This window comes from Parasteatoda tepidariorum, chromosome 1 (genome assembly GCF_982258835.1).
Source record: "Parasteatoda tepidariorum strain Cologne lab strain chromosome 1, Ptep-v5.0, whole genome shotgun sequence".
Taxonomy (NCBI): Eukaryota; Metazoa; Arthropoda; class Arachnida; order Araneae; family Theridiidae; genus Parasteatoda; species Parasteatoda tepidariorum.
The window spans coordinates 73,815,863-73,960,041 of NC_141755.1; the positions used below are offsets into that span (position 1 = coordinate 73,815,863).

General features: G+C 28.2%; 4 protein-coding genes and 1 non-coding gene across 17 annotated transcripts in view; 1 reads left to right on the forward strand and 4 right to left on the reverse strand.

Annotated features, from left to right (window-relative positions):
* LOC107456831 (heterogeneous nuclear ribonucleoprotein A/B) overlaps positions 1-274 on the reverse strand; it is a 9,161-nt gene extending 8,887 nt beyond the window's left edge. Inside the window, exon 1 of the mRNA XM_016074794.3 lies at positions 1-274. This exon is cut by the window's left edge and continues 284 nt beyond it. The gene's annotated coding sequence lies outside the window, so the exon portion shown is untranslated.
* Positions 275-18,506: 18,232 nt separating this feature from the next.
* Positions 18,507-59,866, reverse strand: LOC107456827 (uncharacterized). 8 transcript variants are annotated; one of them, XM_087166696.1, is made up of 14 exons: positions 59,740-59,866; positions 50,622-50,632; positions 46,908-47,962; positions 38,185-38,412; positions 32,715-32,913; positions 30,754-30,869; positions 27,189-27,368; positions 26,922-27,112; positions 25,191-25,265; positions 24,955-25,100; positions 24,061-24,167; positions 23,781-23,980; positions 21,964-22,139; positions 18,507-18,945 (listed from the first exon to the last, which is right to left on the reverse strand). In XM_087166696.1, the coding sequence occupies exons 3-14, from the start codon at positions 47,862-47,864 to the stop codon at positions 18,923-18,925; spliced, it is 2,598 nt and encodes an 865-aa protein (XP_087022822.1). In that variant the 5' UTR covers positions 47,865-47,962; positions 50,622-50,632; positions 59,740-59,866; the 3' UTR covers positions 18,507-18,922. The 8 variants fall into 8 exon arrangements, with proteins under 8 accessions (XP_087022822.1, XP_087022816.1, XP_015930273.1 ...); XM_087166690.1 differs by lacking the exon at positions 59,740-59,866 and having other exon boundaries at positions 38,209-38,412; positions 50,513-50,632; XM_016074787.5 differs by lacking the exon at positions 59,740-59,866 and having other exon boundaries at positions 50,513-50,632.
* Positions 50,323-76,399, forward strand: CSN4 (COP9 signalosome subunit 4). Of its 3 annotated transcripts, none has more exons than XM_071179630.2 (12): positions 50,323-50,398; positions 60,187-60,328; positions 60,399-60,478; positions 62,493-62,644; positions 64,647-64,750; positions 65,505-65,658; positions 66,504-66,654; positions 67,851-67,935; positions 68,530-68,615; positions 71,898-72,013; positions 73,935-74,019; positions 76,170-76,399. In XM_071179630.2, the coding sequence occupies exons 2-12, from the start codon at positions 60,258-60,260 to the stop codon at positions 76,301-76,303; spliced, it is 1,218 nt and encodes a 405-aa protein (XP_071035731.1). In that variant the 5' UTR covers positions 50,323-50,398; positions 60,187-60,257; the 3' UTR covers positions 76,304-76,399. The 3 variants fall into 3 exon arrangements, with proteins under 3 accessions (XP_071035731.1, XP_087022866.1, XP_087022861.1); XM_087166740.1 differs by lacking the exon at positions 50,323-50,398 and adding an exon at positions 59,766-59,904; XM_087166735.1 differs by lacking the exon at positions 50,323-50,398 and adding an exon at positions 59,817-59,955.
* Positions 76,400-78,099: 1,700 nt separating this feature from the next.
* Bap111 (Brahma associated protein 111kD) lies at positions 78,100-98,438 on the reverse strand. 4 transcript variants are annotated; one of them, XM_087166719.1, is made up of 16 exons: positions 98,218-98,369; positions 97,001-97,072; positions 95,604-95,659; positions 94,918-95,010; positions 93,884-93,943; positions 93,727-93,801; positions 92,950-93,081; positions 92,791-92,866; positions 91,668-91,717; positions 88,269-88,332; positions 86,649-86,818; positions 84,858-84,959; positions 84,624-84,713; positions 82,009-82,299; positions 80,609-80,756; positions 78,100-78,309 (listed from the first exon to the last, which is right to left on the reverse strand). In XM_087166719.1, the coding sequence occupies exons 2-16, from the start codon at positions 97,062-97,064 to the stop codon at positions 78,302-78,304; spliced, it is 1,479 nt and encodes a 492-aa protein (XP_087022845.1). In that variant the 5' UTR covers positions 97,065-97,072; positions 98,218-98,369; the 3' UTR covers positions 78,100-78,301. The 4 variants fall into 4 exon arrangements, with proteins under 4 accessions (XP_087022845.1, XP_087022851.1, XP_042912827.2 ...); XM_087166725.1 differs by lacking the exon at positions 93,884-93,943 and having other exon boundaries at positions 98,218-98,372; XM_043056893.3 differs by lacking the exon at positions 84,624-84,713 and having other exon boundaries at positions 98,218-98,372.
* A 7,825-nt stretch (positions 98,439-106,263) lies between these two features.
* TRNAR-UCU (transfer RNA arginine (anticodon UCU)) lies at positions 106,264-106,336 on the reverse strand. Its single transcript has one exon. It is a non-coding gene; the product is annotated as a tRNA-Arg (tRNA).
* Between the last annotated feature and the right edge of the window lie 37,843 nt (positions 106,337-144,179).

Sequence of the window (144,179 nt, forward strand, 5' to 3'; positions counted from 1 at the left end):
TTGTAGCGCGCGTTGCTCACGATTAAACATCGATATTTATATCATATTTGTTTCTGATATTAACCCCAGATGGCGGTAGAAAAAAAAATTGTAAAGTCTGAAATTAGTTTGAGAACAAAAATTGAGAAAAACAATTGATTTTATGTGTATAAATATTAAATAGCTAACTTTGTTCGTCAGCAAATATTGCTTTTACATCTTCGATGATCTCTTCTGCGAATTTTTCGTTTTGAAACTTCACATTGATATCGCTGCCTTCGAAAGAATTGCCCTGAATACAAGGCCATATTTGCAAAATAAACGCTGTTCATGTAGGATTTTTCCACTTTTTTACCTGTTCGCAAAAAAGAAGTTAAAATTGTGCAGAATTAGTAGCTTTGGAGCTCTCCTGTCACTTTCCTTTTCAATGATTCACAGCTTCGTATACGAGCATTGAACCATGCTTTCGGCAGTATTTCTATATGAATCCTTGACATAACATACTTAACTGTAAATCAGGGGTAATATCAAGCAAAGACTCGCTACATATTTGCTATATACATATACTACATACTCGCTACATATTTGCTATTTGTAGATATCTTAGTAGTAAATCAGTGAAATTTATTTCTAAATCGTCCTTATAGAACATATATATTTTTTAAGTGTGTTATTCTTTAAAATGTAGCCATGCACTTTGCCTCAAGCAGTAAATTTTCTCCAACGATGGAAGTTGAGTTTAAAATCCCCTGGCAATAGCCATAAGAGATTTTCATGGTTTTTTTCTTTTCACCGTGTAAGGCAAATGCGGGTCAGTTTCATCAATAACTTCTCCACGAAAGCTAATTTGTCTCAAAGCTTGATTCAGGATTGAACCATAAGGCCGTTTTTCCGAGTAATATTTAAAAAAAGAAAAAAAAATAGAGCGATATACAAGTTATCTTACCAGAGGCATACATAGACTTCGGTATCTCCTTCCCTGCAAGATTTATAAATGCGCTCAATCTAAGACTTCACCAATTTTTTTGAAATCATAATATAGTTTTTTTTAATTTTTTTACAATATTCATTTAATTAATCGGAAATTTATTATTATTCATTTTATTTATATATTTTAATTCAAATTACTTTATTAATCAATAAGGAATTAATAATTGTGATGGAAAGGCTGAATTCAAAAAAAGTACTAAATCGGAACATTGTATGCTGTATCAGGGCTCGAAAAAACTCAGAAATTTTACCCGTACCCGAGGACGGCTTGTCCAACAATGCACCCGTCCTCCGTTGAAACTAACCCGTCGCTTTTAAATAAATAAAAATATAATTTTCTCCTATTTATTACAAACATTTATATAAATTGCACAATGAATTAGTCGTTACTAGGATTACATTATACAGTAATAAAAGAAATACTAGGTTACTAATAGTAACCTAGTATTTCTTTTATGAAATAATTTAAATGACAAGGGTCAAGTTATCTGGAATGGCAAGTTATCCGAGGGTACTGCGTTTTTTAAATGAATCAAATATGACGTTTGCCAGTTACACAATCAAGCCTATGATTTACAGAGGTTTCTGAACAAAAATCTGAAAGGGGTTTTCCATTTAGGTAGATGTTCATAATTGCTTTTAAAGCTTCTTGTTTTAGACCAGTACGTATTGTGTTTTTTTTGTAAGTTTATTGCTGCAAAGCCTCTTTCAACCGCTGCAGTACTCCCAGACAGAGAAAACATCAATATATGCGTAGTATGTTGCTGTATTGTGGGTCATTTTGCTGCCTTGTAACTTACAAGACTCTTGCAAGATTACAAAAATTGAAAATGTATTACGAACATTAACGGGAAAATGGCCGTCCGCGCGGACGTCGGATTCGAGAAATTCGTTGTCCGCGGAGAATTTTTGACCGTCGAGGACGGGCGGACGGGCTGTTTTTCGAGCCCTGTGCTGTATGCACTTACCGACTAACCACACTAAAATGAAATATATCTTAATAATACGAGGAAATAACTCACTTTTTTTACACTAATTATATTCAAACAAATTTTAGTAAATGGTTATTTGGTTATCTTATTTGTAAAGTGACGCCCGGTGGCTGAGCGGTAGCCCTTCGCGCTGTCGTGCCACAGGTCCCTGGTTCGATCCTCGGGCCGGGCAAGGTTGACTCAGCCTTTCATCCCTTCAGTGGGTCGATAAATGAGTACCAAGCATGCTTGGGAACTAAACACTGGGGGTTTCGCGTTCGGCTGACCACCTAACCGGAACATCTGCTCCTGCACCCCAGAGCCCAAAGGTCAAGAAAACTGAAATGGGCACAGTAGGCCTTGGCCCTCTATGGGCTGTCACGCCGCTGAGTTTAGTTTAGTATTTGTAAAGTGAATTAAAAAATATCTCATCAAAATAATATTTTTACTTTTCGGATAGACCCAAGTAGCACATAACATTAGATAATATCAGAAAAGCGGCAAAATCTAACGTTATATTACACAACTTGTAATATTAGAAAGATATAAAAGGTCGCTGTTTGCTCAGCCTTTTATAATATTAGATTCAATGCAAACTAATATTATCTAGCGTTCGCCATAATATTCTTTTGCGTTAGTTTTGATGCTATATAATATTAGATTTTGTATTTTCTGATATTATTCTGCTTTTTATTTTTTTGGAGTAAGCAAGAGGAAAATATGGATGGTAGTAGAATAATTCGACGATACAATTTTACTTAATTTTCTGTATTGTTGTGAAGCAGTAAAACATAGAACAGTAGTTTTATGTCATTCCATGCATTATTTACTTAGCAATACAGAAATACTAAATAAAATTATATTAGCGAATTCTGCTACCTTCCATTTTTCTCCTCCTTACTCGAAAGTATATCTTATGTTCAGCTGATTTTTTCGAATATTTAAATTAGGAAATATTTTATTGCAACTTTTATTGATATTTTTTTCTTTTATTCATACAATGGGTTTTCTGACAAATTTTATATCATTAATAATTTTCAAGTCTTTAATTTTAAAATGTACTCTTAATTTTTTTTTTAAAAAAAACTGGGTTTATTTTATTAAAATCTTAGTTTAATTTGTTAGTTTGTAATATATATTTTTTTTAAATGGTTTCACAATTATCATTCATTATTTATATTCTGAAATTATATAATAAAAACCACACTATATAATTATAAAGTTATATATTTACATTTGAACTGAGTGGAAATTTAAACTTAAAATTTTTTCCCCTTACAATTGTTAAATTTTTAAGTGGACATTTCTTGTAATAATTGGCACAATAAAGAAAAAAATTTAAAAATATTCAAATTACTTACTTCAACAAATTTACACATATTTTTTTCCCCTTCTTTTTTCACTGGAATTGCTAAATGGAGAAATACTTACGTAACTTTATTCTTTTAGTATTTGAAATTTTATTTAGCAAAACACCTAAAAACAAAACTCAAACGCAAGGTAGAAATTTTTCCAGGGAATGAAACCAGGAAAGCAACTAATATCACGAAAATTGCTAATATTTTTTTTAATAATGTTAGAATAACTTCAGGAATTTTCATCAATTCGATAATTATTTAAAGGTGTTATGTTCTATTAAACTAACAATCTTTGCAAAAAATTAACATAACATTTTAATTTCAAAACTGTCAGTAAATATCATATTATCTAAATTAAATTTGCACAAACATATAATTGCATACAAGAATGAGACGAAAAAATAATAATTTTTTTTACATTATCTTTTAAAAGTTGCCTTTAGTATTAGTGATCAAAATCGTTTTTCTCTGATTATATAGTATGCGTTATGAAGAATTAGCCTTAAAAAAACATATATTATGCATTTAAAAAAGTTGCTTTTGCAAAGAATTTTATGTATAAAAATTTAAACAAGATTCTTCTTTAAGTTGATTTAAATTTTCTGTTTTTACAATAATGTAAATAAATGTTCTGTTAAATTTTAAATATTAAGCCTAAGAAATTTTTACTATTATCATTATTTTACAATTACATTGATTTAAATCTTTGCAAAAATCTATAAAATCATAAAAATCTATATACACTTCTTATCTCAAATTTGAACTGCAAAATTGAAGTTAATAAATACAATTGTAGTAGTATAATTGCTCATAAGTTAGAGTTAATGTTTAGCAATGATGTTAAAATAAAATTTCTTCTGATATCTTCAAAATTTCTCGAATTTTCATAATACTTAAACATAAGTATAATGACTAGAATAAATTACACAATGCAGTAGTTAAGAATAAAAAAATAAATCAAATCAAATCATGACAAACATTTCACTACTTAATTATTTTATTTTAAAACAAAACACAATATAAATATAACTTCACTAAACTATAAAAGCAATACATTCTTACCATCATTGTTTAATATAAGCTTATCAATATTCTTTTGTTAAAATATAAGTTAAGAACACGTATTTGTAATTAAATAAAATAAATTTTTTTTTCTAAAAGCAACAGTAGGACCATGTGTTATCATTTTAATTATTATTATTTTTAAATTAAAAAAAATTTCAAAACTTTACAGTCATTTCATACAGTTTAAAGTTTTTCTTCAATTCAATTTTTTGTTTTTGTGCTACTGCTTTTGTTTTTGTGCTATATTTCAGAGCAATAAACTGAAAATCTTTGCTTTACTGAAAGATTTTATAAATTGGTCAGCAGCATCTTTGCATATCACACAAACGAATCGCACAGGGATGCACCTTTTCTTCAAACTTTCAGCTTCGGCAGATTTAAAGAGAGCCTCCAGTCGTTTTGTTTTCTGTCAGGATTGAACATATGGCTCCTAGTTTTCTACCAGAAATTAACATCACCCAAGCTCAAAAATGAATGGCTCCTTCCTGGTAGATAAGCTTGTTTATCCAGCAGACGAAGCTAAAATTATAAGAGAAAAAAGTTAACTTTACATTGAAAACACTAAACTTAAACCTCTATATTACTTTATATTGAAAACATTAAATTAGTTAAAGTAAATTTAAAACTATTAAGCATTGAATATTTCTTTAAAACTTAAATCATTTTATTTGAAAATGTTTACAATTTAATGGGTAGATTTCCGTAACAATACCTGCACCAAAAAATCTCAGTATCACCAAGCAAGAATAGAAAATTATTTCACTTATAACGGCCTTCAAATAATAATTTTATTTTTTCTTAATTATTATTTTTTTAAAAAAGAAGAAATTATAGGTCAAAACGCTTAAGCTCTTTTCAATTGAAGTGAATATTCAAGTATATATACAGATACAAAAATATATCAAATTCAATACTTTTTAATTTTTTTTAAAGATTAAGTACAATGACACTTAACTGTTAAAATATTTTTGTACATTGTATAAGCTCATAGAGCCAATAGGAAATGTTCACATTTTTTTTAAGAACTTCATAAATAAAAATTTTAACACCTTTTAAGCACTGTTCTTCATTTAACGTTAACATACTTTGAATAGACCATATTGTTGCTTATTTTTTAACTATTTGCTATCATTTATAAATTAATATAATTAATCATATATCAAAAACATCTGTCTAATTCATGAAATGAAAATAAAGATATTTAACTCACCATTTTACAATATATTAAACAGGAAATTCAAAAAATGTAACAACAGTGTTCAACTTGTGAATAAAATTTCAAACATTCCAAAATGCAATGGTTTTAACTAAAAAGTAATTGATTAATTAATAATTATTAAACATGGCAAACTTGTTTACAAAAAATTTATTTTTATCTTTATCGTTGCAATGAAAAAAAATTCAAACTGCAAAACTCTTTTGTGACAAGCCAACAAAAAAAGTGGCGAAAAGTGTTAAATAAACAATTGCTAATTTTTTCCATTGCTTATTTTAAAATTTGATTAATGTAAAAGAACATCAATGTAAAAAGATACTATGAGAATTTAAAATCATCAATTCATGGATGAAAAAATCATACAGAAGGAGAACATATTTCAAAGTTGTAAATATATATTAAATATAGTTCGCCCCTTCCCCCAAATATTTTGACATAGCATTCTTTAAAAGTCAGTATGCATACCCAACATTTGTCAAATATCTTTTTTCTTATAGTTTAACAAATTTTTACAGCATTAGATTATTTCTAATAGGAATTTATTTAAAAAATACAAATTAATCAAAGCTCTACATTCACCATAATCACCATTTTGAATAGACTATATTATTGTTTATTTTTTAATCATTTACAAATTAATATAAATAATGATGCATCAAAAACATTCAAATAAAAATCAGTCTATATTTAAAAAAAAATGTTTAATTCATTGTTGTACAATATTTCAAACATGAAATTTTAATTAAAATTTCTTGAAGATGAAGAGCTATATCTGAAATTGTAAAGAAAAATTAAATTTACAATGGAAAAATCAAATTTAAAATTCTTAAACAATGAATATTTATTTTAAACTTAAATTATGCAATTTGAAAATGTTTTTAAAAATTTTTAATATCTTTTACAATGAAATTCAATGAGTAAATTGCAGTATCAATACTTGCATCAAAAAATCTTGGTAGAGCCACACGAAAAGCAAAAAGTAACATAGTGGGAAGGAGATTAACAAAAGAGTTTAGCTCATAAACACTCTCAAGCAAACTATCATATGTTTAAAAAAAAAAAAAAAATTCAAACTACAAAACTCTTTAACCCCTTTTATTAGACCTGAAAATAAATACTCACTATGTGGCAAGCTATCAACAAAAAAAGTGTGAAATAAACAATTGCTTACTTTCGTCCATTGCTTATTTTAAAAATAGTAGATTTTCTTGAAGATGAAAAGCTATATATACTGAAATTTAAAAAGAAAAGAAATTAGATTTTGAAATGGAAAAAAAAACACGCATTTAAAACTATTTAACATTGAATATTTATCTGAAACTTTAATTATTTAATTTGAAAATGATTTTAAGAAATTGAAATATCCTTTACAATGAAATTAAATGATAAATTTCGGTATCGATACCAGCGTAAAAAAAATTTCGTTAGTGTCACACAAAAATTAACACTGAGGGAAGGAGATCAACTAAAAGAATTTAGCTCATAAGCACTCCCAAGTAAACTCTCAGATATTTAAAAATAAAATCAAATTGCAAAACCTTTTAACTTCTTTTATTATACCAGAAAATAACTACTCGCTATGTGGCAAATCAACAAAAAGAGTGCCGAAAAATATTAAATAAACAAATGCTTATTTTAAAATTCGTCTAAGTACATCAATATAAAAAGATACTATAAGAATTCAAATTCATCAATTTATGGTTGAAAAAACCATTTCGGAGAATTCTTTAACAATTCACATATTTCAAAGTTGTAATATATATATTGTCCCTCCCCCCAAATATATTTACATTACATTTAAAAGTCAGTATGCATAACACTTATTTTTTTATTGCTTAATTAAATTTTTAGTCTCAGATTATATGTAATAGAAATTTATTTAAAAACTTTATTAAACAATAATTATTTATTAGACTAATTGTTATCATAATAATTATTTAATAAATATTTATTAAACTAAAAGAAACATTACAGAATAGGACAAACTCGAAAGGTACAACCCCAGGCAAACATACATATTTTTATTTAAAAAAGTTACAAGTTTAAAATCTATTTGGTGATTGCACTTGGCGGGACAAATCACGATACTGAAATATCCCCAAGAAATTTAAATAAAAATGTTTAATTCTTTGTTTTACAATATTTTAGACATGAAATTTTAATACGGTAACAATATTGCTTGTATTGAACGTTAAACATTCTAGAATGTAAGTAATGTAATGGTCTAAACTGAGCTAAAAGTAGCAGATCATTAATTTTCTAATTGTTTTAACTTGGCTAATCTTGTTGGCGTCACAGATCACAATACGGAAATATCCCCTTTTACAAGCATATTTTGAACTAATTACATTACTTATTATTTATAGCTAAACAATAACTTAACACAGAAGTCAACTACTATGTGCGAACAATAATGATCACAATTCATAATATAAACTGACTTTATTTGATACATGATTTTTAACTAAAGCAAAAACATTACTTACAATACTTCTTTAACGTTTCATGTAACTATCATTGAAATGTATAAAGTTTTCAAATAATTACTAAATTATAAATACCTTATGTAATTGAAAAGAAAGCAGCTAAGTTCTAACAATGGCGCCGTAAACAAACGAACAGAGGAAGCCAACGAGGAAGAAGGGGGACAAGATTCAACAGTTGAAAAAGTTTTTTGAGTTCAATCGTTCGCAAACTACTACTAATATTATTTTTCGCTTTCTTTGCATTGGCTAAAAATGACATTTTAAGTAATATTTAATTTATTGTTTTCTTTCATAAATAAATGTTTATTTATCAATAATATGGGATAACCTTTCGCAAAAATGTGACGCTGCACCAAAAGTAATGAAATAGATGATTATTTTGAAAGTTCGAATGTTAGATCGAATACTATTTAATTTTATATAATATTAGTTCTAAAATTAGAAGATAGGATTCAAGAGCGTTGCGTTTTCTAGCAGGGCAGTATTATATTGCATCTTTCTAATATTAGATCATATCTTTTTGCTACCTGGGGAGGGCTGCGCGCCCAAGTACCAAGTATTTAGATATGTTGACTGTCATTATGATAATTTTAAGTGAATATCAGTGTTTTAGACACAGTTCTATTCATCAGTCAACTTAGTAACATATTAGCATAAAATTAAGTTGTTTTAAATAATTATAATTCATCTTTTTTTAAAAAAAATAAATTTAATAATATATTTGCATAAAAATAATTCTTTTCTTTTAAACATTATAATTCATACAAAACTGAAGAAAACCAAACTGATAGATTTTAAAATAAAAATAAACTAGACTTTTAGAAAAGATATTAAGATGGGAAAAAGTATTGTTTTTTTTTATCTAAGTGTATTTTAAAATAAATGAACTGTAATGCAATGTTCTTGAATGAAAATAAAATATTTTATTGAGCGAAATAAATGCAAATTAAATATTTGAGTTAAAGAAAAATGTATAGGGTTTAAAACGATTTAAAATAAAACAAAACGCATTACAGCTCAAAATAAGAATTAAAAGGAAGAAGAATTATAACTATTTAAAAGAATTTAATTTTTTTTAATATATTACTAAGTTGACTGATAAAAAGAACTGTCAAAATCTCTGATATTTACATTAAAGTTATCATAATGGCCGACAACATATCTAAAAAGATTTCACACCTACATTCAGTTCAATATATATTTAACATCAGAACATTTATATTTTGGGAATTATGAGGGATTTCATGAATGTTAAATCATAAAATCATTTTTAAGCTGCAAAAAATTAGAAACGAAGTTTAAAAACAGTAAGCAGTTTAAAAACCTACATTCGAATTTAGTAATAATATTGTATTAAAAATATCAAGAAAAAAATTGAAAAATATGGTAGGTAAGTACTTTATTTGCATCGTACTATTCAAGCTGAATATAGCATTGGCGACTGCCCGAGAACATCCCTAGGGATGATCTGAAGATATGCCAAAACAATTTTTTATCCTCTGCAGGGGGGATTTAATTTTAGAGGCCACTTCCTTAATTTAAGCATAAATCTGAAGGGGAAGGAAATTTTCTCCAGATCCCTGCATCCATGGTGCTGATCAGGGACACCCCAGCATTTTCGATTTAACAAAATTTTACGAGCATATGTACTCGGTGGGCCTTCGCGGATCGAACCACAGCCCCTACGGACCAGAGTTCGATTCTTTAACCACTGGGCTAGCACGGCCCGAACAACAACATGGATTGAAGATGATAGGTAAGTACTTTATTTACGTCGCACTAGAGCTGCACAATGAGCTATTGGAGACCGTCTGGGAAACCATGAGGATTATCCGAAGATACACCGCAATTTTCATCCTCTGCGGAGGGTATGGCTCTCCTGCTTTGGTAGGCCGACTACCTGAGCTCGAAGTTGAGCACTTTACGGAAGAACAGTTTAACGAAGAACGATACCGCTCATCCTCGGTCCCAACGCAGGCTAGTCTAAGTGGTCACCCACCCGCTTACTGACCGCAGCTAGTGATGCTTGACTTCGGTGTTCTACTGGGAATACCGCAGAGGTCTTAACGGTCAGTCCACTGCGGGACGGGATTGAGGATGAAATGGGCACAAATAAAGCACGTCAAAAGTAATAATCAAAAAGTCTGATTCGAAAATCACGAGTTATTATAATAATAGGTGAAACAATTTTTAAGTTTGCGATGGAATTGGCACAAATAAAGCGCACATTTGAATAATACAGATTAAAAATATCTGCATTTTCAAAATCATGTAGAAATGCGTAGTGTCGACGCGTAGTTATTCACGATAAAATCGACACAAGGGCTTCAAAAAATATTATTTGCACAATTCGAAAGTCACTTAGGATTTTAGGAAACACGCAGAAATCACGCACTAACTACCGAAATGTCACTTGGATTAACTATGAAATGGATAATAGAGCTTCAAAAGTGATTACTAAAATTCGAAATGTTCTCATAATTTTTTTTCGTATAAAAAATATGGAGATTTGATATTTAAAACTTTGGTAATTAGTAGCGATAACCACCGTAAAAAGCGATCGAAAAACTACATTGATTTAAATTTGGCGTGTCAAAAACTTAAATGCATAATTGAAAATTTCCAATTTTTTTTTTTTATTATTTTCCAAATATAAGTTTATAATAGTTTTTTTATGTTCAGGTGCTAAAAAAAAAACATCGGGCCGTAGATTGTGCACCCTCATATAGTGTATTATTTCTGGTTCGTACGCCCCCCACGCCGCTGTATTTTGCTTTGAAATGAACATGGGATGGATAGCAACTTTCAAGCAGCGTTTCTTCATGTTTTTAATACTCACAGCCACAGTAATTTCATTAATTCCCAAAGGATTTGATTACAAACATGCACAGTGCGCAAAAAAGTAAACGTACCAACCTGATTAACTTTTGATCGGATCTACACGTTCTATGACACAATTTCTCTGGTTAAAGGGGGCGAACTCAAATATACCAATTAGTTAATGCATTTATTGCACGTTTTATGTTACAAAATCAAACACAAAAACCTACATTCTCTGAATATACCTACTTGACTCCCAAAATATAGGGGATAGTTGGGAAATACGATCTCAATAGTTTGGTCAGGAGAACAGTCCAAAGTTTAGATCCCTTTACTTTTTGCGTATTTTCCATATCTCGAGTAAGCGAATTGAAAAAAATTTTGCTGAAATTATACAGGGTGCGTAGCCAAATCTTTGAATCAAAAATAAGCACTTTTTAAAAACTTTTCAAGCACTTTACAAAAATTTTCAAGCACTCAAAAAATTCATATTCAATCAATGATATTATTGAAAAACAAAAACTTCTTATAAAGAGTTTTAGCGTTAAAAAAAAAAAACCCAAAAAGAAACGGACGTAAATCAAAACAATCAGTGTACTTTCCCACATCTTCGAGTGAATTCAACTTGACCCTGAACTCAGAACAAAAGTACCCTTACCCCCTACGTCAAAAAAGTGTTAGAGCGCGCATGCGCAAGTCATAACGTGAGTACGACATGAAGTCCGCGTGAATGATTACGTAGCAAACACCCCATTTTTCGTGAAATGCAGGGGATCCGCCAGATATCACTGAAGAAAAAAAAATTTTTTTGTGGAAAAAAAGCACTTTTTAAAAACATCAGCTGAAAAAAGCACCTTTAAAAGCTTTTAAAAACGAAATCCCCAAAAAAGCACCTTTAAGTTCTTTTTACAAACGCTACGCACCCTGTTATAAAATACGACAATTTGAAGGTAATTCCATAAAAAAAAACTCTTAGCAAATATTTTATTTAATAACAGTCGAAAAAAATTTTGATTTGTGAGGTATACAATTTTTTTACATTATTTCAAAGAATGTAATTTCACATCGAAAAATACATCTAAGCGAAATCGGTCGAATAGTTCCTGAGAAGACAAATTTTATAAAAGGTCAATAAATATTAAGTTAAATTTCCATTTCTCGGGAACTATTTAACCGATATCGCGATGTAAAATTGGATTCTTTAAAATGATTTTCGACTGTTATTAAATAAAATAAATATTTGTTAAAAGTTATTTTTCGCAGGGAATTATCTTTAGATAAATCGATTTTATAAATGTGTGCAAAACTTTAATTCGCTTAAAAAGTTTTCGAGACATGACTAAATACGCCAAAAATAAAATCAATATAAAGGGGTTCAAAGTTTGGACGGCTCTCCTGACCAAACTATTCGGACCATATTTTCAGATAGCGGCTTATATTTCGGGCGTTAGAAATCCGAATCTGTCCAAAAAAGGAATGCTTATTCAGGGCAAGTTCATTTTTGTTAGTGATTTTGTAACTTATAAAACAATGTCTTCAGTAATTAATTAAAACATTTGAAGTTTCCCCTTTGAACCTTTAAGATTGAGTCCTAGAATGTGAAGATCTGATTATTAGATTAAAAGTTATTCAGGGTGGTCCGTTTATTTTTTGTGCATTATACATAGTTTTTTTTATTGCATTTATAGCTTTCCTCAATCAAATGTTATACTATTGAATACTAGTACAATACTTACATTACTAAAATACTTATACTACTTTTAAAGAAATTTATTAAGATAATGAGTTTATCAATTAGTTAGAGCAATATTTTTAGTAAATCCAATTTTTAGAATTTTAGCAAGTGTTATTTACCGTTTTGTCAATAAAATAGGCATTAATAACATACATTGTTTTGTTTTCAAATTTGAAAATACAATAGAAAAAATAAACATGAACAAAATTTGTCTCCAATTAGCATGTTCCCATTTGCTTCTTTATTTATAAAGTAACATTGGTGTGATAGCGAATTTAATTTATTTCTTTTTAGTAGATTGCAGTCACTAAATTGCATAAATAAGCAAACAAATACATTGCTTGAGTAGAATTATTCATTCGTAACCAAATCATGTATGGAAGCAATGTAAACAAAAATCTTGTTTCCAAACAGATAAACAGAAGAAAAAAACTTTTGTTAAAATGCTTTATTTTCATAGATACATTTAACATATGTATTTTTAACTTTTGTAACTTCATATATGATCTAAAATTTGATATAGTGACTTCTTCATATAAAATACATTTACAATTGTAAATAATGAATCATTCATTTAATTGTATTAAAATGAATAAAAATCAAATGCATTATTAGTAAAAAAGTATTAGCCAGAAATAAAATTGCACTGATATCGAAATAACTTACTTAAAAGCACATAACACATTTAAAAGTTGCTCGATAAGCAAAACATTCATGAGGAAAACAAAATTGTCACTTTCTTAAGCACCCAAAAATGAAGAAAATGAATTATATACATTAAATACAGCATTAATAAATATTACTATACAAGAGAAATAAACATTAATATCATAAATCACAAACAAAAAAAATTCTAACTTTCAATTTTGTTGTATGGTATAGGGCAAAATTAATGGTCACCACTGGCCGCAGGACGATTAAATATAACAAATGGCGACTGAAAATTGTTTGATATTCGCTACTTTTTTCAGAGAAATTGCATTCCCTGCGCATTTAAATATTATTTTTAAAAATACGGAATTATTATGAATATTTTAAAATATTCTGAAAATTACTTCATTTCAGGTTTGTTTCCTAATATTTATTATTAGAAATGAACTCGCTGAAGTTTATCATGTTTAAAAAAAGCTTCAAATGAAATGTCTAACATCAACAAATTATTATTATTTTTTTTTAAAAAAGTGATCACTGTAAAAAATGCTACAAAAAGCTAATGGCCAGTAGCAAAAAAATCCTTATTTCTTTCTACAACGTGTGAGCTGTACTTCTAAAAAATTCTTATGATCAATAAAATAGAAGTTTAACTTTAGTGCAAAAAAATTTTTTTTTTTTTAAAGTTCATTTTTATTCATTTAATTCATTAAATTGATAAAAAAGGTATTATTAAATTTGCTTCAGTTATTATTATAATTTTAAATTATGTAACAAAGAAACTTATTTTTAGTGATGCCTTTCTGTAAATGAAGAAGTATTCTTCTCGAGGTGAAAATATAATATTTCATAATGTTTAAAATGAAACATTTAATAAATATTTCGGAAGTTATATTTTTCCTAACAATAAAATGAGCCTCAATATCTTTAATTATATGTCTATCAACTATTAGAATTTTTGAAAATATAAGAAAATTACTTGTTTAATTTACAAACATATTTTTGTCTCTGTGTGAAAAAAATGAAGGTTTATTTAAAAATTAAAAAGGCAACTACAAAGGAGAGATTATCAGCGAATTGGAAACAAAAGTACCACATAAAATAAAGATCCATTAAAAATTAGGAAGTCAAAACTTTTTCGTTAGTTTTCAAAAGCTTTCCGTAATTTCACAGATAATGGCATTCTTGCTATCACAACAAGAATAGCATCACATTAAAAATTTTAAACAAATACTTTTACAATAGGTAAAAACAAGTATTTGGAATTTTTATTGTGAAAGTACTCAATTTTCAGTCAATATAAACATATCACAGCAAAAAAAGCAATTTCAATGCAAAACACTTCTTTTTTCAATACTTTTTAAGCAATTTATTTACAATAATCCCATTTCTCACAGTTAAGGGACTTAATACACTAGCACTTTTTATATAATAATTTATTTAAGTTGAACATTGTTGTTGTTAAGTTGAAGTATTTAAAACAATAATTTTACTACAAATATTTTTATTTATGCGATATATACAAGCAATTCAAATTGTATTATAATAATGTACATAAGTGGAAATAGGAAGGAGAAAAATAGAAATCAAGAAACAATTAAAATTATATATATATATGGAGACATTTTTAAATTCTTATTGTATAAACAGAAAACTATAATTAAAAATACTCATATTAATTAGCGTCAATAACAAAGTTTTAAAAAAGACTTTCATGCGTTCTATTTTTCAATTAAAAACATTATGAAATAAATATCTCATGGATATCTCATCATATCTCAGCTATATTACTAATTCATCGCTACAACAGTATTTGGAATTAACAGAATGCAAGGTTTAATGACAAAGGCATAAATAAGCTACAGTAAATGGGCAACATCAGCTGAAATATTCAGGAATCTTTCAATTACAAAAATGCTGTAGGATTATTAGGGCTCTACTGTATCTATAAATATATATACTGACAGAGTTGAGTGTCACAAATTAAAGGTAAACAGGGTCAGAGAAAAAACAGTAATCTTTAATAATCTTTTTGCAATTAATTGGACATTACTTTAACCCTCCCCATTAGTGGAACCTCTTATTATTATATCAAAAATATTACACACCACCAGAAACCTATAACTAATAGCTCCTAAGCATCCACATTTTATTAGCAACCATTATTCTTTTAACAACATGGAGCTATAATTACTACTCACTGTTGCAGTTGCTAATGTAATGTTTGACAATTTTCAGCTGGAATTTCTTGAGTCAGAAAGAAATAAAACTTAAATGATTTGAAAACGCTACATATAATTTACATCATAACTAATTAATTTTAAAAAAATTAACCAAGTATGAATTTTCTTAAATTAAGTTATCATACGTTATTACATGTTAGTTACATAATTCATATGGCTCATCAAAACATGATGATTAGTAAAAAAAAAAAAAAAAGCCTGTTCAGTATTTTTTGAAATGTCATCTTTTTACATACATAATGATAAAAACAAAATTCAATATTATATAAATAAATACTAATAATTAGTAATATTATCACAAAAGAATATATAATTTTATGAAAATAAATAAATACAATTAACGTGAATCACACATTTTACAGCTGTTACCAATAGCCTCTACCATTATCTAGCATCGTGTAACGTATACAACTTATTACATGTTTAACTAATTTGTACAATAACTATAAACTCAAGTGGCTAGATCTGAAAGTTATATTTAAAAATATGCAATTAACTTCAACAGTTACAACACCTTTAGAAAGTAAATGATACAAGATTAAGAAGCGGGACTGCATTAGCAGCTAAAATTAGGAAGACAAGAGGGTTACTATTTCTAATTTGATATCATAGCATTTATTCAATTGTTCCAATGCTTAAACGTACTTTCCCCCTTCTTTCTAAACTACCGTAATTTCGCGGAGATACACTGCAGCTTATCCTTTTTTTTTAAAACTACTTGAGCTTGAAAATTATATTTTTTTGAATTGATTCTACAAAATTTCCTTATTACTGTTCATCTTTTGAAGCTATCTATTTTTATAATTTAGGATCAATAATAATTTAGAGAATTAACAATGCAGGCAAAAAACAGTTGACAAAAATGTAACAATTAAGCAACATACACTCTCCCTTTATACCAGATTCCCCATCAACAATCCCCCCCCCCCGAAGAATAATCTCTTATAAGGAACAATGGAAGTACGATCCCCCATTTAAGCTGCTGCAGTTGAGAAGAAGAAAAAAACATAAGAAAAATATGCAAGTCATTCTCTAAAACGAATGAGTGGATTGAAATGCTGAAATAATATATCTTGAAAGTCCCCACTTTCAGTTGAAGCTCACCTTTATTATTTTTACTCTTACCAGAGTCCTGAAAATATACGATTTTGAGATGTTTCAGTAAAACGATGCTCAATGACAAGCACATGGATAAAAGAGGAATGCGTGAACTGCTTTATTTATTCTGTATTTAAAGTTAATTTTAACAATTTTTAGCTGCTTAATCATTTGATTCATTTATAACTATATTATAAATCAATTATAAAAGAAATTTTGCATTAGCGATCATTTTATGCATTAATTTTGTGCAATACAGGATTATTAGTTTAATTTAATCATACATTTAATAATGTGCCCACTGCCATTTTATGCTTTAATTTTGCGCAAAACGAGAATATTGGTTTATTTTTTCTTTTAAAAATTATTTTAAAGGTTTTTAGCAGTTTATCATTTGAAAGGTTAAAATTTTAGAAATTTAAAATTAGTAATGGAACACGTTCATCATTGTTTTGTGTAGAACAATTTTGGGAAAAATAAGATTGCTTTAAATTGAATTTTTATTAATATTCTATTGAATTACTGTAAGGATTTTTAGCTGCTTAATCATTTAAATTAATAATATTTAGGTATTTCAAATCGAATTACAATAAAACTAGGTGATGTGATTTCGATTATTATATATGGGACAATTTTGCGCCTAGTAACATTATTTTCATTAATTTATTATATTTTCCTAACTTATTTTTAATAAGTTCTTAATTTCTTAGTTTACATATAATTTGAGTATTTTATATTGGTATTTATTAACATAATGCGTTAGCGATTGTGTTGCATTGAATTGTGCACAATCGCACATGGTAAAATTTTGCGCTCATTTGAAATTTTATGTAAGAACGGATTTATTAATTTATCGGATATTTAATAATTATTTTAATGATATTTATATACTTATTACAAGGGTGTGGCGTATCTCTGCGAAATTACGGTACTGTTTTTCTGGCTTTCTCATTATATGGAAAAATAAATAAAGAATAAAAATTGGACAAAAAAAAAATAATTAGTTAAAGTGAGCAATAACATTCAAACAATTGCAACTTTTCCAGATGTCCTTTTTTCAGATAGTGGTCTATCTGACAAAATTTATAAACCATGGAAATAAATTATGAATAATAATGTACAGGGTTAAAAATGAAAGAATATTGGGCTAATATTTAAATTTTTTAGAATGAGGATTGTACCTTTTTTCATTTTGTATAAATTCAACATAAACAGAGGGATAGAACAGATATCGAAAATATTTTGTACAGCCATAGGAAGTATATTGTTGTTAGTAATCTGACCTTATATCTCAAAATTTGAAAACTATTTGATTCCTGTATTCAGCAGTTTTTAAATGTCTTACTGCCTTTGTTTCTTTTTAGTCATCCTGTAGATTGAAGAAATTCAAGAAAAACATAGAATGTGAAATTGCTTTTGTTCTCTTAGATCTTTTATGTATTTTTTTTTAGTTTAGCTTAATTCCATCAGATGTATAAAAGTATTCTTAAATCGAAATCAATCTTTTAAATTCAAAATACAAAGAAATTTCCCTCAACTATATATATATATTTTTTTTTAACTAAACATTACTTCAAATTGAAAGAAAAACAAGAAACATAACAAGAAAATAAATGTTATGAATAAATCGTTTCAATGTAAATTCCTCAAAATATTAAATTGAAACAGCATACATAACTTCATGAATAAATAAAATTTTTATTTATTTATTTTCTTAAAATATAAAATCAACAAATTTAGATTTTTTTCTTCTTTTTTTACTTAAACCTCAAAAAGTATACACCATTTATCGTTTTGATATTTAATAAATATTTATTTATATGAAACTGAAAGTCTAAATTTTCTAGCTTGAAGCAATAAAAAAATAGACAGAATCAAAATATGATAATATGCATTTGTTGTGTAAAAACATTTTTATTTAAAAACAAAAACATAGCTTTATGAGATACACATATAGCATATGAAACTTTATATTGATAATGATAAAAATGAACCACTTAGTGACTATTTAAAACAATCATTTCAAACCAGAATGAAAATTGAAATACAACCACTTCCAATTAAAACAATCAAAAAGAAGATTTTTGAGCTAACTTCAACTGCAAATTGAACTTTCAAGAAGAACAAAGCAATCTAAAAACAGCAAAAAGCTCAGTAGTATTTTCTAAGCATATAATGATAATGTGATAAGTTTCAAATGTACAATATGAGTTGAAACTGTGATATATTTACAAATATACTTTCAAATAACAGCAATTTGTGACTAGATAAATTTTTAGATGCATTGCCACCAACAAATTAGATGCTTTATCACTGGACATCCATCTTAGAAACTGAAAAGAGAGATGTCTGGAGTTAATTCATAACTACTTCAAAATAATTAAGCTCTTAGAAATGAGTATCTTGTTCAGCATGTTTCTATTGGCGATCGAAATGAGCTACATGTGGTGCACAGCAGAATTCGTTATCTATGGCAACACTAGACTATGCTTTTACCATTAGGGAGTGGATAGTCATAGGAAGTATATTAATTTCGATCTTGATTTTCAAACAGATTAAAACTTTTTAAGCTTGGACAACATATGGGACTCAGGGTTGCCACAGAAAAAAATGAACAAAATAGTTGCTTTTAGTAGCCTAAAGCATGAAAGTAGTAGCCAAACACTAGGAAAATAGTTGCCTAATAAGTACAAAAATTCATCAAAAATATGACTAAAATTTTGTTGATGACTTAATTGTCATATGCCATCATCCATTCAGTCAAGTTGGTGGCAAATATGATAATTTTCAAATAAATGTTTATATATATATACAGTCAGACCTCGCTATAAGGTCACCCGCATATAAGGTCACTTTTCCAAAGTCCCGGCTCACTGAATAGGAATTCTTTGTTACAGATTATCGGATATATGGTCAAGTTTCAAAAATCGTTATCGCTTATAAGGTCATTTTTAATTGAGGTGAGGGAACTCTTTTCTAACAAAATCCTATTTAACTTCCATACAAGGCAATTACTCCTCTCGAGTTCTAGGAATATGTTGCAGCCAACGAACAAACTACAATTTCTGAAATTGTTTCACAAGTTGTGGACAGTGAGGACAATGACAATGATCCTGAGACTGTAGCTGCAACCCAAGTGGAAGCCTTCAATGCAATAAATGTCAGACGAAATTTTTTTACAAACCATGAGGGAGCTGAGGAACATTTTGAGAAGTTACAAAATCTAGAAAACATTGTACGAAAAATGAAACAAAAAACGTGACAGACCTGCATAAATTATCATTTTAAATAAAGTAAAATGTAATGTATGTATGTACACTTTGCGGAAATTTGTAAATAGCTTTATTTTAAATTTAAAAAAAAATTAAAAATTTAACTTTCTTCAATTATTTACTAATTCTCTTAAAATTTATCAACTTAAATATTTAATTTATGGCCGCTCGTTTTCGTTTGTATAACCATTTTTAAAAAGTCATAATGTGTACTATTTACGTACTTAGTTACGAACTGCTAATGAATCGGTTAAAAGGTCACCCCGCTTATAAGGTCACTTTTGCGATGTCCCTTAGGGTGACCTTATATCGAGGTCTGACTGTATATATATATATCGACACACACATTTATATATGAAAAGTGATTACTAAAATTAGAAATTCATGCATTGTAATACAGTTAAAAAAATTTTTTTTTTTAAATAAAAAAAATCATGCAGATTTTTTTAGCAATAATCATTGAAAAGGTGATCGAGAAAGGAAATAGACTTACAATGGAATCTGCGCAGATTGAACAAATTAAAAAGTGAAGATCGCAATTCAAATTTTTTATTTTTTAAGAAAAAAAAGTTCAGTGTGTTCAGGAACTATCTTACGAGGCGCAGATTTTTCACCAATTTATGCTCGAAAAAAAAAAAAAAACATCTCTAGGAGTAAAGAAAAGTCTCCCAATAGTCTCCTTTTCTTGAAAATAGTTGCTTTTTTTTTTTTAGCCTTTTCAGGCAAAAAAAGTTGCCATAGTCGCCTAATGCCAAAAATAGTTGCAAATAGTTGCATTTTAGTCGCCTGTGGCAACCCTGGGAACTCAAAGCTGCATTGAACATAGTGCTTAATTTAAGTATCATGGGGAAATATCGTAACTCATATCCATATATGAGTAAAGGAGGGGTTGGAAGGCTCTAGATACGGAACCGGTCTTATCCCCAAATGGTGTATTCGAGTGTTGCGATTGTGACCAAAAGTTTAAATTACATTATATATGTATATAACTTTCAACACGGTTTTGTTTTCTTCTTTTTTTCTTTAAAGAAAGAAAAAAATATATATAGTTAGTAGTAAAATTACAATTCTACATTATTTTGATATTCAAACTCCACATTATTTTTTTAAAGTGTTCAAAATTCTGAATTTAATTATTTTAATTTATGCAATGAAGTTAAATGTATTTATAAGTTATTACAAATAACAATTTTATACACAACATACAAACAATGAAATTTAATACCTTCATAATTTCTTTCAAATGAAAATGATTTCTATACATGTAAATAAAAGCTAGATTTTCTAATTCATCTTCAGTAAACTTTCAAATTTTATAGTAATTTAAAATTCAATTTAACTTACAATGCAAAATTTTTTATTCTACTATGAAAAATAACGATCAATGAGTTACACAAATTATTATTATTTTTGGATTCCTATTTTCAGCTTTGTTGTTTTTTTAAAAATAAACTTGTGTATAATTAACTTAGTTGACACGTTCTTTTAATAAACTTAACAAGTTCTATAAAAATTATAATTTTTAAAAATAATCAGTGATTTTCAAACGAATTTTGCTAAAATAAGGTAGAAACGAAAAAGTTGAAGCCAGTTACAAGAATTAATCAATGAGTGCAGAAAGCTTTTTAATTGAGATCTTGTGACTGCAGAGAGTTTTTCATTTTATCTCATTCTAGTTTAAATTTAAGATTAAAGATGGAGATGAGATATAATTTGCCATGAAAAGTTTCTCCCATTTTACAGCATCTTCTAAAAATTACATGTTAGTATGTGAAAAACTGTTCATGAGATAAGTTATTTAGGATGTTCTTTCGTTCCTTCTCTTCTTTTTTTACATTAGTTATTTTTTTTTTAATAAAAAAAAAGAAAAGTTTTCTTTTTTACTTCTATTTTATTTTTTAAATTTATTTTTATTTTTTGCAAACTGTGATGCATTGCTTTGCATTGGGGGGTAAAATTTGTTTCAAAATTTCAAACAAAAGTATTTCAGTTCATAAACTTATCATAAATAATATTGCATTTATAGAAAACTATGCAACAATTGGAATGTACATCTCTTAATGTAAAAAAAAATTTTACCTTTTGTTTTGTTTGCACAGTCTATAATCCGTACAAGACACCGTCCAAATTCTTGTAAAACCAGCCTCTCTATTTCTTCCTCACTTGTATGGGATTTCTCTGCTTCACTTGCTTGAGCCAATAGGCAAAGACAGGTAGCCTCCAAAACACCATCCGTCACAAAAGCAAAAGGCAACCTTTTAAAAGATAGATCATTATTGTTCTGTTGACATATAAAGCTTATTAATTTTTTTCGTCACAAATAGCTGGCTTAATAACAGTATTTTTTTTACACTATTCATTTTTAACTGTTATTGAACATAAGTATTTCCTATTGATTACTTAAAAAACATTGGAATCAATACCTCACTTGCCTGTATAGCAATGTCAGATGCATAAATATGTAGTATGAGTCAGAATTTCCTCTGTTGCTAAAACTGAAATAACTTCTTAACTATTAGACACATTTAATTGAAATTTCAGGAGATTCAGTAAAAAAAATTACACTAGAATCATTATATAACTTGCCTAAATAGGAACGAGTATGTTTGGCCCTTTTCTCCTCAATAAATTCCAGATAGAGGTTAAAGCTCACCTTGGGTGAGAGTAACTTCAGATATTCATTTTGATTTTATTACTATTATTGAATTACCTTTTTTTATTATTATTGAACTACCTAGGCACATGCCTAAAAGTTTAGGACAATATTATATAAAAGTTGTACCAGTAACCACAGATGTTATCTGATTTTGTTTCTGCTATACTTAAGGCTTTTTTCCCAGCAAGTTCTATACTTGTCTAGTTTTGGAAAAGGCAGTTATGATGTTGAAAGTTGTGCTAATTTCACTATTTTAAGGTAAACCTTAAAGTTATGCCAAATGTACACCCCACATATATTGTTTTTTTTTTAAAGGTACTACTTATTAATATATATTCACACTATATATACCTTAGTGTTACACAGTTGGCACAAGTAGATTTTGATGGACAAAACCTTATTTTAGAGATTTTTGAATAACCTCTGACCTTTGATGCAAAGGTCCTTTGAAAGTATTTATGTCCTAACAGTTAATGTGGAAGTAATAGAGCACAAAATAATAATCAGTACTATGGTTCACTCATTTCTCAAAAAGTAACTGCATGCAAATAGATGTGTTTTCCTTAAAATTTCAGAGACTATTCAGTTTTAATTCACAAAATTCTGAGAATTTTTTTTTCTTCAAAAATAAAAAAAAATCACATGACTAGTAGTTTTATATGAAGAACATATCCTGAAAACTGCAACAGAACGAAAAATGTCTTACACTGGCATTAAAATATGAACACAATAGGTATTAAATTAAAAATTACAAATCACTGAAGTTTTATATTTCATTAAAAGATTATTTGAAATCAGTGAATTCGGAATACTCTTTATTGCTTTTAACCACTAAAAATTTTTGCTCATAGCTTTTCAAATTTCAGTTTCTGTTCTTTCACTGTTCTACAGAGAAAAGAATTTTTTTTTGTTGCTTTTTTTTCATTTGTTGATTTAATCAAATCGCTTTAGCTTTTTAGCCATTGTTTATAGAATCATTTAAGGAGTAGAAAATAACTACTGAAGATTTATTGCGAACAACAAAATTTCAGAAATCTTGGTAGTTAAGGGAAGGGAAAAAAAAATATTTTAAACAAATTATTCTGAAAATTCTTAAAAAGTCACCCCCCCCCCGGTTACTCAACCGTAAGACTGTAAGCTCGACTCTGAAAAAACAATTACGGATAAATCGCAAGAGTTGGCATTTCTGAAAAGACGATCCATTCATTTGTCGATAGTCAAGTGAAAGGAATATTTATACCTTTCTCCGGTCTGAGACATGACAGGTGGTTTGGTGGGAATATCAAGGATTTGAGATGAGAGATTTGTCTTGGCAGCAGCTTGTTGTTGCACCCTCACTTCAGCTGCATCAGCTAGATGCATCAGTGTTTTCCGTTCCGAACTGTCTTCAAAATTTTTACAACCAACACACTTGCATAAATTTGTACAAAGAATTTTAGCCTGGAAGAAATTGGTTTTGAAATTTAGACATAAATCTAACAGACAAGATTTAGAAAATTATTAAAGAAAACTGAAATTACCTCATAACATTCACAGTAATTTTTCAAACAGTATGATCTTTTGCAATTGCATCCTTTCGTGTGCCTCCTTTCTTGATCACTGTTTCCACCACCACCCCTACTTTTTCCTAGAAACAGACAATGAGTTAAATTAAATGGAATTTTTTTATTGAAAAGAATATAGGGTATTTCAAAATTCGGCCAACAGCATCAGAGGGTTGATACGAGGCATCAACAGGATGAAAACTTATTATAGAACCTAGGGTTCCTAATTCAAGTTAGTGATTTAAATAAATGCTTTCTTAATTTAAATTTCATTTTATTTTAAAAAAATAAAATTTTAAATTATATAAGAAATTTATTTGAAAATAGTTAAATTAAATAAAGGGACTTATACTTTACATTAATTGCAGGTTGATATATATATTAAGTTTGGGTTTTTGCTGGTAAAAAACCATGAGGAAAATGGTAAAAACCTTATAATACTATTTATCCATATTTATTTAATGATAGGTATCGGTTTCTTTCTCATAACTGCTACAAATATAAATTATTTTTACATTAATGCAAAATTTTGTTTAGTTTTTTTTTCATTTAAAAATGATAAAAAATTTTTGGAATTATATAAAGTGTAAAACATTTTTATGTATCATTTTTGATGCTTGGTAATAATAATAAAAAACAATTACTCTGCATTTTCTTCTTTTACAAACAATATACATCAATTGTAGATTATAAAGTTTAAACAAACTGTAAAAAAACTAAAATTATTTGCGTAAGTACACAAGATTTAGGTGGATAACGGAAATTTGATATTTTTGATTATATATAATTCCTCTGTATTTTTACAATTTCAAATCATTTTGTATATCAAACTTCCCAAAAGAAAAATAATAAAAAGAAAAATTAACTTACCAATTTTTGGGTGAAAAGCATATGGATTACGATCAAGACAAGCTTTGATAGCCTTTTGTCTCTCTTCTTCGTGAGACAAGTTGTTGTAGCAATTTGTGCAATTACAACTGTTGCAAAACTCTCCATTTGCAAAACAATCACAATAACTAAAAAATAATTAAAGAATTGTGCTATACATTCAACATATATAACAGCATAATTCTAAGGCAAGATAAATTATAAAAATTGCAACTTACAGCTTTAAACACTGGGATTTTGTACAATTGCAAGGTTTTCTGGGCCTAATATCCGTTTCAACAGGAGTGGCTCGCCTAAAAAAATACATTTTTTTTTTATAAACCTTTCACTCTTGACAAGAAAATTAACACTCATATATTTCTCACAACTTGGGCAAAATGATACAGCTTAGGTATAACTTCCTTTGTTAAATGCTTAAAGAAAAAAAGTATGGAATAAGTAAAAGAATGGTAAAAAATGAAGTACATATATGTAGTTTTAATCCCTGCCAAGCAGGGATGGAATAATTCACCTTTGCTTCGAATTCATTTGAGATCCTATATTTCTTGTATGAATTAGAGGTGGTTTTTTCTGAAATGGCTTCCCAAAAGGCAAAAACAAACGTATCACATCCTGGTATGACTGCCTTCTTATATTTCTGGCATGGGTTTTTTCTTTTTGACAAATGAATGTGCACCATTTTCTTCTCAATGAGTTCTTAAATGGCAACATCCAGGGCACATGAGGTTTTAAGAGGCTTGTACAATCTGCTGGGATAAGGATCATGTCTGTGTCAATTTTTTAATTGTCTTTTTTGAAATAAGTGGACTCCTATTTAGCTCTGCTCTGTAAGACAAGCAATCTTGATTGTCAACACATCATCTTGATTGCTACCCCAAATCTCGCCTAATCTAAACTTCTATTAATGGGCTTGTCATCCATCCATTGATAGAGCGAGTAATTCAAATGCTTGATGGAAATCTTAAATCCTGACGTACCCATGATGAGATAAGGTTGGTTGGCCTTATAATAATGGCCGTGGTGGGATAAGGCAGTGAATAAACGAAAAAAATTATGACCAGATGCCACCACCGCTAACGGCGTGAATCGCATTTTTTTCATTTTGTGTAGGATATCCTTATTGCATGATTTCCCACCACATCATTAATTTGAGAATATGGTTCATTGAACCTTACCATCATTTAGTCTATGTTTGTGATATCAAAATTTGTGTAGTCATTCTTTACACAAAGATATTACAGTTTGAATAAATCCATTTACTGCATCAGTTTTTAGCTCTTAGGTGTACCTCTTCACATGGAGATGTCAAATAGTTTTCTATTGCACAATGAATTTGTTGAAATATAATTCTTTCCTGTCTATGACTTTTACTTAACTTAGATTTATTATTTACTTATGCATTTTATCGATGCATAATTAGTTTGTTTATGTTCTATGTTACTTAATGCCTGTCTTTGTGTTAAGTGAGAAATATATAGTAAAAGAATTGAAATCTTTATGAAAGAATTTTTGTAAGAATATAGAATGTGTCACTTAAGAGAATAATTACTTGACGGGCTTGGCTTACTCAAAACACAATAGAAAGAGCAGTTACTAACGGAAACAAATGCTATGTTTCAACAACCAATCTAGATTCCTACACTACGTCACTTGTAGATATCCCATTCTGAGAAAAAAGCAAACTGTTTTGAAATTCTCAACCTGAATAGAGTTGTGTGATGGTCTCTGGTTAATATTCGTATGAAACTATGGGCTTAATCGAATCTAGAGGTTTGTTTGGTATTTCATGGTAAACTAAAATTAAAAGTAGTTGTCAGGAATTGTTAAAAACTAGTAGTTTTTTGTATCACACTACAGTACTGTTTTAATAAAAAGTAGCCTACTACACAACAAAACTACAGTAGTCTTGTTACTTATAACACATTACTTCCGACTATTGGATACTATACCTGGAAGAATGAGGGGGAGATCCATGCATAGAAGAAGCAACATTTGATGAGTGGAAATTATTGGGTGGATTAGATGTTATTGAAATAATTGTTGATTGTGGTCCTAAAGCTGAGGAGCTGGATGTTGGGGGAGCAGGTAGAATATTCAACACTGTACTACCGGTACTGGGAGTGGCAACTGGTTGCTGAAGCTGAAATAACAAAACACATGTAGCTGTGGCATTAACACTATATATTACATTATGGATAAAGGAAATCAATTGTTACCTGAGTAACATATTGAGCTGGCACCATTACATAACTAGAGGAGCCAGCTCCTACAGGTATAAGGGTTCCAGCTGGAAGCTGACCCAACTGGCTGGAAGACACAGAGCTAGTTCCACCTCTAATCTGAGAACTTGAGACAGCAGGAATTAAGAACTTTGGCCCAACTTGCTTAGGTGTTATCTAAAAACAAAATGAAGTTTTCTAAAATAGGCAAATAGCATTCATAAATTTTAATTCAAATTTGATTTAAAATAAGCACAAATGTTTCAACGAAATACAAACTCTAAACTGAGCACAAAAGTAGAAATATTTAAAAAATTTTAAAATAATAATAATGGAAATAAAGTTTAAAAATATAAACATAAGAACAAAAACCTACACTTTTATATTTGACACAGATTATATTGTAAAGTTCAAGTTATCGATTAATTTATTATTATTTTTAAACATTTTTAACCATGATATATTTTGGGACCACTAAATGAATACCTAGGTAATTCTTTAGAACCAATAAACCTTCATGGTTAATGTGACCACTATGCATTTTTATATATTAAAATATAAATTTTGCTTTATTCCATCTTTTACATTATCAATCAAGATAATAAATAAATATTTTTTTAAAATACATTCAGTATAGAATTTAGAAAGGTATGAATTGATTTTCCAAAATGTTTAATATTAGCTTTATTTCAAAGAAAGGAAATAGTTGCTTAAAGAAAAGTCAAAATATAAAAACCCTAATTAGAACTGAATTATCAATTAAAATAACATAAGAAAAAAACAATAATATCACAGAGTAAGTTCTCATAAAATATACCTAGTTTCATAAATTGTACAATATAAGGACACATTCACATGAAATAGCATGAGATCATTAAAATGATCACACAATTGATGACTTTATAACATACAATACAAAGAATCGAATGTCCTAAGAATTTCCAGAGTTAATGAAAATTTCTATAAGTTGATCACACAAAACAAAACCGTGTTATTTTTCCTGCATATGTAAAATATAGTAGTACTTTCTGCAAAGTACTACAAATAAGAGACACATAAAGAGACAAATTTGTTAGTCCCATTTCCCGTGAATAGGAGCCTTTATGTACTTCTTAATTAAGTAAACTTTTTCTACGAGGCATTGTTAAAAAAAAATTTGTTAAGAGAGAGAGGGAGAAGATGCATCACGAACTCTTTATTGGTATTGTGGAGAAAAGGCACAAATAAGGGAAAAATAAGAAATAAAATGGCTAGACCATCCAGTGATGATGATGATAGCTACTAATTTAATAGAACATTTTAAGATGTAAAGAGTGAACATTTTTCATTTTAGTTCCTGTGTGTGCTGTGATGTTATGAGGAGAAATAGTTTTATGCTAGTGTGCTATTTTATTTGTAGATTATCTATTATACTTTTCGGAAAAAAAGATAAATATTAAAAGAAAAAATATATGTAATTAATCTAACAGAAGTTTTAGACATTTAAGACAGAAAGTTGGAATATGTAAAACTCAAGAAAGTAATGTGCTAAAAAGTATAGAGAAATGATGGATAACTATTTCAAATAAGCAATCAAAGACTTGAATGCAAAAAATTTCAAATGGTTGGTTAGACGAATTCAAACACAAGCAGAAATTTTTTTGATTATTTGTGATGAACTAGAATTACATAATGAAGCAGACTACATAAAATGGTTAAAAGAAATATGTAAATCTAAATTTCTAATTAAATTAAATTTTTTAGTTTCCATGTACTCTCTAGATAAAGGATTTTGCTATTTCAAGGGCAAAACACAAGGTCCCAGGGATGTTCTTTATTAGAAGGTAACACATTCTTAATTTTGTTACTGACCTATTTTGCTTTCTTGGGAATTCTGATAGGGTATAAATTAATTCAAGTTGTTAACACCCAGGGTATAAATAATTTAAATTGGTAGGAGAAATTTGTTTCTTTTTGAGTTCTTATAATATAATAAATAATTCATAAGAAATGAAAGTTAAGATTTTTATAGCTATCAAAATAAAAATAAAAAAATTAAATGTTTTTATTTTTCTTTCAAAAAGCTTGAAAATTTGAATATCTTTATATGTCAGCTTAAACAGTTTTTTCTACTACTTAAAGAAACTGCCCTGGAGGAAATAGGTTCCTATCAAGCAGAAGAAATCGAAAGAAACTTTTTCATATCTGCAGATTTGGCATAATTCCCTGGATAGCTTTAAACAAAGTTTTATTGTTTAACAATTAATGCTAAAAATGCAATTTTTACGTAATAATAAATTTTTGAGAAAACTGAAATTTAATTGTTCTTCTATAATGTATTATTGGAATAATATATTAATGAATTTTTTTAAAAATAAAATAATTTAAACAATATGGTACAATAAATATAAGACATAATGTTAAGAATATGACATAATATATAAAAGAAAAAATTCAGTTAATTTTTTAAAAATTTGAACCAAATTTTATTTGCAAGACAGACCTAGTACAGGGTGCATAGCCAAATTATTCAACAAAAAATAAGCTCTTTTCAAGCACTCAAATAACATTTTTAAGCACTTTAAAAAATATCATAATTAGGTAGGGTTGGATAGTTTTAATCGCCATGTCAAAAAAAAAAAAAAAATCTTTTGGCATTGTTTTTGACAATTGTCAAAATTTTTGAATCATGTAAATCGAATGGTGTTTTCATACGCTACAGACTGGCGATGCGTCGAAATAGATTGAGGTTGAATTAATTGCGAAAACATTGAATTGAACAATGTGAACAGTGCCTTTCTGCATAATTCGTAGCGAAAATCAACATGGTAAAGGAAAAATCTTATTTCAGAAAAGGAAAAATTAAGCACTTTTTAAAAACACCCACTGAAAAAAGCACCTTTAAGGGCTTTTAAAAATGAAAATAAGCACCTTCAAGCACTTTTTAAAAACGCTACGCACCCTGTAGTATTTATAACTGGTTGAGCATACATAAAACTCTCAAATATTACTTTTAATATTTAGTATTGGTACATTTTTTCTACCTAATGAGATTAAGTAGGAATAGGACATAATAAATATATATGAAAGAATTTCGTTAATTTTGATAAATCTCAACAAAAAAATAATCTCTCCCATTGCTATAATATTTGAAATATTTATTCTGCATGTTATATTTGAAGTTGTATATTCATTTGTGTAAATTATTCTTAGAACTAATATATCTTTTAAAAATGACTGAAAGCTACAAACACCCTGATTTTGGGTATAAATGCAGGGCAAGTATAAATATCCATTTATAATTATCTAGTCCACATCTATATCTATAAGTTTTTAAAATGCATACCAAATTACATATAATAATAATTTGTAAAAAATTGAATTTTCAAGAAACCAGAATTAGCGAGATGTCTAATCTAAAACGCTTAATTTCATTTAAGTTATCGTAAGTCAATTTCTCAGGTTTAAAGAACAGTAACACCTGACTTCATAAGACTGAAATTTTTGTAAATGATGAATTCTATGAAGTTTTATGAATGAACAATTTTAAGCAATCAATAAATTTAGTTCAATAGTCACTGACCAATTTTGCTGGAGCAATAGGCACAGTTGGACGAACTTGAGCTAAGGATGTTGAGGCCGTAGCTGTATTTAATGACACTATAGATGAGATTTGTGGCGTTGGAGGATCTTTTATGACTGAAAATATAGTTAGAGAAAAAATTTTAGAACATGAAAGTACTTGAATAACTTAAGAAAGTATGAAATTTAGTAAAAGCTTTCATTTTCAGAATTTCAAATAAAGCACAATGATTTTGATTTAAAAAAAAAAAAAATTCTTCAGGTAAGTTATAGTATGAAGGGTGACATATATATTTCATTATTTCAGTAAAAAAGATGACAATAAACATTACTGTAACAACAAGCATTTACTGTTAAATTAGTGGTAATAGATGGAGAAAAAATATGACAAAAATGCTAAGATTAGTTAATTGCACAAGTTACAGAAGGATATAAACAAAAAACGATAAAAAAGAGAGATTATTCTACGATTTTTTCTTAAGTAGTACCCTTTTCCAATTTGTAATTTTTTATAAGTCACATTAGCTATAATTTGCATAAAACTATGCAATTTTTTTAAAAGTCAACTAAGTTTGAAACGTAGCCTTGTAAACAAAACTAAACCATTTTTTTTTGCAGACAAATTTAGTTATTAAAAAAAGATCTCCCCTGTTATAACAGACAAGAGAAAAAATTATCCTTGGACAATTTAATTTCCTAGCCCATTACATTACAAATGAAATAAATTATTTTACTTCATAAAACACAGCTCTTTCAATGTATTATTTTAAAACTCCTTTCTACATTTTAAAAATATTAGAATAGTCTTATTTAATGAACTTATTTTTCTATTTTCCAAGAACATTTTGAGAATTTCTATGCAAAATAACTTACAAATAGTGAGATGAATTCTCCATTTCTCAAAATGTTTCCAACTTTTTATCATGAATTTAAACTGGTTTTATCAGTAACTGAAGTACAATCATCTATGCTGCTTACAAGAAGCCTTTTGATGGTTAAGATGCATAAAATATATCTCTATTAATTTACAAAATAAAGGTGTAATCAGGGGTCTGTTTAGGTTTTTTTTAAAGAGGTACCTATTTTGTGAAAATTTAGACATAATTTGTGAAAATTAAAAATTATATTAAAAAATCAACACAAAAATATGGTAAAGTACGAAAATATTTTCAAAAATTGTCACTACAAATAAAAATTATTTATGACTGGTAAATTTCTATATATCCCCCCCCATACATTCAAAAAACAATTTTGCTATTGTAAATTTTGGGCAAAAAATTGCATCTAAATTACAAAATCCATAAAAATCATTGCCCATAGTTAAATTTCAATTTAATAAACTAAATACTAAAAGTTATTTTAAGGTACTAAATAGTACTAAAAGTTATTTTAAGGATGAGAACATTTTCAACTGGGTCATACAGAAAAAAGTTTGAGAGAGAAAAAATAATGGATCATAAAAAAATAAAGGTCAGTTAAAATAAATTTACAATAATGTTAAGATGATGTTCAAATTTTTATTTCCTGTAAAGTTTAGAGAGGGATGCCTCACTGTTTAATTTTAAAAAACTCAGCGAAAAAAACTAGCTTTGATATGGCGTAAGCGACTGGTTAGGCGTACCACATTGCATTATCCAACCAAACATGTGCTATCTTTTCGTAAAAAACGGCTGGCAATAACGCTCCTCTCTTCCATATATTGCAAGGAGAACAGCGCTTGCATGAGAACTTGCTTTTTTATTTGTGAAACTACCATTTTTTATAAAGTTGAACTTGTGAAGGTACCGCTAAGTGGTAGTAAATTTACCCATGACAGACCCCTGGTAATTGAACACTTTTTTAATTATAATTAGTCTTACAAATGGAAATTTCAGAAGAGTTGGCAACTGTGTCTTTATTACATACAAACATGTTATAAAAAATTAATAAATTTAAAATAGTAAAAAAAGAAAAAATGTTTACTTTTCAAAGTTTGATTGGTGTTGTTAGCGCTTACAAGCCTAACGTAATGGAATTTGTTGCCAGGAACTTGCAAAGAGTGAGTTGTTCCTGATGTTACAGGCTGAGTAGCTTGCACAGTTTGTAAAACTGAGGTACTGCTGACAACAGTAGTTGAGGCATTGCTGCTATTATTTACACTCACTAAAGGCTTTAGAAGAGTCTGCAAATAATATAAACATTGGAAATGATTTAACAATATAATAACATCCAAATTTGTCTCCAAGCTACAGCATGCCAATTCATACACTCAGACATGCCATAGCAGTTTTAGAAATGAAAGTTTAACTTAGTGTGTCAATACAACTTTCTTTGGATATATGTTTTCCGGAATTAAAAATTAAACTATAATAAAAATTACCATTTAAGGAAATTATTAAATCAAATTTAAGTTAAAAATATATTTTATAATCATATTCAGTATTTTTATAATAAGTTATATCGGGTATCTATTACATTTTAGATTTTCAAATTCATGACTTTTCATGACTAATTCCAAGAATTTTTCATGACTTTACGAAGTTACTATTTTCTCCGACAAAAACACAACAGTAAATTTAAAAAAGCATCATAATAACATTAATTGAAATTATAGGTGTAACCAAAACTGTTATACTCTGCATCTTCATATTTATAGATTTTTAATTTAAAAAAAACAGAGAAAATAAAGATTTGAAGCAATAAAATAACTCAAAAGTAATTTTTTTCCCCTTTCTTCTGCAGAATTATATTCTAAAGATACTTTTCTTGTTCAAGGGAAAGGAAAGAAATACTTAAGTATTTCTTCTATAACATTAAGAATAAGTTTACAAAATAATTTGCTCTAGAAATGAATTGATTTTTTTTTGTTGAAAGAAATCAATTTTTAAAGAACATGATAAAAACATTTTATATTTTAATAAAATATGACTATGAGTGGGGAGTTTGTTATAAATTCAGATATTCGGAACACCAAGAAATTGGGGGAGGGGTAAATTCCAGTTTAATAATTAGATTTTTTGGCGACCTAAATTCATGACTTTTTAAAAAAAATATAGTTACAATCATGACATTTCATGACAAATTTTGTTCAATACCAAAATTCATGAATTTCCATGATTTTTCATGACTTTCCAGGTGCACGGATACCTTGTATATGATTTGTTTGATTGGTGCTTCATCGATACTTATTGAACTCTAAAATGCAAAACTTACAAAAAGCCAAGCAGGACATTTAATATCTGTTCTATTTAGTTTAATATTTTTTCACTAAGTTTGAACAATACTAAACATTAAAAAAAAAATAAGCCCTCTGATGACATGACCATTTTTAAAGATTCTATGAATATTCAACTGTTAATTGGATTAAAATTATTTTAAATAAACATGGTATCTGATACATTTTAGATTTTCAAATTCATGACTAATTCCAAGAATATTTCATAACTTAACGAAGTTACTATTTTCTCACACAAAAACACAACAATAAATTTAAAAAAGCATTATAATAACATTAATTGAAATTATAGATATCAAAACTGTTATACTCTGCATCTTCATATTTATAGATCTTACATTTAAAAAACTGAGTAAAGAAAGAGTTGAAGCAATAAAATAGCTGGAAAAAAAAATACAAAAGCAAATAATTTTTTTTCCCTGCAGAATTATATTCTAAAGATATTTTTCTGTTCTAATTTCGGAATAAAAAAAATTCGCCAATGACTGGCTTGCCTCAGCTAGAATTTGAAACTGATAAAATAAAAAATAATAACAAAAATTCTGAAATCACAGAAGTTTAAAAGATAATTGGCTCTAGAAATGATGTTTTTTCTTTTATTTTTTGAAAGAACACCAAATTTTTTAAAGAACATGATGAAAAATTTTATATTTTAATAAAATAGGACTTCGAGTGGAGATTTTGTTACAAACTCAGATATTCGGAACACCATGAATTTGGGAGGGGGGAGGTAGGGAATTCCAACTTAAAAATTAGATTTTACGGCAACCAAAATCCATGACCTTTGTTTTTATCTTGAATTGAAAATTACAAAGATATAGAATTAAACATCACCATCCAAAAATATGAGATGGAATGGTTGTGTAATACTGGTTAAAATATAGTCACTCTAAGGAACTACTCGCTATCGTGGTCTCTCCAAATGAGCTCAGTTAAGCAGCGATGGTTCAGGGGGTAGAGTGTTCACCTACCAATTAGGTGAAACAGGGTTCAAATCCCAATGATGCCTGGTTGATATGAATTCCGCACCCGGGTCACACCAACCACAGTGCTGACATGAAATATCAGCAGTGGTAGATGGATCATGGGTTAGAGTCCCCTTGCCGTCAGGCTAACCATGAGAGGTTTTCCTCTCCATGTGACGCAAATGCGGATTAGTTCCCCCAAAAACCATGAAGGCAAATTTCTAGCAATACTTGATCCAGGAGTTCTATTGTCTTCCGGATTGCGTTCAAAATTACAAGGCTAAGGACTTGAACATTGGTAGTCGTAAACTGAAAATTCGGTGGGGTATTCAACAACGGACAAAAAAATTTTTTTTTTTTTAAAAGAGAGTTGAGCTATAAAAGACTCACTTGGAAACTAATAAGCGATCTTTCTTTTGTCACGAGTTTTAGTTGTAGGTCAATTGATGTGATATAAAGATAGATTATTACACTATTTTACTTTATGATATTAGCCGCTGTCTTTTAATGGTTTTAATCATAGTTTCATGTCTATACAACAGAAAAACTTAATCAATAAAGTAGTTCCAATAATATTACAATTTTAATTTTTCAACATATGTAACACAAATGATTTGATAAATTATGCCTAGTGGATGTTGCATAACTAAGGCTCGATTGTTTTTCTAATATATAATTTAGTTACAATTGAGATTTTTTTAAAGATTCATAGATTGGCAAGGCTTATAACAATTAAAATAAATTAACAATGGAGAAAAAACATTTGTCTTTCCAAACACAAAAAAGTACCGATCAAAGTAGAGTCAAACATTGATGATTTGAATGACGATAACTTGATTTTTCAATGTTTCAAAGTAATATCAAATTTCTGACAAATATACAAACTTTAACATTGAATATTTTTTCCCACTACTTAAATTTGATAAGACGATTTTTCAATTCTTCACAGAAATTTTCGTTTTCTTAACATCAACACTCATCCATAAATACATTTTTTTCTTTTTTTAAATTTACAATTTTAAAAATTTTGGGCTAGATACAATCAATTTTCAGAGATAAATCTAACAAAATTTCCTTTTTATTTTTTGCTTTGTGAACTCACTAGTAGAGTAAGAATTTGGCAAGTCATACTTTTGTAATTGAAAATTTTTTAAAGGGACAAAAATGCAAAATTATAATCTTTATTTATTTCTAGTTTTGTTATCATGGCATTACCACGGAGTTATAAATATAACCAAAAAATTTTAACAGGGTGGTAAGTTTAAAGGATTGATGTCTCTTTGGCTTTTTAAGATTGGAAGTTAAACGAAGTTCTGAAAGCTAAAAGATAGCTATAAGAAAATATTTAATTAGGTTCAGCTGTATCCTTTGAATACCTGTTTTACTTTGCTCAAAGCTGTTTGCTAGTCTTTTAATTAGGGATGTAACTAATATTCAACAAAGTTTTATTTGGAAAAGAATATTCAACAAACTATTATTTGGAAAAGTATTTTTCGAGTTTTTTTTTTGGGGGGGGGGGGGATTTGAATAGATTTAAGAAACAATAATCCAAAATCAAATTTTTTACTATACACTATAAAAAATTTATTTTAATCATATTTATTAAGTTCGAAAACTTGTTAATTTATGTTTTGAAAAAACAAATGGAAAAGAGAAATTTGAAGAATCAAAACTAGATTTCTTTATACTGAAAAATGAGTTTTGTAACGCTGATTTTTTAAAATTATTACAATCAGGCAAGTCAATTTTGTCGTTTTTTCAGCACTTTGTTTTAAACAATATGATTCATAACAATAAAGTTATATTTCAGAACTAAGAAAAAAAAAATTCTGTTTTTCTTTTGCATTTTTTATTAACTTTTCTTTTATCAATTTTTATTATAGCACTTTTTAAAGAGCGTTTCTAATAAAACACTTTAATGAAACATTATTCTTTTACAGTCACTCTTTTCTAATATTTAAGAACAATTTTCACTTTGGTTCCTATCTAGCTTTTTCCTTTTCGAAAAACTTATGTTTTCACAGAAATTTTTATTATGACGAGGCAATTAAGAAGGATTCTATTAGACTTCAATCTTCACTTTTTCTTGAAAATACAGCAACTGGAAAATCGAGATGTTTAGTTTTAAAATTTTCCTTCAAAAATTAAGGTTGATTTTTATTTTTTGTTTTACTTTTGTATATTATCTTTTTCTATGATTATTATTTCTGATAACGCTGCATTTTTAAAAGTGTTTAATAGATATTTCTTTTAAAAGAAAATGTTATTTTTAGCATTAAAGTTTTGTTTTAAGAATTAAGATTTGTTTTCTATTTCTCTTTTTTTCCAATTTTACAACTTAATTATTATTTTTTAAATACTTGTTAGATAGCTTTTTATTTATCTTAAATAAATCTAATTACATCAATATCTATTTGTCTTTATTATCATAAACATTTGTATTAGTTTTTCCCCCCTTTATCTTGTAACAATAACACAGCTAAGTTTTTATTATTTTCAATAATGAATTAACTTATTTATATACAAAAAAAAATTGTGAATGAATTTTTTTTTCTTAAGGAAAATACATGGTCTTCAGCCAAATCACTATTCATTACATCCCTTGTCTTAAAGAGTAGATTTAATATTAATTTCAAAATTACTTTAACTTTAAATTACATTAATTTCAAACTAACTTTAAATTACATTAATTTCAAATTTTACTAAAGCTTTAAGAAACATGGATAAAGCACAAGTTTAAGTACTTAGGATAAATCTAAACTCATGGAGGAAAAAGGCAACAGAAAAAAGAAAGACTTCAATGCGAATTCGGTAGTATTTCTAACAAGTCGAGAACAACAATTATTTCTGTTATTTTGCTTATTTTCAGTCAAAAATAACATATTTTGATTAGTCAACCCATTTTTTACTTCCAATGACAAAATTTTGCACTGTAAAATTATCAATATTTACATTATCAGGGGTCTGTCTAGGTTTTTCTGACAGGTACCTATTTTGTGAAAATTTAGACGTAATTTGTGAAAAATTAAAAATTATATTAAGAAATCAACACAAAAATATGGATTTATCGTTTCTTAAGGGATACAAAAATGAAATTTTAAGAAAAAGTATTTTGTGAAACTACCGTTTTTCCAAAATTGAATTTGTGAAACTACCGTTTTTCCTAAAGTTGAATTTGTGAAGGTACCGCTAAACGGTAGTAAATTCGGCCTGGACAGACCCCTGATTATAAAATATAAAATTAACAATTTACCTGAGGTATAGATTTCAATATTACTTTAGTAGGAGACTGAGGTATAATTTTAGTGGTAGCAGTCACAGGAGCCATTGTTGTAGGACAGAGAACAGTTGCAATTTTGGGAACAGCATTGATATTTGAAATGGTTACACTGGTGGCAGGGGCAATTCTTCGAGGTGATTTTGAGTAGGTAACAGGAGCATAAGCCACTTTTTGTGCTGGCTTCACAGGAGATATAACAAACTGAAAAAGAATTAAACAAATGATCAATACAAGAAGTATCATTACCACTACCTATACAAAAAACTTAGAAGCTTGTGTAAAACCCATTTATCTGCATCACTTGAAAGTCACTAGTTTTTGCAAATAAAATTAGTTTTGAACAAAGTTTGGGGGTCTGTTTAATACCATTCGTTTTTGAAAGTAGATTTTAACTCTATTGATGATAAAAAATTACTCTTGCATTAACTCTTTGTGCTAAGTCATCTCATGAGTTCTCTATTGGGTTGAAATAAATTTTTTGTACTATAATCAAGGGTACTATGTGTTGGTGATTGCTTTTCGAAATTTTTGCCAACACGAATATTGGCTCCTATAACCGAGAAGTATCTACTAATTATAATATTGTAATATTGCGATAAGACAAAAAGATTGATTTAGCAATTCATCATAAATTTCTTATTTAACTAATTAATATTAGTCTTTTTTATTGTTCAATACTTTTGCTACAAAAATAAAATTTGTCTACACTTACAAAATTATCATATTCAATAAACACAAGATTAGTAGTCACCATTCGGTACATGGCAATTAAAATAAAGTGACCACAAAAAAATTACCATCCTCTGTTTTGCCATTTGATACACCATCCTCACGACTCCTTAGTTCTTAGAAGTGCCCTCCATAAATGCACATAAAAACATTTATTTTTTATAACTTGTTCATTTTTTAATTAAATGTTTGACAAGAAACCATATTTTTTAATGACCTTTTCTGACCCTTTTTATCGACAGTTTGTTCTATCATCTTTTCAGATGGCACTAACTTTGTTTTTTGCTAAGGCTCTAAAGTAGAATTAATTATTGACGAAAAAAAAAAAAAACTCCTTGAAAAACAGGCTGACATTTGATTTTATACCAAATGACAAAGAAGTGGGTAGAAGAATGTCAAAATAGTAAATAAATCCCTAACAGTAATATTAAAAAAAAGCTTAATAAAATTAAGAAAAGAACAGAAAGTGGCAATGGTAGGCGGATAACATTTATCTGAAGGGGAAAAAATAGAAATTAAAAAAGGCAAATCAAATACTAAAAAATAAATAAAGCAAGGGCAACAGTTAAAGAAATTCTAACCATAATATTTATGTTTAATTAACAAGCTTAATTTTCTAGAGTTAGTTATTATACTTTATTCTGATACAGAAGTTTAAAATTGATTAGGAGGAAAGCATGTCTAAAATCAAACCTATTATGCACTACTCTACAATAAAAGAGACATTTCTTGTTTTTGACATTTTTTTTAAATCTTAAGAGGATTATTTTGTAACTTTAGAGGTGTTTAAGTGAGTGCATACGATTTTTCATACCTAGCAATAAGATTGAAAGCTTTCAGAGGTTCGAAGGACAGACAGTAAATTATGAAAAAAACAAGTATTTTTGAACAACCTCTGCCAGAAAATCAAGAAGTAAACTTGTAGCAATTACTTCAGTTATTATTTGCAAACACTGCATAAAACTTTGTAAATCTAGCTTAAATATTTATGGAAATATTGACATTTTTATAAAAATAATAATAATATATATATATATTTTTTTGTCTTGTGTTTTATTGCTATTACTTTGAAAATATCTGATTAAAATTGAATTAAATTTTTGGAGAAATTTAAAATTACTGCTTTAAATTTTGAAAAAAAATTTGTCAAAAACTACACATGCGACGAAATTTTTATTTTATTATTTTTTTCTTCATAATTTTGTAGCGCTAATGAAATGAATGAGGCAGCTAATGAAAAAAAAATTAAACAATTTCTAGCAATTTTCTGAGTATTTTTGTACTTAAAAAAAAAAAAGCTTAAAAGAATAAGGGGGTTTCCACAAATTTCATTTTGTATCATACGACAAAATTTAACAACAAATGATAATATTACAATAATCATCAGGACAAAAAAAAAAAAAAAATGTAATGGCATAAGGAAAAAAACATGTGAAAGAAAACATACTTTCATGGGAGATGATCTCACAAAAAGGTGTCATTTTTTTAATAAATCTTGTTTAAAAGTACAAAATGAAATTCTCAAGCTTTTAAATTTCTTTTAAAATATACAAAAACTACTTTCAAAATTTATTGAAACTTCGAAAATTTTAAAGATATTAAAATCAATTTTTTTCATTAGTTGCCAAATAAGATTCATCAAAAATTATTAAAGATTTTTTCACATTTTTTGCTGTGCATGCACAGTATGAAAGAGCGACTCATATGAAAGTTTCTAACGATTTTTTTCTCGCTAAATTTTAAAACAATAACTTTGAAGTTAATTTTAAATTTCCCCAAAACTTTCGTTTCATTTTATTGGATATTTTTAAAGTAATAGCAAAAAAAATTAGAAGAAATTCTCTTTTTTAAATAAAAACATCTATATTTCCATAATTTTTAAGCTAAATTTAAGAAATTTTATGTAAATATCGTATAGATCAACTAAAGTAATCAATACAACTTCAAGCTAATTGCTTGATTTTTCTGATAGAGTGTGTTCAAAAATACTTATTTTCTCTCGTAATTTTTTATTGCTCCCTTAAACCTCTAAAAGCCTTATCGCTAAGTATGAAAAATAGTACAGTACAGAATCCGTTATCCGGAAATCAGAAAACCGGAACGAAATTCAATAAATTTTCCCACCATTTTTTTAAAAAAAAAATTTTTTTTCCTCATGAGGTTTATGGATTTTTCTTTCTTTTTTGAAAGATGTTCACCTTACCATCATTTCGGAAATAATCATTAGTGTATTACTTCATCGGTTTTTCTTCTTTTTAAGATTATTTCCAAAAAAAAAAAGTTTTTTTTTTCCAGTCGGGCTTAACAAAAAAAAAAAAAACGGCTTTTGTAGCGATTCAGAAAACCGGAAAAATCAGTTATCCGGAATAGCGATGGTCCCGAATAATTAGTTCCCTACTGTATAAACTATACACCCCTAAAGTTACAAAACAACCCGCTAAGTATTTCTTGAGAAGTTTAAGAAAAAATCAAAAACTGATAGTGTCTCTTCCATTATTGTAGGATAGTGTATATTCTTTTTGATTAATACATGAGATGTTATAATAATATTACACATTATACAGTCAAACCACGCTATAGTGAGCCTTGAAGGGACCGAAATTTTGGTTCACTATAACCGCGAGTTCACTATATCCGTTACGCAAGCAATTTAACTAATGGTTTCCAAACTGCTCCCTTTTATTACACATTATTCAAATAAATGACTGAAAAATATTATATAGTATCAAAAAATGTGTTATTTCTCATTGCTCTTCGTCTTGCGTACAAAAAAAAATTAGTAATCTTTAGCTGATGAGCAATTCTCAACTTCAGATATGGAAACACTTCCAGACTATTAGATAATTTTTTGTGAATTTCTGTTATTCCGCTTTTTAAACCTGTCTAACCTTCCACTCGAGCACATAAAAATAGTAACATTAAATCGTTTAGCAAATTCATCAACATTTGTCCAGATGCTGGAAGATTGCGGTTTCTTCGATTGGTGAACTGCTTCAGTAATGCTTCCTCAACATCCTAGTGATCTGCTTTTTTCTGCTATCTAAATTTTTTCATGAGCAGAAATTACTAATTGCTTATTTTTCCATATGTTACAAACTGCAGATATGGATGGTTTATATTCCCTGCGAATATCAGCTTGATTGCATCCATTTTAAATTTTTCTGATTATGTCCATTTTATCATCAATGGAGAATGTTTTACGTTTACTGTTTGCCATAGTTAAATTTGAGACACTTGTTTGCAGGAATTTTTAAATGAACTGAGAGCAAAAAGGAGTTGAAATGAGGGCCTTATCAACACATATTAGTGTACAACCCTTTGACCAATAATGAATAATTACTCATTCCCTCTGACAGAAAATGCATATTGATCCCACTGACACCTTACAGGTGCATCATCTGCCTGGGTTGGAAACATCTGCTTGGTTTGTTTAGGGATGGGAAAGTGAGAAAAAAGAAGCAAACAAGAAAAAATGCTTAACTCTACATTCCCCTCTATAGATGGTTTTAAAAATCGGCATATGTACTTATTTTAAAATAGAGATTTTAAAATTAATACAAAAAAATGAAGAAGAAAAATTAGCCGAAGACAAAAAAAAAGTTCATTATATCCAACTTCCTCACTTTTTTGGTTCACTATATCCACAAAAAATAACATTATATGTATATAGCAAGGCACGGGATCGAACATTTCGTTCACTATATCCGGGAGTTCCTTATAAACCGTGTTCACTATAGCAGGGTTTGACTCTATAATATTTTTTATATTGCCTTAAAATATTAATAAAAATAAATTTTTATAACAATTTAGTAGCAAAATCATTGTTAAGGTACTTTTAATGAAAAAAGTGGCCACCAGATAAACTTTTCAGCATAGCTATTTGGTATTCAATACTTATCATTGGAAGGCTTTGCAGTGGGTTAAAAAAAAAAAAAATTTCACAAGAGCATTTAAAAAAAAAAAAAAAATCAGGACATGTTTTTGGAACTTTATATTGTAGACTACTTTTGCAAACAAACAAAAGTATATTTTGCTTTTCAAATTTTATCGAAAAATAATTAGATATGTTATTTTCAATTTCAGAACTACTTTGTTTAGAAAACAAAGTTTTAACAGTTTTCAATATTTTATCAATATGAACAACTCATAATAGCTTCAAATCAATGGAATGAAAATTTTTATAGTACAGTTCCTTTAAAATATAACTAGTTAACTAGCATAAATTAGTTAATATTCCCTCATTACAAGATGTGATTAATATTTGCAATTGAGTTCAAGATTATCTTAATTAAAAATTTTTTAACTAGACTTTTACAGGGTTCATGCTCTACTATAAAAATAAAATTCAAGTACTTTTCAAGGACTTTTTAAGACTTATTGTAAAATTCTCAAGGACTTAAATTTTAGTTAAAGATAGACTAAAATTTAACATTTTAAACTAAAATGTTTTGATGATAAATGTTAGTCGATAAATAGCAGTACTGAAAAATAAGACTTCCATTGCTCTCTCTTGATTTCGGAAAGTGATCTAAGTACATATATAAAAAAAAACAAGGGTGATTGGCATCAAGTCGAGAATAAAATTCCTGATGCATAAAAACGTCAGGTTTGAATTTTGCATTAAGGCTTATTTTAAGCTAGATATAAAAAGTCTGAATAAGCAAAGATTCGGGCAGAAGACGGGGTAGGGGGGAATGTTCTATATAATACTGTGATATCAATTAGATATTTAAAAACAACTCTGACGAGAGACTTTTATTTAATATTTAAAGTGGCAGAAGCATTTAGACAGTGAAATTTAAACTGTTCTTAAATATAATTTTGAAATTTCGACCACTTTTCTATTTAAGAAAATTAATCAATTATTGGATGTTGCGGCTTGATTATCATTTTAAATTTATTACCAGTCAACCATTTTAAATTGAAACAGTTGCCAACTTTCACCTCAATACCTTCTGATAGATTCTTAGTAACAATTTTGGTCACTGACTTTTTTGATTAACCACTCATACTTGAATTAACCTTTTTTCAGTAGCATCGATGATACGCACTTGACATGGTCACGTGAATATGAATTGCAACGAGTAGTTTTCAAATCAAGTATAAATACGAAAATCGATGTTTGATATCGCAAAATGCGTGAATACGAATAGCGACATTGGATTTTAAACCCGCGGAAAAACTAATTGCGCTAAAAAAACGCTTAAGTACAAATTGCGATATTAGATTTTTAAATTGCTTTAATGGGAATTGCGAGTACGATTTTTGAATCACGCGAAAACGAATTGCAACACTAGGCATTAAAGAGGACAAAAATAAAAAAAGCTGAACTTTTACAGCGCAGGTCACTAGGAGGAGGGGGGGGAGTGCTCTATATGATACTGAGATTTATAAAAGCAACTTTTAACTATGCTGGGAGATTTTTATTCAATATTTAAAGTGGCAGAAGCATTTAGACAGTTAACTTTAAATTTTTCTTAAATATAATTTTAAAATTTTGACCACTAATATATTAAAAAAAATTAAGCAATTATAGGAAGGCACGACTATTAAATTACTTACTAATGAAAAATAGATCACATCTTTACAGTAACTAATTCAAGAGAAAGCTTACTTCTACTTCTTTCAAGAATCGCGATATTGGGTTTTAAAATCGTGTGAATATGAATCTTGATATTGGATTATAAAATCGCGTGAATATGAATCACGATATTGGATTTTAAAATTGTGTGAATATGAATCGAGATATTGGATTTTAAAATCACGTGAATATGAATCAAGATATTGGATTTTAAAATCGCGTGAATATGAATCACGATATTGGATTTTAAAATCGCGTGAATATGAATAGCGTTTTTGGATTTATAAAATCCCGTTATTACGAATCACGCTGTTGTATTTTAAAGACACGAAAATACAAATTGCGATATTGAATTTTTAAATCGCGTAAATAAGAATCACGATGCATAATTTTTAGATCACGTGAATACGAAAAACGATATCTGATATTACAACTGCGTTATAATGAATCGCAAAGTTGGATTTAAAAATGCGTGAATACGAATCGCGACGTTGAATTTTAAACTCACGAGAATACAAATCGCGATATTGGGTTTGAAAAAAGCTTAAATACAAATCGCGATATTGGATTTTGAAATTGAGTGAATAGGAATTGCTAGTACGATTTTTAAATCGCGTAAAAAATGTGCAACACGTAAGTTTTAAATCAGTAGCAAATTCCAGTGCACTTCCTAATATTTAAAATTCCAAAAAACAGCCAAACAAAAAAAAAATCAAATATCGGCGCTCGTAACGGAACACTTAGACTCCTTTCCACTCTATAGCAGAAGTCGCGGTTATCCGACTATAGTTCAGGCGGCTTGGGTTTCTCCAATAGGACTTCCCAAAAATTTTAGTTTTTGGAACATCGTCGGAAATTTTCAAAATTGAGGAAAAAAAGCGGATTTCCGCTTTTTCGTGGAAGTTTTTCATCCCTGCAACACATAATTTTTAAATAAGTCTAATACGAAGATCAATGATTGATATTAAAATCGCCTGAATAAGAATCGAGATTTTGTCAGAATCTGGCGCAGTTCCCAATATTTAAAATTCCTAAAATTAGCCAAACGTACATAAAATCCTAAAATCAAACAGTACGTGTCATCATCTGAAAGATGGGGAAGTCATTCTCTCACACTTACGCGCGTCAAAAAGTTAAACATAGAAATACTGGAAATAGGGCTGTTTTCCTGAGTTTTCGATAATTTTCAAGGTCATTTCAAAATTTTCAAGGATTTAATATCATTTTCAAGTACTTCTAGGGGCCCTTGAAAATCAAAATGAAATTCAAGTACTTTTCAAGGCCGCGGGAACCCTGCTTTTAAAATCTTGAAATGAAGACACAGTAAATTTACCACTAAACATCTTTGTACAAAAGTTATCCTTAATCAATGATCCTTAAAATCATTTATTAATTCTATATTATAATTTGATTACTGTTTTGTTGATTAGTAGAATCAATCATTTTAAAAAAGGATTTAAAAGGAAGGGCAGGCTGCCCTTCTAAAAATGCTTCTGGAGAACACTGGCTTCAGTAATAAAACACAATTACAAGCTAATAAAAAATTCAATGGGAATTTTTTTTTTTTTGTTGCCGCTAGCTAGATATAAAAAGTTTTGCTCGAAACATAACTAGTGCAATGATTTTGATTCTTTAACAATGTATGTCACAGTTTTGAGTTCTTTTTGTTTGTTTTAAGTACTTTTTATTTTAAGGCCTGTTTAGACGATCCAATTTCTTGGACAGAGATTGATTGATATTGATGGTTTGATTCTTTAACAATGTATGTCACAGTTTTGAGTTCTTTTTGTTTGTTTTAAGTACTTTTTATTTTAAGGCCTGTTTAGACGATCCAATTTCTTGGACAGAGATTGATTGATATTGATGGAAACTTGTTTAGCTTTGAGCTTGGATGGTGTAAACAAACATCCAAGAACTTGGTCCAACTTCTTGGACGATAGTAGAGCATGTTCTACTTTCCATCCAAGTTTTTTCTTCCTTAACCAATCAGCCTCTTAGGTTTTGTGACGTCAACAAGCTGGCAGGAAATTATGTCATTTTGTTGTGGGTTTTCATAGATTTTAGTCCAAATGAATTGATCTGTTAAGTTTATTTGTGTTATTATGATTTTATTTGAATTTATTTAGTAATTTTAAACTTATGTAAGTATTATTTTATAATGTTGAATATGAACAATGCGCATGCGCAAGTTTTTTCCCTAACGAATCAGCGACATTCAAGAACTTGGATAGTGTCAACGAATCATCCAATTTCTTGGACAGAGAAATCCGTCCAATTTCTCGGATTCAAGAAATTGGACCGTGTAAACAAGCCTTTAAGGTCATACACTAATTGCATTATGTAACAAACTAAAAATAGTTTTATGAAACAGGTGAGCTTAAATTACTTGTTTTGTGGGTGTTCCTGGAACAGTCCTCAAAATTTGCTGGGAACCTCCAAGACTCACCAAATTTCGAGACAAAGTTAGTGTTTTATTAGGACTTGCAAGAAGAATTGACTGAGGTTGACCAGTAGCAGATGCACTCGATGAAGCTGCAGAAACTGGAACGGGTGATACTATTGATGCACCAGAATTTGCACTATTCGTAATAATCACTTTGGTCACCATCTGATTATTGGACGAGGGCGTCACAGCTCTTTTAAGAGGGCCTTGAAAAACTTGATTTGCAGCATTTCCACCGGCAGTTACAATAGGCTTTGCAGTTATGAAAGACCCTGAATTAGATCCTTGACTAAGTAGAATTTTAACATCATTCAATTTACCAGGCTGAGCTGAAGACATGGTATTAATTACATTTCCAGAAGTATTCAATGAAGGTAATGTTAGTATTTTAGTACCAGATGACACGCCGGGGGATGATTGTACAATAGCTGCTACATTTGATGCTGAGGCAACTGGCAAAGTCTTAGCACCAACGAGCATATTTTGCAAGTTACTTTGTTTCGGAAAAATCAACAACTGTGTTGTGCCAGTTTTATTAACAGTAGAAACATTACTTTTTATACTGGGTAATTCAACAGTTCTTGATAATGATGCGGTAGTAATAAAATTCGATGGAGATTGCACAATATTTGTCTCAGATACCAACTTCCCCTCATTTGTCATAACAACGTCCTGTCCTAGATTTGTTTCTTGTGGTACACTTGATTCATTTATAGAATCAAAATCCGCCAAGCCAGAACCTCCTTCAACTGCAGTAAGAGCATTTAACAAACTATCTGAACTCTCAATATTTAGACTGTGTTTATCAAAATTAATATTGAAAAGATCGGAATTAGCTTCAATAACATCAGTTTTTATAAGGTCATCTGTACACATCTGATTGCAGCTTTCAGAATTCATGGAGTCTGGCAAAATAACTTCATCATCTTTACACGACAAGCTCGAAATAAAAGACAAGCTAGCCTCGTTGAGCTCCAAGTCGGCTTTGGGGGACAGCTCTGCAAATATAAATATACACTCATTAAAGCAACATTAACAGATAATTAGTAAAAAGTGGTATACAATTGTTTGGATACTTTTGACTAATGTTATTGCTTTAACATGGAGATTACAAAGAATAAGGTATAATTAAACTTAATATTTTTGTTCGATTTTAGGAAAAAAAGTTGCACTTAGACCTGGTTAAACTATCAAAACAAGACATGAGTGAAATTATTTTAGACAACAATGAGATGAGAAGAGCTTAGGCATATAATCTCTAGATTAATTAATCTGGATGCAGTGAATATTCAGTATTCAGGTTCAAATTTAGAATGGAATTTCAAAAAAATAAATAACCCCAAAATTAGTATTAAGCGTATAAGAATTTACAAAAAATTCTATGAAACCCATAATTATGGGCTTTATGGATGGTGTTTTCAATAGAAATGTAAACAATAACAATCTCGAGCTGTATGCCTGCTCTAGTTCTGGTTAGAAAGTTTGCAGCTGCTTACTACATGCTATTTTGCGAGGCGATATTTTCAAATGGATAATTTTGTTTTCAATAAAAGAAATAAATTAGATAATTTCTGAGCTCCAATCTGCTGTATTCATAAGATATTAATGTTATTATATAATTCTGGTGAGTTTGAAGTGAAAATTTCTTTTAGCTATTTAGAGATATATTGTTATAAAAGGTGACATGGTTGCTAGATTTTGAATAACTCGCTTTTTTGGTCTCTTTCCATTTGTTTATTACTGTTTGTTTGTGTTGCAAGCTGTGCACCATCTTACGTTAGTGTTAGCATATTGTTCGAGGAGCAAGATTAAGTTTAGTAATAAGTATTCAAATACCACGTTTGCAAGAATCTCAAAACACAATGATCACATTGTGAGCCAAATGGCTTTAAAATACACCGGAAACAGTAACCCGGAAGTATAAGCGGCATACAGCCTGCAGCGCTCCCTAGTGTCGAAAACACCACCCATTGAAGTTATGAAAACTGACACATTTATTTAGTATTACAACCATTATTGTGAGAAATATTATAAAAAGATTTTTTATTGCTTTCTTGTAGCCTTCTAATTTTTGAAACTAAGATTCACCTAGAAAACTCTTTTTTCAAATTTAAAATACAATATTATTATTATTTGTTTTTTGAAATACCAGTATACAGCAAATTACCAGGATACAGTCCCTCAATAACTCCCCCCCTCCAATTTTTTTTTACAAATACGACACACAAACATAAGATAAAAAATAAAAGCTTGCACAACTTATGTTTTATAAAACTAACTACATACTGGACTAAATATTTTGAAACTTATCAAAAAAACTTTTCATGAATAATTTTAGAAAGCAAGTATGAAAGTTTAAACAAGCATTAATCAAGCATTCTCCATATAAGCCTCAATTTTTAATTCTAAAATTTGCTGACAAAAGATAATACTTTTATAGATAAATAAGATACACTAAAGAAGCATACATTTCATTAAAAATATATAATGACTTTAACTAACATTTAGAATCACCCTTTCCATCTTAAAAGCCTTTATTTTCTTATAATTAATTAAGATCTGCAAGAAACATTCATTTTTCTACAAGAGTTGAAAAATTAATGTTATTATGACATCTCAAAGTAAAAAAACATCTGATAAACTAAAAATAATAAACAAATACATTATTGTTTACAAATTTATATGAACAATAAACCTATAATAACAAAATTGGAGTGATTTTTTTTTAATATTATTATTTTTTAAGCTAAAAATAAATAGAATCAATGCAAAATTTTCTACTAAACTTTTAAAAATGAAAATAACTCACGTTTACATTAACTGTGTTAATAAACATAATATAATAAAAAAATTTAAGTATAATAAGAAAAGTAAGTTTAAATAAATAATAATCAGTTCACCCATACATTATTTACAAATATTGCCTACAAGATACAGTACTCGTAAGAGATCGTTTAATTTTGATGCATACCAAAAATTTAGTTTTGAAGAAACCAAAACTTTGTTCATTACACAACAATTATCATATAAAATTCAAGCCAATGTATAAAATACAAAAGAAAAACGAATGCTTTAAACATTAAGTACATTGAGAACACACCGGGCCTTATTAAATTGTTTAAAATACGAAAACATTCCGATTGTTTATATCAATGCCACGAATACGTAATAGGTATAAGTTCTTAAAAGACGCGCCATTTGCAGAGTCAAAGACTGGGAAATTTGAATTATGAATTACACCTTCTGATAAATTTAAAAACATACTAGATGATCCCCAGATAAAGACTTAATATATGATCCAATCTAATGATGCACTTTTTTGTTCATGTACAATGTATGGTTAATTTTCCCCCGCAGCTATGATTGCAGGGATTAGCACATACTGCGCCTGTACAGTGTTGGTAAATAAATCACCCTCCAAGTTTAGTACATTTGTAAGTTGAAAATAATTTATTTCCCTGTTTTTTTTCTACCCATTCAATTCTCGATTAATGATGCAGACGCAATATTTTCAAGAATTTACGATTAAATATTAATGTCAACATTACCCATTTTCTCATCAGGCATCCCGTTTAACTTCAAAATCACGCGCCGACCATTGCCATCCTGAATAAAAGCCCCCTCCCTTGATGAAATCACTGCTTTTTTGAGACTAACCTTTTGAAACAGGATGTAAAGGCAGTGTCTATTACACCGACTATCGGTAAGATAGCCTCAGAGCTATCGCGCCGACGTTGACAACAGCGCCACTTTACAGAAACTAATTCATCGGTACAATAGCTATAAGTTATGCTTTTCTACCTGTGTATGTGAAATTGGTAATGGGTTGTCATTTGTTTGATGGGTTATCATTGTTTCACCAACAACAAAAAATTTAAAAATAAAAGAACATTATTTCTTTTTTCCTTAAAGCGTATAAAATTTTTCATAGAATTTTTAAAAACTAAATTATTTATTAACATTATATTGGATTTATTTAAATATATTAATTGTTTCTTTCGACTCATTTATATTTTAATTAATAATTTAAATAAAGTTTTTACTAAAGTACAAATAAAGGTGTCTTTTCCTACTTTTTTTTCTGGTGAAGTATATCTATTTTTTATTTATCATTTATTTCAAAGGGTACCAAAATTTTCGAAATTATTATTTTTCTTTTAATTTATAAATTTTTTGAGACAGTTTTAGGGGCGATAGCTATTACGGTTATTTAAATAAATTATATTAAACTTAATTGTCTGGTTGAAAAATATTTTTTAATAATAATATTTCATAATTATAATTTAAATTCAACTGTTTTTATAATAATAATAATACACTACATAAAGTGACAGAGGAATTAATGGTATACCATTAAAATATATGAAAATATGTTTTGCGATACAGCTTTTTATAATACATCTAGCATTTGAACATAATATATTAATATTAATAGTTATTTATTTTTGTAGAGAATTGTTGGGACTGCGAGAGAAAACATTTTGTCTTATAAATTATTAATGTTATTAACTTCATATTGATCAAATATATTTTATGTAATTTATTTTCGGTGGTTGACTTATAAATTAAATGAAGATTAAATAACTTTTTTCAATAAATTATGTATCCAATAACGAGGATTTAATGGCAAAAAAATTTAATTTTTGTCTTATTTAACTATCAAAAGTAATTAATTTTGCTTAGTCATTTAATTCCAAAATTCTTAGTGAATGACGGATTCCAATGACAAAATCCAACCCATCGTCCAAGAAAACCTTTCACTTGGTTTTATAATGCAAAAATGCAGAGTGGGAGCTCCATCCAAAGACAGATACTTTGAAACCGTGTTTTAGGAATCTATATCTACACTCAACATTTTGTCTTCAGATTAATGTTTTTAAATTTAAAATGATGGGGAAATCATTGGCAATATTTAAAGTGTGCATTCACATTTATAATGCTTGGGCCCAACATTCTTACTTACTTGCGTTAAAAATAGCTATTTTAGGCTCGATATATCTGTAATGAGTTAGAGCAGCGAACACTTCACGTTAAGGAAATATTACCTTTACAATTGTCAAAAAATACACTTTAGGCAGCTCCAGAATAACTTGAAGTGTTAAAATGAAGCACCTAAGGTTGTTGAACAAATAGTTCCATAGCTAGGTGTAAAGAATTATATTTCAGGTTGATAAGTAATAACTTAAGGTTGAAAAAGAAACACCTTAAAGTAGTAAATATCTACCTCTCCTCAAATGTAAGATGAAACACCTCAGGTTGTTACATATACCTCTGGAGGTATATTTGAGGTAAATTTTGAGATATTCATTTGAACCCTTTTCAACCTAATGACATATTTAAATATTAATTTCATTTTTACCTTTGAAAAATACCTCAATTTATCCTTAAGGGCACTCTAAATAACTTTTGATCTAATGATCAGAGACCTTCACGCTTAGGGCTCAATCTTAATGGTTCAAGAGATGGGTGACCACAAATATGCTAATTAATAAGAGTCGACGATATTTTAAGTTACGAAGAAGTCAGACAAAAAAAAAAGTACTTTCTCTGAATAAACATATACCATTTTTGGAAGGCTACAGACAGATTTACGAACCCCCTAAATATAGGTGGAAGCGGCAACAATTTATAGCCAGGAGAAGTTAATGTAATAAATCTTACTATTTTGTGTATTTCGCTACATCTCGAGAACTTTTTATAGCAAATTAGATAATTCTATGCAAAAAATTAATTTTTAGTGAACTTTCATTATTTTATTCAATAATGGTTGAAAAACTTTTTAAAAGTAGGTATACAATTCTTTGCACCCATTTTAAAAATTATAATTTTACAAGACAAAATTTGAGCGAAATCGATCGAATAGTTCCTGAGAGATCGAAGTTTAAATATCTAGCCCTTTTGAAATTCAATTTCCAAGAGACTATTCGACTGATTTCGCTCAAATTTTGTATTTTGCCATGCAAAATTATATTATTTAAAAACTGATGCAAAAAAAACTTGATAACTTTTCAAAAGTTTTTTTCACCAAAATTGAATAAAATAATAAAAAATAATGAAAGTTTACTAAAAATTATTTTTGGATAAATGAATTTTATAAGTGTGTGAAAATTTTCTTCGATTCGCTTAAAAAATTTTGATGTAACACAATGCGTAAAGTAAAATTAACATTAAGAGGTCCAAACTTTGGAGCACTTTCTTGACCGCCATATTTCATGGACTGCTGCTACCCGTATATTTTGGGGTCTAGAAATCCAAATCCGTCAAAAATGGTATGCTTATTGGAAGAAAGTGCGATTTCTATTTAATTTTGGCACTTAAAATATCGTCTGTACTAAAATTAGCACATTTGAGGTCACCATGGTGACCTCAAATGTGCTAATTTTAGTACAGACTTGCAAGTCCTAGACATCTTATCATCAAATCAAAAGTTATTCAGGGTGGTCCAGTACGTTGTTTTTTTCCTTTTGTTGCGCATTGTACATTCCAGGCTGAAAAACGAATGGAATGTATGTTACGATACATTTCAGGACAAACATCCCTTTCTGCCATTAAAGGATAGTCAATTCGTTTTTACTATGGCAAAATATTTTCAGTTTAAAATAGCTTTGCTTCTAATCTTGGTGGTTGAAGGCATATCAGCTTCAGGGACAGGGGCAATGTTTTAAAAGCGTACTTGTTTGTACAGTTAGATCGGATCATGATCAATTTCCAAGAATTTCTCTTTTGTGTTAAACTAAAACTACATATGTAACTAATGGATGAAGGGTCATATTACTTCCTAATTCAGTCAGGATGCAAAAAAAAAAAAAAAAAAAAAAAAAAAAAAAGCGTTAAGTTTTTTTTCTTCCATAATTTTAGTCTATTTCAGATTTTTCCTTTTTTTTCAATATTTCTTAGTTTACTTAGAATATATTTAAAATTTTATACATACCTATGATGACCAGGAGAAGTAATTAAAATTTACAAATACAGTAAATCCTGTTTCTGTGCGGTCCTTATTTATGCGATTTTGGTTTTGTGCGATTTATTTTTATGCGGTATATGAATCTTAGCGGCGTTAGCGCCAGTTTAATTTTTCCTATCAATGTACATATACATGTTGTGGACGAACTCTGATTACGTGGTCTCTCCTTGACAACGATGTATCTGGACTTCGCGATGCTCTGTTCATTTATTTTAAACAATCTCTTGATAAGGCAGAGTCAGTTACGTACATACGAGGGTCACTCTGAAATTTTTGAGATACAATTTGGTGTTTAAAGTTACACTTCATGAGGTTTACAAGCAATTGACCAGTCAACCGTCGTCATAAAACTGATCACCGATTTTATGGTACTAAGAAACAAATCAATTGAAATCCTATCTTCAAGCTATTGTTAACCATTTCAGAAGATGCGCGTTTTGCTTACGACGAGTAGCAGCAAACTATTTAACGCATAATTTGAAAACTTCTCCATGTACATGGACAATGAAGAATTAATTATTTTTAAAATTTCTTTAGGTCTAATTTAATTGAAAGCATTCTCTCATAAATCATTGATGTATTTTTTTTAAGTCCAACTTTTTTTATGCGGTCCCTAAGCACCGCATAAATTTTTTTTTTTAGGTACTATATCGTACAAAGTTGTTTGTTATACGTAATAACTTATAATTTTTTTAGTATGATTTCTTTTATGCGGTCCCTATCCAACGCACAAAAAAAGGTTTTACTGTATGTTTTTCTTGAGTTTATGATTATAATAACCATTTACTAATAAAAAATAAATATTTATCAGGAATATAAGCTTATAAAGTATCTGGCTCTCCCTTACAAACAAATAAAATAAACTGTGTTTTTAAGTTTCGCCTTTGAAAATTTGATTTCCAGAAACTTCTGTGATCAATGATTTTTTGAAACGTCTGAACCTTCGATCTTAGGATCACTGTTAGCGAAAAATTCGGGATTTTTCCAGAGCGTAATCAGCCCTGCCTATTGACAAAACAAGTTACGATAACTTTTGTACCACTGAAAGCTAAATTTGTCACTTTACCACTTAAGAGAATTATTGTAAATAAACTTAGAATTTTTTCTGCCTTACGGGTAGAAGTCTCAAATTTCAACTGAATTGCTATAGATCTGTGTCTGATGTGCAAAAAACTAAACATCTTCAAAGTTACAAAATAATCCTTTAAGTATTTCTTGAGAAATTTAAAGCACTTGTTTTTTGAACCTGGGACATAGTATAAAATGTCCTTTCACTAACCTGGAGTAGACACAAAAATAAGTTAAAAAATAAAATTGTGTGAAGATAAACTGCTGGAATCTTAAGTAACTCAGATTTATTTGTATTGTCATTTAAGATTTAAAATTAATTAAATACGATTTAATTTTTTCAGTGCCTGTATCAAAGTAATACCATGTTTGGTACTATATATGTTTGATATTATACATATGTTGTGGAGGTTAACAATTTTTAAGTTCCACTTATTTAAATTAAGAATCAAATATAAAAGATAATTTTCAAAGTAAAATCTTCATAAAACAGAGGAAGTTGATAAATAGGAATTTTATAATCAATATTTAAAGATTAAGTGTAGGAAAGAAAGGAGTAGATTTTTTAAAAATTTATTCTCGAAACATTTCTATAAATACAAAACCTTGTATATTATCAAAATTTCATCAAACACAAATGCAGGAAGAAACTATAACTTTTATTGGACAAAAATGTAGCAGATTTAAAAAACTAAATATAAATTTATACAATTAGGATTAGAAGCAAGCAATCACAAAGTTGAAAGAAACATATACTACATAAATTACAGTTAAAAGGAACATACTGAATGCAAATTTATTGAAAGTAAAGTACTATTCTATCAAAATAGGTAACACCTATACCTAGAAACTTAATTATTTAACAACTTGGTGGGAAAATTTATGTCATTGAAGTCCATCAGAAATTAATAATGAAAGGTAAATGATGAGTTTTTATGTGGACATTTACTTGAAATTTGACAATGGTTAAACAAATATTTTTTTTTTAAAAAAAAGGCAATAAAAATTACTAATTAAGAAATAAAGTTTGTTTCAAAATTAAAAAAAATATAAAGTTGGCTTACACATGACAAATATTTATTCAAAATTGGCTTACACATGACAAATATCTATTCAAAATATATCTCACAGGAAGAAAATCAAAATAAGCTTAAAAAAAAAAGTCTAAAAAGTTTAGAGTTTGAACAATACTTTTGCTCTGGAGGCTGCAGAGGGCCGACACAGGAATAGTGATACCACTGCGAATAAGAGTCGCACAAAATAGTATCACCATACCGCAATCTTGTTTGCATGAATAACATTCCCATGTCATCATTCTCGATTTTGTAAAATCACATTTTTAACCAATAGCCACCCATCAGAAGTAAAGAACAGCTTCACTTCATTAATTTCAACACATGATTCCATACAAGAAGAAACCTTTTCTATACCACATTCTATAGCAGCTTCTTCTTCAAAATGCCTTTATTTATGGTCTTCGATAATGTCTCTTCATCTACAAAGCAGTTCATAAGCATATTTTTTTCCCTCCAAAACTGCTTTTCTTGTAAAAGGAGTGGGCCTATTACCTTTCTTCCTCTTCAAACCAATAACTTTTGTCGTTAAACCTAAAAATATAAAATATTTTAAGAAAAAAAAAAAAAAAAAGCTAGATAAAAGAAATCATTGCAGAAGATAAAAATTGCTAAAATAAAAATAAAGTAGTTTTTAAGGACGATGGGAACCCGGCATAAATAATAGAATTAATTTTTGGGCCATTTAATGAGGGATTTTTTTTTAAATATGCAAAAAAAAAAAAAAAAAAAAAGGGAAATTTTTTTTTTAAATTTTAGAAAGAATTGCTAAATTGTGTATTGTAATCTCATTTGCTAAATTGTGCAGTTAGAAAAGCTAAGGAAGGGAAAATAATGACCAAATTGAAATTGTTTTAATGCAAGATTAATATACTTGTTCCTTTCACATTATTGTTGCATTTATATTTTATAATGTTAGAGTTAAAAATTGTGTCTTTAACAATAAAAAAGATTCAAATACAGTGGTACCTTGAGATACGAATGCCCTTACATACGAGTTATTTGAGATACGAGGAATGGCCTTGCAAGCCCTTCTCGTCCTCGACAATGCTCCCGTTCACCCACCGAGCCCCGAAGTCTATAGCCGAAAATTGTGCTGTCGGCTAAGTCCGTAGCTTTGAAGGATTCGAACTCGAAGTGCCAGCGGAGGAGGAGATTGTGCCTCTGAGAAAATCCATGGACCTGGCGATGGGTGAGCATTCGGGCGTACTGCAAGAAATTGGATTCGAGGAAGAACCAGAGGTGGAGGAGGTTATCTCTACAAATGAGATAAAAGAATTCTTGGGAATGTGGAAGAGAATTTCACAGTTCGTGGAAAAGAAACACCCTGAAAAAGTTGAAACTGGTAGTATATCGGAGCTATTTAATGAGACTTGCCTAACTCATTTCTCCAGCATTCTGAAAAGGAAGAAACAAACCTCCTTGGACAGTTTTTAAATCTGGCTAAAAAAGCAAAGACCAGTGAAGAGAAAAGCAGTGACTAAAATTAAGCATATAGTAGCATTTAAGTTGTGTGTAAGTTGCATTTAAGTAACCAAAATACAAATATGCATGTACACTTTATAAAAGCAGTTTTTTCTGCTTTACATTCTCTTTTATTATGTTTTTATATAGTATTTGTCATTTATAAATACATTTTCCTTATTCAAAAACACACAACAAAAACAATTGAGGGTAGCATTTTTGGGGACGGAACGGATTAATGGCATTTCAATGGGCAAAATTGCTTTGAGATACGAGCAAGGTTAGGGAATGAATTAAACTCGTATCTCGAGGTATCACTGTATATGTATTAGTGAGTTGGTGATGATGCGTTATTTAAACTCCTTTTAATTTTGTTATATGCATTTTATATTAACTTTTTGGATTTATTTCTATTTTTAAGCTTTTACAATACTATTTAAATAAAAATATTTACACAGTAAAACTTATAAAAAAAAGATCATTATCATAAAAAATACTATGTCATAATTTAAAGTGAATAAAGATATTTAAACAAATATGAATTATATTAAATGTCAGCACAAAATCACTATTTATGATAATAACACTCCGAATATATTCTTCCTCAATCGGAAACAAATTGTTTACTAATATAATACTATTATAAGGGTCATGCATTAAATTATTAAAAAAATTACATTGTTATAACAGTTTGCATAACTAAAGTCAATGTACTTGCTTTACTTACAAGTATTTCATTGAATTTATTTTTAGAACACAAACATTAAATTTGCCTCAAAACTTATTTTACTTGGTCAAAAACAAATTCAGAATTTGAATTTTCTATGTGTCTTTGCTTCTAACCATATTTTATGGATACATAAAATTTAAAGCAAGGACTGCATATGAAAATTTACTATGCTCTTATATATAACTAAAATACATTTGACATTATGGCAAGGTAAAAAAACAGGGGATATTTCGTATTGTGATCTGGCGAAGCAACTACAATTGCCAAGGTGCCAAACAGATTTTAAACTTGCAAATTTTTTAAAAATATATGTAGATAATTGCCTAGGGGTAACTACAAGTTATACCTTACGAGTCAGTCCCTTTCTATGACATTTCTTTTAGTCTCTCGCGGGTCACTGCCCGGAAGTTTCCTGGACTTTGAGATTACTCTGCCGCAGATAACGATACAGAAATCTCCATTAACAACAGTTTGAGCAACAACAATAAGTTCAAATAGATATTATAATATTCACACGTAAGTCAGTGTAAATCACTCTGAGTAACAAAATAATTTCTTAACTATACAAACAATATTATGATAGAAAATGGAGATAATTAGAGTAAATGTAGGAAAAATTTGCACCTATATGAAATGGAACAGAAATATAGATACTTGGAGATTCACATATTTTTGAACTTTCTCTTGGTGCTCAACAGGTATCAGGCTTTCTTTAGGCGAAGAACGGAACAAAGATTAGGAGAGGACATGGTCATGATCCTCATTCATTGATTTTATCTGCAAAAATTGTTTATCTGGAGACAGCAGCTGGACAATTTTGAGTAAAGGTTCTGGAAAATAAAATTTTTTTTAAACAAACTACGTATAAAAAATGTATAAACTAAACTCTATAAGGGCTTGCAGACACAATATAAAATAATAGATAGCAGGTCAGAGAACATATAAAACAAGAGTGTTAAATTGTTCTTTACAAGGTGTATAGTGACTATTGACATGGTGACATCAGGAACGATGTTGCTAATCGATTAACACATTTTAAATAATTCATTTTAAATAACACATTTTAAAAATTAATTAAACAATACAAAATTTACCTACTTGGATTGGCGACTGTTATCTGTACATTTTTTTTAATGAATTCTTCTACCATGTGTATTTCAATTCCAGCGGAGCCTTATCAAATTTTTTAAATTTCTTTGAAGCATTTTGTAAAGTTTTCGCTTCTCTCTTCCAGAAGATCGTCCTTTTTTCTTTTTCAAATTCATGAATGGCTATTTGTTATTCTTCATATGAAGAAAATCAAGATGCTACAAAAATTGTAGCTGCCTTGACTACGATAAACAGAGCTAAATTATTTTTGAAAAAAAAATCGGAGAGTCACGTGGACAGATACGCTCTATGATTGGTTAAAAATTTGATCGGTAAGATAGCAAAATGAATTTTACTGCGCCGATAATCGGTGCAATAGACACTCCGGGATGTAAAACTAGAAGTAAAAATTTTGTAATCCAAATTCAGTTGTTTTGTTCTTAAATATTCATGGAAAACTTGCAAGTTTTTAAAATTTTTTGATAAGATATGAAATGCTAATCTTCAGAAGTACAAAGTTGTCAGCAAAGTTCTCTTGTTACAAATTTTTGGGTAAAAAAAAAGACTTTTGTTTTCTTTGTGACTATAGATTATTAAGAAAAGGTAATTTCATGTGTAGTCTATTTATAAAATTGTGCTTAATTTATAAATATGTAAAATATATGTACTAAATTAAAACTAATGTTTTAATGCTTGCGAAGAAGTTTACTTTAGAAAGAAGAATTGTTAAAACTGATTCAAAATGCTTATTTCTTATTTAAGAAATCTTATAATTATAGCTTTGAAAAATTATGATTTTAAAAATTACTCCTCTTTTTTTTTTTTTTAAATTAGTTTATAAACTCAACTGACGATTGAGTAATGGCAACAGTGAAATGAAAATAAATAAATAGAGAGAGGTAGATATGGCGGCTGTAAGACTTCAGCTGGCTTCTCTAACTAGTTTAGGAGGAACACCTAAAGATCAAGCTGATCGGTGAGTAATGTACGAAATGTTTTTTTTATATAAATTATATTTCTTTGCTAATTAGTTGGATTAATTTCAGGTATAGAGCCGTTCTAGATAATATTACCAAGAGTAGTGGTGATGATCTTATTGAAGGTTTAAAAGCTTTTGTAGAAGCTAGTAAGTAACTTTTTTCCGTTCTTTAATATTTTTTTTATAAATATTTTATTTCTTTTTAAGAATAACACGCTGACACTTATATGAAATATCTGTCCAGCTTTCCCGTCCCCCACCAACAATAAGGATGTATTAAAAGGTAAACATTTAATATTTCCTTGTTCAAATGGCAGTTGAATGCAAGGTTCTATGAAGTTCATAATATTAAAAATATCAATGTCAGCATTATCCAATAATGAGAATTCTCAATATATAATTTATAAAAAGAAAATATTAATTAATCCAAAAGTTTCACTTCAGTGTAGTTCACACAGTTCGCTTAAAAAGGGGCTAAGAGAAAGGGGCTATCCAGAACTTAGCCATCGATCATTTGATAAAATTTACAATTAAAAGTTGGTTGCTCTTAATTAATGTAGGTAAGTAATATTGGTACTTACGTATTAAGGCAACCAGGCCGAAATTCGGATAAATCGCCACATTTGGCGTAAGTAGAAAAAATTGAAATCAATTTTTTTTTATAAAACAAAGTATTTTATAAACAAAATTATAAGCATATACTATTTTAATAACCTTTTAGATTACATATTATTTTGACATCACATAGTGCATTATTTCTCATAACAAATACAGTTTCTTATATTATTTTGTTTTAAAATATAAAATAGCAATTAAACCCTTCCGGTTTCGAATTTGAATAAGTTGCAGAATTATTTTTTCGGCGGAAATCTTTTGGCAAAGTACGTTCGTTCGGTATAACTCCATATCCCTGTAACAATTCAACAGCATCTTTTTCACTCGCAGGCAGATCCCAAATACCCATAGTTAAAGTATTTCACGGCATTCGATCTAACCAGTAAGCAAAATAATTTGTTTACGAAAAACCACTTATAACACGTAGGGTTGCCAAATTTGGCGATTTATGCGAATTTTGGCCTGGTTGCGTTAATACGTAAGTACCGTAATATTAGTTTGTTAGCTTCAATTTGACAGAAGTGAAATTCTTGTATTCTTATTTTAAGGCAATTATCAAGAAATAAAGATTTGGCACTTTTCCATTCCAAATTTTTTTTTAAAAAAATTATTGAATTTTCTTGTGTTGGCGAAATAGAAAAGTACCAAAGATTTTACATCAAAATCGAATTTGTTTTTATTTATCTTGAATGTTTTGAGAGTCAAATGATTCCAACTTGAATGTGGGAATTGGATTGAAACAAGATTTGCTAATTTATAAGAAGTGGTAATATTATTTTAAACAATGGGTATAAAAGGAGTAGCTGCACTATAAACATAAAGTAAAGTATAAAACCTAACACATTCAGAGGTGATAGATGCAAGACAATATTTTAGATGATAAGATATAACTACTGCTGTTTTAGCAGAGGGATTTAAATCTAATAACATTTTAAATTTAATTTAAGATATTTAAAGATAAAAACTATGAAAACGAAATAATTCCCTTAGATAAATATTTTTCGAAATGAACTAATATTTTATTGATTTATATGTTCGAAATTATCTTTTTATATTGTGTCGTGGCTTCGCCAAATGAAGTTTGATCATTAAGGGTTCCATAACCCAAAAAAATTGAGAACTGAGGAGTTTAGGAACATGATTAGACCTGAACAATTTCTTCTCAAGGAGTAATTTGTATTAAAAGTTCAAAATGTTGGTTTTTACGAATTATACCTTTATGTGATGTTTTTAGTTTTAATTTCTGGCAGGTCTCTGTCTAGTTTTTGCAAAAGCTTGGCAGTTATTTTGATGCTAGTACTGATACAGAAATCTTCTCACAATAATTTGTCAAATATAATTTTTTTATCTTAACAATTACATAAAACTGATTTTTAAAAAAAGAACCTGAAATGATGCTGATTAGCCTAACTAGTTGAAGGAGAAAAAAATCTATGTAATTTTATTATGTTATAATATATGTATATAATTTTATTATGTCTATGTTATTGTTTAAGATATGAATTAATTTTTAACGAAATTATTACTGACTCTTGTTTTGTTCTAGTTGTCAATGAAAATGTCAGCTTAGTTATATCACGCCAGCTGTTGACTGAAGTTGGAAATAATCTTACAAAATTATCTGATGGCGTTTCAAAACTGGTTTCTCACTATACCTTAGATAAAGTTCAGCCTCGAGTTGTATCTTTTGAAGAACAAGTTAGTATTTGTTTCTATGATGATGTAATTGTTAATTTTATAATTTATTTTACATTGTGTTTTTAGATAGATATTTTGATGTAGTATGGATATAATTTTGGAGTATGGATATAATTCTGTATTATGAAGTGTTAAATGATTTATGTGGAAAATAAATGTTTTTCTTTGTAGTTTTCTTATAAAATATTGTTACTTTAGCCTATCAAGTCTAAGTTTATTGAGAATTCTGACATCGCTACACTATTTCTCATGGTGTGGCAATGAAAGTTGAGAATTACTTAGCATGTTTTGTCTGTGATAACCCAAAGGAACAACCAACTTGGAAAGAAAAGTGTGTGTTTCACGTTTGTGTTTTAATGAACAATTTTTAAATGTTGTATAGTTTTATATGTTGTTTATCATGCACAGCTAGTTCTGCTTCTTATCTAAATTTTGGTCTGTTAATTTCAATTTCTCAGAATTGAATAATCAGTCTTTAATGATAAACATTTGATTTCTAATCATGGGTATAACAGTTAAAGTTCTGAAAAACTTGCATTTTGGAATAAATATTTTTTTTAAATTTTTCTGGGAGTATCATTTTTGTTTTATTTACAAAAAACAGAAAAAGAAAAAATCCTGTCATATTGCCTTTTTATAAAACTAGAAAATAAAAATCGAGTTATATAGGTCAATTTCAAGTCTTTAAGAGTCAGTACCTTGAAATCTGAGATATAAAATCGGTGAACCTAATTAAAAGTTCAAGTGATTGTGATAATTGGGTTATCACTAATTATCTGTATTTGCTTTTTTTTCATATGAGATCAGCTACTCTCCAATTTTCCAAAAGACATTCATATATGCTTTATAAAGATACTCATTGCTGCTACTGCAACTCTTCATTTTAACATCAGATACTTCTGGTCAGAAGGTTTTGTTTTCAATTCCAAATGCTTTTGTTATTTTAATAGTCATTAGAGCTAATGTCCTTGTCGAACTATCCATTTGAATATACAGTGACAAAAATTATCTCCTTGAAAATAAGTGCTAAGATTTCATACTTTTTCAAAAGAAAAAAGAAATGAAGAGTTATTTGATTTATAAAAAGTTTAAAAGAAATTCTTTAAACCACCATTTCTTTGGATGTTACTTATATGAAATACCTTGAACTCCTTTTAAAAAAGAAGAGTTACAGAACCCCCTTAGTTCTTATCAGAGATAGTTAGAATCTATAGCAAAAAAATTTGTGAAAATTGAATTACTCCATATTGACAATTAAAAATGTACTTTGGAGAGGTATATAGTCTATAAATTCTGTATGCATTGAAAGGATGGATTATTGATCCTTGTAAAATTCTGTTTTGAATGATAATGAAAATAATTATTAGTCTTACTCCCCTTTTTGATAATTTATTCACTTATTTAATAAATTTTTTTAAATATTAACAGTCATGTCTGTCTTTTTTTTTTTTTTCAAATTTTGTTTTGTTGTTGAAGTGTGGTCTTTGTTGTTATTTGAATAGATGTTATTAAAAATTGGTGCTTTGTACCAGTTTATTGTTTTTAAAAGTAATTAAATTAAAACTAACGTAAGGTGGACTATAATTTCTTATTATAAATGCAACCTTCACTTATAATTATATTAAAGAAAAAAAATTGTATATTATTTTTTTGTTTCGAATTTCTTATTAAAGTATAACATTGTTTTATTAAAACTAGTCTAGTATTTTTGTATGATCTCATTATAATCTCTGTCTTTGTTTGGATGACTGGAGTTTTTATGTTGAGTTTCGACTATGGAAACATTTATTTTTAGCTTTTATTAAAAGATCTATATTGTGTTAAACAGGAATGATATTTTTTACAACTTTAGCATAATAAAATATTAAAGTTATATAATTATATTATGTCTTTTTGTAGTTATTCTAATATCAATTTGTAAACTTTTTTGTCAATTAACTGCACTCTAACAAATAAAGTTATAAAATAATAATAATAAATGCATTTTTTTTTTACTATAAAGGTTGCTAGCATTCGTCAACACCTGGCTGAAATTTATGAAAAAGAGCAAAGCTGGAGAGAAGCGGCAAATGTTTTAGTTGGAATTCCTCTGGAAACTGGACAAAAGTAATTTTTTTATTATAATTATTTATTGATAATAAATATTTTCTTTTTGTCCTTAATTAGTTTATTCTTCATATGTAAACAAACAAACAATCATCTTATAAGGTTGCTGTATTCACATAAAGTAATATTGATGATTTAAATTGATATTTTCTATTAAATAAAATAAATAAATTAAACAGTAAAATTTCTCAGCTTCATTGCCATTTAAATATCATTTTGTGCACTTTTGTTGAGTCTCCAAAGTTTAGTTTTTCTCAGTAATTGCGATTTAATTTATTAAGTTAATTTAATTGAAACTTTGAAAAAATACTGCTTATTTGATTCTAAACTTTAACTTTTGTTAACACCTTTGCGCTTTTTAAAAAAAAAATTTATAATATAAATTAATTAAAAATAGTAATTTTTCTGTGTGTGTGTTTTTGTCGCTATAAAAGTGGTGAGTGAAAATAATATCCTTTTGACTTTGGACTCATAGCACCTAATTTTGTTGATCAATCAGGTACATATATCATCCTAAAAATCATTAAGATATTGTGATGAATCACCTATATAAGATTAATGAATAGTGAAAGAAAGGTAAAATTTTAACACTGTTTCGCTCAAGTTAGCTAACGATGCTTTTTCTGATTGATAAGCATTATTTAATTCAGAATAATTAAAAAATAATCAGAATTTTTAAATTGTTTGATCACAAATAGTCAGTTATTTATTTCTAATAATGTCAGAATATTTAAATCCAGCTTTTATCTATTAGGCAATATTCTGTTGATTATAAACTTGATACTTACTTGAAAATTGCACGTTTATATTTGGAAGACGATGATCCAGTTCAAGCAGAGGCATTTATCAATAGGGCGTCTTTATTGCAAGCAGAATCTAAAGATGAGCAATTACAGATATACTACAAAGTATGAACATTTAATTTTTATTATATTGCATTCTTGCATATTTCTTGTAAAGCATTTAGAGAACTGAAAATACTTTTGTTCTGATATGAAATTTCCATTTAAAAAATTTATTCGATAATATTTTTTTAAGCCTGAAATGATTTTGTGGAAACTTAGAAAATAAAAAAAAAATGCTTATTTTACTGACCCTAAAATAGTGACTATAATAAGTCTTTACAAACTTGTGTTTTTTCTTGAAAAAAAGCTCTTTTTTATAAATTTTTTTTAAAAATTTTTTTTTTTTAGATTTTTAGAAGTTGTGATTGGAAAAGAAAACCTTTCTTTACATTACCTCAAATCTTACTCTGTTTTTCGCTTTTAAACCTGGCAAAGACGTTATTAAGCAGACCTCTTCTCCCTCCCCTATCTTGAGAATCAAGAAATTTAGGCAACTTTACCTCGAAATTGAAGTCAACTTTAAATGTTTAATTTAAGATTTTTTTCTGCAGAAAATGAGGTTTAGAAAATACTGGATTTTTTATCAAGTGTTGATACAAACCTTGGTCAATTGTACTTAAAATTGAATTCGAAAATCACTGATTTCTACCATAGAATGTAAAAATTAGATATTTTTCTTTTTAATATTTGATTTATTGTCTATTTAGCCAGTTAATAATGTGTAAATAAATTATGTACTTTCATAATCACTATTTCCAGTAATATTGTAATATGCTTACAAATAATTTTAAAAAAAATTTTGATATAAGGAACCACTGTTTATATTGAACATATTGTTCACTAACAGTTCACTATAACAGGGTTTCACTGCATATACTAACCTTAAACTTAAATTCAATTAATTACAGGTGTGCTATGCAAGAGTTCTGGACTATAGACGGAAATTTATTGAGGCAGCTCAACGATATAATGAATTATCATATAGGAATATAATTCATGAAGAGGAACGCATGAGAGCATTGAAAAATGCTCTGATTTGCACTATCCTTGCTTCTGCTGGTAATGATATTTTAAAAAGTCTCAAATTTTTTGTTTTAATCGTAAGAAAGGTGAGAATTTATTAATTATACCTTTTAATGACAAATAAAAAACATATTTTAATGTTTAGTAGTTTATAAAAAGTATCAAGTTATAAAGAATTAAGGCTAAACTTGCGATAATTAGTCACATGCTGATTAATACAAATTATATTTGGATATGTTTCTTAACATTTATGGATAAAAACTTGTACAAAAAATTTTTTAATGGGGCAATTACTTTTAGAGAATACAATTCAACAAATAATAGGTTGCAAAGAAAATAAATTGGTTACCTTTGTCTTCTGAGTTCTGTATATTTCAGGGTGTTACATGATAAAAAGGATTTAGAATTTGTAATAAACAAGATGGAATGACTTTAAATTTTATGAAAAAGTATTTTCCACTCTTGACAATTTAAGTCTTATGAAATTTTTTTACAAAATATTAATTATTAAGGCATGATTGAGGGATTTGTATTGTTTAGTTCGGAAATAATGAAGCAATAACTTTAATTTTAAAAAGAAAACACACTACATAGCATATGTCTTTTTGTTGTTTTCTGAAATGTGTTATTTGAATTTTTGTGTGTGGCTTATTTACCATCACTTGGGGTATATAATCCAAATATACCATCAGGGAGGAGGTAGATCTGAGGGGATATTACTGTCAGTTTTGAGAAATGAGCAAATCTGGTTTAACACACTTGGGTGTCATGTCAGTCATTGATGACTGATACTGAACTTTCCATTTATGCTGCCTCAATCATCAGTGACTGACAGTGTAAAATTTGATATAAAACTAAAAAATTTACATTGTTTAAAGTGATTTCTGAAAATTTTATTGAAAGTTTACTTCATTTTTATTTATTATGAAGCAAATTTTTATTTATTTCAATTTGTTTATAGTATGCATGTGACCTGATGGGGATTTTCTTAAAAATACACTTGGTGCTCAACATGTTAGAAGCTTCTTAAATCCCTTTTTTGTCCTCCTTTTAAGTGGTTACAGCTTATTAAATGTTTTGATTGTTCTTAATGGATAGATTATGGTTTAATTCTATTAATTGTTGTAAATTATGAACTGTTTTCTGAATATTTATTATTGAATGTCAATGTTTCATTGATTTTATTTTCTTAAATTAATTTTATTTCTGTTTTTTTTTTTAATCGTTTTTAGGTCAGCAAAGATCGAGAATGCTGGCAACACTGTTTAAAGATGAGAGGTGTCAGCAGTTGCCAACTTATGGAATCCTAGAGAAAATGTAACTGTGTTGCTTATAATACATTTTTGCATTTATGTACATTCACTTTACATTAGGGACCTTTTCCCCCAAAGAGTATAAATCAAATAACTATATTTATTTTTTTGAAATCATTGCATTTAATGATGCAGACTTAAGGCAGAATGAAAGATTTTATACTAAAAAATTAATAATAATAATTAACAATAATTAAGGTTTTATACAAATTAATAAAAAATTAAAAATAATAAATATCCAAGATTGTAGCTACGCCCTATCATAATCTGTGGGTGTCAGGGATCATAATGTTTATTCAGAGAAAGTTTGTTTTTGTTTTCTAATTCCGTAACTTGGAATATCGCCTGCACTGCTTAATTGGCATATTCGCAGTCATAATATTGTAAACTTAGTTATAATGTTAAATCAGTCTGGAACAGTCATAATTTTTTTTCTCTATATATGTGGCTACTCTAAACTTATTGTTTATAGTTATTTTTTTATCTGTTCTAACTTGTTAATGCTGTTAATCATTTTTTAGGGACTTAACAAATTAGTTTAATTTAATTACTTTTATTTAATCAATTCACCCTGTAACTTTTGTTTCTTTCCTTTAAGGTACTTAGATCGTATAATTCGACGAAGTGAGCTACAAGAATTCTCTGTTATGCTTCAACTTCATCAGAAAGCCACTACCCCTGATGGTAAGTTCTTAAATAAATCTACACAATAAGTTCAAACAGTGATTTCTAAAAATCTCTTTATGAATCACTAAAAAGTAAAAATTTTTTTTTTTTTTTTACTAATAAGCATCTTTGCTAGTTAATAAGCATATATTTGACATTACCTTTAGTTTTGTATTGATATCTATCAACTGTACTGAAAATCCTGTAGACTTTGCTATCTTCTGACACTCTCCTGGTTCAATTCGACCAATTGTCGGTTATTTTAAAGAATTCCCTGATGTTAGGAGTTTTATTATTTTTTTCCCTGTGTTAATTTATTGCAGGGATGGGCAAACTACGGCCCGCGGGCCAACTGTCGCCTGCCGGAAGGTTTTATCCGGCCTGCGGACCGAATTTTAATTTGCCCATCATTTTTACTTTCTCTAATTTTGGTCTACGAAACATAAATTGATGGAAATAGTTAGCACGGACAGCGACAGCTTCAACTGGTAAAATGTTGAAAACAGAAGTTCTTTATAGAATAGCCATAGATTGGCTCCAACGAACATTTGTCTTTAAGGACATATGGAGTCTAATATAGGTGAATTGTACTTCACATGTGGCAGACTGCTCATTTTAAGCTCCAACGAGTGGATTTTTCTGCCGGCACGAGTTCTAACGTTACTTATTGCTTATGGAAAGATTGCACACATATAATGTCATTGTAAATGATGGTGAAATTATTAAATGTATAAAATGGCTTATGCTTTTTTGAGTTATTTGTAAAAATATTTAACCTCAAAATAGCTACTAAAAAATGCTAAGTTGATTCAGAGTGCCATGCATTCAATGATGAATGAACTTGGAAATGTTTTTTCACAGTTGTAAAAGATAAACCAGTATGTGTTATCTGCAATAAAGCTGTAGCAGTTTTTAAAGAATACAACATTAACCAACATTTTACAGACAAGCACTAGAATGGCAACTACGCAGCAATGTCTGAATGTGAAAGAAGACAAAATGCAGAAAGTTTTCTTAAAGAATTGTCAGGCCGACAAAATTTTTTCAAGAAGATAAGCAGTGTCCAAGAAGCAGCTACACATTCAAGTAACATTATATCATACAATATTGCTGAAAATAATAAATCACTCAGTGATGGGGAGTTTGTTACACAATGCTCCAAGTTTGTGATGTTTTATGACCAGACATGAAAAATAATTTTGAGGCTGTAAGCTTATCGCGAAAAATGGTAGAATCGAATCCATCGATAAGAATTTGACATCACAATTAGAGTCAAAAATTGCACAATTTAAATGTTGCTGAATAGCTATGAATGAAAGCACTGATATAATTGATACTGCTTAATTAGTGTTATTTATAAGATGCATTGATGAAAACTTTGAAATTACCAAGGAACTGGCACGCATGCTTTCTTTAAAGGGAACTACCGCGGGATGTAATATTTTTTGTGAGTTTCAGGAAGGGTTTTTAACTTTGAAAGTTGCCGTAACAAAAATATTAAGTATTTCGACTGATGGGGCACAAAATATGACAGGAAAAAATCTGTATTCCTTGAACTCTTTAATCAGAACTATCCCAGTAATAACGTTAGTTTTCTACACTGTGTTATACACAAAGATGCTCTGTATAAATCTGCATTGAATATGAAACCTGTGCTTGATGCAGTAGTAAAGCTTGTTAATGCTAATCGATTTCGTGGGTTTACTCACATGCCATTTAGAGATTTTCTTCAGTCCTTGCAATCTGAATACTCTGTGTACTGTATTATACGAAAGTAAGGTGGCTTAGTGCCTGATGTGTTTTCGAGCGAGTTTGGCAGCTGAAAGACGACATTGTGTCGTTTTTCCATGTGAAACAGTCTACAGTAGAGTGCGAAATATTAGAAATTTCTACTCGGCCTACCAAACTTTTTTATGATTTTTTTGCCCTCAACCAAAAAAGTTTGCCCATCCCTAATTTATTGTTTACTTAATATTAGAAATTTCATTGTTTTTATTAAAAACTTTCTAATTTGAAATAAATTTTTTTATTTATCACGATTTAAAAAAAAAAAAAAAATTATGTTATAACTATCCACATTTAATTTAGTTTTTTTATTATTCAAAATTTTCACGTTTAGGAATGTAATGATAACTTTTTGCTAATTTTTATACTGTCAATTGCAATTGAAAAATATTGTAGTTTTTAGTCTAATGCACTTTTGAAGGGAAAAAAGAAATTACCTTTCACTGTTTATAAAAATCCTTAAACACCCTACATAAGAAATATTTCATATAGTGCACAATGGTTTGTTATAAAAATTTATTATCCTCCAATATGTACTTTTTTTTCACTTACAACAAATTAGCTTACAAGTGTGAAGCTCCATGTTGACAGCTCCACATCTACAAGCTAACATATTTAAATATTGATATTTTTCTCTTTAAAAACAAATATTTTTAAAACTGTTTTCATTCAAAACCTTTAGTTTAGCACCACACATTATCATTGGTACAAATTTTGCATTAAAATAAATAATATCTTAAAAATTTTGAATAATATTTCCCTGTAAAATTATAGTGAATGAAAATGTTCTTTTAATAATGTATATTATGCAAGTACATGCAAATTATGACTTTGTATCTTTCTATTAATTGCTATCAGAAGTGATCTTTCAGATTGCAGATCCTTTTATAATACTAAAAATTTGTTATAACCATTAAAGATTTGTATAATTTAGTTATAGTTAACTGAATTAAAATTATAATTTTGTCTCTAAGTTTGCTTACTAAGAAATAATAAAGACTTTTCTTTATTGATTCAAGAGGAGAGTTGCCCTAACTTTTCCAAAAATTAAGTATTTCTTTCAAAAATTTCTATATTTGAAAGTGTCACTGAGATTAACACCACATACAATTCTTCAAACTTCAATCCTGTTTTATTTAAAATTGATATTTTAAAGTTTATTTATTCATAATCTCATTTTCTTGTTATAACATAGATTTTTGTGCTATCTTTTTTTTAAAAAATTTTTTTAATGCTTCTTACATGTAGAAAAAAGAAAAAAACTTCTTCAAAAAATTTTCTTGTTCAAATTTATGCTGTTTTTGAAATTCAAAAAAAGTCCTATGTAGTTTGTTACTGTTTGCTCTTCAATGGCTGTATTTCTGCAAGTAATTATTTGAAGGTTCTAGAAATGCTACTGTTTTTAATTATTTTGGTAAAATGATTGCACTGCATAGGGAGAACTTGGCAGTGAAATTGTAATGGAGAGTTTCACTTTTTCATGTGTAATTATTACACACATTTTATTTATTTTAGGATCAACAATTCTAGACAGAGCTGTAATAGAGCACAATCTATTATCTGCAAGTAAATTATACAACAATATAACTTTTGAAGAGCTTGGAGCACTCCTTGAGATACCACCTACTAAGGTAACTATATTAATTTGTTACAAATATTAACTTTCAATAACTTCTCACTTGTTATTTTACTTGTATTTACATTTTCTGCTTTGGTGGAATTGTATTATTTATATAGTATTATATTTTTTGTAAATAGAATAATCTTCTCAAGGTCATGCAATTTCTCCATGCTACCCTTCATAGTTATCATGATTTCGACAAATCTTAATTTTTACCAACACTATATTTCAACTTCTTGCTGACTATACTATGGGAAAAATGTACTGCCATGGAGAAAAAGCAAGATTTTTGACAAAAGCCATGGTAATGATGAGGGGCTCGCATAACGTTGAAATACTTATTCTATATCTCCGAAATTAATAGATCATCCATCATATACTTGTGCTAGGATTAGTTAAAATGCACTAGATAAAATTCGTCAGCCAAAAGTTTACCAAATTTTAAAAAATAAATTTGTGAATTTTGTATTTTTTCTTTTCTTTTCTAAACTTGTGAATGTTGTTATTCTTTTAAATGTTATTTTTATTAAGGAGAGCTTTTTTTTCTAATTTTAAAATGTGTTACTCTTTTTAATTGTAACTTCGGTTTGATAAAACATTGACAACAGATTTTATTTAATCTAAATAAAAGCTGTTTAATATATTCAAAACTGTTATTATCAGGGTTTTAATTATTAAAATCACAATTTTAATCATTTCTCTTTTTTTTTTTAAATTAATGATTATGGCCATAAAAATATTAAGCAAGAATAGTTTTAATATAGTTTGTAATATAAGCTTATATTTAATATTCATATGAACTGTTTACTTTCTTTTTGTAAAGCAATGCAAAAGTAAGTGACAGTATTTAGGCAACTTATTTTATGTGTTTTTTCTTATCTTATATTTTCTTCTTTATCTCTTGTGAAATGTGATATGTAAAAATAGTTTCTTATTTTATAACATATTTGTCAGTGATATGAATTTAATAAGATATTTTTTTGTGTTTTAATTAATATTTTAATTCTTTTTTGTGTGGTATTTATTAATAACTTATTGATTTGATTAATTACTTATTAACTTTAGTGTTATAACTATAAATTTTAATATGTATTAATTATATTTTCTAAAATAACCTATTAAAATGCTTGACAGCCGTTTAAATTATTTTTTTTTAAAATCATGTTTTTAGTGGAAAATTATCAGATTTTGTGTGTCTATGTTTTAGTTTTTTTACACCCTTGTTAAAGATAAAAGAAATATAGCTAGTAGAGTTATCAATTGTTACCACAGGCCACTATGGCAACTTTTTTTGCCTGAAAAGTATTAAAAAGCAACTATTTTCGGCAAAAGGAGACTTTTTCTGAGCATATTCAGTTTTTAGCATATATATGGGATGACGACTTGCGGTCCGCAGGAGCTTCTGAACACAATGAATTCTTTATTTTATATAATAAAAATTGTTGGAAATTTTCAATTGCAATAAGGTCACCACTTTTTGATGTTCTCGATTTGCACAGATTTCATCGTAAGTCTATTTTGTTTCTCGATCGCCTTTTAGCCGGTATCGCTATGAAATTTTGCATGATTTTAAACAATCCTATTTCTAATACAATATTATGATGTGTGAATGTCTAATTTGAGTAATCACTTATCACAATATATATATTTGCTAAATCAGTTATTGATATATAGGAAAATTTTTCAGACAAAGTATGTTTTTTTTTTAATGAAAAAGTATTTTTTTATCTGAAAGTATACAAATTTTTTGTATAAAAATTCAATGCTAGAACATTAACGTTTATATAAAAATTATCATATTTGCCACCAACTTGACTAAAGGGATCGTGGTATATGACAATTAAGAAATTTATTTTAAAGAAATTTTATGGCTGTAAGTTTGAAACTTGGTATCGGTGTATTTCTAGAGTATTTATTATTATAATTTTCAGGCTGAAAAAATAGCTTCTCAAATGATCACTGAAGGAAGAATGAATGGATTTATTGATCAGATTGATTCTATTGTCAACTTCGAAAGTACGTTTTTATTTCTAATACTTAATAACTTAACTTCAGAGGCTTGCTTTTTGTTTTTTTTTAAGATTGCTTTAAATAGTGTTGGAGTTTATAAAATGTTTAATTTTTTATTTATTGTTTTTAAATATCTATGGAATGCATTATTTTATTTGATTCCTGTATGGTAATATACAGGAGTTTTTAAAAGATGTTAATACTCTGTACCATTCACAAAAAATTTCATTTTCTTTTACTAATATTTAAAATCTAGCATAGATCTTTGTCTGTAAGGGGTAAAGTAAATAATTTTTTCTCCCTAAAAAATAAAATGTTTACAGAGTGCATAGCGAAATTTTTCAAGAAATGGGGACTTTTTAAGAAATAAAGATAGTTTTAAGCACCTTTTAATTGAAAAAAATTAGGATGGAAATACTAATAAAAAAAATTTCTTCAAAAATTTTTTATCTTATAGAGTTGCTTATTCTTTTTTTTAAATTAATAATAATTAATTGAATTATGTAAAAAACTGATTTTAATTTAAAATTACAATTAATTAACTTTAATTTAAAAATGTTATCGGGAGTATTTTTAGATTTAAATAAAAAATATTTATAAATGTATAGAAGATTAATATTGATCAAACTGAATTATTTGCATTTGTTGACGATTGTTTTTAAAGTTATAATTCACTATCTAGCTTTTTGCTATGCATCAGTAATCGAGTTGAAAGTATTTTTAATTTAATAAATCTGAATGTTTTTTGTATGTATGTTTATAGAAATGCTCCATGAGTTCAGCTGAATGTTCTTTTAAGTTTTTTGATGCTTGATATTTCCCAGTGTAGACAATTTTGTTAAATATTTTTATTTAGCTTTTAAATTTTTGGAACATTTTGTTCTGTAATAATAATATTTGAATGAACTATTTCTTGTTCTTTATATAGATTCATAGTAATTTATTCACATAATATTAATTTACTCTGAGATCTACCTAGAAATAAAAAAATTATACTGAGGGAAACTTGTTTTACGGGCTTTGATTAAGCTATCTAGGTATTTATCACATAAAAACTATTTCAGCCAATATTAAAAAAATATGCAAAGGGACAGTTAGCAATCCATAACCTTAGCATAAGAATAATTTTAAGTAGTTATAACATTCTGAAGCTCTGAGAAAGGATGTTATCTCATTTCTTGAAATAATTAACAAAAAAAAAAAAAAAAAAACAAGTAATAAGACCATTATTTTTTCCAAATCAGAAAAGACAACATTTGTAGAAAAAAAAGGGGGGCAATGAAGATGCATTTATCTCAGTGAAATGGAAAGCAGGGTAGGCCACTTTTCTAAAAACACTATGGGGGAACATTTTTTTATTTAGCAGAATCATACTTTTTGTTGCAATAAGAAAAACAAGCTTGCATCTTTAATTTTTTTAACCCTTTGAACTTGAGATGTCTCTCAGACATCACTGACTACTATAAAATGCCTATTGACTAAAAAAAATATTAGCTATAGAATGACTACAATAAAATTTTTTTGCATGTTTATTAACCACTTCATTTAGTGGACTCTGGACTCTCAAAACTGTGAAAACATTCAGTTTTATCTTATAAATGGCTGGATCCATAGTTTTAACCATTAAAAGATCCTTGAGTGCTAGAAATTAAAAATCTTTTATTAATATTTAAAATAAGAGGGAGCAAAAGAAAAATATTTTCAAACTATATTTTGATGTGTATTATTTATAATTTTCTTATATTTCAGGAAAATTATTTTTTCTAATTCCTAACAAAAATAAGCTCTGTAGTTTTTTTTAATTAATTGCTTAAAAGAATGTCCATATAACCTAGCAGTTGTAACTGAGTGTACTTACTTACTTTACTAAACTTTTTTTTAAAAGCATATGAAACCTATCACAAGAAATTTAATTCATTATCATTTAACACATACCTGTCAATGTGACATTAAATTTTTCATATCATAGTCAATTGTCTGTAGTCAAATGATTTGTAAATTGTCGTACACATAACAAAAAAGGCCATAATTTGGTCAATGGCAGTGCAAAAAATTCTGGACAGATATGTATTAATATGTCACGTATTTCACTCCTCTGGAGTACATTATTAAGCTCTCAAATTAGTACTTAATTGCATATTTTTTTTTTTTTTTAGATAAAGAAGTTCTTCCCTCCTGGGATAAGCAGATAGAGAGCTTATGTTTTCAAGTGAATAATATCATTGAGAAGGTAACGCTGCATGCACCAGAATGGATGGCTCAAGCCATGGAAGAGCAAATGGTGCACTGATAATGCCAAAGTATCTTTGTTCGAATTTTGTATATACTGTGTCACACATTTATGTTCTAGTTTTTCCTATAAATAAATATTAATCATATACTCCGATATTTTTTAATACTTCAGGTATCTAAAATGTATGGAAACAGTGAAATATCTCGAGATGAAATACACATAGAAATGTTTTCAAAACCTACATTCAATTATACCGAATTCGATGCCTCAATCTTACCTCCTGGAAATGGGGCAACTTCTAAATCTTAAATGAAAATTCCTATATTTAACTACAGATTTAGATTTTATGAAAAAATTGTTCTATACAGGTTGTTGCATTTTGGTTCACAGGTTACTCTGTAATTGCAAAATGAAGATTGTTTAAAACAGAGATCTCACAAAATGCTTGTCATAGTGAGACTTGTTTGATATTTTGATAGGTCTCTCTAATGAACATATACTAAGTTCCCTAGGAGTTGCCCTGACATCAGTTGGTGAGAAAAAGGTTAAGTTTGATTTAGTTTATTAACAAAACAATATCTAAAGAACATTAATACAGTCAAACCTGGAATATACTGAACACTTAGTTATAGTGGAATTTTCAGTGGTAACTTCTGAACTCAAATTTAACTAATGTTATTTTATACGCTCATAACGGACAGCTGAAAAATTGATAGTTTGTTTATTGTGGACTCAACTACTCTTATTAATTTTTTTCTTTTACATTATAATACATATGTGAGAGCTGCGATTATAACTTCATTTTCTTTACATTGTGTCAAAATGTTACTCTAGTATGCTTTTGTTTTTAAACTAGGACATTCTTTTTTTTTAATTCTTGAAATTTTATAAAATTTGCATTAAATACTCTTAATTTTTTCTGCAGAAACTAATAGATTCTTAGTTGTGAACTGTACTTAAAATTGAAAATCGCCAATTTCTTCCAATAGAATATAAAAATTACCTTAAACAAGTAATTTATAAAGTACTTAATCACTTTTACTAACTATTATTTATATATGCTTAAAAGTAATTTTTTAAAAAAGAAATTGAATATAGTGAACCTATTTTCAGGTCGGCAGACAGTACACTATAATGGGATACAACTGTAGAAACAAATGTTCAGAAAAAACAGGGTGCGTAGCATTTTAAAAAAGTGCTTATTTTCGATTTTGGTTTTTAAAAGCCCTTAAATGTGCTCTTTTCATTGAGTGTTTTTAAAAAGTGCTTAATTTTCCCTTTTCGAAAATGATATATTTTTCTTTACCATGTTGATTTTCACCTCTTGTAATGCAAAAACGTGCTTTTCACATTGTTCTATGCAACGTTTTCACAATCCATTGAACTACAATCGGTTTCGGTGTACCGTCGGTCCACAGCGTATGAAAGCGCCAATCATTTCACATGTTTGATGAAATACTTGGGAGTCTGCTGAGATCTGTGAGATTCTTGCACTCTCATGTGCAACTCTACTGTATTTTTCAAGATATTCTCAACTTCAGATTTCATTTTTCACCTTCTGATATCGAACCAAAAAATCTCTTGAGCATTTTAAATGGCTAATATGATTAAGAAAAGAGTTCTTTGTCTGAAAATTATTTTGCATTTTTTTAATGTATTAAGTGCTTAAAAAATACTTATGGTGAAAGATACGCAACCTGATAAAACCCACCTTATTAGAGACTTTAAGCCAAATCAATACTCTTAAAAGTTTTGAATGTTTTTGCTAATGTACTAAAATATACCTATTTTCACACACATTTATCACATTCTTGTCACTCTACCTATGGGAAAAAATAAATCAAGCACACAAATTTAATTGAAGAGCTTTTAATAAGACTATCTTAAGGACTGTCTTTGTTTAAAATAACAAATCATGAAGACCAAAAAGAATACATTTGAAATCTTAGTATATATTAAAATGAAAAATAAATGTACAAAATTCATTCAATTCTTCACTCATTTCAAATTTGTTCTTGCAAATGAAATATGATGGATTCGATAAGATTATGCAGCTTACATGCCTGCAAAGAAAAGTCAATTTAAAAACATATCCTAATAAATGAAGCAGATGTGATTTATAAGTTTCTACAGTATTTATGAAAAAATGTATGCATGCTGACAAAATAGAAATTGCATATTAGGTCAGAATATAACACTATTTTACTGCCAAGGTCAGGGATATTTTACAGTTTGAGATTAATAGGAATTCTATTTTAAATCTCGCCAAATCCTCAGGAAAATGATAACGATAGCAAAAAAATATATTATCGAAACAATGATTATTATTTTTTTTAACTAAAACATTTGGGAGAAGATAAAAATTTGTTTTAATTCTTATTTAACCATTGCTACATTTTTTTAAAAAAAGACTTGTCATGGCAATAGGGTAAGGACAAAGGTCAAAAAGTATTTTAAAATATTTTCATTTTGAGAAGCAATTACAATCTTTTGAATTCAGAGATATTTGACATAGATTTTCTTTTCCTAATTTTAAATTCGTTTCTTTAAGTAAAAAAGTTAACTATACCAATCACATTTTTTTTTGTTATCTAAAGAAATAATATAAAAAAGGAAAAGTTGAAAATTTTTAATACATTTTTGGTAATTTTAAAACTATCCCTTTGTAATGAACATGAAGGAAAAAAATTCTAACAAAAAAAAAAAAAAGGAACAAAAAAGGATATTAGGTGAGAACCTAAAATTGATCAACAACAATCTTGTTCTAATAGAAACTAGGTAACAAAAATGAGGATATTTTTATTATAATACTTTGCTCAAATTAGGAATTTTAGTTTTTTTTAAAAAAATTTAGTGTTTTATTAAAAATAATTAGCAAAGAAAAACTTATTGATTTTTAACACCAGCATTTTTTAAAAAACTTAACTGATAACTCCAGAATTAATCACATTGTCGATCATTTTATTTATAAATTTTAAGTGTTTTTAAAAGTAGGAAGTACATGTACATGAAGCTAAATGGGCACATTCAGCATATTGAGGCTATGGTTTGGACACAAGAATTGCAAGTATACTATTAAATTTATACGGATATTGTAATTATGTGTTTGTCTTATATGCTGTTGTTACTTTTAATTCCTCTCACCAATATCAGCAAGTCGGCTTGGCGAAGCCAAGCAAATTTAAAGCAAAGAGTGCATTTCTTTTTTCAATGGCGCCATATATGGCCAAGAAAACGACATCAACCATACACGCCACAGTCCATTCATGGGGCAGACCCATTCATACTTCTGTTTATTTATCCACGGATCGTAGTTTTAAAATGAACCAGGGAAAAATCAATCTCCAAGTCAGTACACCCAGAAGTATTGATTTGTTATGGGCACATAGAGGACTTTATGACCTGACAGATTTGATGTGCACCAGTCACCATTTACTACATGGGGAGTCTTCAGTCGGCTGAGATTGAACTCCGGACCTCTTGAACATGGGCCCAACGCCCTACTGACCAGGTCCTTCTTTTACGCTCTCACAGTTTATTTAAAAACAAATTAGAAGTTCGAGACAAAACTACTGATTCTCGAAATGATAACCACATAGGTGGTGAAACAAAAAAAAATCCATTTTATATATGATTTTAATTGGCTTTCAACTCATATATACTTAGTGATATGTATTTTCAACATAACACAGTATTTAGAATACAAAAGAAATTTTTTTATTTATTAAAACTTCATTTTTTAAATATATTAATCGCTTTTAGTAAACAAGTGACAAAAAGATAAATAAACGCTTTAGAAAATCCCAAACAATTCCAATAATCCATCAATTGTTGAATGTGCTGAAATAAAAAAATGTCTTAAGGAATTTTTTTTAATCATGAAATATTTATTTTTTATGTATTTCATTAAAGTAGAGATTTTTTATTATTTTAAATATGGACCCCATTTTAGTAAAAAGAACCCAGAAACTCGAAAGTTTTGGGCAAGGATCCATACTTACCAAAGTCTAGTAGAATCACTGCATTACTATCTAATTAAGTAATAAATTCAACGAAGAGAGAAAAATTTCATAATCAATTCAACTCAAAATTATTATCATATTTAATGTCGAAAAAAAAGGGGGGTTAGTGTAATTTTGCTAATTGGTGCTCAATAATTTGTAATTGAGAATTAAGGCTCTTGGGAATGTGCCGCAACTTTCTTTCTTTCCCCTTTACCAAATACCACTAACTGCCCAATATACACAAATATTTTTCTATGTTTGTCAATATGGACATAATTTCTTGTAATATACAAATGCCCTAGTTTAATAGTGGATACTTTATTAATGCTTCCTTTTAAGACAATATTAATAAACGTACCTTCTGAATAATTCGTTTGCAAAGGATGTTGCTGCTGCTGTTGTTGATGAGATTCTTGAAGTATATGCGGTTGTGGAGCTGCAGGAGGATAAGTGTTCGGTTGAACAGGGGGATTTTCCTGAACAACTTGTGTAGCAAACATTCCACCCTGAAAGATATATCAAACATAAATTCCAACAAACCAATTTAATACTGCTTTTTATTTAACTTTAAAAACTACTATATTTTACAGAACTAATTTTATGACAACTGCTATTATGACTAACTCTTAATTAGAGAATGAGTCTAGCCTTTCATGCCTAATTTAAAGAATTGTTTTGCTTTGAGAGAAAAAATTAAAAAAATAAAACAAGAATCTCAATAACTTCTGTTAAAAGTCCTCTTTCCTCATCATGTTTAATTGTAATTTTTATTTCCTAGGTCTTCATTCATATCAGCACAATATCTTTCAAAAATTAATGGAATAATCTATTCTAGATATTAGTTAGAGAAAAAAATAGAACTAGATAACATTAAGAGCTTCTTAAGATTTTCTTAAAAATAGAATGCAATGAAATTCAGTCAGTAATTTTAAACTTAATTACTAGTTATAAATTACATTTATCTCTAGAATTTTTAAAATTTCCCTTATTTTAGTTTAAATTGACAAAAATAAATTGTGATGATGCTGAAAAACATTTTTAAATTTTTTTACTTAAGACAGTTATTTAGCAAACAGAAGAAAATACAAAAAGAAAAGGTTTGTATAATTTTGTCATAAGAAATCCTAAAATAACACCCATTTTGTTCCTCTCAGCAGTGGTATAAGTAACACCTCCTCCGCAGCAGTGCAGGAGGGTGCTTGATCCAGAAATAATACACTATATGATAGGGATCTGCAGCTTGCCCGCAGAAGTCCCTCAACATAATAAAAAACTATTATAATTTTTTTTAATACTACAAAATTATGACGCAATGCTTTCAAATTATAGTGATCACTTTAAAAGCTCTCTATTTCAGTTCATTTCATGGTTAATCGAAGTTGCTTTACCATCGAGTGACTTCTCGCTCGGAGGCTAATATCGAATTTCTATGTATTTCTTAAAATCCTGATCCTTTAAATATGGTGTTATAACAACTTGCAACTTCAAATTTTCAAATTGAGCAAATAGTAATCACTTTTAATGTGCTTTTGTGTCGATTTTATCGTGAATTTCTGTTTCCCGTTAGTGGAAAAAGAGCAGAGTTTTATTAATTTGAAAATGGTGGTCTGTGTAACTCTTTCTTTTATAACCCCATATTTTTTTTATTTAAAGATTCAACAATAAAAGAAACAAGCCTATTAAATAAGTTAAAACGTAGGTAGCTGTAAAAAATGAGACAAAACATACACCATCATAAATTGAGATAGAATAATGTACCTGTGGTTCTTCCTTAGGTTGCAAAAGTGCACTAGTTTCACCTTCACTTTGATTTTCCTTTGGAGGTGCTTCATTTCCATCAACTTCAGCTTTCACTGCATCCAAGGTAAACTGGACATCCATTTTTTCAACCTTCACCTCCCCATTCTCAGCCTGCTCAAGTTGAGATGATGGTGTGCTAGTTTCCCCTCTAGAACGGTTATCGCGGTTTATAATGTCACGTTTCAATTGGTCGACTGCACGATCCACCATTTTCTGATAGGCATCATCATCTACAACTTTAGTGCATTTCTGAAAAATAGAAGTTACTTCACAAAATACCCTTGAAATTTTGAGATTCTGAAACAATGTTGCAAATGGTGTTGGGTAAGTGACTACAATAGGAGATAATCTGAGCAACAAAAAAAAAAAAATCATACATTTAAACAAATATTACACATAATTTTCTTAATATTTTAATTGAGGGATCTGGGGATAGAGCGTTCGCCTTCCAATTAGGTGAACCGTATTCGAATCTCAGCGATGGCTCCTCCATACAAATTCTGCATCCGGCTTGTACCGACCACAGTGCTGGCGTGAAATATCCTCAGTGGAAGGCGGATCATGGGTTAGAGTCCCCTTGCCATCAAGCTAATCGTGGGAGGTTCTCGAGGTCTTCCTCTCCATGTAACGCAAATGCGGGGTTAATTCCAATACTTAATCCATGAGTTCCCTTGTCTTCTGGAGTGGGTTTAAAATTACAAGGCTACATAGTTGAACATTAGCAGTCGCAAACCCAAAAATTGGATCGGCTGTACAATGACGGTTATAATTTTTTTAATTTTTTTTAAAAACTAACTGTGATACCTTTTTTTTTTTTTTTTTTTTTTTTTTTAAATTTTCAAGTCTGAAATATCGAATAAATTTCAAGGAAAAAAAGATTTTTCTAAAAATATCATTTAGGCCGAATATTCTTAAAAATCAGTCTTTCCTACCAAAACTTGGATAAAGGAAAATGTATAGTCGAATATTAAGCAAGTACGAAATGCTGCGCTTGACATTATAATACGAGGTACATTATACCATGCCTAAAACTTGGGGTAAAAGATCAACATAACTTCTAGATATGCTGAACTTTTGTAAATTCTTGCATTTATATAAGATCATTATAATTTTGTGAGGTAAATAAATTATTTTTATCATTTAAGAAGAATAAAATAAAATGGATAATTTATGCATTATTCTGAAAACTAATTACTATTAAATAATGCTAAACCATAACTGCGTTTTCATAAACTGGAGAACCAACACAATATTTATAAGGCCACAGTATTTTATGAGGTTCGATTCTCGGTAGAGGCTTAAAGCCTATCCAGCTTCAGATCAATTGGTACCTGGGAAAAGGAAGTAAAGGAGGTTGGTGCACAATGCCAACCACATTGTTGAATCTTAACCTCCCTTGTTTTACAATGGGCTGTTGCGCATAACTTATTTTACAGTACTTGTCATTGAACTTTACCAAGGTTATAATTAAAAACTTCAAGCTTGTTACAGTTCCATACATACCTCTTAGTACTCAAAACATGACAACTTTTACAAAGTTATCAGTTTTGTGATTTATATAGTTTAAAAACAATATTTTCATCAAATCTGTTAATTTAATATTCATCTGTGCTACCTTTTCCTTGTACATAGCATATCAAGTTATATAGAATTTTAAAGACTTACTATTAGAACAAGATGTAAAAATAATAACAATTAAAAAAAAATATAAGACATAGTTAAAAAATATTTTTTTTTAAAAATCAGATCTTTTAGCAATTACATCAAATTTTTAAAATTTCTTTTCAGAACTGAATATTTTAGTAAAAATATCCTGCATTAAAATTTTTTAAAGTGATCAAAATGCTTTAGATTTTTCGAGGAAACATAATTAATGCAAAATTAGGCACTGTCTTACTTGTAGTAGAATGGACAAAATTGATTTACTGTTTTACATTTTCTTTCTTCATCAATTCAATTAAGCAATTATATAGATCACACAAAAAAAGTTAATTAGTGATATACCAAAGATATTAAATTTATTAATAAATTAATTTATAAATAAATTAAATAAATAAATAAATTTAATAAAATAAATTAAATTTATAATATTAGTAATTTTTAAAATCTAAAATATGACATTTTTATATAAACTGGTAAGAAAAATAATCATGTTTTATACAAATGCATACTGATAACGAAGAAAAGATAGATAAAAGACATGAAATAAGCATAATTTGTTAACTTTAAGCACCTCTCCTTGGTATTCTTGTATATTTATTACTATTAAAAATAAGCCCCAACTGTCAACCTTGTCGGCCAGAGGGGTCATGGAGGTTAAGACACAATTTTGAGACTGACAGCATGGTGGTGACAATGAGGCCAGTATTGTGCACCAGCCGCCTTAATCTCACTGCCACAGACAAGATGGTAACCTTCCATCTTGGGCGAGCTTCAATCAATCATCACAGATAGAACCAGGTTTAATGCAATGCCTTACTCACTGTGCCATAGCCCATTCCTCTATAGTAAGAATTCATAAAAATTTTATAATATGTAGGGTTGATTAAAAATTTTTTGATTTATTTTATTACTTTAGCAAGGCTACAATTCTGGTCCTCAAGACTCCAAATTTCTTTAAAAGCTAGACAAATTTTCTTAGCAGGTGCTCTTTTACTGATGTTCTTTAAAAAAAAATTTGTGATTAATATTACAATTCATATAATTTAATTGAAAACATTGACACTTTACATTGAAACTGCTATTATGTAATTTTCAATCACACAGCGATTATTTTTAAAAAATTTGATGGAGGGAAAATAATTTACCTTTTTCAACTCTTCTTGAAATTGTTCACTTGCTTCTAAAAATTTTCTTTTTTTTGCTTCAAATTTTTCTTCAATTTGCTGCAGTTCAGCCTCCAGTTTTTTCTGCAAGAAGAAAATAAAATTATAACCATCATGCAAATATCTACAATGAAAAGAATTTTACAGTAATTAAACCCAACACTTTTTTATTTGCTGGGCTCCTAACACATAGCCATTGTCGTACAGTTAATTTTCTAGACTGCTTCTGATAATTTCCATCAAATCACTCTCTCATTAGTTATACAAAAGACTGAAATAAAACATCCACATTAATTCATTAAGTTTGATCTTAAGTTAATCATAAAGAATTCATTAAGTTAAAATCATATCATATGAATTGAATTTTTCAGTAATCTTCACTAATTTTCCCTTAGTCTATTCTTAAATATTACAGAAAATTTATACAGATGAGCTACGATTGCCGGTGAGTACATGAGTTTTGCAAAGAGATCAAAAATGATATTGCACGTCATCAATCACTGAATTTTTTTTTTTTAATGTAACTTAAACCACTTTTATGAAAGATGCACTAATTGTTTCTTTACCATTAGTTGATTTACTCATTTAGACGTAGAACAAAGATTTCTTTTGTATGTTTAAAATATATACACAGGTATGAATTAATTTTAAAATTATTTTTTTGTGATTTCACCTCACTTTATGATTTTTTGATCCACAAGATTTGTAAAAGATGCCCCGCCAATCTATCCCTGCAGATAAAAGGGTCCCTACTGAAGTTATTTGTTTTCTCTATCTAGAAATCCTGAATACAAGAGAAACCAATTCTGCAGATAATAGGGTCCTTACTGAAGTTATTTGTTCTCTCTACTTTATCTAGAAACACTAGAAATCCTGATTACAAGAGAAATTAATTCTGCAGATAATAGGGTCCCTGCTGAAGTTATTTGTTCTCTCTATCTAGAAACACCAGCAAGGGTCTGTCCAAACATTTTGCAAAAGGTCCATTTTTGTAAAATTGTGAAAAAATTACTCGTAATTTGTGAATATAAAATAAACGTTAAGTCACATTCTTCCAACCGGGGAGGGGGGGGGGGTGAATTTGTGCAAATAGGGCCCGTTATTGCAAAAAAAAACTTTTTCAAGGAGCCTTTAAATTTTAAAGACATACAAGATTATGCTCAACACTGTAAAATTATAATTAAAAAAATTAAATTTGAAACAAATAAACAAAATTGCAGCTACTAAATTAGCGATGCAACATACAAATATTTGGTTATTTAGCCTAAACTGCTGAACGCTGAATATTCATTTCGGACGAATAAAGGAAGTAGCGTCTGCCAAAGACAAAATTTAGTTCCTTTACATCTGTCTTTCTTCCCCCCCCCTTCCTGGGAAGGGTTTATTCATTTAAGAAAACAATAATGAGGATAAACAAATTTGTGAAGGGTCCGATTAAAAGATAAATTATTTTGTGAAGAGTTCGTTTTTAAGTTAAAATATTTTGTTCTAAACAAAACATTTCTTTTTGTTCAAACATTTCTTCTAAACAAACCCCAGACTAGAAATCCTCATTACAAGAGAAACCAATTCTGCAGATAATAGGGTCCATACTGAAGTTATTTGTTCTATCTAGAAACACTAGAAATCCTCATTAAATGAGAACAGAAATAAAATAACTAAGTTTTACAAAATTACAAAGAGAGGAATAGAAGTTTATTAGAAAAATAAACCTAGCAATAAATAAAAAAAATTTCTAAAACTAATGTTTACTTTGATTATGGAATAACATACTTGATGCATTGTTAAAGACTGGACTTGTCTTTTAAGAACAGCCATTCTCTGGGTGGTTACAACTGAGCGTACATCAGGAACTACGCTGTCACTAAAAATTTCATTTATTAGCCGATGATTTCTTAAATAGCGGGCTGATGCAACATGCTTCACTGAAAACTCATCAAGATCTGTACAAGGAAACAGAAAAAAGAATTAATTAATCAGAAAAAAAAAAAAAAAGAAATGGACACAGCTATATTGTTCACATTCAAAATATTTTTTCAAGGCTTTTTACTTCGGTTATTTAAAAAAAATTTCTATACAATTATAGCAATATGAATTTTTAATATAAAAAATAGTTTTTAAGGGTTTAAAATTAAATGAAGAGAACTTACAAACTAGACATTATTAAAAATTTTTACAATCATGAAAAATTTTTAATACATAAAAGTTACATATAAATGATATTTCATGACATGTAAAATGTTAATATGTTCCTTTGATATATAATAGCTATAGGTTCTTTTTAATAATTTATTTAAATAATATGCTAACGTTCTTTTGCATAACCTTAAAACAGACAACAAACACTTTTAAGTATTATATAGCATATGTAAGTATTACGCCCAAAAAAAGCACTTTTAAATAATTTAAAAACATTATTAAAAATTTAATACTTTTTCAGGACTTCATGAACTTGTAAAAACCATGTACAGTAGAGCGCCGATTATCCGAACCCTTATTATCCGAACGTCCAATTATCCGAACTGTGTCTGAATGTGTTTAGTTTTATTTATTAACTTTTTTTAGAATACTTTTTAACTTATCAACAATTTTTCCAAATTTCTGAACCAGTAGATCTTTCGGATGAAAAGATGCCAAGTTATGTAGCAGAAGAAAAAGAAAACAGGTGTCGAGGCACTGAAAATTTCAAATTTTGACCCAGGATGTCAAATTTTAAATGATGATAAAATTGTTGCTGAAATTTTGAATGAAAACCGGAACTCCACAGACGAAGAGGAAGAAGCGGGTGATCAAGTTCAAGATAGTGGACATTCTCATATAGAAGCATGCAATTCATTAGATATTGCAATGAATTGGCTAGAATGTTAAAATGATGTTGTAGTTGATTTATTTAAAAAGATTAAGAGATATGGCTGCTCAAAAAAGAGTATCTTCTTTGAAACAAATGGCTGGATTTCTTCTGCAATGGAAAATAGTAGTTCTTTTGCAGTGGTAAAATCAGTAATTGACAAAAAAAATTATAAAAAGATGAAATATTATTAAAAAAAATTCAAAATGAAAAAAAGAGTAGAAAAAAAAATATTTAAAAATTGAGAAAAAAAAAAACTTCAAACAGAGCTATTTTAGATAGTACTGCTAGTCCTAAACCTGGAAAAAGTGTGAGGGGAAGTTAGTGCATAAATAATAATCATTTAAACTAGATTTTAAACAACTTTCCAATTATCCGAACTTTTCATTATCCGAACCATGTTCGGTCCCGAGCAGTTCGGATAATCGGCGCTCTACTGTATAATATTTTAGAAAAATCACTAATGACACATTCGAAATAATTGTATAATTAAAAGTTAGCATAAATGTCATTTTCTAAATAAAAAGAGTAAAAAAAAGTCATACCATCATCGTCTTCAGTAGGTTGAATAACCATTTTTCCATCCATCTTCTGAGGTGCAATCAGAGACTGCAAAATAAAATATTAAAAAAATTAATTAGGCTATGTGCAACCACCAGCATTAATTAGTGCCACACGTAGAAGCGCCATATGACTTTGACCACAAGTCACCAAGGGGTCTACCTTTCTGTATGTAAAATGGCACAAGGCTGGACTGGGTTATCAAAGGGAGTGATTTTCAGGGACATAGAAAATTAAAATGCTGTTGATACTCTAAAATTTTGTGATTTCGTAAGTTATTTTTTGTAATGGAAGTTTTTCAATTTTAACTTGTTAATTACTTATTACTTTGAAATGAATTTAAAAGTCCACCAAAAACGATCTGTTTTTTTTTCTTTTAATAATTGTTGCGAGCTTATTAATTGTTTGAGCGTTATTGAGCACTTAAAGTTAATTTACCAGATTAGAACAGAAAATAGAGCGATTATCATTCTACTTTGGAAAAGGTTTTTACATCTTTTTGGACAATAATAAAATACAGGCCGGGATAGCCTGGTCGGTAGGGCGGCGGGCCCATATCCAAGAAGTCGTGGGTTCGATCCTCGCCGACCGAAGACTCCCCGTGTAGTAAATGGTGACTGATGCACGTTAAATCTGTCGAGTCTCAAAGTCCTCCATGTTCCCACAACAAATCAATACCTCTGGGGGTACTGATCCAGGAGTTTCCTTGTCTTCTGGATTGGGTCAAAATTACAAGGCTACGGAGTTGAACGTAAGTAGTCGTAAACCCATGAAATTGGGTCGGCTGTTCAACGACGGTTATAAAATAAAAAAAATAATAAAATACATTTTCTAAGTTAATTAAATCAATATTATTTTAAAACTAATAAAAATTAGGAAATTTACATGTAAATTTATATCTTATTTAACAGTATTTTTATTCTATTCCATCTTAATTATAGTGATATTTAATGTCCAATTTTATAATTCTCATATATTTTTTTTTAACTATTATTACGCTATGTATAAAAGTAAAAAAAAGGTAGAATATTCTCCCTACAGCCTGCTGTTGGCAAGGGATTTTAAATCTTGATGATTTCGTGACTAATGGCATGATTGTAGCAGTATGGTAAGCATTGTGCACATATTGTCTTTACTTTTCAGACAAAATAATAATTATGCTCTATAGATTAAACTTAATTTGTCCTATCAGTTATTTTTGCTATGTATATATTTTTTAATAGTAAATGAGGATTCAATAAAATTAAGTATGTTCATTTAAGATATGCAGTTAAAATAATGAATATTAAATTATTGTTTCAAAATTCTAAAGAAATATCAGTAATTAAATTTGCATTATTGCTAAATAACATCTTTAACGAAAAATAGTTAATGATTGTAGCAGTGCAATCAGCATTATGCATAGACCGCCTTTACTTTCAAAACAGATATGTAGTTCCGCTATGTATCTTATTTTACGATATGTATTTTATCTATCAAATTATTTTTTTGTTACTTTTTTTTTAATAGTAAATGATTATACAATAAACTAACTATATCCATTCAACATATTTAAATAAATTAATGAATAGTAAATAACTATTGAAAATTCTAAAGCAATATTAATAGTTAAATTCATATTATTGTAAAACAGCTTTCCTACAAAAAATATATACAACTCTAAGAGTGTGATCAACATTAAGCACATATAGCCTTAATTTTTCACAAAATTGATAGTTACGCTTAAGCATATTTTGTCATCTTAGCTGTTTTTTATTGCTTTTTTTTATTAAAGAATAAATTATTTTACAATAAAAATAATTATACTCACTTAATGTATCTAATTTAAATAATGATATGGAATGAATTCTGAAGGGCGTCTGTTTAAAACTATTTTTGATGTTAAGAATGAACATTCATCCCTTATTTGGGTTGTGCAAACAGGAAGACCACGAACATGACGCTATTTTAGCACAAACCAAGTGTACTTTTTTTCTTCCTTTTCAACGTCTGTGCTAATTATTTTGGAGGATGTAATTCGCCCTATAGTCCATGTGTGATAAATACAAAATTCTCAATCGCATACTCATAAAACTATTACTGATATTTTAAGAGTAGGAACATTAGCATTTTCGATATAAAACATGACATATAAGTTCAGTTTAAAAACAAATAAAGACAAAAAAAGGTTTTTTTTTTCTTTAATATATATCATTCTTAAAAATATTAATTGTTCTTGACAATGATAATAATCTTATGAAAATTACTCTTAAACTTTATACCATAAAAAATATGATCGATGCAGAATATTTATAAAAATAAAAGCTTAAAATATCAATATTTACAAAGAGAAATATGCTATCTATAATTTACACTTCTTTTTCAAAATAGATTAAATGTTGAGAACATTTAGCTTATATTTCTTTTTGTAATTATTCAGAAAAATTTTTTAATGATTTTAATTTCATAATATTTTATGTAGATAACTTATTCATTCTTAGCAGGGAAATTTCAAAATTTTAGGAAAGGTATAAAAGGAAAGCAATGCAATTGAAACAGGAAACATTTTTTATAATCTCTACTTGACGCCACAAGGCTCGCCCTACTCCCCACACACGACTGTCACTAGCCATCTAGATTATGCTAGGTTATTCCTGGTTGTGGATAGCCATATATGTTAAAATAAAGATTTTAAAAAAATTATATAAAAAATAAAAGATTTTAAATTAAAGAAGGGTTAATTTGTGCTGTGCCATTAACTTTTAAATTATGTTCAAAACACTCATTTTGATTATCTTGATTTTGAACATAACAAGCAATGTTCAAAATCAAGATGATAAGCACTTGTTTTTCATTCAGATACGCTGGAATTTAAACCATAGGTTTGAGTGCTTTCCTAAAAGTATTTAGTTCTCTTCAGCTATTGAACTATTTTTGTAAATCATTCAATAGCTTCAAGAATGTTAACAAATTAATTAATAACCTTTCTAGTAAAGTACCCCGAATGTTTGGATTCTATTTTCCTTTATATTTTCTGGTTTTATTACAACTTTTAAACTTTCCTCCACCCCAATCTTAAGATTATTAAACCAAACACTATTGCTGTTCATATTTTGAAAAAGAAAGAAAGAATAGGTCTTGTATTAAAAAGTTTAAATTTTAAAGTCAATCAGTTTTCCATTAACCAATCAAATTTCTCCACATGAAAAAAGTATAGCAAAACGAAAAATATTATCAAAGTCATCTTCTCATTATAGTAGACAATTTTAAATAACAATACACTTCAAAAATCTAAATAATAAAGGTTAATTTTATTAAAGGAATTAGGTTAATTTTATTTGCTGAATATTTTTTGAACATAAAATAATTATAAACAGGAAAAAAATATATATATAATTCCTTACAGCGGCTGGACTGCGTTCCAATGCTTCTCGTTCTTCTGCTGCTTGTTGAGCTAAAAATTTAAAATATAAATTAAATAAAACAATGGATCATCTAAGATCTATGAGTTTTCATTTAAATAAAATAAACTATAAAAATAAGCTAAGAGTTTCAAGAAATAAACAAATTCAGAAAAGAATCTGAAGGGAATTGGAATAGATTGTAAGTAGTATTTAATAGCTCAGCAGCCAAAATTAGAAGATCTTAGGCAAATATAAACAACATTTGCATTATTAAACGTTTGAGATTTAGTCCTAGCTTGCACCTAACTTTTAAAGAAAAACAGTTTCCTTAATGTTATTCGATGGGAAGTTATACTATGTTGAACCATGAGCTTAATATTTGGAGGAAGAATAATATTAGTGTAACACAAAAAGGCTTCAATATTTGTTTTTCTGTGTATCAATGACTTTAAAATATTTTTAAAACTAGCAAATCAAGAAATACAAAGGGAGCTAGTAAAGCAAGAAATATATGCTTACACTTTAATTGAGAAGCCTTAAGTAAATTAAACTTTAATTAAAAGTTAATCTAAAGAATAAGCTAACATTAGAATTTTTTGTAATAAAATATTCTCTCAATATGCATTAGCAAAACTTTTTGTTTCATTTAAAAGTAGATATTTACTTTAAATAAATATTGAATTACTCATTTTGCAGTTTTTTGTAATTATTTATTTCTTCTATATAGTAAATATATTTTAAGTAAATAATTTAAACTTTTGTAGGAAAAAAAATTTTTTTTGCTAAGAAACAACAATTATTGCAGAACAATCATTAGAAGTGGTGAGTTGCAGCAAATTTAGGGCTTAGTCTCCTAGTGTAGAGATAATACATTTTTATTAGATGAACATTATTAGTTATTGTAACATACAATATAGCCAACATTAATAGGTAGACATTAATCCATGAACTTTTAAAAAATAACAAAAATTATATTAAGCTTTATGTTAAATTTTTTTAGAGCTAAACAAATAAGTTGACAAAATAGGGTCAACAAAATCGGAACTGCTACATACTTATAACAAATTAAAAGTTGATCAAAATATTTTTGTAAACATCAAATTAAAATATAAATTTAAATTACCTCTCACTTTTGCAGCAACCCATGCTTGATAAGCAGGAGAGTTATGGTAAGATTTAAGAGCCTCGTTATACTCTATCTATTGGAAATAATACTTTTATAAGTAACTTTACAACAAATTTTAAAAATACAAATAAAGTCCACAAAGAAATAATATCATACTTTTTCAGCTTCATAATCATCAATGTATTCCTGTTTTGATTCATCAGGCAACTCTCTCCACATTTGTCCGATAATCTTTCCTATTTCCCATAATTTCAAATCAGGATTTTGAGCTTTCACTTGATCCCAAACCTGAGCAAAAAACACAAATTTAAAATTAATTTTTATCTACAGCATTGTTTGTCATAGCAAACAGGAAAAAAAAAATCAACAGATTTGATAAAATTGAGATAGTAATAATACTCTACTTATAGTACTACTAGTATATACAGGACTCAGTACAGCTCATAGTAGAAAAAGAAGTGACAAAAGTGACTTAATTAAAAACAGTGTTAATATCCAAAGAAAAAAATTATCATGCTATAAAATGGTTCATTATTTTTTTAATTCATATTTTTGAATAGTTAAGAGTTATTAAATTCATTTCAGATAGTTATTACATGTTCTTTAATTAATTCAGAAAACCAACAATAAAATCAATTTTATTAAAAACGAAAAAACATTTTTTAAAAATATTGTATATTTATTTAATAAAAATTAAACATAATTTTCTATACTTTGTTTTTTAAATTTTTTAAAGACTAATTGATATTGTTCATGTTATACTAAGAAGCAATTAAATTTTCTTTTAATTGATATGAAAAGACAGGATTCACCCAAAATTATTTCTGTGGTTCGCCTTGGAAAAAAAAAAAAAGGATTGAGCCTCCTTAATATAGGATTAAATAACATACAAGAAGAATGAATGAATATATAAACAGATTTTATGCTATTTACCTTTCGACTATATCTCATGTATGGCATCAATGGCTTATCCGGAGGTTTAGGTGGCTTGGGGACTCTACTATCAGCCTGGAGTATGAGAAAAGAGAAAATGTAACAATATATTTATGTGACTAGTGATGATTAAAAAAGAATGATAAATCCAACATACATTTTTTTCAACAACTAGAATATCATTTATTGAAGGGGTACATAATGTTTTCACTTGCATCTTCATAGTAATAATAGAAAAATAAATGATAGAAATTTCAAATATCTAGTACATACACAAATAACTAAATGATATTGATACAAATGAAAAGAAAAATGGTTTTAACATGCAGTAAAAAAATGTATATGTCTGATAAGTTTCCACTCATACTATACCAATTATATTTACTTACAAAACTGTTTTTAAAAAAGTCAGAAAAATTTGGAGGTAATCATGGAATAACTTTTTGTGACGTTTCAGATTTAACAAAACTATATTAACTAAAGTTTAAAAAAACTTTTTATTTATAATTAACAGGGTGCGTAGCCAAATTATTCAACAAAAAATAAGCACTTTTCAAGCACTTTAAAAAAATATCATTAATTAGGCTGGGTTGGAAAGTTTTCGACAATTGACAGTTTTATCTTGTTTTAACCCCTCATGAAATTTTGAATCGTGTAAAACGAATAGTGTTTTCATATGCTACGGACTGACAATACGCCGATATAGATTGGGGTTGAATTAATTGTGAAAACGTTGAATAGAAAAATGTGAACTGTGTCTTTTTGCATAATTCGAAGCGAAAACCAATCTAGTAAAGAAAAAATCTCATTTTGAAAAAGGGAAAATTAAGCACTTTTAAAAAACACCCAATGAAAAAGCCCTTTTAAGGACTTTTAAAAAACGAAAATCAAAAATAAGCACCTTTAAGCACTTTTCAAAAACGTTACGCACCCTGATAAAGATTCAAAATAGTTTAGCTGGAGGGATACAAAATGAACTAAAAATAATTCTGTATCCAATCATTTTCATATTAAAAAAATGGAAAAATAAATTAAGTTAAAAGACAACAAACATTATAAATGTCATGCACATATACTGTAGAATGGTGATTCTACCAACCTAAAATCGGTGAAATGACACCAAACTAAAAATTAATCAGTTTAACTTATTTTCTAACAATCACAAAAATGTAAATAGCATAATGAACTTACACCACTAGATCCCCTTGATCCTAACTTCACAGGACTGAAAGATGGATGGCCATGAGGAGATTGTACAAAAGGACTGCTAGCACTAGATGTAGGCTAAAAAAATATCCATTGAAATAAAAATGATTTTAGTTTCAAAGATTGTAATAAACATATTTGATGAAATATCCTTTTAAAACAATAAACACATAAGTTTTCCTTGCTTAAATTAATTTTAACTAATAACAGAGTAAAGAATTACAATAAAAATATCTAATTCATATCCTTTTACACCAAATTACACTTCTTAAGAAACAATGAACAATCAGGTATCATTATAGGAAAAAAATTCCTGTATCTTAAGTTTGATAAAAAAATAAATAAATAAATAAATTTTTTTAAACAAATGTCACCAAAATTAGATAGCAGCGAAAGAACAGAAGTAGTTACAAGAGCTAAGAGAGGAATAAATTTTGTTCATGAATTAATTAATGTATTTTTATCAAATAATAATAATTTAAAAAAATATGTATAAACTAAAATTTTTTAATTGAATGTAAAAAAAAAAATTTCAAAAAATATTAAATCTGAAAAAACTTTATATTAATTGTTATCTTTTAAGCAATTTAGAAGAAAATGTACATAATGAAGGATGACATTTTGATAATTTATATCAGAATAAATAACAATCATAGATTATAACAGTATACCGTTTGATTTGAAGAGGATGAAGAATTGGAATTAGAGCCTTGTGAACGAGGTCGCTCTGGAAAATAAAAAAGTAAATAAATTAATAAATACAGGGTATTTCATCACGAGTGATACAAACTTGCAGAATTTGTCGAGGGAGCAAAGAAGAATCTTAATCAAATAGCGTCAAAAGAGAAGGATACAAAATAAATCTTAACAGAGCTGTAATTACAAGAAACAAAGAAATGGAACAAAAACAGATGTAAGTTAAGATAGCTGCAATCCTCCAACTGACATGTTCGATATTGCATTGTCCAACAACAGTCATAAAAGGTATTTGAAATTCAAACCAGAGGCAATTACACACGTTTAGGGGAGTCTGTATGGAACTCATAGGGTTTTGGAAGATTCTTGAAAGCATGTTTTACAGCTACACAGAAACCAGCAGAATGTAATCTACTTTGTCGTGCCCAGCAAAATTTTCATTTAACTCAGGAGAAGAAGTTAAGACATAATAGGTCCTATGACCTAGCAAAATAATAAACCAAACTATCAGTTCACTTCCTGATAGCAGGAGCACTGCACTACCCAAGGTGCATAGCCAAATTATTCATAAAAAAAATAAGCACTTTTCAAGCGCTCAAAAAATATTTTTAAGCACTTAAAAAAATATCATAATTAGGCAGGGTTGGACAATTGACGGTTGTATCTTGTCTTAAAACGTCATGTAAAAAAAAAAAAATTTCTTTTTTGGCAATGTTTTTGACAATTTTCAAAAATCATGAAATTTTGAAGCATGCGAATGGCGTTTTCATACGCTACGGACTGACAATACGCCGAAATAGATTGGGGTTGAATTAATTGTGAAAATGTTGAATAGAACAATGAGAACTGCGTCTTTTTGTATAATTCGTAGCGGAAATCAACATAGTAAAAGTAAAATCTCATTTTGGAAAAGGAAAAATTAAGCACTTTTTATAAACACCCAATGAAAAAAGCACCTTTAAGGGCTTTTAAAAAACAAAAATAAGCACCTTTAAGCACTTTTTAAAAACGCTATGCACTCTGACTGCCATATGGTATTAACAGTGGTCGGAAAAAATACATTATTTTTGTAGTTTACTACAATTACTTCTTTTTAAATTTAGTGACTACAAACTACTTTTGAATTGTAATAACTACTTCACTAATTTGAAAAGACGAACTTAATTTACACATATGTGCAAAGAGGTCTTGAATAAGAAATTAGCTTATAGAATTATTACTAATGTAGGCATTTTAAATCCAGTTATGATGCTATATAATTCTCATTTGTCTTTGCATCCTAACATTTCTTGCAAGTTTGTTACACTTAACATCCTGTTAAAGAATTAAATATTAAGAACTTAAACATATAAGTTGTATATTATCAGCTTACGTGAAACACTTGGTGTTGGAGCTGCAACCACTTGAGCTTGCCTGTAATTTGCTGGCAAAGCCATATTGATTTCTGTAAAGAAAAAAAAATATATACATAACTATTAGACATACTTTTACTAAACATTCGCAGACAAAACAAAATTCGATAGAGGGGGGATATTTCCATATCATGATCTGTTATGCCAAATACAAACACTCACAATCACCTACAAGTTATACTTTTCAAGTTAGCTACCTTCTGTGATATTTATTTACATTTCTTGCGGAACGCTGCCCGGAAGTTGTCAAGACTTGGCGATTGTTCTGCCGAAGATCATGATATGTAAATCTCTCCATTTCAGTTTCGTGAACTGTCGTGGCAACTACAAAGGGGAGATTTTGTATCGTGACAGAATAATCGCCAAGTCTTGGAAACTTCCCGGCAGTGGCCCGCGAGAAAAATAAACATCACAGAAAGGGACCAACTTGAAAGTTATAACTCGTAGCCACCCCCGAGCAAACATCTTTCTAAAAAAAAAATTTGCAAGCTTAAAATCTATTTGGCACCTTGATGATAGTAGTTAACATGACAGATCAAGATACGGAAATATACCCTCTACAAATGCACCAAATAAATTTCAAATTACCATTTAAAAAAAAAAAATTGTGTAGAGGTTAACTGAAATGTGGTTAAGAGTTATGTTCTGCGTTTTTTTTGTTGTTGTTGTTTAGATTCTCATGGGCGCAGCCCGGAAGTTTCCAAGACTTGGGATTATTGTGCGAAATATCCGGAATTCTCCCTGTTAGTTGATATCACTTAATACTTCAAAAATAAAATACAAATATATAGTCATTTATTGATTTTTTTACTTTGCAACCACCGGATTTGTACTTGTTCAAAACAGGAAAAAGTTTTTACATCATGACAATCGTAAATGATTTTCTTTAAACTACTAAAAACTTTGACGTCTTAGAACCACTTTGGTGATTAGTAATCATGAAAAGTAATACATGGCAACAAATGACAGCTAGACAATATAATAAAATTCATATACGTCCGGCAAAACTCACGAGCTTCATACTTCGCTAATAGGAATTTAGCATACCAAAAGGCTATAATGTATTCAATATTTCAAATAATCATGATCAATTATATTGATAAATCTGAGAATCAAAAGAAATTGGCAGCTTAAAATCAAACAACTCGGAAGTGAACATTAAAAAAAAAGATCTTACTTTATAAACACTTTGTTTACTAATCAAAAGAAAGTCTGAAAGCTTAAGAATACTTCGAATATATTTATAATTTATGAACTTAATAAAATAATCCGGTTAAACATTTGATTTCAAAACAAGCCATTTTCATTGGCAAAGGCAACAAGTATAACAACAAATAAGTACCTTTGCTTACAACTTTAATTTATGCCTCATTTTCACTGACAAAGCTGCCCTTTTATTGAGCATTCTTACTGTTTGCAATTCGCATAGGTGATGGCACGTCGATGCAATTTGCACATGAGTGAACAGTTCATGTCCGTCATTCCTTTGAATTAAATATTTATTTTGAGTCGAATTTGATTGATAAATAGTAAGAAAGATTTCGCAATATTTAAAAACAAATTATTTTATGTTTCTGTGTTGTTGTTGCTGTAGTTCATTTATGTCGCACTAGAGCTGCACAATGGGCTATTGACGACGGTCTGGGAAAGATCCCTGAGGATGATCTGAAGACATGCCATCGCAATTTTGATCCTCTGCAGAGGGGATGGCACCCCTGCTTTGGTAGCCCGACGACCTCACGCGAAGTCGAGCACTTCACGGTGGAAGAGTTTAACGAGAACCAATACCGCACACCCTCGGTCCCTGCGCAGACTGATCCAAGTTTATGCTTCTGTGAAATGACGATTAAGAGCAATGAGAAGTTGCTCTCAAGTAATTAAAAAATAATAATTCTGTAGTTGTTTTCACACTTCATAACACCGACATTGGACAAAACAATTCTTAATTTATATTATTAGTTGCTTGGAAATTAAGCTCCCTGATAGTTATCACTCACTACCCCCCCCCCCCCTCCCAATGATTGCTTTTCAATAATTGCTGTTTCTAGGTATAAAACAACTTTTTTTCACGGACGAGGAAATTATTCACTTAAAATATATGTATTAAAAATAATTATACTTGCTTAAGCTTGTGCCTCCCCCCTCCCATGTCCAAACATTTCGCTTATTTTATTAAGATCTATTAGTGCACAAAAATAATGTTCTTAGTAGTCATTGTTTTAAATAACATTTAAAATGAAAGGTAAATTGTACTACAAATTTGATGAGTTTATAACCTTAAATTTACTATTTTCTCTTACCAGAAAGGTTGATATATTAAATACAATTTGTACATGCATCACATTGTGCATGAAACTGATCGTTAAATTCCAAATCATTTAATGAATCTCTTTAACGGAAATCTATAGTAGCATATTAATGTAACTTACACCAAAAAATAATAATTGAAAATGGTTAATAAGTTTAGGTTCTAGTTAAAATAAGTTTAGGTTCAAATGTAGCGTAATAAGGTAATATCATAGAATAAAGTTATTATAGAGAAACAACTCTTTTAACTTCAAATTCTTCAATTAGTAAATAATCAAAATCAAAAACTTAATAACAGCAAAGTAGAACAAAGTATAACAATTAAAGATTAATATTTATTTTTTTACTTTTAAAAATACCTTTAAATATGTTATAAATAAATATTTTACTGAGAAACAATAACTTAATGACATTTATTAATTTTATGCTGAAGACAACAAAAGAATATGAAAATTAATGTGGAAAAACTGGATCCTCCAATAAAAATGCACTGACAACAATGGAAAACTACGACACCACATTAGATTTTTATGTATAATCGGATAACTTGAAAGCCGTACCTAAAATCTCCAAAACTAATTTAAAACTTAGTAAATATAATAATACTACATTTTATGTTGATGAGTATAAGAAATATATACATATAAAAAAAAATGTATGAGTACAAGGATGATCAGTGCTTGAAAAATTTTTTAAAATAAGTTAATAAATAGATTTAAACATTTCTCTTTTTTCAGATAGTATTTCCACATGAATATATTACTTTTTTTTAAAAAAAATTGCTTAGGAAATATTTATTTTAATTTAAGAAAAAAACATTCTTTTCCACAGTAATTCTCGTTGTTGAGGCATCCGAATGGTCCCGACAAAAAAAAAAAAAAAAAAAAAAAAAAAAAGGCTTCATAAAAATTTTAATTTAAAATTGGATAAGCAGGGGTGCTCTAATTTTAAATTTAAAGTAAAGACTAAAAAAATCATAAAATATTTTACAAAATGAGGCTAAATTTAAGCTTAAAAACAACAAATTTTTCATGTCATGTTAGCAACTCCTCGACAAAACGTAATGTATAATTTACAAAAAGATTTTTTTTTCTTCATCAGTAATGTAATTACTTGTGTTTTGAACGAAAATAATAAAGAAATCTTAAAGACGATGAAATATAGCTTAATATATTGATTAATATTAATTTGTTAAAGAAAAATTTAAAATATTATTACTTAAAGCTTGATACAAATTCACACTTAGGCCTTGGCTTTTTGTTTAAAAGATCGCTGACATTATACAAAATCTATAACAAAATTTCAAAGAATTCGATAATAAAATTGGTAATATAAAGGGTAAAAGTTTTTTGGAAAATCAACGTTCTTAAAAAAATGCATTTAAGATGCAAGAAAAATCGGTTAACAAAATTTATAATTCGAAAATTAATTTCTAAAAATGAATTTTATTTGTCTTAAAAACATAATTTATTCGAGTAAACGAAGTTTAAAATACTCAAAGCAATATTAAAAATAATTTTAGTTTCGTTTTCAGGAGTTAACTTCCTGTTTTGTCCTTCATCTTATGAAAAAACAACTATAATTTCATTTCTAAAAATCGGAGACCAACATTTTAAAGGTTTCTGGAAAACTAATGAACAAAAGTTAAAATATGGATAATAATAATAATAATAACAATAACAATAATAAAAAAGAAAACGAAATTTCGTCGAAATTGACGATTTTTACTCAGTCGGATACATTTGCTAAATTGACAAAATTCTAAGAGAAATTTAAGAAACCCTAACATCAACAACATATAAAGGGAGATTACGAGCATTTTATACTCTCAGCAGTATAAACCAGAAAATTACATGAACATATTAAAATACATTTTTCCCCAACATATTAACTAGGGCTCCTTAATTTAAACTTTATTTTTTGCGTAATTCGTAATATGACGAAAATTTTTTTGGTGGAAATAAAAAATTTCCACAAAAAATAATAAAATTTGTTTATTAAAGATGTAAAATATTACCGTAAACCGGGGCGAGTCTACCCATTTTTTCAGTTTGTCAACTTTCAAGTGGTCAAACTTTTGTAAATATTAAAGAAAAAAGGCTTTTAATAGGTGTTTCGGAATCGCTATTTATCCCTCTTTAAAGCTGTGAAATCGATTTTAGAAAATGTTAACAGTTACGCTGTTACTGTATATTCTTATAGAACTGCTGACAAATCTCTCGTATGGGGCGAGTCTACCCATTCTACTAAAATGAATGTTAACATTGTAAATAATCAAATTTTACTATTAAATTGTTATTTTAGTTACTATATAGGATATTTATGAAGTAAAATTCATAACTTTATTATATATTCCATTTTTTTATTCATAAAATAACACAAATTGAGTATTTGTTCGATTATCACATTTTGATCACAGTTTTGTTTTTATAATCATTAACATTATAAAATAACATTTTTTTCAGATTATTGTTGATAAAAATAAATTAAAATTAATATTGTTATTGTTTGGCTTTTATCCTTTGGATAGCTTTTTCCATCTCAGGTGGCATTTTTTTGTAACAATTAAATCCATTTGCTTTGCGAATATAATTTCGAACCATCTGTAATAAGAAATAATAATTTATTTAACTTGCATTAAATAAAAAAAGCTAATTTTGTAATATAAAAATTGAAGAAATAGGTAAAATAAACATATTTTATACTTACATTTATATTTAACCTATAAATTTTCTTATTAATGATAAATTTATCAATGCAGAATTAAAATAATATACTCAAATTCATTTAAAATGACTTAATTTTAATATAAACAAAGTTCTAAATTACATTATTATGCTTTATTAAAACTAAATACGAATGGGTAGACTCGCCCCGCGAATTCTGGCTTTTTGTTTACAACAGCAAAACTTACATTCTTTCTGCTTTTTTTCATATAAAATTAATGTAATCTTAGTCTTAGATAAGTTTAGCACTTAACCAAAGTGAAAATAGTAATAATAATAATATACTTACGGAGTACCAACTAAAAGTTTGCTGATTTTCAATACAAGTCTCTCAAAAGACGTTTGAACAGGTCGGTTAAAAAGACACCAAATAAATAAAAACGGATCAAACTACTACAGCGCCATCTTCCTTAGAGTCTGAACTAAGTCCTCCGTCGGTAAAAAAAATTTTATTCGCAATTTAAAATAGTGAAAATTAATTAAAATTAAAATGGGTAGACTCACCCCTGGATGGGTAGACTCGCCCCGGTTTACGGTAACATTTCATGTTGTATTTTGAATTGCAAGTTATCATTTTTGAATTTTTGTTATACAATTACAATTTCAATTAAAATGGCACACAATGCCTGTTTTCATTGTCAAATTAAATTAAATTCACATTTAAGATTTTCCTTTACAAACGCTCTATCAAAGCTAAGGTTTTTCAAGTTTTGATAATTTTTGGCTACATACTAACACAAATACTTTAGATTATTTATTTAATAGGAGAAAATAACTATTGTTCGCAATTTAGTACGAAATTCTTAACTTAGTCGATAGGAAAATATATCCACCCAACACCACTTTTACTTCAAACTTTTTTTTAATTTTTATCATATGAATTTAGATGAAATTTTTCATGTCGCTATACTCTCATGGCAAATGAGGCAAAATACCCTATTTCTTTGCTTTATTTTTTTAAATAAATAGTCGTACTTTTTTTGCAGATTTCCTTACTTGCTATCAAAACTCAAGACTCGTATTTACGCGTTTATTAAAAGTCAAAATACTTCTGACATCAGTAACTTATACTAAAATTAATAGAAACACTTTCATTTTAATCATACGAGTTATGTATCCTTGTTTTACTAAAATTAATTTCATTTAAGCATCATGCATAAAATATAATCTTTGTAAATGCCGTTTAAAAGTAAAGCTGCGTAAATCGAGTCTAAACTTAACGGCTTATTTAGTCACTTTACTACCCCTTTCGGTTTTAATCGAACGCTAAGTGGACTAATTGGTCAATCCTTTTTACAAACATCAGCCACGAATTTTAGACTTCCAGTCATCGTCTGAAATTATTGTCCTTCCGCAGTTATTATTAGTATTTTTAATGTTTATTTTCGAACTTTTGTTGGAAACTAAATGAGATAACTTGGTGTGCTACCGAAATACTATTATTGATGGGTGACTAGTGGCCAGCAATTATGGTTGAGAGCTCCTACAATACACGATACGAGAGAAATGCAGATACTATTTCCGTTTCAAAATGCCGTTAAAAAAATAATATTATATAAAAAAGCGAATCGAATTGAAGCCAACTATTGAAACATAGCAATAGTTCTTATAGGAATATTGGTAGTAGATATCTAATATACTAATATATCTACGGTAGTGACAGATTTCATGGCCTGAGAAAATGTTACATCGAAGTGTATAAAGAACGAAACTGAAGTGTACATGAAAATCAAAGGTTTCGCACGATACATACACAAATATCTAATGAATGAATGGTGCTAACTCAAAGACATTTTAAAGCTTGGTAATAGTTTCTAAAAAATATAGGTAGTAGATATCTAATATACAAATATAGATACTGTGGTGTCAGATTTTATGGCTCACAAAAATGTTGTATCGAAGTGTATAAAAAACGAAACTGAAGTGTATATAAAAATCAAAGGCTTCACAGGATGCATATAAATACAGGTATCCAATGAGTGAGCGAAGCAAACATTTTAAAGCGCGATATTAGTTTCTACAGGAATATAGGTAGTAGACATCTAATATACTAATATAGTTACTGTGGTAATGGTAATAGATTTTATGACCCACAAAAACGTAATACCAAAGTGGAATATACAAAGTGGAATACCGTAATATAAACCGGAACTAAAGTGTATCTAAAAATCAAAGGCTCAATGTGATGCATAGGTTTCATACTTTTAGAACTTGAATTTAATATAAGTATTAGCACATAGCATACATATGATACCTAAGTAAAATATTCAAATATACAATGAGTGAGCAAAGCAAACTCAAAGACTTTTTTTAAAACTAAAAAATTATCATCTTGTATGAATTTTTAAATAGTAGTTTGGTAATATTTATATGAATATTTAAATGGTATCACTGTAATTTTATCAGGAAAATTTTTGTTAACAAAAATATATGAAATATTGTGTTACCCACTCTGACGGAGGGACAACTTAATAAATTGCAGTCGACATTCAATATAACGACTTTCATAGTGTGAGTGAAAATGGACGTTATAACGTGTGGTCGTTATATCGTAAGTTCACAAAATTTCCGTAAGTCGTAGCTAAAAAATTATAATACCAATTTTATCAAAGTAATGCTTTAATTTATTAAGAATTTGGTAACTAACAGAATAATTGATAAAAACGTAACTTTTTTTCGACCGTAAAATACCCTTAAAAGCATTACTTCAACTTCATAGGTGAGCCATTTTTGATAAATACACACGTCAACGTAACTGCGAAAAACACGTGTTTCAACTTGACTAGGAGGCACCGCCCTTAGCTCGCTCCGCACTCCAACCCCCGTAGTTGATTCTCATTCACCATTGTTTATTTATTTTTAAATGTCAGCATTTTTCACAAAAACACAGAACATTTCAGTTTCAAAATATACAATTATTTTAGCTTTACGTAAAAATATTTTATTAACAAGTTAATCATAATGAAGTTTACCATCACTTGGAATTCAAAAATAATCATCTGAGCTTGAAAAAAAAAAATGTAACCTTAAGAACACAAAATAAGAAGAAATGAAGGATTTAACAGTTCGAAAAGGTAATGATTCATAACGCTCTTTGTTAAGTTTTTATATTTTATGTTTATTTTTAAAAAAATTCACTAAACAAATTAAGATAAATAATTTATACCAAGTAATCTCTCTTCCCCTTTTTTGCTACTTTTGATTGGCATCTAATCGAGAGCGTGTTTATAAAATAAAGATCTCGGAAATAAAAAATAAATTTTCTACAACTACAGATAAATAATCAATACTTAAAACAAAAAAGCTGAAAAAAAATCATGGAAAAGCATTTAATTTTGTATTAACTTTCGAACAAATGGGAATTTCTAGAAGAAACAATAATACAAAAGAGTCCTATCAACACATTAAATTTTAACTCAGTAGTTGCCTTTCAGTAAATCGAAGGACATGTTTTTAACTTTTCTTTTACTGAAAGCTTAACAATTACTAATTCTCATACTAACAATCGAATAGTAATTTATTTTTATTCTATACACTTCTAGTACATTTTTTTACACATCTTCGATTTTCTAAGTAGGATTTTGAGTAAGAAAGCAAAATATAACGTAGAGTAGGAAAAAAAAGAAGGAAAAAAAAAATAAACGTGAGAAAGAATTCGAAAAAAAGAACCCTAAATTTTAATAACTTTCGAACTAATTGGAATTTCACCAATAAATAAAAGACTGTAGAGCGGTTCGTGTGATTTTTTCTTCCAACAAGTTAATCAGTTATAATTCCTGAACAAGTTTTCAAGTGTTAATAATTTGATTCCAACTCAATTCATGTACACTTTTCTACACATCTCAGAAATTTCTTGTTTCCAAGTTTAAAAAGAGTAAATAATTGAACAGCAAACGGGGACTGAATACATCAGTCGTAATAATGAAAGAGTCGTTGTGAAAGGAGGATCGTTCTAAGGAACGTAGACTGTGCCGATTACCATGAACAGTATACGACAATTAATGTTTGTGGGGGGAAAAAATTACCAAAAGTTCCATACACTCTTTACTATTGATTAAGTTTAGACACAGAAAATGTATTGAAATAATTTGTTGAAAAAATAAATAAAATTAACTGCTTTAAAAAAGTTTTTAACTATAATGTGATAGTGAGAAAAAATTCCGTAACACTTTCCGACAAGCGCACGTATCCATCCCTGCCGGGATTCGAACCCGGGACCTTTGGATTAGAAGTCCAACGCGCTATCCACTGCGCTACAGGGACTACACGTCATGGGAGCAAAAGAATTATGAAAAACAAACTCTTTTTTAATCAGCACACTTTATATTGGAAATTTGATAAGTTGAATCTGGTGGAAATAATTTGTTCTAACAAGCATGAAGCTTGGCAACCTTTTAATTTCCCAAGTGTGAAAATAAATTGGTTTGAATTCATTTATTTTTTTAGAATTTTCGCCCGCAAAGAACAAAATAAAAGAAAAAAGAAAGTTTGTCTTGCTTTCAGAAATAAATCTCTGCAAAAAAAACTCTAAACTTTATAGCACTCATTACGAATTATAGCATTTCTTCAAGAGATTTTCAAATCTTTCTTCTTTTCTCATTCAATATTCATGATAATTTTTAAAATAAGAAACACTTTTAAGACATTGGTCAAAATTAAGATATTTTTTACTGACCTACAGTTGTAGCACTTTAAAGAGTAGCTGCTTTTGAAACATATTTCAAGAATAAAAAATTTTAAACGATTAAAAAACTGTAGATGTTAGAATTGTCAGTTCTTTTAAAGTATTTCTAAAGATATAGTAAATGTTACGAAATTCATTTAAAGAAAATTTATATTAATTATAGATCGATAAACTCAAAATAAATGGTGGATTAAATATGTTTTAATTGCAAGATATAAATATAGTTTGATTTTGGCCATATCGAATGTTTTCTTCTAACGTCTAAACTACATTGTAGATGGCGCCACCAATAAATTATTTACTTAATAAGTTTTGCTTTTGCTTAGTTATTTGATAAAGTATTGGAGCTTTAGTATGTCAAGGTTATTTGCGGCTTTTTTAAGAAATTGCTTGATGGGGGAAGAAATAAATAATTTATGCTAATGAATTACCATAATAAATGAAATTCGTAGAACAATCCTATTTGATTTTAGAAAAAAAAATGCATGCTTAATTGTTCGCTTTTAGCAATTTTAAATTTATTAAATTTTGAGAAAAGGTAAATAGAATAACTAAAAACGAATGAAATTAATGTTTAAAACTAGAATCTATACATTTGTGAGTTATTTTATCTGGGAAAATAGAATCAATTGGATACTGTGAAAAATTTAAAATGTCCAGGCAATGTGAAAGTCCCATTATTACAGATGATACACTATAGGAAGAAAAACACTATGGGAATCAAAAATAAATAAACAATAAAAGGATGGAAGGACTAATATTTATAGTAATCTAAATTCATACTTGGAGCCATTTTTATACATAGTTAATTATTTCGTTAATTATGTCGGCAAAAAGTTAATTATTTCAATTAATTTTATTTAAATTTGAATCTTAAAGATCCCAGAACTTTATTATAAAATTTATTTTTTTATTCTTAATAAAATATTTTGCCAGAATCAAACGTTTAGTTGTTACAAAAATTTAGTTACCATAAAAAATATTAGTCATAAAATGTTAAAAATAAAAATTAAAATGAAATTCAATATTCTCCTTTTTTTTCTTTTCTGCTTATAATATATTATAATTTAAATAAAGTAAGAAATTCAAAAGACTTTCTTTTAATTTCAAATTTATACCAAAAAACTATAGTTTTAGAAGCATTAAAGAAATAATTTCTATTATGAAAATTATTTATGATGGATTAAATATTTTATTATGGAATTATTTATAAAAATTAACGATGTGTATATAAGTTAATAAAAATTTCTGAACTATAAAACGGATTTAAATACTACTTATGAAATATTTTAATGAAGTTTTTTCTTGGTTACAAAAAATTTCTTGTTACTGCTTATCATGTAGCATTAACTAAGTTTGATTTTATAATTCCAAACAATTCTACATTTTTAAGCAAAACAATTATTCTGATTGCTAAAAAATCCAAGTTATTGCTCTGCATCGATTTCTGAAATTGCTATTGTAATATAGGTGAACCAAATACAAAGAGTACTATCGTATCTGACATTAAAAAAAAAAGAAAAAAAATGTGTGATCAAAAGGTAATTGTATAGTAATCACCGAAGATCATGGAAGTGATTAAAAAGTTTAAACATATTATTTTTTAAGTTACAATTTCTAGTTGAGAAAAATATAATTGGATATAAATTATTGGATAAAAAATAGATCCAAATATAACTGGATATAAATAATTGGATAAAAATATTTGGAAATATATAATTGCTATTGTAATATAGGTAAACCAACTGCACAGAGTATTATCGTATCTGGCATTAAAAAAAAAATCCTTTCAAAAAATGTGTGATCGAAAGGTAATTGTATAGTAATCACCGAAGATCATTGAAGTGATTAAAAAGTTTAAACATATTAATTAGTTAATAATAATTTCTAATCAAGAAAAATATAATTGGATATTGCTTTGATTTTTTACAAATTCTTATTAAAGCTTTTCAATGTTAAGCTATTAAAGTGTGCTTTTTTAGACCTTTCCGTTTGTTTCAGCGATTTTCAATCATGACTATTCAGTTTGAATTTTGGACGACACATTTTTTTCGTTAAAAGATTAGTTCTTTTAAACTTTTTTTCAACGTTTAATAATCAAAATAATAGTAGTACTCTATTTATGTCGCATTTCAGCTGCCCAATGGGCTATTGGCGACGGTCAGGGAAACATCCACGAGGATGATCCGAAAACATGCCGTTTCAATTTCGATCCTCTGCAGAGGAGATGAAATACGTTTAATGACACGAAATATTTTAAATAATAAACAAATTATGCAAAAAAAAAAAACCCTAATTTCGAAATGAATAAATAAATGAATTAAAAAATAACTGAAGCCCATTACATTAAAAAAAATAGTGAAAGCTGTATAGTGGATTTATTTTACCTTTACGGTCGAGAATAGTGGAGTAAATTTTTCAATTACCATTACATTACCAAAGCAGTCGTTTCCTTTTTTTTTTTTTTTGGATTACAAGTTAAGATTTTTTTATAGTGGTTGCAAAAAGTAATCGAATTGGATACTTGCAAGTGACGTCACGCGTGGGTCAATTCGTCAAACACGCATGACGTCGCTAAATCTGAACTGAAAAGTGATTGAGCGCGATGAAATCCACCAAGCCTTAACGCAGTAAAGTTATTCCGCCATGCACAAATACGTGATTAGACACAACTATGTGATTAGTACCCAATTGTAACCAGGTTTTTTGTTTTATTTTATTTTATTTTATTTATTTATTTTTTGATTTTAAAAATATTTACTATAATATATTAAATATTATTTTAAAGAATATTGCTAGAGGCTTTTGTATATTTATGTATATTATTTCTATCTAATGGCTCTTTATTAAGCGCTTTGGGACAAAAAAAAATGCGCAGTGAATTTTGATAGTAAGAAATTATTACAAATAACACATTAAATTCAGTAAATTATTTTTCTTATTGACTTAGTAACTTAGCTAAATAAATTTAGTTTTGAAGTTATCTTTTAATTTAATAAAAGATAACTTTTCAATAATTGATTTTCTTAATCTCGAATTTTCAATACGTTCAATAATTTTCTGTGTTTCAAGAACCTGGTTAAACATAGGCTAATAAACATTCTAATGTGATTATTTAAGATTGTGATGAGTTATAATTTAAATAATTGCATTACCGGAAGCGACGTCATCCTTGATAAATCGCGGCACTTGTCGATTCAGATGCCAATCAGGTTCGACACACTAGCATGACGTCGCTTACAGGAATCCAATAAAATCTGATTTAAATAACATTGAAGTGGGCATAATCATTTCACTTCTTCTCGAGTTGCGAATGCACAGTTGTTATAATATTCATTCGAGTCATATTTTTGTTTTAGTAATTATAAATATTTGCCTCGATAATTTTCATAACATCAAAATATTTTTTCTCTCTCTTTTATTCCACAGAACCAAACTTATAACTAAGTAGTAAGAGAGCAAATTTTTCTGGCTCTACAGCCATGGTTAAAATCAATATAGAACAACTTTGTTAAATCAAGAAAACAAATAACATAATGTTCAGTGCGGGAAAAAATGAAACTCTCTGAATAACTTTTGATTTAATGATCAGATTTTTTACGTACTAACCCTCAATCTTATTTGTTTGAAGGCCTAATTTTAAATATTCGAATTAATTTGTGCCGACGACAATTTGAGTTATAAAATCATACATGGAAGGCGTACATATTTAAAAAAGTATTAAGGAAATACCGATGTACCATTGAAATTTATCAGATTCTGAATTACAGTAGTAAATGGAACAGTAAATTTTGTTACATTTGGAAAGGAATGAGTCGTTTAGGTACAAAGCGTGTCAATATTTTCATTTTTCGAAAAATGTTTTTCTTGGTCGTTTTGAAATTACATTTACATTGAGATGCATGCAGTGCATTAAGATGCATTACATTTATATTTACATGAGACACTTTTACTCTTTCTTAGGGTAGTTTTTCCCAGGGTAGTTTTCTTAGGGTAGGAAGTGAAACAATAATTAAATTACAATTTCAGGCAGGTTTTTTTTATTTTTTATTTATTTATTTTGCCTGAACTTAAACACACCGTTGTATGAAATATAGATAAGGCTGAGAAAAGAACCCGGAAAAATATTCTTGATACTGTAAAAACTTCATCTTCTTTTTTAAAAAAAATATCAAGATGCTAAAAATCAACACGTTTCGAGAGTTCAAAAATACGCGCCAGTTCTCAAAACTCGATAGATATGAATGAAGAAAACAAATTAGATATAAAACAGAAAACCATCAAAAAACATAAAACTATTTAAATTAATTATTTTTCACTATTTCTAAAAAGGCCAAATTATTTTCCATTTTTTTCATTGGCAACTTTACGTTTTCCATTTTCATTCTCGTTCCTAACCACTGTATGTGGCATGGATCAGTAGTAACTTGCGACCTCACAAATTTAATCGGTCCTTTGGTCAAAAAGGTTGAAAAGATCTTATATCTATGGTTGTACCAAAAGACTGAGAAAAAGGATTAAAAAAAAGAGCTAAGACTTAAAATCTGAATTAATAAGTTGTAGAAGAAAATATTTTCTTAGTTCAGAGGTTGTTCCGACATCAATGGAGAATTAGTTTAAATAATTGTTTTTAATCGTCTGCCAACTCTAGTAAATATAGTAACTGCAACTTTGCAGTTACTATATTACAAGAGTTGGCAGGCGATATTTACAAGAGTTGGCAGACGATTAAAAACAATTATTTAAACTAATTCTCCATTGATGTCAGAACAGAGGCTGCCATTTTTTTTCTAAGAAGGACAATTTACTTGGGACAACACTAATATTAATTTCATAAAAAAAACTGTTTTTTTTTTATAGGTTATATATGTATTTTATGATAGCAACAATATATTTGAACTTTGTGGCTCGACGGGACACATAGAACAACATAGCGGGACACATAGAACATAACACAAAGCCCTAAAACAAATGACGGAGTCTAAAATCGAGCTTTCGTAGGAGGTGGGGAACGGGAAATTCAAAAACTGGTGGTGAATAAGAAAGTGGCGACAAAAGCAGTGAAAAGGATCAAAGAAAGTGAAAAAATAACTTGAAGGGTTATTGTACCCCGAGTGACCACTGTCCACTCGAAAGTGAAAAAGTTGCGGGTGTCTGGCACTTTAGGTCAGTGGCCACGACACTCACTTTCCTAAACAAATCAGGTAAAGGGCAGCTGCCACCTTGCAACTACCTGCCCATCTGGACACGCGAAAGGAATCGCGTGCAAAGGAGAACCGGCGCGTGCAGTTCAATCGAGAATTTTATTGTCCCCTTTCCCCCCCTTTTCCGAACCCGAGGGTCTTTTTTCCTCTAACGTCTCGCACCTGCTTCTTTTTACCTGAGCTTTTAATGTTGTTTATTTCTATGAGCTTCTCCTTGGTGGAACTTTAAAGGGCAATGGTTTTTAAACGTGACTATACGTATTAGAAATTTGAAAAAAAAAATGTTGGTTGTACATTCGAAGCAAAATATTGCGAAAATACATTCAGAATAAAAAAATTGCGAAATACATTCGAACAAAAAAAAATTGTAAAAATACGTTCGGGACAAAAAGATTACTTAAATACATTCGGAATAAAAAATTGGAAAAATACACTTGAAATGAAAAAAAAATAAAAAAAATAATAATTGGGGAAAACGCATTTGTAATAAGAAAAACCTTAGAAATACAAAACGCTAAAGTATAAAAAAGTGCTAGCAAATTTGCTATTAAGCCTGAAAGATAATTTCTTGTTTAAGCTATCACTTCATTTTTAAAAACATAAAATTAAGGGAATGTCAGCTTTAAATTCAGTCAATGAAAAAAACAAATTTTTTTTTTTTCTCCAGCAACTTATCACTGTTCTTTTATGTTTAGCGTATATCTAAATTGCCGAATATTTATTGACCCCAACAATATATCCACGATTTAGATTACAATTTGCAGCACTGAAATTAATAATTTGCAGCACTGATCGGCCACCATCTTTTTAATTTAGAATATCGGGAGCTTAAAAAAATCGTATGCGTTAAAAAAAAATAATAAATAAAAAAAATTCTTTTTATCAACTAGGCTTTGTACAGTGCTAAAAGTACCTTATTCAAATTAAGGAATTAGTTGTAAAAATATTGCGAGTGTATTATTAATGTGTTATAGGACAAATATATTTTGCCACAACAGATTAATGGTCTAAATGACATTTACTAAGTGCTGAAACAAAGAGCAGCCCCGAAAAATAAATTATCGTTGAAATTTATAAATTAAATGATTTCATAACTATCATTAATATTAAAAATGTTTCAGGGGCCGCTTTCATTTCAGCCCTCAGATATGCATAAATTCAACTGAAATGACATTTTCAATATAAAGTGAAAGATAAAAATAGAAAATTCTTCTAGCATTTAACATAACTATTTAATATTTGTTTTTGTCTTTCTTCAAAATGAAAGATCCGCATGTATCAAATTTAATTAGATATAGCTGTTTTTGCTTCTCTATGAAATTAAATTTGCAAAATTTATTGATAAAAGATGCATAAAAATTGACATTTTTTAAAAAACACTTAAGTTGACTCATTTATCACTGAAAATAAACGTCTTTTGATTTCTAGAATGAGTGAGAAATCCAACCAATAGACTTAGTTTAACAATATTAATTTCTTATCATATTAACTACGTAACATAATATCTTTCGAGACTAAGATATAAATTGACCCTTTTCTCGCCAACACATAATTTAACATTTCCTCTCATCATATTTTCTTTACATATAATGTTTTTTTTAGAAACAATACTTTAAATTATGTTTAAAAAAATGAAGAAAAAAGAAATGTGAGGAAAACATTCCATAAAGCTACCATAAGAGACATTCAACCATTACCACAAGAAAACATACCAGCTTAAAACATTCCATAAAGCTACCAATTTCACTCGCCAAATCGGCAAGGAAAATAAAAATGCCTCAGTTTAACACTTAAAGCAAAGCTATCATTTTACACTATTTATAACATCTTGCCGTGAAGAATTACCTGACCTTTAGAACGTATATATAACTTAAATATTTTTAAAAAGTTATTACATTTTTTTAAAAATAGCCAATTTGGCAACATTTATTCACCGAGATAAAAAATTACCAAAATAACGGTCGTGCTCACAGTTTTTGCAAATTTTTATGATCCCAGATAATGCAGCGTTGGAGTAAGTTTTTATGTATATTAAAAAATCGGACATCCAATGCTTTTCATTTTCACTTAACTGTGACTCTTCTATTGGCGTTTTACGTTATATTCACAATAATCATAAAGAGCGCTGACTAAATTTTATCTAACAGTCATAAGTGACTGTTGCAAACTCACATCAGTAATGAAAATAACTCTTGGACATGGCCCAGCACTCTACCGACCAGGCTGTCCCGGCCTTAGTTTTGATATATTAGAAAATTAGAACTCAAATACTTTTCATTTTTACTAAACTGTGTCTTTTCTCCATGCAGTCGTATTGCACTACTTTCAAAATAAGCACAGAGAGCGCTGGCTAAAGATAGGCTAAACTTGACCTAACAGTCATAAGTAACTGTTGCAAATTCACATCAGTAATGAAAATAACTCTTAGACATGGCCCAGCACTCTACCGACCAGGCTGTCCCGGCCTTAGTTTTGATGTATTAGAAAATTAGAACTCAAATACTTTTCATTTTTACTAAACTGTCTTTTCTCCATGCAGTCGTTTTGCACTACTTTCAAAATAAGCACAGAGAGCGCTGGCTAAAGATAGGCTAAACTTGACCTAACAGTCATAAGTAACTGTTGCAAATTCACATCAGTAATGAAAATAACTCTTAGACATGGCCCAGCACTCTACCGACCAGGCTGTCCCGGCCTTAGTTTTGATGTATTAGAAAATTAGAACTCAAATACTTTTCATTTTTACTAAACTGTGTCTTTTCTCCATGCAGTCGTTTTGCACTATTTTCAAAATAAGCACAGAGAGCGCTGGCTAAAGATAGGCTAAACTTGACCTAACAGTGATGAAGTACTGTTCTGATGAAGTACTGTTTATGTTAACATGAGTATCTTTTATTTACATTTAAATTCTCACATTTTTATTTAAATTGTATCATATTTAAATCTTATCTTTACAAATGCACTTTTTCCGGCATCACCCCTTCATTTTCTTCATTATTCCAGATGAAAAAGCAGCTGCCTCTTTGGGGTCGGAAATTTGCAGATCATTTAATATATATTATATCTTCCGTTTTTTGATCTTTCTGATTAAATTTTTTTTTTTTTGTAGTGGAAGAGATATAATAATTGATTTTTCAGCTGGAAAAAGGTATTATTTTAATAGTGCAAATACTTAGTTTTTGTATTATTTGTTAATTTATTTAAAATTATTTTAATTATTTACGTGTAGAAGCATTCAAAGTCATGATAAATTAACTTTGTTAAATCGAGATAAAAGCGTTAGCATAAAGCACTTTAAAAAGAAATAAGAAAATCTTCTACAGAAATCACGAGATTCGGCAGTTATATATAAATATATATCGACACACATTATAAAGAATACATATACAAAGAGATACAAATACATAGAGTCACATTGTGAAGAATAATTATTCTTCATTCAGAAATATCGCATTTATTTATAGTAAAGGATGTGCCCTGATGAAGACCTTTACTTTTTCCCATTAAAAGTTCTTCTATTTTCTATTATTTTATTCTTCTTCTTTGTGTGTGTATATATATATATATATATATATATATATATATATATATATATTACATAAAAAAGTACTAGCACCCTGAATATTGATAATTTTTTTACGTAATTTGATACAGAATTTTATGCAGTGCAATTTATTTATTAATCTCAGAATTTGTTTAATGAAATAAACCTGCTTTTTTTCCCGAAGGATTTGAATTCTTGACCCTTAAAATATAAAAGAGGGGTATCCAAAATGTGAAAAATATGGTCACAATATTACATTCAGGATGGCGGACGAAAAGAGAGTAAAAAAAGGTTTTTAAAAAATTCAACAAAGGCAATTCCATATAAAATACTGCTATTTACTTTAAGGTATGAAAATTTTTTGATTCGTTATAGGTATGCATATTTTTCCAGTATTTCAAACTACTCTTTAAAGGAAACTTTTTTAGTAGAATCGGTCAAATAGTTTCTGATTAGCAAATTTGTTTTCCAGAAACTACGTCGAATCTCAAAATGTGAGAACTTGTGAGAGTTTTTAAATGTATTGCGTGCCCTATTACGTGTAATTATGAATACTTGTAACTGTGCATCCTTATAAATAGCAATTGTAATTCAATATTAATTGCATTAGCGATTACCATTGTAATCTTAAATTATGACTGCTTACAAACACGATTAAATTTGTAATTGGTAATTAAGGTTGCTTGTAATCAAGATTACTATCTGTCGATTGCTCATAATCTATTACACTCTGCCTAATTCAGCTATTCTTGCAACCAATAACTTGCAAGCGTTTTTAAAAAAGAATGGGATATAACTTATCTAACTGCTGCAAAAAATTATTACACAATAGTTTAATATAAAATGTAGTCAAAATGTGTTTGCTTAAAAACTGTATCGCACTCGCACGTCCGCCCCCCATTTCGAGTTGCCCTTAATGTCTCCCCTCGTCTTGCGCGATCTGAACAAAAGAAATCCGGCGCGTGCATCCAACAAATAGTGACCTCACGGACGGCACGCGCTTGTTTTTTGGAAGAATCCTGCCCTTTTTCTTCCTTTTGTGATTCGTCTTTCCCCTCACGGGGTAAAATGGGGGGTAAAGGTGAAAGATGGAGAGATCTCTCTGCAGCATCCGGTGTTGTGTGGTCTCTTATATTCTCTATAAAACCGTGCACTATGGGCAAACACGAGCAATACCATCTGCTGCTAGAGATGTCTATGGGCAGGTGAAAAAGAGATTTTTGACCAGGTGCTTTTTTTTAAAAAATGGCAGGGGGGGACCACAGGGTTACTCAAAGAAGTATACAATCACGGGGAGTTGTAACGATTCCAATTAACAATCGGATCGTGGAAAGTTTAAGGGGTCTGATTGTTAATTGAATGGAATCGAATAATGAAATCGTAGCAATCGTTCTTTGTTTGCAAAATATAATTTAAGGCTTTTGTTCCACAATTTTAAATTACTTTTTTTAAAAACTCAACTTTTTATTGAGAAATGTTTAAATTGTCTTTTATGTCAAAACGTTTCTGCACAAGAATTTATTACCTTTGTTCTTAGATAACTTGTTTTAAATTAGTATGAAAGTTTAAAAATTAAAAAAATCAGAAACCGATTCTGAAAATGTTTAAATTTTAAGATCATATTCTCGAAATAATGTGTTATTTTTCACAGGTTTAATAAAATTGGATTACAAAAAAGTATCTCAAATAAAAATTATTTTACAAACTTTGTAAATCGTGCATAAATTGAAAGTCTTGCGTTGCAAAGTAATTGTAACACAACTTTGAATATACATAAACGGACATCAACCTATAAGAATTTATTTTTAATTCCTGAAAAAAAAAACATTACTCCTTTTATGATATTTATTAATGTAGCTTTTTTTGTGCGTTAAATCCAACTGACCGAGTGCCAGAACATATGATAAATTTCTGCGTTTTCATTGTGACCCTTGGCACAAATGGTGTTGGTGCACAAATGCTGACATTTTTTTATTGAATTGTGCCTTGGTGTTGGCACAAACCAATAAAAAAATGTTTTTTTTTTCTGCATATATATATATACATATATATATATATATATATATATATATATATATATATATATATATATATATATATATATATATATATATATATATATATATATATATATATATATATATATATATATATATATATATATATATATATATATATATATATATATATATTATGCCAGAATTTGGAAAAGACAAAATATGCGTTATTATCAGATTAAAAAATTGAAAAATAACAGAAATAGAAATAGAAATTTTCATAAATGGAAAAAGATAAAAATTAAATAATTTATTAATAGTAATTCTAGAAAAAAAATCTAAAAAAAATAACTCTAAAGAAATGAAAATAAGAGGATATACATACCTTTCCTCCCCTTTTGTCAGCAAAAATATACAAATCACGTACTACCTTCCTAAATTAGGTGCCTTGCTTTAAGCGGCACCTTTTCAATAGTAGCAGTAACTAATTTTATTATGTAACTTTATTTCTTCTGAAAATTACTTTGTAAAAAAATAGATAGCAAATGATGAATATTTCTAACAAGTCTACGCCGAAGTTGTTAATGCTCAGTTGTTTAGTAAATTTACGTTTTTCTTAGTTTATTTCAATCACAATCAGATTATAAGTTAATTCCAATCGCAAATAAGTTTATAAACAAGAATACTAAAAATGTAAGTAAGAGTATTTCGGACTATGTACAAGGCACCAGCATTTGGGTGTATCATCCGTAAAATTCTTTTTACCGTAAAATATTATACCATAAATTTTCCAGGTATATACATATAATGAGAGTGATTCAGTGATTTTACGATAATCATTATTCTAAAAATTACAGTGTGGTACATCAAATTTTTTTTATCCCATTCATGTTCCGCTAAAAATGGATTTTACAGAAAAAAGTACCGGTACTTTTTATCGTACTTTCATCCGGTAGCTTTTACAGAGTACAGTCATTTCCTGTACCTCATTATCAAAGATTGTAAAAATTTTACATGAAGATATTCCACATTTTTCGTCAATCTTTTTTTTAAAATTTTTCGTTGAAATATGTATGCATTAATATTAAAATGTCATCAATGTATACATAAAATTTTTTATCATTAGTACAGTATTCTAAATAAAATTCTTCTTATTCCACTTAAAAATCACTTTGCCTAATCCCTTGCACAAAAAAAAGAAGAAAAAAAAGCATCGAAATTCATTGTTCTTTTTTATTCTATCATTTCGTTCCACTTTCCCTTCGACTATAATTTATGTAAAGTTTTTAAAGTACCTAGTTTTAAAGAACCTGTGATGAGATTTTCCGAAGAGAAATTTCCTTGATTCTATGTATACTTTTTTTCTTCTTCTTAGAATCAGTATTTTTTGCTTAAATGGTACGTGAAATGCCGACTGTTCCTTAAATTCACGACTCAATCTTACGGGAAAAAGGAAAGAAGAAGCAGATGATCTGAGCAGATGTTTTTTCTTCTCTATGTCAGTTCCGATTCATTTGACTTTCAAAATGTTTATGTTGCAAAGATGTTTCCGAATTCTTTTCACTTGTCGCTTCAGAAACAAGTTATTGAAAGCAGACGATAACTTCACATTATATATGATGGTTTCGGCGGTTTTGAATCATTTTTAAATGCCAGAATTTGGAAACGAAAATTGAACATGCATATGCATTAGATTAAAAAATAGAAAAATAACAGAAATAGAAATTTTTATAAATAGAAAAAATTAAAAATAATATAATTCATTTATAATTCTAGAAAAAGTAATTTTATTACTAGTATGCTGTACTAAGCAATTATTATTTCTCACAGATTCCTCAAAAAGTGCAGATGTTGGCAACATTCCTTCTAATTCTTCCAGATAACATAGCTGCAAAACAACAGTGTTTTTAAACATTTCTTATATCTGTCGCAAATCTACGGATGAGATTTTCAATGCATAGTTGCCAACTTGGAAGTATTCTTATTTTATTGGCAGTGGAATAATAAATGAATTGTTAAATGTCAGCAGAAGTTATTTTAACTTTTTAGAATTAAAATTATGTTTTATTGATAAGGTAAGACAAGGCTTAGCCACCGAAAAAATATATATATAAATAAGAAAAAAAGAAATTCAAATTAGCTATTAAATTTTTATTTTATTTTTAGTCATCGCTTTGAATAATTGTTAAATGTTTGAAATTTTGAAATAATAATATTTTAATCAATTTAAAAATATTTGGAACCTTTTATACTTTCAAAGATAATGAATGCAAATTTTATTTCAATAATCTTTTTGCTTGCGTATTTGAACCTCACAGTTAAAAGTTTATGGAGTTGATCTATTTTACTATAGCTTTTGAATCCATAGTTCCCAACCCAATATCCATCTATAGATATTGGGTTATGGTAAAAATTAAAATTATATATCGATTAGAAAACACTGACGAGGAATGGGGATTAAAAAATTCAACTTTAGGTTTTTAATTTGCATATTTTGCTTACGAGTGAGAAAGGGAATGAAAATCATCAAAATATGATTCAAAATTATTTGAGCGGATTCTTAATCATAACTTCTACAAACATTTTACACTACGAACAAACATTCGCTCTTCTGTAAAAAAAAAAGCTCCTCGATTAAGAAATTCTCAGCAGCTTTTTTTTTTACAAAGTATTTTTAATTACAGAAAAAAAAATTCTTTATCTCATTTTTGAAGAATTTAAAAGGTTTCCTAACATTTTTCTTGCTTGAAGGCATTTGTTGAATAATTTTATGAACTATTTCTTGAAGCCGTAATAATAAATAATAAATTGTCATGTTTGAAAAAAAAAGTTGTCTGAAAAAATGGACATTTGCGATAGGTAAGTATAGATAAAAAGATACCATGCGCATCATAGCATCAGGAGATGATGCTATGATGCGCATATGAATATATGTCTCCCTCAATAATTAAAAATCTCAAAAAGCCCTCCTTGATATTCCAGATTGATAAAAAATGTCATCAATCATTATCGACTTAAATTTAGCGAAATTAATAGCAAGGTAAGAAATTACGAAATAATAATAATAATAATGACAATAATGCGAATTATTATTACTTATTATTATTATTATTATTGATAATAATAATAATAATAATAATAATAATAATAATAATAATAATAATAATAATAATAATAATAATAATAATAATAATAATAATAATAATAATAATAATAATAATAATAATAATAATAATAATGCGAATTATTATTATTATTATTATTATTATTATTATTATTATTATTATTATTATTATTATTATTATTAATAATAATAATAATAATAATAATAATAATAATGCGAATTATTATTATTTAATATTAATAATAAAATAATAATAATAATTATTATTATTATTTTGCAGTCGAAAAATTTTTTTCATGTTATTTTTTAGATATTAAACTATGAGTACCGTAACTGTGTGTTTCATTTTTGCTCCCCTCAAATAGTTGGACTTCTGAGATGCCCACCAAAGAATCACCCTTAAAATTTGAAAGACTTTGCTAATTTAATGAATTTAAAAGAAAATGAACTGATTCTCATGAAAGAAAGATGATGAAATGGAAGAATTTGGGTAAAAAGTGAAGATGCAAAAATAGTAATTTTTTTAATAAACTTTTTGTTAAGTGATGATACAAAAATAATGACATTGTTTGAGGTAAATGATTTTTTAAAGTAAATAAGCTTCTAAAATGTTAAAAATATTACGAATTTGAGTCCATAACATGAATTTTCTAGTGGCTCTCTTCAAGTCCGTGTGATCAAAGTTTGACTATTGAAATAATCATCAATACATTAAATCAAATGATTCGTTCTAATTGTACTACTACGTGCTCTTTTTCGGATGAAGGAATATTATCGATGAAAAAAATATATTAGTTTAGTATACATTGTTGACAAAAATAAATTATTTATTTATTTTTATTTTATTTTGATGTTCAAGGAATCCCTTCCACCTGAGATCTTTATTTACAGACATGTGGGGAGGGGGGCACACCTTAAACTTGTAATAAACATCCTTCCCTTGCTTCACTTGTTTCCTCTCTTACCTGCGGGGTGGAAGAAAGAAGGGAAGAAGGAAGTTTCCGGCAGTAACCTGCAAATTTAGGTAGAAAAATATGAATGTCCTGCCCAAAATGGATGCGCGCTTCTAGGAACAGGTGTGGAACGAACATCTCTCAAAGAGGAAAAGGAACAAATTTTGTTCTATTTCGTTTTCATTCTTTTTTTTTTCATTTATCAATCGAAGAGGATATTCGAACTTTCACTTGGGATTAGCATTTTAAGCTTTCCTGCGTGTGCACGTAACACTAGGAAAAGGGACTTCAGCGTGTATTACATTAAATTATAAAATAGAGGAAGAGAGAATAAATATAGGTGCATTTCATTGTTAAATGAAACAATTCATTCCTTAATTTGTAGATTATACCCAAACTGAATAAAAATTACAAAAATTTCGGCGCATTGTTCGCTACGATTGAAAAAATATGTGTAAAAAAATACGTGTATATGTAAAAAAAATGTGTATGCGTAAAAAAAAAAAAAATATGTGTAATGCGTGTAAAAAAAATGCACAGACAATACATTTGTTCATAACACAAGAGAAAGGAGCTTGAGTTCGTTTTCTATTAAATACAGAATCGAGGGGAAAAATATAGGAAGGAAAATAGAAGCTCTATTTTCAATTTATAAGGCTTAATAATTAATCTTCTTATTTTATTTTATAACCATCGTCGAACAGCCGACCCACTTATGAGTTTACAACAACCAATGTTCAACTCCGTAGCCTTGTATTTTTGAATCCAATCCAAAAGACAAGGAAACTCATGCAACAAGAATTGGGAGAAATTTGTCTTCGTGGAGGACTTTTTTGATGGAACTAACCCGCATTTGCATTACATGGAGAGGTTGACCACGAGAAGCTCCCATGGTTAGCCAGACTGCAAGGGGACTCTAACATAAGATCCGTCTACCACTGAGGATATCTCACATCAGCATCGTGGTCGTTGCGAGCTTGTTACGGAATTCGAATCAACAAGCTTTCGCTGAGATTCGAGCCTGGCTTACCTCTTCGGGAGGCGAGTACTCTATCCCCTGAGCCACCATGGGTCAATATTTTTATTTTACTTTATTTTATAACCATCTTTGAAAAGCCGAATCAAATTAGAGTTTACGACTACCAATGTTCAACTTTGCAGCCTTATAATTTGGAACCCAATACAGAAGATAAGGGAACTCTTAGATCAAGTATTGGGAGAAATTTGCCTTCGTGGAGGACTTTTTGGTTGGTTTGAAATGAGACATTCAACACATTTTAAAACTAATCAATAAAACTCGACTAGTAATATCAAATTTAAATATTTTAATTAAATAAAAATCCCATAATTCGCTATTTTTCATAATTAAGCACACCAAACCCATTAAAACTAAACGTTTTTAATCAAATTCGGAATAATGCAATTTATTGTATTAATTATTTAAGTCAATTTAGCAAAATTTTAATTGCTCATTGATAATTTGGTTTAAAACAGCAGCAGTGATGTAATTAAATATAAGTACAGATTTCTCAGTTCGTTACGTTTAAGAATTAACCAGTACCCATACAATTAAATGGTTGATTGATTTCGGAATACAACAATTAAAAATACTAATTACGTCTATTTTTACGAAATTTTAACTACGCCTTTATAATTTGGTCCAGAGCACCATTCTGAAACTTTAGTTAACTAAGCCCAATTACTGTATTTTAATTGAACATTTATAATTTACTCAGAATTCGACAATTATAACGTTAACTAATAAAAACCTAAACTATCTTTTATTAAAAATGTACAAATCGGCATCAAAATCTCAAAGTTTGTAATGTTCATTCAGTAATCTCAATTAATCCTTAAGAACATCAATAAAAGTGTAGCGCTTAGGTTTAAAATGGCTAATTAGTGCAGAATAATAATAAAATTTATCAACTTTATATTTTATTTCGCTTCAAAGACATCTTGCCCCAAAGAATTGCATCCAATTATAAATAATTTTAATTGTTAATCAAAAAATATCCTTCTACTTTGTAAGATACGGACTGTTCTCTATTATAGACACTTTTTTTCAAATTTATATGAACGTTTTTATCCCTGTTAAAATCAAAAATTTATAATTAAATGCTGAATTTTCCATTTCGTTAAGTTATATCCTCTGTAGCATCAACAAAAAGATTTCGAATGTAATGCTTTATTATGGTACATATTAAATTATAACAACTTTGTCAGTCATTCCATATAAATAATTAGATGGATGGAAAAAATAAGAACTTTGTCCATCATACAACTTCATACAACTAATTTAGTCGACGAATAAAATTAGAACTTCGTCTTATTTTGCTCACCCACTAAATTTTTTGTTGCATGCAGAAAATTTAATAGTTGGGTAAAATAAGAACTTTGGCCATCACTATAAATGTTTTAGTTTAAAAAAATAAATAAGTGATTGTTGATGGAGGATAAAAGTGAATAATATTAACCCTCTTAACACCAATATTTTACTCCATTACGCGTCAATGTTCTCATTTTGAGAAGTCCTTATATATTATTTTTTCCGAAGAAGTCAAAAATGGGAAAAGTAAATATTTCATTTTTAGTAACAAAAGAAACAATAAAATATGAAAAGAAGGGATAAATACCGAACCGAAGCTGGCGTCTTCAGGGGGTACCAGCTTCGGAAGTCATAAATGCAAAACCTTTTCTATCGAGAGAGCACGACCAAAGTCTAAAATAGCTCTCTCTGTATCCCAAAGGTTTTGCTAAAGTCCAGGAAAAGAATATAATATAATACATAATATAAAATACATAAAGCAAATACAGAAGAATAAAAACATGACAAATACACAAGAATAGTACGTACAAAAGCTTACTGGAAACTAAAATCCAATAACCGGATAACACAACTGACTGCGAGACATAACTAAATTGTAATGTACCATTGAAAGTTAGATTTTAAATGCTTTTAAAATTTTGAATTCTCTTCTTAATTTCATTTTTAGTAAACATTTTTCAAAATTAAAATATGTTCTCCTTGCGTGTGCATGAAACAGCAACAACAACAACAATAATAATAATAATAATAATAAACCAAAAAAAGAATTTTCGGAAATTTTTTTCTCTTTTTTTCGCTTTAGTATTTGGTTCAGGTTTAACCAAAACAAACCATTTATCAACCTGCTTTTTAAATTCACATTGGAATGCAACTATAATTATTGTTTTTCTGTTTCGCATTTAATGTGATGCATACTCAAGTCTAAGTCTAAGTGTAGCATTTCTAGTCGTTATCTAGTCTAAAGTAAAGTCAGAATATCTTCTTAGAGTTAGAATTTTAAACTTTGCATAAATTTTGCATAGGATCGAAAGAATAGGATTAATATCCGTAAAAAATAGTTGAATTTTGTTTAGAAAGCATGAAAAAAGTCGATTTTTTGGTTAAATTTTCAAATTTTTGTTTGGTTTAGGCAAAACTAGTCGTTAAATGACACGAATGCGATCAAAATTATATAAAAGGTATTCATACCTTTTTCATTACTTTGTATTAATGGAGGTGAAAATAAGTGAAAAATATAATAATTAGCATTTTAATGATTTATGGTTATTAAATACAGTTTATAAATACACCAGTGTCTTTTATGAGCTAAGGGTAAAAACTTCCTAACATGGCTCACTTTCAACAATAATTTTTCAAATTTGCACTAATTTGTGGCAATTTAGATCTAAGAGCAACAGTTATTCTTATAATTTAGTTAATTCATAAAATAAATTATTAAAAAATTTTTGATTGCGAAAAAAAAAATTCAAACTACTTTTTATCGGGGATTTTATATCTTAGTTCAAATATAATTTCAATAATCTAGCAGAGTTTTTTTAATAAGGTTTAGTAAGTAGAGAAAGAGTAAGTAGTAAAGGGATTTTAGTAAGTATATATATTTTTAAACTTTTTTTAAAAAAATTAATCCTAAAATATATTTTTGCTCATAATTACAGAGCCAAAAAAATATATATATAAAAGTGACACTGGTGCCCCATCTGCGTCAAAAGGCTAACAGTACTGCAAAGGAAATTAAAAAAGTTTGAAAATTAATAAATTGTATAAATTAGATGATCTGTGTTTTACATTTATTATTAATTTAATTCGTTCTATTTCCTAAGTTCTATTTTAATTTATAATCTCCTTGCTTAAGTTCATAAAAAAATAGAGCAAATAAATGGGGTTTAAACTCATTTTTGAATTAGAACTCCGTTTGAACTCATCGTGTTCCATTCGTCATGCTTCGAAAGCGTTCGAAAATTTTTTTTTGGTAAATAATCAAAATATGGGGTGATTACAAATTTTTTGAAATGAAGGGGGTAGATATGTCAGTCGACGACCCAACGGCAGTTTTGGGGGTAAAGGAAGAGGGTCTAATCGGGATCGGGGACTTCCTCGCGCCCCACAAAAGACCGGAACCGTTGTGCCAAAGGGATATCCGATTTTTAGGCGTTTCGACGGAAGTTGGAAATTCGTGTCCTTTTGACATTTTTCGGGAAAGGTTAAAATGCGAGAAAAAAATATATAATAAAAATATAAAAAATGAGATGAAAGTGTAAATTTGAATCCCCCGCATTCGGATATTTTATTGCTTTTGAGTAACATATACTAAAATTAAATTGTGAGCTATCACACATCACTGAATTTAGACAGGAGAATTAGCGTTTAAAATTTTTTAAAAAAAGGGCAGTTAACGTTGCATGATCTGAGTACAGTGAACTAGACAAAAGTAGTACTAATGTATTTTATTGAACTAAGTGTCTATTTCACTATTTTACATCATATGAGTATAGAGCCCACTTCAAAAGCGGTAGCACACTGATTGATAAGCATGATGATTTGCTATATTAGACTTTTTAGTCACTCCTGACTTAGTTGACATAAGCTGGTTAAGTCAATAACTTCATTGTATCATTACTTATTAGGTTATTTTTTCACCAATGTAAACACTTATATTTCTTGTCATTTTTATTAAAATTTATGACTCAAAAGCTAATTATAAAGCATCAATTAAAATATAAATGTATATAGAAAATATATATATCTCAAAAAATTTAAAGTTCCAGAGTGCAATTATTTCCCCATATATTATTTAACTGTCCAATGTATCATTAAATATAACGCGAATTTTTGTTTAAAGAAAGCATTTATTTGATAGTTGCTTTAGGAAAAATTGACATAGAAAAGCAAAGTACATATTTTGAAGATGGATATGCGTTGGAAAATTTTATTTAACCCTTTCACCAAAACTTTTAGAAAAGCCTGTAATTTGTCTGCAATATTTATAAAAATGTACACTCCAGATTAAAAGTGAAAAGTGTAATAAAAAGATAGTTATCAAAGTTTCGCAATTTGATTAAGTTTAGCGGTGCAAGCATTTTTAGGAAATTGTTTAATTGCCATGTATTAATACATACTAAGCCTCTTTTTTATTCAAAGTAAACTCATATTTATGACTGTTAATTTTAAAAAAATTAGCACTTAGAAGGAAAGTGCAAGTATTCTTACACAATATAAGAAAAACCATATGGGTACAATGTAAAAAAGTAATTATCTCCAAATAAATAATAAAAAGTTCTACGTTGCAATTTTTTCCACTTTTCTGTCCAAAAAAAAAAAAAAAAACATACACTTTTATTTCCAGAAAAAATTGCCTCTTAGACGCACAGTGTAAAACACCGTTTTAAAGATGGAATCGAGAAGAAAATATTTATTTTAAAATATTAAGTAGAAAATATAATTATTGACTACCACTTTTAGAAAATCTACAACTTAAAAACATTCGTGAAGTTTTAATTTCTTATTTCCTATAATATTGAAAATTTCAGTTTTCCAATATATTTTTAATAAATTTTAAAAGTCTTCATTGTAACATTGCATGAAAGGCTACATTTTAAACTGCATTTGATTATGAGTTTTAGAAAAAACATGTAATTAAGAAGCAAATTGACAGGCACAATTTTCATGGACACGAGTAAGAGGTAATGTATCTCAAAAAATAAAAAGTTCCATATCGGACAATTTTTTAACTCTCTATTGTATCATTACACACTAAGTTACTTTTACATCAAAGTCAACACTTTAGAAAAATTAACTGCTCAGAAGCAAAGTCTAAGTTATCATTTTGAAGATATAACTATAACTTAATTATCTAAAAAAAATTAAAAGTTTATTTGTATCAAAATTTTCAACTTTAAGTTGTAAAATTACATATCAATTCTCTTTTTCATCAATCCTTAAACTTTTTTTTACTGCCACTTTCAGAAAAATTTACTACTTAAAAGCAAAGAATAAGTTGTCATTATAAAGATAGTCGGAAGAAAATACATAATAAAAAATCTTAAAAGTTCCTCGGGCAAAATTTTTTTTTTAAACGTATGTTTTCTTAAATATCTCAAATAATTATAATTGACACGAGTTAAGAATTTTTTTTTAAATTATAAAATTTTCACATTGCAGATTTTTTTTTACTAAATTTTTAAGTATCCATTGTCACATTACATAATATACCACAATTTAACTTATTGCATTATTTAACTTATAACGATTTTCAATTTATTTTTAACGTATTGCATTACAATGTTATCCAATTGATACAAGAATGTAAACAAGTGCAAACCGGTTTCAGCCGTGTAAAAACAATAAAGCTGTATGGTATCACCTGATAATTAAAATTTTACATAGAATTTTATAGTGCTTCTAATAGTTTGCCCAGGAACTTTACGTAAACACATATATTCGATCCCCATTTGTAGAAAAATTTATGAAACGGAAACATATTTTACGGCATGATTTTAATTACGGTCACGAATAAGAAAAACATTTAACATAAAAAATGTAAAAGTCCTTGGTGAACATTTTTTTTAAAGTGTTTTAAAGCTATCTTGTGTGATTTAAATCACATGAATAGGTCTAATCTCATATTTCTTCTTCTCGAGTTCATCCACTTTAAAAGTTCCGCAGTGGAAAATTTTTAGCTTTCAGTTGAAACAGTAGGGGAGAGTGGGGTCAATTGTAACATTTTTTACTTAACTATTTTTAACTAACAAAAAATCCAACATATTATTAGTATTAATTGACAGACGAGTAAAGTAGACTATCTTCTACTAGAAAAAAAAAATACCTTATTTTGAATGTTATTATATCAGTTATTAACAATTTTTGACAGTCGTGCACTTGTTACAATTGTCCCCACTTACGGGGTCAATTGTAACAGTTCATAAATTCAACTAAAACATAGTTAATTGTACATATTATCATAGTTGTGATATATATTTTTCATTGATCAAAATAGTAGTGATATTTTAGGAGTAAAAATAATAATGAGCAGAGGGGTTAAACAATAAGGGGTTAAACAATTGCAATTGAAATTATGAATTTTATTTTCAGCTGTTACATTCGTCCCTTTACTTATTGTTACAATCGTCCCCAAGACGCCATTTCAGCTTCATTTGTTTAAAACAATGCTAGTTAATTAACAAAACTAATCTTTTTTTTTTTGAAATGTTAATTAAGGTGTCCACTTACATATTCGGTTAATAATTTTTATTTGTTTAAACAAAATTACTTTGTTACAATATAATATTCTAATACCAAAAAAAGTACTTAGGTAGTATGAAAATATCTTTTGTGATGTAACTCTTTCAAAAGTACATAAAAATGGTTGCCAGCAGGGGTGTACATGTAGATTTATTAAATACACCTTGTGCGCCACCTAGGAACCACATCTAGAACCCGACACTCGAAATTTTTGCTCTGTTACAATTGTACCCTGTTACAATTGACCCCACTCTCCCCTACATATTAAAGAATTTTTTTCACAACAGTAAACATTTATTTTTATTTATCATTTAAAACGATTTATAAGAGCAAAGCAAAATGTTGAGTAAGATTGTAGAAATGAGAACGGGAAAAAGAATTACGTATTTAAGAAAATTTACAACTCAAAAGCAAATTTTAAGCTAAAATGTTTAAAGATGAAGAAAAATAAAAAAATATTTTTCTGAATAAATTAAATTGTTCACAGTTTTTTAAATGCATATTTTATATATCCTTACATATTAAGCCACTTTTTCTTTAAAAAATACACATAGTTGATATTATTTAACCACGATAAGATGGCGGGTGGCGGGGAACTAATATTTTCGTATGTGGCGAAAGTTTAAACACGAAAAAATATAAGTGTATTTCTTTTGGCGAGAATTCTTAACTGCCCTATCATTCCAATTCTTTGGCTCACTATGATAAAAAGCTCTTTAAATTAGTTTAGTTATACAATTCGTCCGTTTTCTACAATTTGCAAAATAAGGTTTCGATATTCAGTTTTCCCCGATTTTCTTTCGCTTCGATTTTCTTTCCCTTCTCAGGGAAATTTGTAAGAAATTTGGGTCCGTTAAAGGACCCTTCACGAAATATCTTTTCATAAAAGCGGACCCTTCACAAAATAATTTATCTTTTAATCTGACCCTTCACAGATTTGCTTATCTTCATTGTTGTTTTGTTAATCGAATAAACCCTTCCGGGTGGGGGGGGTGGAAGAAAGACGGTTCGAGACAAACTAAGTTTCCCTAAGTTTGAATTCCAAATGTAGTATTCTAAGAAAATATTTCTACTTTTGCAAACATCGCGTGGGCATTCTTATAAATATTAAATTATAATTTTTTTTGTGAATAAATAATTGATCAATTTATATTTATTCATAAAATTAATTGATAGAAAATTGTGTAAATAAAAATTAATTTCTGGCAATTTTTTAAATAAAATATTATAAATTTAAGAATTGTTTAAGTTTACTTAATGCGTAATACATTAAAAGTGATGCATTACTAAGTTGTGTTATTTAAAATATGTCAATTGAAATTATTAAAAATGTGTGTGATTTTCATTCCATTATTTGACCGAAAGGAATATTCTGTGTCGAGCAGTATAGGATAAATACCAAATATTTGTATGTTGCATCTCTAATTTAGTAGCAACAATTGTTGAGCAGAATCTTGTATCGATTCACAATTTGAAAACTTCTTGAAAAGGTTTTTAGCAATTTTTGCAATAACAGGACCCTATTTGCACAAATTCCTAAAAGCAGGATCTGGTTGATTTTTTGTTGTTGTTGTTAATTTAGGTCGCACTAGAGCTGCACAATGGGCTATTGGCGACGGTCTGGGAAACACCCCGGAGGATGATCCGAAGACATGCCATCACAATTTTGATCCTCTGCGGAAGGGATGGCACCCCCGCTTCGGTAGCCCGACGACCTGCGCGCGAAGTCGAGCACTTTACGGTAGCACAGTTTAACGAGGACATATACCGCACACCCTCGGTCCCTACGCAGATTGATCCAAGTGGTCACCCACCCGCACACTGACCGCAGCCAGTGATGCTTGACTTCGGTGATCTGCTGGGAACCGTGTCTTAACGATCAGTCCACTGCGGGACGGATCTGGTTGAAAGAATGTGAGTTAACACTTATTTTATATTCACAAATTATGAATAGTTTTTTCACAATTTTACAAAAACAGGACCTCTCACAAAATGTCTGGACAGACCCCTATTTCTGATCCTAAACCACTGGAATGAACTCTACTGGTGTGCTTTGATCTCATTTTGTGATCAAATAATAATAAATTTTAGAAATGTTTACAGTTTAGATGTGAAGTTAAAGTTATTATTTTAAGGATGCATCCCAGCAGAAAAAATGTATCACGATAAATTAAATTTTTTTACAGATAAAAATACTTTAATTATCCCTTTTTTCATTGCATATCGAAAAAAACCACCAAATAAACACTTAGCAATCAACTACCAAAATAAACACTTAATTTTAATTGCCATTTTTAGAAAAATATTTAACTAAGAAAAGGTACTATTTTAAATATAGACACGAGTAAAAAAAAATGTTCTTATAGAAAATAAGTTCTACTTTGAAAATTCTCTTAATAATATTTTAATCCTCTATCAAATCATTACTTATTAAGAACCTTTTTCATTCGAATAAATAGTAATATTTACATGTTATTAAAACATGTTATTTAGAGATCAACAAAAGTAAAAACTATTTATTTAAAAATATTATTGTAAGATTGATCATGCCACTTTTCCACATAAAATTTAAAACTTATTTTTAATTGCAATGTTTAGAAAAAAAATTTCATCTCAGGAAAAAAAAGGGTAAGGACCGAAATAGAATACACGCATTATGTAGTTTATTATATTATTTGTTTATTCAAATCGAAAATATTATTGTCGTTTTTAGGAAAACATCTCACTCTGAACAAAATGGACGTGAATAGAACATGCTTATTATAATATATATTTACAGAAATAAAAAATATTATTGTCTCTCATGGAAAAACTTAAAACTCAAAAGCAAAATATAAGGTACTTTTTTTTTTAAAAAATGGATACGAATAGACAATGTATATCCTTAAGCTATTATAAATTCTAAATGTGTCATTTACCACATATAATGCTTCTTTTTTACCAAAGATCGAACTTATTTTATTTTTATTACCATTGTAAGAAAAACTTAGTGGCAAGAGAGTGCAAGAAGCTTAGTGGAAACTGAGTGGCCTGTGTTTCTTGCATCTTAGTGGCAACCTAAAGGCAAAAAAGAGGACACGAAAAGAAAATACTTAATATAACATAAAGTTAAAAGACAAGGAATTTAGTTTAAATGAAATATAATTAAGAAGCGAGAAGATATTTCAAAAAAGTATTTTAATAAACAATACTAAACAGCGACAAATATTTCTAAGCGAAGCGTTTTATTTCTGTATCTCATCTGCTGCCACCTTGTTTATATAAATATTCAACTTTTCTGCACTGTGATAAAATCAAACTTATGCAAACCTTACATTAATTTAAAAAAAAAAAAAATAAATGTTTTCAATGGAATTCTTTAAAATTTTTTTTAAAATAAATCTTTTTAATTGTTTAAATTATTTACCTATTGAGCTACATCTTCGCCTAAGTTAACCAAAAATTATTTTACAGGGAAGTTTTCATTTTCAAAGAAAGTTTCAACTAAGGAGTAAATTTTAAGCCACCATTTTAAAGATGGCCATGAATAAAAAATATTTATCTCAAAATATTAAAAGTTCCAGTGCTCATTTTTTTAAAAGCATTCCTCTACTATTTTGAAATGGACATGATTAGAAAACATTTTGGCTTAAAAATGAAAATTTCGGCAGTAAAAAATTTCTAAAGGGGAAAATTTAAGAAAAGTTTATTTTTTAGAAGTAAAGTTGAAGATACTATGTTGAGGATAGAAATTGAATATGAGCAGAAAATATATCTCTTTGTATTAAAAAAACCTTAAACGTCACCGCTGTTTTGAGTGATTAACTTAATGTTGCATTTTATTTCACAGTTTGAAAGCTTTAAGATTTAGAAACTTGAAATTAGTGTAGAAAAATGTACAGGAATTACGATGAAATAAAAAACTAAACACTAAATTCTGTAAGCACTAGGTTCTTAGTCTGTGAATTATTCTGTTAAATTTGTAGCAAAAAATACCATGCGGTTGATCTGCGGGATTCACGAATGCAACTACAGATTTGAAATTCAACATGCTAAAAAAACATGTTTTTTTTTTCTTTCTAAATTTCATTTTGTTTGAAAGTCACAACGATTTTAAGAACTTTTTTCACCCCATTGTCTATTATTATTTATTTATTTTTGCTTTTCGTTATATTTCGATTTTTTGAACAAAAACTACAAGATTTGAAAAATACTGATCATGAAGGTGTGTAGGAAAATTTACAAGGAAAATGATGTACTAAAATATTGAACATTCAGTAATTAGTTCTAAATTAATTATGTCAATTTATCTGCTAATTTTGAAGCAAAATTTTGAAATTAAAAAAAACCATGTGAAGCATTCTGCAGTCTGTGAAAATTCAATTGCAGAGTTGAAATTTTACGTGCTGGGAGGGTCATTTTTATTTATGAATATGGCGCGAGTTTTTTTCTTTCTTCTTTTCTTCGAAATTCCAATTCATTTGAAAGTTATTGCAAGTCCGAATGAGTCTTTCGAGAATTTTTTTAAACTTTTGTATTGAAAATTCTTTTTTCCACTTCATTATTTTTGCTTAAAATAATGACTATTTATCAAGTGAGGTAGAAAAATTTAACTCTTCCGCGATTTTTATTTCATAAGCTCACGCTTGACTTGATGTTAAAAATAACAAAAAATAATAAGCAAAAAAAATGCAGAGTGACGGAAAAAATGTCGCTATATATAAATCTTAAGTCTTGTGACGAAATTTAAAAAAATATAAAATTTTCATTCAAAAGTGGTAAACACTGTTTCTAATTCGAACTGTTACATAAGTTTATTGTTATCCATTTTTAACGCGCAAAATGACTTTTTATTCATTACTTCTTATTGTGTCACAAATTCTGTATTCCTAAGTTTAAATATTTTGTTTACAGGCACAATGTATTTTTTTTAAATTTGATTTATAATTTTAATTTCATAACGATTAACATATTTACAGAATGTGCTTAGTAAAAGTTATAATTTTTTTGTATTTTATAAACAAATGACGTTTTTTTAATCAAATTTTAAAGGAAAGAACAATAATAAACGAGAAACATCTATGGGGGCTGGTGAATGGAGGGAACTGGGGGGCAGAACAATTAGAGTTTTTATTTAGAAAAATCAATAAAGAGTTCTAATTTAAAGAAGTTAAATTCCGTGTTGCAAAATTTGCAAAAATTATTTTTTGATGTTTAATGTTATATTTTACCCTCATAATATGGTCTTTAATATTAGCACCATACATTATGGCTATTTTCTCCTAATGTTTGAGTTTATTTCGGCCTACTATTTTTAGGATGATTTAGGATGTCATCTTAACAGTGCATATGATACCATTTTTTAAAAAAACTTAATATTAGAAAGACAATATTAGTTAGCTGTACATTTTTTTAAAGAAATTTTTTAACTGTTTAATATATCATGTCACGTTGCGCCACCTTTAATTCATTCAAATTTAAAACATAATACTGATTGCAATTTTTAAAGATAGACTGAAATTGAAAATATTTAACTCAAAAAATTAAAAAGTTATACGGTGGAAATATTTTTCTATTTTCACATCGAAATTTTTTTTTTATGCTTGACTGTCTTTTAAAAAAAGAAATTAAAGGTACAGTTATTAAAACAAACAATTTGTTATGATTTATGACATATTAAACGATTTATTACTTTTTAAAATACTTTTTCACATAGCTCAATATACAAGCAGATAAAGAATAAAATAATTTCAGCGGAATCAAAATTTAGTACACTACTTGCGTAGAAACATAATAAGTAGTTTATGAAAATTTTAGTGTTGTTTCTTTTCGAACAACATACAATCAGTCAAAGAATGAAACAATCTCAGTGGATTCAAAATTTTGTACACTACTTGCGTAGAAACAAATGCAGTAATTTATGAAAATTTTAGTCTTGTAACTTTTCGAACAACATACAATCAGTAAAAGAATGAAACAATCTCAGCGGGTTCAAAATTTAGTACACTACTTGCGTAGAAACATATACAGTAGTTTTTGAAATTTTAGTTTCGTTCCTTTTCTTTTTTTTTAATTGTTTTTTCTTTTAAAAATGTTAAAATGATTTCTACAGTAAGATTGAAAAAGTTATTTACTTCATGAAATCAAAAGATTTTATTATTAGCTATTACACCTAGTTTATCATTGCTTTGTAAAATTACTTAAAGGTGATATATTTTATCGATGCTTCAAATTTGATTTATTAAGTTAAACCATACAACTCAAAATAATTTTAATAGCATGTTTATGTAATAATAACTAAGAAAATAATCTTTGGGAGAGGCCCGAACAATATTTAGTCAGTCACATAAGGAATCGGGCTTCTGCTCGCTAATGCTCATCGTCCTCAAAAAGAAATGATTTACACAATTCTGAAAAGTTTACTCAAATATTTCTAGCTCCTACACAAAAAGAAAAGTTCTGCGTTTTAGCATAGTTAAAATTATTCAGAATAAAAAATTATGCCTCTTGAATGTTGTTTTTCTTATACGAAAGAAATCCCTTCTTTATTCAAAGTAAGCATTTACCAAACATTCGTTTAAAAAAGGAATTTTTTATTTTTCTCATTTGAAAATCAGTTTTCATCGCAGTTTCTAGAAAAGAAACGTTAAATTTAATAAATAATCAGTAGATTTTTATTCAATGAATATATCAGTAAACTAAATTATTAAAAGGCTTTTTTTCCAAGATTATCAAAAGTTTTTAGTTTATTATAGCTTTTAACATATTGTAGTGCTTTGGATTGATTTTTTCACGGCATTTACCCATAAGTATATAATGTACTTGGTGGTGTGAATGAAAACAATAACTGGAGAAGGAGATTTAACTTTAAACTGTACAAGATTTATAAACAACTTGATATAATTAAATACATAAAAATAAATCGAATGAATTGGATCGCCCACGTGATTCGAATGAGTGATGACAACACAATAAAAAAGATACTGCTTTTTAGACCCACTGGAAAAAGAAAGCGGGAAAGCCGCGGTTGAGATGGGCTGACTCAGTGGAGTCTGATTTTCTCGCAATTAATGAAAAGAATTGGAGATCAAAGATAAATCGGAAGTCGTCATGGAGAAATCTTCAGAGGAAGGCATTGGCTCACATTGGACTGTCTGGTCAACTATGATGATGATGATATAATATACTAGGAGGCTCAGGCCCCTTTTCACTCCACTCAAAAGTCCCCGTGATTTTTTTTCATTTATTATTTTTTTTCTTCTTTAAAGTCGATCTTTTCAACAAAAAGAAAAGAACATTTTGTTACATCATTATAATTTTATGTAATCACAAATGAGCGATTTGAAGAATATTTAACTGTATTGAAAAAACATTTAACTTAGGAATATATAATGTGTGACACAATAAGAAGAGATGATGTAAAGTAAATTTGCTTCTAACGAGATTTATTGTAATAGTTCAAATAGTAAATGGTTTTCACAACTCGTGCATCAAGTTTTTTATATTTTTAAAAATGTCGATATAAATACCAAGATTTTTACTTGGTAAACTCTCTGTCTCTCATTTTTTCTCTCATTTTTTCTCTCCTTTTTTTATACTTGAATTCTAGAGTGAGCTTATAAAATAAAGATCTCGAGAGTGACGAAGGAATTTTCCAACAACCATTATAAATAGGCGCTAATTAAAGAACAAAAAGTGAGACTTTCAAACAAATAGGTTTTGATAAAAAAAAAAAAAACTCGTGCTAAGTTTAGAAATAAAAATAGCCCCTTCTCATTTTTAATTGAATTTCTGTGGTATAAAGTGCTGCTTGCATGTTTTTTTTTATTTCAAATTTAAAAGCCAATAATTTTCACACTAGTAATGAAATCTTAATTTTCTTATTTCATTAAAATCCTAGTACAATTTTCTTCATCCCGTCATAATGCAGACCTCTAAGTCCTATTATTTTAAATAAATAAAAATAAAAACAAAAAATGTAAACTGTAAGCAAATTCATATTTAAGCAAAAAAGAAAAAAAAAGGCAAAAAATGGAAATACAAAACTATAAGACCTGTTTAATTGATTTTTAGAAATAATAAGTTTAAATTGGTAATCAAGCAGGTAGCAGGTTTTTATATTTTACACACCAAACTTCCCCTAGATTTTGTTTATATTTATATATTTTTTATTTTACTTAAAAATTAGTCTGCGCTCCCCAATGCACAGACTTAAAATTTTAAAAAAAAATTTAAAATACATATTAAAAGTGGTCATTACAGAACACCCTGTATACGACTAAGGATTTCCTGTATTTCAACCATAACATTTGCTTCCATTCAAAGAACATTTTACAGAAGAACATTTAACCAAAAAATGATATCATTTTTGACAAAATCAGTCATATCGAGGTATGCTGTCACCTTTTTAAACAATTAGATAACTCAAACAATCAAGTTAGTTATTCACTGTATCTTTAAAAGAAAAAAATGCATATTCAGTTGTTAGATGACGAATCTAATGAAAGAAGATTGCTCATGATTCGGAAAAAAATAATAACACACGGCGTGGGAGAGTGAGTAGGATTCTGCGCTTACTATTCGAATGGAACATATGCCGTACTAAAGAGTCGGTGAAGCATTCATGATTTTACAAACCATCCCTCATCTCTCACGCTGATACAAAATAAGAGATGACAAAGGAGACTGGAGAAAAAAAAACTGTCCAATTTCCAGCAATTGCCGCAAATTGAATTGTTGACCGTTAAAAGCGGCTTTATCGTTTTCACTAAAACTCTTTCACCCGAATCTCTCAGTTTACTAAAGATAATCATCTTTTTAAACTCACTTGTACGATTTACCCTATATTCACGAAGCTCTGCAGGGATGATATGCGAATATTTGAAAAACATACAGCAAGTTATATAAATGATTCGTGAAGCTAGCCCTAAATATCTTAAAATATTTATGCAGACAGTAGAAGTTGTGAAACCAGATTTTCACTTTAGGTTATTTATTTATCCTTAATTTAATGGTATTTACCAGAAATATTTATTGATCATAATCTTTTTTACCACGTTTAAATTAATTTGCCTTCGTGTATGTCTGTTCGGGTGGAATTTTGTTATCGATTCTAAACTAACTTCCCGACTAGCTACAGACTTCAAATTTAGCACATAGTTCAGAATTGGATGACAATGCATGAAAATGAAGAGAAAGAAGACATACAAAGTAAAATAAAATTAAAGAAAAATTAATATTTTCGCGATTGTCTTTTGTTGTCGATTCGATTATTTCAAATTAGTGTCACATGTCAGTTGAAAAGTTTTGTGTACAGTGAGTGAAAAAATTGAGATTTTGGAAGTGAGTACAAAAAAAAAAAAAAAAAAAAAAAATGAGTAAATAAATAGAAAATTATATTTTTAAAAACCACGTTTTTGTAGTGGAGAATAATAATTAAAAAATAAAAATTTGAAAAACGAAAAACGTGCGCGAAACGTGGAAAACATGAAATACATAACAGTACATATACACATTTTCTTACTCATACATATGCACAGCCACATACGCATCCACATATACATCCACATGCATAGACACAAACATATTCCACATACACATCCACATTCAGATACAATTACAATTACAGTTATACATACACATATTCTCATGAGCACACATACACACACTAATATAACATTACTGTTATGTATTTCAAGAGCCCCACGTTTTTCGTTTTTCAAATTTTTATTTTTTAATTATTATTTTCCACTACAAAAACATGGTTTTTAGCAATATTATTTTTATTTTTATTTTATATTGTTCTCTTTAATTTACGAATAAATACCATTTTAGCAATTATTAATTCTATGCTGATGACAGCCAAAGATTTTAGGAATTTATATATTTATGATCATATGTGATTTTTTTTATTTTTTATTTTTATTGTCCAATGAGAATAAACGACAATTTTTTTTCTTTCAATAATGTATAGAGATATCTATCCTGATTTACTTTACTAACGAATCCACTGAAAATCCGTCAAAGATCAATGAGTTACAGATAGCAACCAATAGGTATGCGTTTCTATGAATCGTCTCCAATAAGCAACCAATACTGAAACAATAGAAATACGTGGATCGCCCAGCAGGAATGGTGCAAACGACAATTGATTTATTTATTTCACTCAGTGATATAGTTCAGCATCTAGCTTGGGCATCAATATAGAAATATACAAAACGTTAAGTAATTAAGTTACAGGTTAATTGGTTAAAAAATTTGACTTAGTTGAAATTCTTTTTAAGATTTCTGAAAATAACCTGGCTTTTGTATTGTCTGCACAAAAATTTTAAATCTATGATTTATGAAGTTTAGTATGATTTTTTAAAAATTTTATTAAATAATTGATGAAAGAAAACTGAAAATTTCAAATTTAAATAAAAAGCTTCGATTTAAAAAAAAGAGAGACAAAATATATTCCTCGTAACTCGAATTAAATTTGCACTTTGTTGTTAGTTTGGTAAAGTTCCGGGTAGTTATTGTTTTTAAATAAAAAGTTAAATTATGACACAATTCCTATCATAATTTACATTTATCAAAGGGAAGCAAGACATTTTTGCTCAGTTGAAATTAATGAAAATGCCATTTAAGAATTCGTTAGCATCCAGTATTGTCCTTTGACGCCATCTTTTTTCTTTTCGAGAAGATTAGTAGAATTATCTCAATATATCATGAAATGGTAATGCCGTCTTACAAATTCGTGCATTCTCATAGAACAAAAGAAAAAAAAATATATGATATGGACGTATATATCAGAGTTGGCCGTTGATTACAGTAATCGATTACAACTGTAATTGATTACAGATAATTACAGCTATGTAATCAATTACTTGTAATCACGATTACAAGTCATCAATTACTTGTAATCGTGATTACAACTTTCAAAAATTTTTTATTACAGCTGTAATCATGATTACAATTTTGATTACAGTAATCAATTACTTGTAATCACGATTACAAGTAATCAATTACTTGTAATCGTGATTACAACTTTCAAAAAATTTTGATTACAGCTGTAATCATGATTACAATTTTGATTACAGTAATCAATTACTTGTAATCATGATTACAAGTAATTGCAATTACAAGTAATCACAACAAAAACGATTACAAGTAATCAAAATATATGATTACATGTAATCATGATTACATGTAATTTGATTACATGTAATTGTGATTACTTGTAATCAAACTATACGATTACAAGTTATTACGATTGTATACTATAGTCAAATTTTTTATGTAAGTATTCATGTGGTTACATATTTTTATGTACATAGAATGTACGCACGCATGCACGTACAATTTGCGATTCCTATACATACAACGTATGCACAAACGTTGTTTGTACGTACAATATTCATAATTATATTGTAATATACTTAATGCAATGCGCATATGCTTAGTACATATAATTATGCATTTATGATACATGTACGCATGTATGTTAGTTTGTACAAAAAGGCAATGCTTTGTATCTTTGTATACATAGACAATGTATGTATGAACGTATATGAAAATAATGTTTATGCGTTTGCATGCTTTTATGTACTTAAGTGCATATATTGTATAAATTTACGATAATAGCACGTATATACAATGTACGTTTGTATATAAAATTGTACGCATTTGCGTACAATATGTAAAGATGTTATTTAAAGGTACAATATATGCACATAGTTGCGTAAATAAAATGCGTACATGTATACATGCATATTTATATGTACATCGATATATGTGCACGCAAAGTATGTACTTATGTACAACTCACGTATGTACTTGTATAACTACATACTGTGTTAATACTTATGCGCATGTAATGCATGGATGTACAAAAAAATAGTTATATGCACAATGTATGCATGTGCATACAACGTATACATGTACATAATTACAAGTAATGTACAAATACGTGCGTACATTTAAATATATGTAATTGCAATATACACATGCATTGTGCATACATTAAAAAAATTTATATGTGTAAAGTTATTAAAATTTGTTTTAAAATTATTCTAAGGTATATGAAACTCGACCTCATATTTTTTAGAAAGCAAACGATAATTTTATTTGGAATTTCTAAATATTAATTCCACTCATAAAATTTACTGTTTTTCTTACCATTTAAAAAATTTCTATGAATCATGCATTATGTTATAAAAAAATAAATCTGTATTGTCAAACATTTCATGAAAATACCTGAAAATAATTTTTTATTCAGAGAATTTCAAAATGATATAGAACAATTAAAGCTGAAAACTAAATTTAAATATCGTTTGATTTTGTCATTTAACTTGCTTGAGTCATTAAAAGTTAACTTACATGCATTTTATTTATTGCATTGTACACATATTTAGACATAAATGTAATGTACATATGTATACGTGTAATGTATGTACGCATGTACAATGTATGTACACACATTCATGTATTGTACGTGCATATATAGTACATATGGATATGCATACATGGAACATAGGTGTATTGTTCATGTGTGGATACATTCATTGTACATATATACATTGCACCATATGCATAGATAGGGATAGCATGCATGTACATATGTAAAATTTGTACGAAAGAATTATGCCCAATATATTTATGCACATACGTACTGTATATGTACACACATATGTACATTATATGAACATTATATGTTCATTTCATCATATGTACATTATATGAATATACATCTGTACGCTATATGTATATACATCTGTACGCTATATGTATATACATCTGTACGCTATATGTATATACATCTGTACAATAAATGCATCTCAAATGTGTGTATGTACGTACGTTATGCATGTCGAATGCATGTATATATACACACAATGTGAAATATAAATACGACCAATGTATGTACAATAGTTCACAAATGTATTATGCATATTTGGATACTTACATTGAGCATGAACATATTATGTACATGTACATAAATACACTGGACATGCATATCATGTACATGTATACATACATATATTGTACATCCTACAGATATACCTATATTGTACATGCATACATATATTGTACTGTAATCATAATTACTTGTAATCGTTTTTGTTGTGATTACTTGTAATCGCAATTACTTGGAATCATGATTACAAGTAATTGATTACTGTAATCAATATTGTAATCATGATTACAGCTGTAATCAAAATTTTTGAAAATTGTAATCATGATTACAAGTAATTGATTACTGTAATCAAAAAATGTAATCGATTACATTTTTGGCCAACTCTGGTATATATACAAAGAAAATGAATACATTTTTGGTAATCACCATTTTAAAATTGATATAAGTTATAACAATGTTTTTACCATGTTGTATTACAACATGTTATAGCAATGTTGATTAATGAATACAATGCTTCAATATATTTATTTATTATAGTTCATTGCCCTTCCCGGTGACTTCACGTTATTAGATTCATCAATTTTATTCAGTTATCAGTCATATGGCATAATGTGTAATTTAATGCTCGAGACCAACTGAAATTTTAATTTTACCAGAATCAAGCAATTTTCTCCTGAACAGATATCTTTATGGGGGACTGTAATAAATTTATTTCACATTATCGATAGTATAAATGCACAGTTTTGGTGCAAAATTAACAGGCACCATATCTATTCATATAATGCTCTTTGCCTACATTATTAGATTTGGTACTGATTGAAACTGCTCTAAATACTGTTATACCAGCCGTAAATAATACCGAAATAATCAAGTGTCATTGTCGTCAATAATGCTTAGTTATTTTTGGGAAGATATCAGTTTTTTACAGTTTTTTTTTCTGCGTTTCTCGTAAACAAATTAGTACTATTCCTCCATTAATCTTGCTTTTATTCAGTATATTTTTTTAAAATTTCAAATACAGGTGATTTTAAACTATTTAGTTATATAGAAACAAGTTTTAAAAGCATAATTATAAGTAAAATTAATACCTGGATAGCTTTAGAAATAATTTGATATGTATATATATATATATATATATATATATATATATATATATATATATATATATATATATATATATATAAATGTGTGCGTTGGACAAACGAGTAACTCTCTTAATAATAGAATGAATCAACATCAGTAATAAAATTATCAATAGCTTAGAATTCAATCATTTTAGAGAGCATAGTTTTAACAGTGTTAAAATTAATATTTTAGATATAGTAGAAGAGATCGATTTAAGACTACAAAAAGAAAATTATTACATGCTTTTGAACAAATCAATTTTGCCATATGGGCTAAACGATACTTTCCAACTTACACAGATTAACTTCAATAACTCCTTAACTTACTCACTTTTTCACATTAAAGATAAGAGTACAAATCGAGATATATGGTGATCAGGAAGTGATAAAAAATCTCTTAATAGTGACAAATTAAATGTAGATTTTATTTCTAATACGTAAAAAGTTTTAATAAGCATTGTGATATTAAACCAATGAAGGATTTTGTTTTCTCCCTTAAAAATAATGATGTATATATGCTTCAAGATCATATTATTAACTTTTCTTTTATAAATTTACATTTCAAAATTCTTTGTTTTGAGCTTGTAAAAGTAAAATAAGTAAAATTTCACCAAATCAAAAGAAAAACTTACATAATTTATATTTCGCTATTAACGTCCAAAGCACTATTTTCGATAAAATTAAATTTCATAATATTTTTGAAAATTTAAGAAATTTGTTTCCATTAGAAGATTTTAACATAATTAAAAGCTTTAAATATAATAAATCTCTTGGTAGAACGATTTTTAATTATAATGATATTAACCAAAATTTGGGGGAAATTAATATATCTGATTATGAATGTAACTGTGAAAATTAGAAATATTTTGAATTTGTTGATATACATATTATTACTGGTAATTTAAATATTATAGAAAGCTTAGAAGTTAGGAATTTAAAGATAAAATTCACAAAATTTAGACCCATTTCCCATATATTAATTAATAAAACTCTAAAATACTTTCTTAATGATCTCAGTAATTTTTGTTTAAA

What these genes read in the sequence shown, in the direction of transcription:
- CSN4 (XM_071179630.2), top strand. Translation starts at nt 60,258, where the DNA reads ATGGCGGCTGTAAGACTTCAGCTGGCTTCTCTAACTAGTTTAGGAGGA. An exon ending in CCTAAAGATCAAGCTGATCG is followed by an intron (nt 60,329 to 60,398) that starts GTGAGTAATGTA and finishes GATTAATTTCAG; the next exon opens with GTATAGAGCCGTTCTAGATA. An exon ending in CCTCTGGAAACTGGACAAAA is followed by an intron (nt 64,751 to 65,504) that starts GTAATTTTTTTA and finishes TTTATCTATTAG; the next exon opens with GCAATATTCTGTTGATTATA.
- Bap111 (XM_087166719.1), bottom strand. Translation starts at nt 97,064, where the DNA reads ATGGCTTTGCCAGCAAATTACAGGCAAGCTCAAGTGGTTGCAGCTCCA. An exon ending in CATCCTCTTCAAATCAAACG is followed by an intron (nt 95,011 to 95,603) that starts GTATACTGTTAT and finishes ATATTTTTTTAG; the next exon opens with CCTACATCTAGTGCTAGCAG. An exon ending in GGTTGCTGCAAAAGTGAGAG is followed by an intron (nt 91,718 to 92,790) that starts GTAATTTAAATT and finishes TTAAATTTTTAG; the next exon opens with CTCAACAAGCAGCAGAAGAA.
- LOC107456827 (XM_016074787.5), bottom strand. An exon ending in CTATTGCTCCAGCAAAATTG is followed by an intron (nt 27,369 to 30,753) that starts GTCAGTGACTAT and finishes TTTTGTTTTTAG; the next exon opens with ATAACACCTAAGCAAGTTGG. An exon ending in ATGTCTCAGACCGGAGAAAG is followed by an intron (nt 22,140 to 23,780) that starts GTATAAATATTC and finishes ATCTTTTAAAAG; the next exon opens with GTTGCCTTTTGCTTTTGTGA.